Genomic DNA, 144179 nt, shown 5'->3' on the forward strand with positions numbered 1-144179 from the left:
ATTAAGTCACGCAAAAAGATGTATAGACCTCAAAGTAGTATACAATTAATAATGAGTAACATTGAGTATTAGATATTGCAAAAGCATGAGGACTGCTACAATTAAAACACTTAGTGGCTGTTCGGTTCATGAAACAAAATTGTCTTGAGATGCAATGTAAGATATATTAAAATAGACCTTGGCTAGGATTAAATTAGTCTTATGTATGGTTGTAGAGTAGGGTGGAGAGGAGAATAATGAGGAGAGGGAGATGGACAAGTTAGTAGGAGGGGGTGAGGTGAGATGGTTAGTCATGAGATTAGGTGAAAAGGAGTCCATTCAAATGGGCCGAAACAGACCCAAATCTACAATTGTTAGCTAAAATTTGGTTGAAAATGTGAATGGAGAAGATAAAAGTTATCTTGGGAACCGAACGGGCACTTATAATCACAATCCAACAATTTAAATCGCTGTCCATTCAAATGGGCCGAAACAGACCCAAATCTACAATTGTTAGCTAAAATTTGGTTGAAAATGTGAATGGAGAAGATAAAAGTTATCTTGGGAACCGAACGGGCACTTATAATCACAATCCAACAATTTAAATCGCTGTCTAATTTAGTACACAAGCAATCATAAAATTATGATTTTAGATGGAGAGTTATATGTTAAAAAAAAGGGGGGGGGGGGGGGGGGTGATGACTGATGAGTATGTAAGTTGAGTATTGGTTCATATGAAAGTTGGACACATAAATAAAACTCATATAAGTTGTACACAACCGAATAAAAACTTATTTCAATTCAATGGATCAATATATAAGACACATATTAACATTTTAATTCATATTCCATGACTTCGATTTAAGTATGAGTACACCCACATGAAATATCACCGTTTCTCATGATTGATTTGAATTGTCGAAAATTAGTCACATCACATTAATTAACGGTTTGTGACTAAAATTTCAAACTATAGGCTTTTCCAAAGGAGAAATTTCATCCTTGAGAGCACATATTGTTCGATCCTATAGCATTATAGAGAAGATAAATCATCACATATGTTTTAGACTTCATTACATCAACGCTATATAATTATAGACTTCTTTCTTCAGAATGTAAACGAAACCATTTATATGGTTTGCACTTTGCATGAAATTGGTACGAGCAAGGATTTATTTAATGCACACCAAAATAACCCATATGGATTTCCATGAAATTAATTATTTATTTTTATATTCTACAAAAAAAAATCCTGGTCACCATTACTATGAGGAATACTAGAGTCCTAAATGGCCCAAGCCCAAAGAAGATTTAATTATCAAAATTTGGGCTTCCAACAATAAGACCCAATCCTTCCAAATTTCGAAGCTATGATCAGTAACTTATATTCATATAATGGGCCTAAATGAACTCGTTGAGTTTGGCTAATACTAATATACTTCCACCTAAATTGTGCAAAATTCTCCTTGGAATTTTGATAAAAAGATAGGTTACCTTTTTGTAGTAAAGAAAAAGCCATATCAAAGATAAATAGTTATCACAATAGTGTTTTATGGTGGGTCATTTTATTACAATTTTGATGACACCTTTTACAGTAATTGGTGGAGTATATCGCTATAATTTTATCATATATTTTCTCTATCCACAAAATTTGTATTTTATCACATAATTTAATATTTTTTGAAATGATGTGTGGAGGAGAAATAAGGGCAACGTAGAAAAATTATACTCTCAACGTCCCAACTAAATTGAGTCGTATATTACTTTTTGAATTATTCCCATTAAGTCGAGTTATTTCCCTTTTGACAAAAAATAAAACATCCAAATTATCTCTTTTCCAATTTGCTCATTTCTAATACTCTATAACAATAAAAAAAATTATTTATATCATTTTATCACATACAAATTATGATACACATTTGATTAATTCCCTCAATTCCTCTTGTTTGCTAGCAGGTTTTCTTCGTTCCATGATATAGTGTCAGTTCACGGAATCAAATTTGCTGAATTTTCTTGATACTGTGTCTTGATAGCTCTTGATAAAGCTTCGGTATTTATTATTGTTAGAAGCTGCCCTCCTGTTTTTCCCTTAAACCTTTTTGCTTGAAAACTTAATTAGAACTTAATTAATAAAGGGTTTAAGATTTGGAAAAAAAGGGAAAAAGGGTGCTGTTTGGGATATTTATTTGTTCGTGAATTGTAGAAGATTATAAATTTCTTTTCATCACATCCCCTTTATTAAAATGTGTTGATTTGTTTAGTGGAATGGCTGTGTACGTGTAGGAAGAGTAGGGAATAGGAGTAATAGATATTTGTTTATTTCTTTAATTTTTAGTGTTTGATTAAAAGTGAAGTTGGGGAGAGTATGTGTACATGTTTTGTCAAAGGAGTATATGCGTGGTGGCTGGGAGCCTGGGAGTATTTATGTACAATTATTTTAGTTGTTGTTCAGTTTTCGTTCTGTGTTGGACTGGGAGTACATGTATCCTATTATTTGTCTTTAATTAGTTGTTACTTTTAGGTTTGTTGATGGACTGATTTGTTGGAACAGTGTTGGGTTAGAATAAGTGTTATGGTGATTAATTTTTTTTCTCTACTTGGGAATATACGTATATACTTTTATTAATTAAAGGATAAATTAGTAGTTGTTGTTGTTGGCAGATTACTTAAGTGATGTTTGAGCCATAAAATACGAGGGCTTTATTTATGTGTATATAGTTTCTATGAAATGACTGGAGAATAAATTTAGCATATGTTTGGGATTAGGATGAATGCATTGTTAAATTTATTTATTTTGCAAAGTCTAATTTTGCATGTCATGTTATTTTGAAAAATGGTAAACTTTTGCACGTTGTTTGCGGTGGGAGCAGAAAGTGATTTGAGGAGTTAAGCATTTGAGGTGGGCTTTCTTAAATAAGGACAACTCCCTCCGTCCGCGAATAGGAGTCCCGGTTCACTTTTACCATAAATGGTAATAAGGTCTCACCTTCCACTAACCCATTCCACTCACATTTTATTTAAAACTAATATATATGAGTGAGACCCTTATTCCACTAACTTTTTTCCACTCACTTTTCTTAACATTTCTTAAAACCCGTGCCGTCCATAAATGAGACTCCTAATGGTGGACGGAGGGAGTATGTCCTAAATACTTTTTACGTGAAAGGAGGTGGAAAAGGTTTGTCTTGCCATGTTTTATATTTGAATGAACCTATCTGAAGTGGCTTTGCCATGTATGTTTAATCGAATTTGGGTCCCAGTAGGGCCGCAAACCCTGCTCGGACTAGTGTACACCCCGTAGATTGTGTTATCTCTTTGGAGTTGGCCGGTCTAATGACTTGGTTCGTGGCCACGTTCCTTGTCATGTATGTTCAGATATGGTGATGGTGGATGTGGATGGAAAATGGTTGCGCAACTGACTTTTATGGCTTGACAAACTGAATTCCTTTTATGGCTTGGTTCCTTTTATGGCTTGGTTCCTTTTAGTTAAAACCCCAAGATCACTCGTTATGGCTTGACAAACTGAATTTGGCATGTGTCCACTGAGTGCATCAAGTACTCAGTCCTTCATATTGTTTTTCTTAATGTGCAGATTGAGCAGCGATGAACGTGGAGGATGTTGAGGTCTTTTCTTTAAAATTGTTTTATCTTTGATTCCGACTTGAGCTATGAAGAGAGACCCCAAATGATCTTGGACCGAAAGGTTCAGAATTTGAGAAATAAATCCATTGCTAGTGTAAAAGTACTATGGAGGAACCACGAATATGAAGAAGCCACGTGGGAGCTTGAAGACAAGATGATGGAACTGTACCCGGAACTTTTCCTATGAGGTACCAAATTTCGGGACGAAATTTCTTTTAAGGGTGGTGGAATGTAACGCCCCACTTTTTCAAACCCTAATTTTCGGGTTATAAAATTTTTGCATTAAATGCCTTAAATGCTATGATATGTGGATTAATTGATGAGTGATTAATTACATGGTGTCTTTGTGACCTAATTGCGTATGAGAATTGAGATTTAGTTGAATAGTCAACTTGTTGAAATGTTGACGTGGCTATTGAATAGTCTAAGATGGGAAAAATGTGACGTGGCCGTGGAATGGTCAAAATTCGTTGGAAAATGGGAATGGAGGTGAAATTCGAATATATGAATATTTGATGTGGGAAGAAATAATATTGGTGGCGAATTATTTTCCTAAGGGATGAGTGAGAATTAAATAGGAGCATTATTGTTATGTGGAATTTTCGACCATCACTATTATTGGAGAAGGAAATCCTATTTTTTTTCTTGGATTTAATTATTGCTTGGGATAATTATCCGAATTAAATCCAAAGTCCGAATATTCCTAATTTATTACATAAATTTTCGGCCCCTATGATTTTATTTAAGGAGATTTTCGAAAATCTCTTATATTATGGGAGAAGGGATTTTATTATTATATTATTTGATCCCTTGTTTATTCTCTTCCATAATTAAATTCAAATACCCTAGCATATCTTGCCAAATCTAAGGAGATCTTACTATATCCTAATTTAATTAGGATTAATACTAAATTCCTTTTGAAGATTGGAAATACACGCCACTTTTCCTTTTAAATCGGGGAGATTTAATTATTTATTCTTGCTCCGTGATATATTTAAATTTAATTATAGGCTAATTAAATAGCCTACAGATTTCGAAAATCCTCCTATTGCTCAACGGTTTCAACGCCATTACTCCTCTCAAATCTTCTCCAAATCTTGATTTATTTAATTATTGGAGTATATCTTAACCTCTATAAATAAGAGGAGAGAAAATCAAAACCCTAGCTACAAAAAAATCGCCCCACTCTTGAAAACCGTTCCCCACTTCTCCCCCACTCTCTCCAAAATTTATTCTACTTTCTCCATTAATTCTTCATCATTTGGAGAAGAATTGAAGCGGTTATTCAAGATTTTATTGAAGAATCAAGGCTATAACTTGTTGCTACCGATTATTCTTTTGGAAAAGGTACTTTAATTTTTGATCTCCTCTTCTTCTACCGATTAATCGGTGTTCTTGAGTCCACATGCATTTAGATTGAGTGAAGGGGAAATAAATTGATGAACTTTGGGATGCATGGATGTGTGTGTGTGTGTGTGGCCGTGTGTGTGTGGCCGTGTATGCGTGTGCGTGCATGCCTCGGGAGGCGTGCACATGTGTTGTGATCGTGTGCGTGTGTTGTGTGTGTAGAGCACTCATGCGTGACACGATTTAATGGTGAAATTGGAGTTGTTATTTGAATAAAAATGATATGCTAATCATATCTTGATTTTGGATGATGATATTAAAGATTTATCGATGGGAAAAAGGGAAACATGGGAACATGCATGATTTTGAAATCAATGATTGAAACTGATTTGTGATACGCCTAATTTAAAGGTGATACTTCGCGCTCTCAGCGTGATAAACGAGGAGAAGAGAATACTTTCGAGCTAAGCCGACGAGGTGGGCTTTCTTTTAAAATGAGGACATTGTCCTAAACGGATATTGATGAGAATGAGATATGTGTTATCATGCCTTGATTTGTTTTGTCGTGCCTATCCCTCGTGGCTATGCCACTATTGATTTAATCGAATTCGGATCCTTGTAGAGCCGCAAACTCTACTTGGGTTAGTGTACACCAATGTTAGACCGAGTGTCAGCGTACGGGTTGGCCGGTCTAGTGACCTGGATTGCGGCCGCATTCCTTGTCATGTAGAATGAGGATATGGTAAACGTCGATGTGAAAAATGGTTGCGCGACCGTGATATTTGATAAAGAAAATATTTTGGTGCCTCGGGTCTTTCTAAAGTTAAAACTCCGATGGACACTTGAGAATGGCATGATGATAACTATATTTGTGATAAAACTGTTTTCGGCAATGAGCCCGCTGAGTATGATTATAAGTACTCAGCCCTGCATGTGTTTTCCCTATGTGCAGGTTGAGCGGTGACGAGCGGGCGGCGGTGTTGAGTAGGAAATAATATCATGATCTATTGGAACTCTAAGTGTCGTTGTGTCTCCATACATAGCTTCACTTCTTTCTTGGTCGCTTCCGCTATATTATGAAACTTGTGATCTTTTGGTTGGGTTAAACTCTTTTATTCGTGGGAATATGTTAGATACAAAACAGATGAGATTACTTTGGAACTTTCGCTATTTTTGAGCATATTTGGTGATAGCCTTTTGTTGGATTTCATTGCTAAGGCATTATTTCTCTCCTACTTAATTGTTCATTAAATGCTTTGGTTAAATCCCTTTTTAAATGGAACCCTAGCCTATGATCTTTGATGCATTCAAGGCCGCCTAGTTAACGATCGCCGCATTTATTATACCCTAGATGGGCGGGTCGTTACAGTTGGTATCAGAGCCTCAGTTCTTTCCGCTCTGGACCCAAGAATCTTATTGAATTAAAAATCTGAAATTTGTGTAAATTGACTAATTGATAATAGTCGAAGGTTCAACACCGCAACTCGTCTCCGCTCAACCACGATGAATGAGGTAACAAGTATCTCTTGAATATTGATTTGAATTATGAAATATTGGAAGTTGAAGCGAATGGGAGTTGTTGTGATATTTGGAAATCGTGTTGGAATATAAAATGATGATTATGCATGCAATTGAAATTGCGGATTATGATTATGCAAAATAAAAGATGAATGCTGTTATGCAAGTGATTTGCGACTAAGATCGCTACGAATCGAATAAATGAAATTCTATATGATTTGTGATTTGTGTGATATGTGATGAACGACATCTATGAGAATGAACTTGAGCATGCCGCTATACATAGTTGTAAGTCGTGCCGTGAATGAAAATTTTGTGATAATATCGAACTTGGAGGCATCAAACGCCGAATACGAGGCGAGCGTCTTATGAGAATGAATTGCGAAGCGTCGAAACGCGAATATATATATATACACACCTTTTGGCACGGAAAGGAAATTCCGTTATTTCTTGATATGATATTACCTTCACACCTCCGTCGTTCGACGCATACACATATATATATATATATATCCATCGTACTCTCAGCATCAGTTGAAATTTTATACACTATTGATATTTTCTTCGATCCTTGTTCTGATGCTGAGAATTCTTTTGTAGATGCCTAATCATTATTACGCATCGATGCGTGATCGTTACGCGAAAAACAAGGTTTTCCCTGTCGAAACCTACCAAGAGTTTGAGTGGGATGGAAAGTCCTTTCTCCTAACCTACGTCACTGAATTCTACGATCGCTGGATGGATGCATACGCGTATGGAGGAGTTACCCATCACGCGGGGATCTCGAGATTGATCCACACTCTGCCGAGTCCTTGGAGCGAATGGACTGCCCAAGCTGCATTGCCATATACATGGTTCAGTCCGCCAGAATACAAGCCTCGAGGCGATATAATCGGCTTGATAGGAGTGCTACTCCCAGCCATGGCAGCTGCGAGGGATGGACCGCCGCTTAGTCCCCCACCGCACAAGTATCCGCCGGGACAGGCTCGCCGATGGAGGTATCGTCGCGACAAGGAGCCGCATATTGATCGTGTCCCTAATAGGCCAAGACTTAAGGCTAATGCGGCTAACCCTTTGATTATCCATGGAAACGTGGAGGACATGCGTGCGATAACTCCGCCGCCCCCGGATGTTGGTGAATATGGCGAGAATGAGGGACCGGACGAGGAAGGACCTGCTTTGGAAATGGATGAGGACGATGACCCCGAGGAGGATATGAACGATATCGACTAGGAGTGATAGTCGTGGAATATTTGATTTGCTTTCCCCATATTTTTGGATTGATTGGCTTGATTTTCTACCCCCTTCATTAGTTTTGCTACTCTTTTGGTTTTTCTGCAATTGATACGTTATCATGCCATCACATCATGCCTCTTGTCGCACCACCATTTTTGAATACCTTATGGCGCCCTGTAATCGCCACTTAAATTGTACGACTACTTCTTAAGAGCAATTGCCTTGATGATATGGAAACATTGATCTTTTTATAACCTTGACGCAGCCGATTGTTGGTAGCAATATTGATTGACACTACTCTTTGCAATCCGTCTAAGTGACGAACTTTTGATATCTTGTGCTTGGCCATATACTCTAAAACAATTGACCCATGAACCTTGTTACTCAACTATACCACGTGACTATTGTTAAAATCATGAGAATATTTTGTGTTGATAAATCAGAATGCCACCAAGACGCCATCGAGAACAAACTCCTCAACCCGAGGAAGAGGACAGCGTGTCACAACCCATTCCGCATCCTCCACCTCCTCCGCCTCCGCCGCCTCCGGTCGATCGAGAAATCGTGAAACTATTCTTGGAGCAAAAGCCATCCGTGTTTGATGGATTGGGAGAACCGGCCAAGGCTGCATCTTGGATCCGGGCAATAGAGCGCATCTTCGCGATATTGAGATGCAACGATAGAGAACGCATGAGTTGTGTGACCCATCAGCTGACTGAGGCAGCCGATTTTTGGTGGGATACTAGAACGAAGACTATGCCACGAGACCAAGTAGAGGCGATGATGTGGGAAGGTTTCAAGACGGAAATATACAACAAGTATGTGCCGAAAAGCTATCGAAAAGCAAAGGCATCGGAGTTCCACAATCTGACACAAGGACGCATGACGGTGACCGAGTACGATCGAGCGCTCAACAGCATGACCCGGTATGCCCCCGATCAAGTCGACACCGATGAGAAGCTGTCCGACAAGTTCCATGAGGGACTGAAACCCGAGATAAGAATGTCGTTGGCCAGCCGAGGGAGACTCCCCTACACCGAAGCATTAGCACTTGCGCTAGATATTGAGGCAGCAATGCCTAAGGAGAAAGCTAAGGAGAACACTACCTCGTCTTTACCTCCACCGCACTACTCCAGAGAGAAACGGAAGTGGGATGAGCCTAGAGCTTCGCACGATGGAAAATGGCACCAGTCGAGCCAGCATCCATCCCAGTACGAAGGAGGGCAGCGTACGTCTAGCCAGAGAGGAGACTACCGACCGAGGGCACCACAGTGCAATGTGTGCTCTAAGTACCATTTCGGAGAATGTCGATATCAGAACGTGATCAAGTGCTACACTTGTGGAGGAAACGGTCACTTCTCTAGGGAGTGTCCAAGTAACAAGATAGGATCGGGATCGAGACGGAACGATCAGGGATCCCGTCAACCGGCAAGGACACCGCCAAATGAATCAGGAGGAAATCGCGACTCATCATCGCGGCAACAACAACCTCACCGCCCCAGACTTCCTCCCCAAGCTAGAGCGTTCGCGCTGGAACAGAAGAAGCCGAAGAAGGAACAAGAGGATCGTGGGAAAGGAAATTTGACAGGTATGGGCGAAATTCTCAACACCCCTGTTGTTGTGTTGTTTGATACGGGCGCATCGCACTCGTTTATATCTGAATTATGTGTGCGCACTTTGAGCTTGCCTACTAGTGAATCTGAACGTAGAATGATGGTGTCCTCACCAGTAGGAGGAATGATAGAAATATCTAGAACGTGCTCGAACGTAGAAATTGTTATGGGAGAAATTAAGACAGTTGCTCATGACTTGCGAGTCATAAAAATGGAGGATATCGATATAATCTTGGGAATGGACTGGCTGACAACGAACTTTGCGACGATACGTTGTAAGGAGAGGCAGATATCTCTACAAACTCCGGGAAGCGAACCCACCATATACCATGGAATCTCGATGAATCGGCGAACCGCCATCATATCCGCGCTTCAAGCGACTGCAATGATGAAAAAGGGGCGAACAGCCTATCTGGTCTACCTCCATGGAGAGGAGAAGAACGAGAAGAAGATGGAAGATGTTGCTGTCGTGCAAGAATTTCCCGACGTTTTTCCAGAAGTGTTACCTGGACCACCGCCAGATCGACAATTGGAGTTCACAATTGACCTTGAACCGGGAGCCGCACCCGTATCAAAGGCACCATACCGAATGACGCCAAAAGAGTTGGAGGAACTAAAGATACAACTCCAAGAACTCATGGACTTAGGTTTCATTAGACCTAGTGTTTCGCCGTGGGGCGCACCAGTACTTTTCGTAAAAAAGAAGGACGGATCAATGAGGATGTGCATCGATTATAGGGAGCTAAACAAGTTGACTCTTAAGAACAAGTATCCACTGCCAAGGATAGATGACTTGTTTGATCAACTTCGAGGAGCAGGAGTCTTTTCAAAAATGGACTTGAGGTCCGGATATCACCAGCTACGAGTTCGAAGGGAGGATATACCCAAGACTGCGTTTCGCACAAGATATGGCCACTACGAGTTTGTGGTGATGCCGTTTGGATTGACGAATGCCCCAGCGGTATTCATGGATTTGATGAATCGAATATTCCATCCGTACTTGGATGAATTCGTTTTAGTCTTTATAGATGACGTGCTAGTCTAATCAAAGAACGAGAAAGAGCATGAGGAGCACCTACGAATCACGTTGGAGACGTTGAGGACCGAGAAGTTATACGCCAAATTCAGCAAGTGTGAATTCTGGCTGAAGGAAGTGAATTTTCTAGGACACATTGTGTCGGCAGAAGGAATCCGAGTGGACCCCGCCAAGGTTGAGGCGGTACAACGATGGAAGTCGCCTCCAACACCAAACGAAATTCGGAGTTTCCTAGGATTGGCAGGATACTACCGAAGATTCATTGAAGGATTCTCCAAGATAGCGAGACCAATGACGCAACAACTTAAGAAGGGAGTCAAGGTGAATTGGACCCCAGAGTGTGAAGCGAGTTTTCAACTCTTGAAGGAGAAATTGACCACCGCGCCAGTGTTAGCTGTGCCCGAGTCTGGAGCGAACTACGTAGTCTACACCGATGCTTCGAAGGTTGGATTAGGATGCGTATTGATGCAAAATAATAAAGTGATCGCCTACGCGTCACGACAATTAAGACCACACGAGTTGAATTACCCAACGCACGATTTGGAGTTAGCAGCAGTGGTACATGCCCTAAAGATTTGGAGGCATCATCTCTACGGAGTTAGATGTGAAATCTTTACGGACCACAAGAACTTAAAGTATTTCTTCGAGAAGAGAGACTTGAATATGCGACAACGAAGATGGCTCGAACTAGTGAAGGACTACGATTGTGGCATTAACTACCACCCCGACAAAGCAAATGTAGTGGCAGATGCTTTGAGCCGCAGAGATCATTCGCAAATAGCTACTCTTCTGACGGAAGAGGAGAGCTTGATAAGAGAATTTAGCAAAATGCGATTAGAAGTGATAAGAGCACCCGAAACAGTGGAAGAGCGAATTGCCACTTTAGTGGTTAAACCAGATCTGAAAATGAGAATCGTTGCAGCGCAACGGATGGATGCGGAACTAGAGGAAATCCGAATTGAAGTGAGAACCGGTGAATCCGGAAAATTTAGTGAGGAGTCCGACAACGCCCTCATCTTTGAAGGAAGGTTGTGCGTGCCAAACAACGAGGAACTTAAGAACGAGATCATGAGCGAAGCTCATGAAACTCCATACACTGCCCACCCTGGAAGCACGAAGATGTACCAAGACTTGAAAATGTCCTTTTGGTGGAATGGCATGAAGAGAGATATCGCGGCATTTGTAGAACGTTGCTTAGTCTGCCAACAGGTGAAGGCATTACATCAACGACCACATGGAAAATTACAACCATTGGAGATACCCGAGTGGAAATGGGAGCACATCGCCATGGATTTTGTGACGGCTTTGCCGAAGACCCTAAATGGGAACACCGCAATCTGGGTGATTATAGATCGCCGATTCCGGTAACTCATGGATCGAGCAAGCTGGCTCGGATCTACATAAAGGAGATCGTGGGATTGCACGGAGTCCCAGTGACAATTACGTCCGATCGTGACCCGAATTTCACATCGAAATTTTGGATTAGTCTACAGCGCGAGCTTGGAACGCGATTGAATTTTAGCACGGCGTTTCACCCGCAATCCGAAGGGCAATCCGAAAGGACGATCCAAACCCTCAAGGATATGTTGAAAGCTGTGATACTCGACCGCGGTGGAAGTTGGGAGACCGTACTACCACTAATTGAATTTGCTTACAATAACAGCTTCCAAGCAACAATCAACATGGCGCCATATGAAGCCTTATACGGAAGAAAATGTAGATCGCCGCTCTATTGGGATGAAGTTGGTGAGCGACGGGTGCTAGGACCCGATGCAGTCGAAGAGATGGTTGAAGTCGTTCGACAAATTCGTGTGAGAATAAAGGAAGCCCAGGACAGACAAAAGTCATACGCTGACGTCCGACGAACTGACTTACAGTTTCAAGCCGGTGATAAGGTTTTTCTGAAAGTGTCCCCGTCGAAAGGGATAACACGTTTTGGTGTTAAAGGAAAATTGAAACCACGTTTTATCGGGCCTTACGAAATTCTAGAAGGAATAGGACCCGTTGCTTATCGATTGGCGCTACCGCCAAGTCTTGGAAACGTGCACAACGTCTTTCACGTATCGCAGTTGCGAAAATATGTGTTCGATCCGAAGCACGTGATTCACTACGAAGAAGTCGCGTTGAATTCCGACTTGAGCTATGAAGAGAGACCCCAAATGATCTTGGACCGAAAGGTTCAGAATTTGAGAAATAAATCCATTGCTAGTGTAAAAGTACTATGGAGGAACCACGAATATGAAGAAGCCACGTGGGAGCTTGAAGACAAGATGATGGAACTGTACCCGGAACTTTTCCTATGAGGTACCAAATTTCGGGACGAAATTTCTTTTAAGGGTGGTGGAATGTAACGCCCCACTTTTTCAAACCCTAATTTTCGGGTTATAAAATTTTTGCATTAAATGCCTTAAATGCTATGATATGTGGATTAATTGATGAGTGATTAATTACATGGTGTCTTTGTGACCTAATTGCGCATGAGAATTGAAATTTAGTTGAATAGTCAACTTGTTGAAATGTTGACGTGGCTATTGAATAGTCTAAGATGGGAAAAATGTGACGTGGCCGTGGAATGGTCAAAATTCGTTGGAAAATGTGGAATGGAGGTGAAATTCGAATATATGAATATTTGATGTGGGAAGAAATAATATTGGTGGCGAATTATTTTCCTAAGGGATGAGTGAGAATTAAATAGGAGCATTATTGTTATGTGGAATTTTCGACCATCACTATTATTGGAGAAGGAAATCCTATTTTTTTTTCTTGGATTTAATTATTGCTTGGGATAATTATCCGAATTAAATCCAAAGTCCGAATATTCCTAATTTATTACATAAATTTTCGGCCCTATGATTTTATTTAAGGAGATTTTCGAAAATCTCTTATATTATGGGAGAAGGGATTTTATTATTATATTATTTGATCCCTTGTTTATTCTCTTCCATAACTAAATTCAAATACCCTAGCATATCTTGCCAAATCTAAGGAGATCTTACTATATCCTAATTTAATTAGGATTAATACTAAATTCCTTTTGAAGATTGGAAATACACGCCACTTTTCCTTTTAATTGGGGAGATTTAATTATTTATTCTTGCTCCGTGATATATTTGAATTTAATTATAGGCTAATTAAATAGCCTACAGATTTCGAAAATCCTCCTATTGCTCAACGGTTTCAACGCCATTACTCCTCCCAAATCTTCTCCAAATCTTGATTTATTTAATTATTGGAGTATATCTTAACCTCTATAAATAAGAGGAGAGAAAATCAAAACCCTAGCTACAAAAAAATCACCCCACTCTTGAAAACCGTTCCCCACTTCTCCCCCACTCTCTCCAAAATTTATTCTACTTTCTCCATTAATTCTTCATCATTTGGAGAAGAATTGAAGCGGTTATTCAAGATTTTATTGAAGAATCAAGGCTATAACTTGTTGCTACCGATTATTCTTTTGGAAAAGGTACTTTAATTTTTGATCTCCTCTTCTTCTACCGATTAATCGGTGTTCTTGAGTCCACATGCATTTAGATTGAGTGAATGGGAAATAAATTGATGAATTTTGGGATGCATGGATGTGTGTGTGTGTGTGTGGCCGTGTGTGTGTGGCCGTGTATGCGTGTGCGTGCATGCCTCGGGAGGCGTGCACATGTGTTGTGATCGTGTGCGTGTGTTGTGTGTGTAGAGCACTCATGCGTGACACGATTTAATGGTGAAATTGGAGTTGTTATTTGAATAAAAATGATATGCTAATCATATCTTGATTTTGGATGATGATATTAAAGATTTATCGATGGGAAAAAGGGAAACATGGGAACATGCATGATTTTGAAATCAATGATTGAAACTGATTTGTGATACGCCTAATTTAAAGGTGATACTTCGCGCTCTCAGCGTGATAAACGAGGAGAAGAGAATACTTTCGAGCTAAGCCGACGAGGTGGGCTTTCTTTTAAAATAAGGACATTGTCCTAAACGGATATTGATGAGAATGAGATATGTGTTATCATGCCTTGATTTGTTTTGTCGTGCCTATCCCTCATGGCTATGCCACTATTGATTTAATCGAATTCGGATCCTTGTAGAGCCGCAAACTCTACTTGGGTTAGTGTACACCAATGTTAGACCGAGTGTCAGCGTACAGGTTGGCCGGTCTAGTGACCTGGATTGCGGTCGCATTCCTTGTCATGTAGAATGAGGATATGGTAAACGTCGATGTGAAAAATGGTTGCGCGACCGTGATATTTGATAAAGAAAATATTTTGGTGCCTCGGGTCTTTCTAAAGTTAAAACCCCGATGGACACTTGAGAATGGCATGATGATAACTATATTTGTGATAAAACTGTTTTCGGCAATGAGCCCGCTGAGTATGATTATAAGTACTCAGCCCTGCATGTGTTTTCCCTATGTGCAGGTTGAGCGGTGACGAGTGGGCGGCGGTGTTGAGTAGGAAATAATATCATGATCTGTTGGAACTCTAAGTGTCGTTGTGTCTCCATACATAGCTTCACTTCTTTCTTGGTCGCTTCCGCTATATTATGAAACTTGTGATCTTTTGGTTGGGTTAAACTCTTTTATTCGTGGGAATATGTTAGATACAAAACAGATGAGATTACTTTGGAACTTTCGCTAATTTTGAGCATATTTGGTGATAGCCTTTTGTTGGATTTCATTGCTAAGGCATTATTTCTCTCCTACTTAATTGTTCATTAAATGCTTTGGTTAAATCCCTTTTTAAATGGAACCCTAGCCTATGATCTTTGATGCATTCAAGTCCGCCTAGTTAACGATCGTCGCATTTATTATACCCTAGATGGGCGGGTCGTTACAGTAGCCCCCAAGTGTGTGTGTAGAAGTGTGAAAAGTGAGCTAAGAGCAAAATATGAGAGATGATGATTTCAAGTGTGTTGCGTGTTCTTTATTTATAGGCGTGGAGTTGATCTTCTAGAATCTTCTCTTGAATTTTCCTTTTTGCCATTCATCTAGAAATCTCCTCCGTCTGGTGACTTTTTCCTTCTTCTGCTCACTTTCCTGCCAGTTTCCTTCACCAGGTGATTTTCTTCCTTCCTTCCTGGATCTGACTGTTTCTTCTACGCACCTGACTTAAAAGTTATGTTAGACCTAGGAAATTGCTGATTTTAACCCCATAACCAATGAATAAAATTAGCCTTATCAAAGATGATACTATGTCGTGTTCCAAGTTATTTCAGTTATTTAAATATTTTGGTCAAGTATGTACATTTCTCCTTTCTTCTCCGTTTCTTTAATCCCATCCTAGTCACGATCAACTGTGTTTTCTATTCTTAGAAAATGCGGGCGTGACATTTTATTTTCATTAGAACAAAAATTATTTATTTATGAGAATAATAACTTTATTTCCAAAATAGTAGACTTTTATTTGCAATAATATTAACTTTTATTTGCAATAACAATAACTTTTATTCCCAAAATATTAGTAACTTTTATTTACAAGGATAATAAATCTTATTCATAAGAATAATAACTTTTGTTTATTGGAACAATAATTTTATTTAACTAGAACTATAACTATTATTTGTTACAAGTGTTTTTATTGATTATATTAATAATAATTTTATTTAACTAGAATTATAACTTTTAATTGTGGTGTCTATTTTTTATTTATTTTACTTGATATATTTGCAAACATAAAATTAAATAGAAGTATAAAAATTATAGGGCGGACTTTAGAGCGCCCCACTGTAGGTGAAATGGTAGAAGGATAAAATGCTAACGTAGCGGAGCATAGGACGTCTTATAGGCGGACCAATGGAGTGTCCTTAAATGTGATAGTTTGTTGAAATTACCAAAACACCTTTTTGGGTGGGAAAAGTGTACTGCTGAGTGTAATTAGTTATTTAGTTTACTATTATTTTATTGTATCTATTGTAGTTATTAAAAAGTGTGAAGAAATAGCTGCAATCCTTTTGAAATTTGCTTGATAATGCACGTGATTGTTAAAAAAATTAAATAGAATAGACATTCTCTTTGAATGCAGAATGTTGTGTTCGCGTGTGGCAGTTTGTTTACGCAACAAACTAGATTCTTCAATGTTTCCAATGCTACAAACCTATTTTTTTATTCCATTAATTCTATCTGAAAATGAAATCTACAATTTAGTCAGTTCAATTTAGTCAGTTCTATCGTTCTAAATAAGTACTCCCTCTGTCCCATAAAAGATATCGTAGAATAGCACGAGATTTTAGAAAGTTTTGTTTTATGTGTTAAATGGAGAGAGAAAATATAATTTTTATATTCATGTGAGAGAAAACTTTTTTCAAAAAGAAAAGTGTGACATCTTTTGTGGGACAAACTAAAAATGAAAGTGTGACATCTTTTATGGGACGGAAGGAGTATTCAATTATGAGTTGTGATTTAGAGACATAATGTCTCCGTGCCATAATGCCCTTATACTATTTTTTTGCCATAAGAATAATTCATATATGGACTAATATACCCTTATTTCAAAATAAAGGAAATTATATCCGTTTGATTATAAAAGGAAAGTCCAATCAAAGCACATTAACTATTAACTTCCAATAACTTTGGAGAATTATAATTAAGTAGTTAATAACCCTCTTTAATTTTGCATAATATAAAAGGATGTGAATTGGTTTACCTTCAAATGAAAATTCTTATTTTATTTTATTCAAACACTAATGTAAAAACTAATTATTTTATTATTAGATAATTCTTAAAATTTTAAATTATAAAAATAGTTATATACATATATATTAATTTCTCAGTATTATTATCAAATAAAATAATCAAGTCTTTTGATCTAATTATTTTATTAGTATTAAATCACTTTTAAAATTTGACTTATTAGTAGCCACATCTATTTATTTTATTGGTATTAAAAACTTACTCATTTAATAGTCTTTCATAATAAATTATTTTATTATTAAAGAATTAACTTTATACCATGAAATTACTACGATTAAATAGACGGAAAAACTTGTGATTATATTTTTTCATCGAGATTCAATGTAATGTTCCAAAACTTAATGAATAAATTATGAGAGAGAAAGAGAAAAAATTAAGAACAAATTTCCATAAATAAAAATAATACTGCTAGTTACAGTGAATGGACCAAAATGAACATAACCAAAAGAATTAGTATTTTTATAAAATTATTAATGCATTAGAATTTTTAATTTTTGAAAAATATATATTTTATTATATTTTCATTTTCAAACAAAAGAATAGGTGAAATTGATAAAAAAAAAAAATTATACTTTTCTCTTTTGTATTATAAACGGATTACAAAAATTTGAAGTGAATTACATTTAAAATATTATAAAAGTGCGTAACAAAATGTGGGTCCCATTTACTCTAATATTCTAACTTCTTTAGGTATATATTTCAATTTTAATTCATATCTTCCACATTTATATATATTTCATAATTAAGCTAGCACATCCTTATTTAAGTTCATAATTAAAATTCCATTACGCACATAGTTGCTTTTTTTAAGATGTAGGAGCAAAAAGATAGATGTAAAAAAGTATAGATTTAATTAAAAATATAATATAGGAGTATAAGATTATAATTTTAACCTCGTTATGGCATTATGGCTTAGAGATGTCTCTAAAACATTTTTCTTCAAGTTATTTCAATGATGATTTAATCAATCTTACACAGAAGATAGTCCTTTTTCTCAATCTGTATTGAATTTGATACCTTATGATAAGATCTGCAAACTATAAGATTATTGCAGCAATTTTAGGAATAACGCAATAGTATTGAACAATGCACAGCCTATTTTATTTGATGCTTCTTCTTCTTCTTCCACTGTTCTAGGGCGTCGACTAAATAAGGATCTATGTCTATTATTGGCCCACTAATTTATAGTTAAGCTTCTTCACAACAGCTACTTTCTTTTTCTTCCTCCACCTTTCTTTCTCTCTCATTCTGTTTTAGCATAAAGAAAAAAAAAACGAAGATCGTACCAAAATGGAGGGCCGATGGACGCCCCATTTGGATGGGCCAAGGCCGTTTCCTGCTATGGTGGGGGCCCTCCATTGCTAATGCTCTTATTACATCCCCAAAATGAACATGTTCTTTCCAATCTACTTCCACTTCCGACTTCCATCGCCCCCCGGGATTTAGCATTCACCGACCAATGGCCAAGTTGTTCATGCTTGACTGTCAATTAGATTGTCTTGACTACCTGGCAGATAATTGGTATGATGCTGATCTTGACTTAGAGACTAGAATTGGTTCAGGTATAATTCCATCTCAGTTAAATTGTATTGCATACATTTTCTATCAAGATCAGATTTTAAAAGATATTGTTTCAGCACTCCTGGAAAATACTTGTGTGTTGTCTTTCCGATTCAGCATAAAAGTATTCATGAAGTGATTTGTATCCTCAGCGCATCTTCACATCTTCCATAGAGAGGATAGAAGCTATGGTGCAAGGGGTGTCCAGGCTCGATTTGAAATTATTCCTAGCAAAGACGCTGACATCTAAGTAAGTTTTCCTAATTGAACACTAATTATAATTAACAAGATTATGCATATAAGTCCCTTTGTTTATAGGTTTGCACAGGTAACAGCTGAAGACACATCTGTGACCATCGGCGAGAGGAACAGAGCTGCTACGGAGAGCCACTGATGGAGGCAACATGCCGGACTTGGGAGGTGCAGTGGATAACGGCGTTTTCCATAAAGAATAGGAATCTCACAAGCAGCTCTCTCCCATTAATATTATAGATACCAAACTCTAGCATTGCTCATATTATCTTCACTTGTTGCATTGGATCTCTGGTTTTGGTTGGGTGTCGAATGTGGCTTCGGATTTGATTCATTACGTTGATAACAACCAATTCATGTGATTGTAGTGATATTGTGTGCATTCATGAAATACAAATATGTAGATTCAGTACTCTCGTATAGTGAATCATTCAAATTCAAAAGAATGAGATGTGTTTTTAACTCACAATATACAAATCAATAAATATAATTTAAAAATGCAAAGTCAATAATCCAATAGCAATTGTGGTGTGAACAATTCACCAACAGAAAGTCGAAATTAATATACGGAGTAATAAATATTGATACTGGATCAGTTTTTTATATATATATATATATATATTTTATTAATACTCGACAGTTTGGTAAATGGAAAATGTCGGTAAAATGGAAAATAAATGGACAAAATCGCCCTTTACCCTTTTGGGAGTGATTTCGTCCGAAAAAGTGTCAAAAGTGGGAAAAAAAACAACCTTAAACACATACATAAGTACATGTATAAGGACCGCAAATGATATTTTTAAAATATAGAGATTGTAAATGTGCTCGTTACAAGTATAAAGCCTAACATACAAAACAACTTCTCCTAAATACTCCACCCGTCTCCATAAATGTCACACTTTTCCTTTTAGTTTGTCTCATAAAAGATGTCACATTTATTTATTTGGAAAAAGTTTCTCTCATATTATATATTACTCTACTATTTTCTTTCTCTACCTAACATACACAACAACTTCTCCTAAAATCTTGTGTCATTATCCAATTGTGTCATCTATTGTGGGATGAAGTATAGTTGTCAACTGGGTCGGGTATGGGCCAGCCCACTAGTGAAACGAAGTGGGTTTGGGCTCATTAGTTGAGATGAGCTCCAATTGGGCCATTTTATAAACCTAGGCCCGAGCCCATCAGATGCCCACTTTCTATAATTAGTTTTTTTTTTTATATAATTAGGTGATTAATCACTAATAATAGTATATTTCTCTATTTATGCATGTCATCTTGTGCACGAGACATGTTAATTTGTCTATTATTGCAATTTTTTTGGTGTCTCCAAATGGATTCAAACAGTAATAATTTAATATCTACATAAGTTTCCAACTAAATTATGATTGCAACATTCAATTTTGACTATATCTAATTTTTTTTCTTATATTTTTTCTATCTAAGAGGTAAAAAAGATGGTTCTGAAGTTTAACTTCAAGAATATTATGTATTCAACATTTAATTTTTTTTCTTATATTTTTTTTTATCTAAGAGATAAAAAAGATAGTTCTGAAGTTTAACTTCGAGAATATTATGTATTCAAATCTTGATATTTGATGAATAATTATAGAATTTCACCTTTGAAATTCTTTTGTTTGATTATCGAATTTTTTTCCTTTGACTTCGATATGTAAGTATACACAATACATTATTTTGTCTGATTTTCGAAATTTTGTCCTTTAATTTTGATATGTAATATATTGGGTGCAAATTCATTTATTATAGTCAAAATATAATTTTCTCATGTATCATAAAATTGATAATAAAATACACACTTCGATAATTTTAGAAACTTTTTTATCTAGAAGATTTGCTTCCCGAGTTGTGGGTACGTACTCGCAAAATATCAAATACTACACTATGATCGAAACATAAAAAGAGTGTTTAAATCGTAAAAGTAAATACCATTCTGATTAAAATTCTATCTACAAGTAAGCTTCAAATATGGATTTCCTCACTCCAACGCATGAAGAATTGAATAAATATACCCAAACCACCAAAATTATCTCCATAAAAATCTAAAAAAATAAAAGAATAAAAAACAATTAAACTCAGTGGATTAAATAAGTAATCGCCAGCGCAAGCAGCAGCAGGGTGTAAGCAATTCCTTGATCAATCGCAGTGCCTGCATTACCAAATCACCAAAATTTGAGCAATTTTTCAAATTAAAAACCTCAACAGGAAAGAGCATAGTGAAATTAAATCACCGTCGTTGGAAGGCGCCGGTGCTGGTGAAGGAGCGCCGCCCTCTCCGGCTGCGAATTGGCGAAGCGTCACCAGTATAAAAGCGATTATCGGAAGGCCGACGAAGCTCCTCATGGCGATCGAAGAATCGAGACTGGAAATCGAGAGAAAAAGATGAAGAGAATAGGAATTTGGGGATCGAAAGGGCAAAAGGGTAAAAAAAGAAGAAATTTCAATATTCGAGAAAGAATGAATGTTGATTAATTAATATACCAAAAAAAAAAAAAGAAAAATGAATGGCGAAGGGGTTAGGATTTACAAGGGGTATATATAGGGTACGGTGATTGGTGGACGAGTCGAAGTCGTGTTTGGAGAAGGTTCCAAGAAAACGCGTTTGAGTTGAATACAAGGAAAATGAAATCGCACGTGTTCAATTCAAGCTGGCTGGCATTTCAGTATCACGACGGCTGTAATAATATGGTCAATTTGGCAATGTATTGTAAAAGCTAAATTATGACTATGTACATACTGAAAATGAAAATGGAATTCTAATCAAGACTGGTAATCAACAAAATTTATATACCCATTTTATCAATATTTTGGTATATATACTGAGGCTCCTATTCTAGGGCTGGGGAAAAATACCGAAATACCGAAATACCGGCCTTATCGTATCGAAAAAATACCGAAAATACCGAATTTTTGGTATACCGTGACTTTCGGTACGGTATGATATCTTACCGAAAGATTCCGGTAAGGTAACGGTATGAATTTTCAAATACCGCGGTATACCGCTGCATACCGAAATTCGGTATATACCGTAAATTAAGGTATATACCGTAAACTAAGGTATATACCACAAAAATATAAACACAATTATATATAAAAATATATTTTATATATTTTTAAATTATAAAATCTATCATAAAATATAAATATAATTATGAATACATTATATTTAATTTATTTTTAAAATTATAAAATATAAATAATATTCTAGAAACTTTAATTTTTTATTTTAATTGATGTTGAAAGTCAGGTATACTGTAAAAGTAAGGTATACCGAACTTCGGTACGGTATACCGAAAATGAGATACGGTATTGGTATGGAAATTCGTCATACCGAAAATAAGGTATATCGAAGTTCGGTATACCGAAAACTTTGGTAAGGTAAAGGTATGACTTTTTCGCTTACCGTATTTACGGTAAGGTATACGGTATGGTGGTTTCGGTAAGGTATACCGTACCTACCCACCCCTATCCTATTCTAATGCTTTTAGCACCCTAATCCAAAATCAAAATTAAATCTTCACCCTTGGATTTTAAAATGAGTGGATGAGATTAAAGCTAACAAAATCTCAATAAATAGTAGACAAAATATCAACAAAAGGGTAATATCGTCATTATGTTATCATATGATAATTTTCGTGAGTGTTTTTTTATATCAACATTGTGTATTACAAATATCAACAATATGACATTAGAATATCAACACAAGGACAAGAAAATATCAACACATTTTTATTGAGATTGGACATGCATAATATTGAGATTTTGCCTACAATATATTGAGATTTTTTGTTGCATTTGTTGAAAATAGCTGCTTATCAACATATACGAAAATTGAAATATAATTTATCAAATTTCATCATCCGAACATCGTCGGAACATATGCAATTGAGATCTCGTTGGAATTCTTATTAAATTATCTTTAATTTGATATATTTTTTGCGAAAAAATAATTTAAATTGAAAGAGTTACGTAAATTTAAAGATTTGAGATGATTTTGAGGAGAGAGAAAGTAGTTAGTTTTAATTATTACATGTAGGATTTGACATTAATACCCTTTAAATTTAATTAATAATTATTTAAATTTAAAATATATTACACTTCGCTCTTCATATTAATCACAAGATCTTCTAATCTAATGATTGAAAATTGGTCTCAATTTGGAATTGGTAATTAGTTAGCAATTGATTACATCCCTATATACTGATAGCTAATAGTATTAGTGAATGTTCATATTATATGTTATTTTAAATACTACTCCTTTATTCAAGATAATATACAGGTACGAGTCATTGTTATATTTATTATTTTTAATTATGATAATTATAATTATAAAATAAGTAATTATATTTTATTTCTATTCCTGATTCACAATGAGATAAAAACACCCACAACTTGCAAGAAACTTTGAAAGATATATTAATTGGGCAAATAAATATAATCAAACAATATTAAATACTAGTCTAAGATATTCATCCTCCGATCCCCCCTCACACTAATGTTAAATAGATCTTCTCTATATTATACAAACACATACTTTTCAATTTATACAACTAGAATTTTTGCATAGGAGAAGTATGAGTAGTTATTTAATACACTTAGGGGGTTTTCGGTTGCCAAAATTAAATCTCATAATTAAATATATATCATGTTTGGTTCATAAAATTGAACCCTACAACTTAATTCTAGATGAATAGTCTCATGATAATTAGTCATAGCCTCCTCCCTCCAACTAAAATAATCTTACAACTTAATTCTAGATGGATAGTTTCATGATTATTAGTCATGGTAACCGAACGTCACCTTAGAAACTAAAGTTTGACAATGAATTGAAGTGACAATAGGCAAACATAGCGGCGCGCACCTTAAATTATTTTGATAGTGATCTGATTCATGCTGTGTTGTGGCATGAGAATTCGCATAATTGGCTTCAAATTAGTGTTTCTTGTGGTTTGTTTGATTAAAAATTGGAATCCTATTACATTGACGTATTTCGAACAATATTCATAATACTCCGTTCAAAAACATATGATAATATTTGGAAAAAGTGGTTTTTATTCTCAATAAACATTAATTGTGTGAGGACGAGCCAACTGCGACGTTCATCTTACAAGGAAGACTAAACACTATGGAGAATCTATTAAGTCGAAGAGGTGTGTATGAACGGGCCAAAATTATTGAGCACGTTCTTTTCTAGAGGTGAGCAAAATATCCAGAAAATCTAATCCGAATCATATTGAAATTTAAAATTTAGTTCGTATTTTCGGTTTGGATCGGACGATTTTTTTAGGAATTTTGAATGTTCGAATCGGATAAAATAATTTAAAATCCAAAGTAATCCTAAATTCGAAATATATTTATACATATATTACTATAATAATAATAGTATATTAGCAATTATAAACTTAACATACATAAAACCTTTGTGTTGAACAGTCTAATGGTATTTGCATACTACCTCCGTATTTTTAAAAAACAAAAACTATTTCCATTTTGAACCGTTTCTTAAAAATAGAAATTTTAGAATCATCCTATTTTTGGACGTGGATCCCACAATACACTAACACTATTTCCACTATTTTTTTCTCTTCCTCTCTCTTACTTTATTCATTTTTTACATTCTCTTTCTTACTTTACCAATTTTTCTCTCTTACTTTACCAATTGTGCATTAAAATTCGTGTCATTTCAAATATTTTTATTTTTCAAATACGGAGGTAGTATTTGGTATTGGATTTTCATAATTTTATTATTTTTGGTATTGGATTTTCGGTCTATGCAATTTCAAAATTATCGTATTGAATCGAATTTCGTAGTTCAGATTTGAAATTTTTGTATATGAATTTTTTGGGCAGTTTAATCGAATTTGATTCATTAGATTTTCATATAAAATATAAATGAGCTAAAATTTGATCAAAATTTTGAATGCTTGCCCCTAGTATTTTAGTTGCATTGATCTAGCAGTCTTCGGTGCCATTATGCCTGTGACTGTGAGTAATGTGAGTAGTCCCATTCAAAGGTCTTAACCAAAGAGCTCCCTCTCCCCTTGTATTAAGGATGAGCACAAATATCCAAAATCCAAAAACTTGATCAGAATCTAACCAACAAAATTTAAAATTTGGATTTGTTGGATTTTTGGTTGGGTCGTATTTTTAAAAAATTATGGATGTTCAGATCATCGGATTAGATGCTTATATATTTTTAAGCAATTGCATATTTTTCCAAATAGGATAGGACGTTTGAATTTGAATTTTTTGGACAATTCGATCAAACCAAATTTCATAAAATTTTGGATTTTCAGATCAGATTGAACAAAAATCTGATCCAAGATCCAAATATAGGGCTGGGGAAAAATACCGAAATACCGAAATACCGGCCTTATCGTATCGAAAAAATACCGAAAATACCGAATTTTTGGTATACCGTGACTTTCGGTACGGTATGATATCTTACCGAAAGATTCCGGTAAGGTAACGGTATGAATTTTCAAATACCGCGGTATACCGCTGCATACCGAAATTCGGTATATACCGTAAATTAAGGTATATACCGTAAACTAAGGTATATACCACAAAAATATAAACACAATTATATATAAAAATATATTTTATATATTTTTAAATTATAAAATCTATCATAAAATATAAATATAATTATGAATACATTATATTTAATTTATTTTTAAAATTATAAAATATAAATAATATTCTAGAAACTTTAATTTTTTATTTTAATTGATGTTGAAAGTCAGGTATACTGTAAAAGTAAGGTATACCGAACTTCGGTACGGTATACCGAAAATGAGATACGGTATTGGTATGGAAATTCGTCATACCGAAAATAAGGTATATCGAAGTTCGGTATACCGAAAACTTTGGTAAGGTAAAGGTATGACTTTTTCGCTTACCGTATTTACGGTAAGGTATACGGTATGGTGGTTTCGGTAAGGTATACCGTACCTACCCACCCCTATCCAAATATGCACCATTGTTTTGTATGCCTAGAGATCAGAAATTTAACAAGAAAATTTGATTTGATTTGTTCTACGTTAACTCATGGTCCATATGAAAAATTCAATACAAATTCAATATGGAGATGAGAAGACTACTTTGGTATCTCAACATATGTAGTACTCCTTCCGTCCCCCATTACTTGACACGGTTTGACCCGGCACGGGTTTTAAGAAATGTAATGGAAAGTGTGTTGAAAAAGTTGGTGGGATGTGGGTCATACTTTTAAAGTATTAGTTTTATAATAAATGTGAGTAGGAATGAATTAGTGGAATGTGGGGTTCACTACCAAAAATGAAAAAAGTGAAGTGTGTCAAGTAATGGGGGACGGACCAAAATGGCAAACTGTGTCAAGTAATGGGGGACGGAGGGAGTAACAAATATTGGTGGCTATTATTTTTCACACCCGAGCAAATGAATGATACTTCGAACAATGTTAGAAATTGTACTGGAGTGTTAATGTTAGACAGTGATTGTGCAACACCTGGGGAAGGCGCCGGCATAAGCCAAGAATCAAATTAAATTCTGAACTTTCAATAGTGTTTCATTTGGATTTTGGGTACGTGGCTGGATGTTATTATGGATGGGACTTGGGAGAGTAGACTATATCAATGGTTAACATAGTTCATGAAAAAATTGGCACAATTTCATTTTTAGTTCGTAAAACATTTCACACTCGTCTCCACCTTATTTTATTCACCATAGCCACCATATAAAAAATGATTGAATTTTTATTGCATTTACAAATTATAAATATTTTTTTAATAAATAAGTATTCATGGGTGCACTCTGCGATACGAAACCAGAGCACTATTATACACCAGAGTTAAAATGACAATTTAGACAAACAATCTAATGTACATAGGCAAGCAATTCGGTATATGGTTCCAAGCAATTTGCGATACTAAATCAGAGATAATCAAATAATTTGTGATACATAGACAAACAAGCATGCAACCTGGCTGGATAAAATTGAATCTTCTCCTAAATCTAAGTCTCATTAGTGGTACATTGTCATTTTAATTGTGATTGTCATTTTAATATAATAAATTATAAATATAACCCCATGGGCCATAACAAAATGCGATATGTTCTTGGCCAACTTCGACAATTGAAATTGATCGGAGAATTCACTCATCTAAACAATACATGGGCTCTTATATATTATTAATTCAATTTCATTAACAAAGAAATGGATTAAAAGTTAAAAGCATTTGTTGTCTTCAAACTCCAAGACTTGTTGGACTTGTAAATAGTTCTTCCTTATATTCTTCAATATAAGTTTGGAATTTGGTTAGTTCATGGTCGTACTAAGGAGCTTTATCGACCTTGGATAATTTATGCTCATACCAGAGAGCTTTATTAATCATAAATCTTTTGCTAGTGCTCTTAAGAAATATGTAGATTTTTTATACTCACGTTAATGAGTCTTCATTTTAGATTTCGATTTGTAGGTTTTTTTTACGTACTCTTCCGTCCCATTAAAGATGATCAATTTTCCTTTTTTATTTGTTTAAATCAAGATGACCCATTATTTAAAATAGAAACACATTTATTTCTATTTTGTTGTCTCTCTTACTTTACTCTCTCCACTTAACACACAAAATAAAACTGCATAAAATTTCATACCGTCCAAGGAAGGGTTCATCTTCCTTGGGACGGAAGGAGTACTCATGTAACAATCCTAACCCGAAACATGCATCATTTTATACATTTGTTTTTATATATAAGTACATTTTTATATTATTATTTGTACAATAAGTATTATAATATATATATATATATATATATATATATATATATATATATATATAGGGTCCTGTTAGGTTGAGATTTTTGGGCCTAATTGAGAATTGAGATGCAATCTCAGCCACATTTCTGTTCAAAAATGTTCCAGTTGTATTCAAAACACGCCGCTAAACTCTCGAACATTTCTCTGAGTTCTCTCCCAAATTTCTTCTACAATTCTGCATCTTCTCTCCCCTTCGTCGCAATTCATCTCCTAATCTTAGACTTCGTTCAGTTTTCTACATCAATTAATTTCCAAAAATGAGGATCGAAGAAGTAGTTGAAGCTGAAGCACCGATTGTAGCCAGAAAAAGGCATTCCAAATCGGCGGTCGTTGAAGCGAATTCTTCAGGTTAGAAATTGATTCAAATTTTAAGTATATTGCTTCGATTTTAGTGTATTAAAACAGATCTGGATTTGTTTTCTTCTGAATTCGATTTCTGCTGATTTTTTTGTTGTTGATTAGCAATGGTAGAATCGGAAGAGAGGGAAATCAACAAGGCTGCTGGAAAAAACGAAAGAGAACATGCATCTGCTTCCAGTTAAGGATTTGTTTAAATTTTTAATATTATTGACATTTCATATAATAGCTACTGACATAGTTATGATAATAGACTTGTGTTTTCTATAAACAGCATATACTTGTCATTGAGATGATATTGTATACTGTTGACATAGTGTATGCTTGTTTGGATTGTTGTTGACATTATAAACTTTAACAATTGATATAAAAGTAATAAGATAGTTATGTTTGCTTTAAACATGATATACTTGTTATTGACATAGTGTATACTTATTAGAATCGCTGTTGACATAGTCAAATTGACATAATAGTAACCAGATAATTGTGTTTGCTATATATGAGATATACTTGTTATTGACATTGATTTATTATGTACTTTATCTATTGACATAATTTTAAAAATATACACGCACTTGTTGTCGATAGGGTATACTTGTTATTGACATAGATTTATTGTGTACTTTATCTATTGACATAATCGTAATAACATACATGCATTTGTTGTCAACAGGGTATACTTTTTATTGACATGATATCGTGTATAATTGATATTGATTTATTCTGTTTGATTTTAAAACAGAGAAAAGAAAAATATCAAAGCAAACTAGGAGTGTTATTGAGATTAGAAGTGTAGATCAAATAAAAAATTTGAAAAAATAAAAGAAAAGTATAGAGGAAATACGAATAAACAGCGAAGATGAAGAGATGCACAATTAGAATAAAGAACAGACTCACATAAAGAGGAATGACCTCCTTGTTAACAGAGTTCACCTTAAGGATAAGGCCACTGTTCGAGGCCTTCGCCCCGATGTCGTTTATGGAAAATTTCTCAGTATTATTCCTCACTTTTGATATTTTCTATGATATTATGTTCTTTTTTCTTGATTTTGTATTTTCATGTCACAGTTTTTAAGAGGCCATTTTGCACTGATTTTCTCAAGTTCTGCTTTAAACGCTTTGAGGTTACTCTGTGGTCTTCTGCAAGAGAGTAATTCTGATCTTCATTTATTTCTTTCTTTTCCATTCATGTTTAGTTATTTATGAAAAATGTTTTATGATTTTGAATGCATGATTGCTCAGGCATAACATAGAAGGTGTTTTAACCAATATTACTGATGGGAGTGCAAACAGAAACAAGTTGCTATTCATTTGGGTAAGTAATGCAGTCACATACCAATTTGCATCACAAAAAAATGATTATAACAATTTATTAAGTTTCCTCAATTACATGAACATGACCAAATGTATCTCTTCCGTGGGCTACTAGGCTAAAAGTGGCGCAGGATGCTGCAAAAGGACTAGCATATCTTCATGAGGGCATGAAAATTCAAGTATAACTACTTTCTCTCTGTCGAAATTCGCCTCAACGTACCTCAGCAGCGTAACTTTATATAAAGAGATGGCTTTTCGTGTAGATTATATTCAGAGATTTCAAGTCTTCAAACATTATTTTGGATGAGCAGTGAAATGCTAAGCTCTCGGATTTTGGGTTGGCCAAATAAGGCCCTACTGATGGATTAAGTCATGTCTCTACTGCTAAGGGAGAGATCACCCAGACATTGGAGGAAGCGGATGAAATCAGGTGTTACTGTACAAGACAGAGGAGCGTCTTTCCTTCACCCCCTCGCAGTTGAGGCCTTACCGCGAGTGGGTCAACAAGAGGTGGGTTCTCCCTTTGGACCCCTCCTGCTCGTCGTATAAAGCTGATGTAAGCATCCTTTAAATGATACTTCTGTGAATTCGAATGGGTGATATGTGGCCTTGATGATTAATTGTTTGAACTTGTATAAGTTGTGAATATAAGTACTATTGTAATCTATTTGTTGTATGCTCGGATGTCCCATTTTGCTTTGTTGACAACTATTGCTCAAGTTAGAGATATATATATATATATATATGATTTCATATTAGAAGTAAATAAGTATCTTAAACCAATGTTTTCTTAGTAACTGAATCAACCAGTTATTTGATATTTCTCAAATGTGAAATTTGAAATTGACTTATCTCTAGATGTTCTTGCCTTGTAACACAGTAGTTGTCACCTGAAGTGGAAGCAGTGATTGGACATGTCTTTAACTTAGGAGACCATGTTGAAGCCATGATTGATGGAGATGGTTTTTATGGTGCTTTGAAGTGGAAGCAGTGATTGAACATGTCTTTAACTCAGGAGACCATGTTGAAGCAATGATTGATGCAGATGGTTTTTATGGTGCTTGGTTCCCTGCAATTGTTCTTATAAAAACAGAGGCTTATAACTACTATATGATTGAGTACAAAAATTTGATGATGGATTATAATTGTTGTTGACATGGCTTGTACGTGTAGTTGAAGAACAAACATCAATGATTTGAAAGTGTAGTTGACATGACTTATAATTGTTGTTGACCTGGCTTGTACGTGTAGTTGACATGACTTATAATTGTTGTTGGTATGGCTTGTACGTGTAGTTGACATGGTTTGAAAGTTTAGTTGACATGACTTATAATTATTGTTGACATGGCTTGTACGTGTAGTTGACATGGTTTGAAAGTGTAGTTGACATGACTTATAATTGTTGTTGACATGGCTTGTACGTGTAATTGACATGGTTTGACAGTTTAGTTGACATGAATTATAATTGTTGTTGACATGGCTTGTACGTGTAGTTGACATATTATGTACCGTAGTTGACACGATATGTACCGTAGTTGACATGACTTGTATGTGCAATTGACAATGATACAAGACTCTGAAAACTGGATAAATGCAAATAGGCACAGATTGAATGAATTACAAAACAAGTACAAGGAATGGTTTACCCGTAGAAGCAAGAAGTAAACAACTGCCTTATTCTGATTTGAACAAAAAATGGTTTGAATATTTGATCTTAACATGTTTTTTAGATGGATATGTAAAACAATTATCACATCTGATTTTTAAACCATGAAGTCTATAATAATATATCAACTGTCAATCAGTTCAAAAACTTGAATTGATATGTCAACAACTTGAATTGAGATGTCAACAGCTTGAATTGAATGTCAACAGCTCAAAAACAATCCTTGTAACTAAAAAAATATACAACTATTTTTTCTTATTTTTTTAATTTGACACAAGTTCTGACATCATTATCATACAATACATTTTAATAGTTGGCATAATTACATCTGTTTAATTGACATTATATGTGTGTAGTTGATATGAATTGTATATGTAGTTGACATTATATGTGTGCAGTTGACATGAATTGTATATGTAGTTGACATAGATTATATATGTAGTTAACCATTTTTTGTCATTTGAAAAGCCCTCAACCAATAATTCAAGATGAAAAGCATAGCCAGAAGTAAAATTTCCATAAGCAAAATGATTAATTACGTGCCTAAAGTGCAAAATTAAATAAGATCCATCAAATGTCAACAAGTCGTATTAAAATGTCAACAACTGAAAAATAACACTTGTTATTCACATATCAATAGCCAGAATATCAAATGTCAACAACTCGTATTAAAACGTGAACAACTAAAAAATAACACTTATAATTCACATATCAATAGCCAGAATATCAAATGTCAACAACGCAGTATTAAAATGTCAACAATTAAAAAATAACACTAATAATTCACATATCAATAGCCAGAATATCAAATGTCAACAACTTGTATTAAAATGTCAACAACTAAAAAGTAACACTTATAATTCATATATCAATAGCCAGAATATCAAATGTCAACAACTTATAGCAAAACAACAGTGTGTCAACAAGGATTTCCAAAATCCATAATCAAAATCTCAAAAACTATGTCTCAAAATATGCAGCACCAACACACCAGTACCAACATCTCAAACATAATTCTCAACCTCATCTCCTTACTCTCCGGAGCTCTAATTCCACAGATCTCCCTCTCACCTTCAGATCTCTCACCGAGAAGCTGGAGCGTCATCAATTTTCCTCAAACTGGAGCGTCAACTATATGTTCTTGCAGAGCTCTTCTAATTTACTTGATCTCAGCTTCTCGCTTTCACTCACCAACTGCAAAAATCGAACAACGTCAACAACAAATCTGCAAAAATTGAAACCAGTAAAGCAAGAGCTTCATCTACCTCTACTAATTTCGCGAGGAGCTGCGCCTTTTCCTTCTTATCATCGAAAGCCTCAGCCGATTATTTATACTCTTTGTCCTATAAAATCTGAAGAAAGAGATAAATCAATCTGGAAATCAGAGATAGAATAAGAAAAATCATCAAATCATCAAATCAAAACTTCTTCTGACAGTCGATCCCCAATATCTTCACATCTCACGTCACGATTTCAACCTTTTTGCAGATCGCGACAACTTCCTTCCTCATCAGAGTCACGGAATCGAGCTCCTAATCAGCCACAGATCGCCGACATAGCTCCGATTCCTTCTCTCATGATTTTCTTCGTGAATTCACGAACCTCATCAATTTTATCCCTATCCAAACACAAAAGACAACAAACTGTGCCAAAATTTCATTATTGCATTTTTACTCCAGCTGCGATCGATTATATCAGAGGAATTCGACAGTTCGTCTTTGCCCTTCCAAGCATAAGAATAACAAAACTGAGCAAAATTTTGTTCAGGATCACGTTTGTAACAACCAAAAACGTACTCTGTATAGAAGAAACAACACGCACAAATCTCACCGGAAAAAAATCATGTGTGAACGGCTTCAGCGAAAAGCTGATAAATGACAATTGATTCCAACCAAATATTCAATTAACTCCAACAAGTTATTATCTAAAAAATAAAACAACAAAGATTTTAAAACAAAAGCAACAGTGAAACATAATTCACCCGAGAAGAGCGACACTATATGAATGTGAGAGAGACGAAACAAGCTGAAACATATAATGTCAACTATCATATCTTAAGTGACAACATAGAGGGTTTCTAAAATCCAGAATCAAAATTTCAACACTACATCTCAAAATATGCAGCACCAACACACTAACACCAACATCTCAGATATCCTACCATGGACACTCAACCATATCCATAACCCCTTCCTCCACCAACAAACACCACAGCTGGGGGGGGGGGTGCATTTTGGATACAATTATTTTGTATGTAAACAGAATGTCAACAAAGAGTATAGCTACATAAAATATTTAACATGTAACATACATCATGTCAACAGAATTGCATTTATATCTTCAGCCAGAGGATGCATTTTGGATACAACTATTTTGTATGTAATCAGAATGTCAACAAAGAGTATAGTTACATAGAATATTTAACAACTAACATACATCAAGTCAACAAATTTGCATTCATGTCAACAGAGTATAATTCACCAACATAACACAAAAAAATCATGTTAATGAAAATCAAACAAAATTACCTCCACCATTCGTCGACGTCGACTCTGAATATGATGAAGAATCCATCAGATAACACTTACGTATTGATTATGAACTGAAATCGAAGCTAAAGATGAAAAAGCAAAAAAAAAAAACTGATTAGGAACAGATTTGACTGGGCATCGACAAATAAAACATAAAAACAGAATCAAAGTGGTAAAATCGACCGAAAAACTTCAAAATCAACACCGAAATCCGTCGAACTGGTCGTCTATTTTTGGAAAATTGATATGCTAAGGAATCGTCGAATCAGAGATAGTTGAAATCGTTGAAATCGTCTGAATTCTAATTTTTCAATCAATTGAATCATAAATCCTTGGAATAGATTCATCAGAGAACTCAAACAAATCGCAAATCTCACAGAAATCGCCGATGAAAGCTGAAGAGTCCTAAATTAAAACATGAAATGACTATTATACCCTTTCATATTAAATTAAGCTAAAAATATTTATTGTGCGGCAAAATCTGGACCACTCATTTAATAAAAGATCAATTGAGATTATTTAGGCTAATTGAGAAATGAGATGCAATATCAGCCACTCATTTTTATTAAATGAGTGGTCCAGATTTTGCCACACAATAAATATTTTTAGCTTAATTTATTATGAAAGGACGTAATAGTAATTTTATGCTTATTTGCTAATCTCTCACGCAAGGCGGCGGAGTTCTAAATCCAGATCCAATTTCGTCGGAGCTGGTCACGATTCGCCTTCGCCGCGGTGGTGAAATCGTCTCCATCGGTAAGTTTGCGCGGTCGCTGCTCGGCACGTGCGGCAACGGCAGCGATAATCGCAGCATCGAGGTCGGGTGAGAGGTCTGCGAGGGATCGGCTGATTTTGTGCAGAAAATTCGACTGAATCCGGCGGGATCGTCGATTGCGGTGGTGAGGGAACTGCCTTTCTCTCTCTGTAAATTAATTTTCGTGGTGAGCATCTGGTGAGTGGAATGTAGCGGATTGGATAATACGAAACGATCTAACCTCTCATTTCGTAGTTATAAAATTCTCACTTTTCCGAGTTCAAGTTTGAATCGTGATTGTTGAATTGCTGGTGCATTTTTGTAGCTGTTGAAGGAGAAGGCGTGGGAGCTCGATTTTGTTCAGAGAATCATGGAATTGTTTTTGTACTCTGATTGGATTTCTGATACGAATATTTTGACTCCAGAGGTTTCGATTAATTGTGCTCTTCTGTGTTGTTTTTTCTTCCGTTTCCGGAAATTAATCTGGATTTTTTGTTCGACAGGTAGTGCTGGAGATATATGATTATTATCCTGGTTCAGAAGATCTGAATTGGAAGTTGTGATTTATTGTTCTTTCATTGTCAATCGGGACGTGCGTGGCGGAATTACTGTGTTTAGACATATAATTTCAGCAAATATGATTCTCTGTTCACCGCTTCTGAGATAATGATATGAATGCTTCGCTTCGAAATCCAGATTTCGTTAGGTAATTTGATTCTTCGTTATAAGATGACGAGCGTTGAATTTTCTCCCTAACTGATGAAATTGTTTGCCCTCGCAATTGCAGATTTGGATGGTTCTGTTAGCTGATTTATCTAATTTCCGGAAGCAGAAGGAAAATCTGGATTGTATGAGGAAGAACAAAGTACAGTGAACAGAATTGAAGTTCGCCGGTAACGCAAATATTGTTTTTCAAAAAATTGTTTTCTCATGATTTCTGTTTCGATCTTTACCAAAGAGTTCCCTAAAATATTATTGTTGACATAAATTATATAAGTTGTTGACATGAAAATGTTTATTGTTGACATGAATTATATAGCTCGTTGACATAATAACTTTTGTTATTGACATGAATTATATAAGTCGTTGGCATAAATTTTATGAAAATTGTTGTTGACATAAATTATATGTAAAACATTGTTGTTGACATGAATTATATGTAAAACGTTATTGTTGACATAAATAATATACGTTGTTGACATGAAAATATTTGTCGTTGACATAATAGTTGATATAAATAAAGTTTGTTGTTGACATCGTAGTTCACATAAATAAAGTTTGTTGTTGACATCGCAGTTGACATAAATAATGTTTGTTATTGACATTTGTCGTTGACATTAATTATAAGTGTTATTTTTTAGTTGTTGACATTTTAATACGAGTTGTTGACATTCGATAATCTCGGTATTGAAATGCTCTCGGTAAGGTGAGTGACGGATCGCGTAGAAGAGCACTTGGAGCTTTGACCATTGAAATGCTTTGTTCCAGTTCCCTTGCTGCCTCCCTTTGCAACTGGGCCTTCTTCGGCTTCAGTCTGTCCAGATTCACAAGGCACGTAAGTAGCTAGTAACACCGTGTTTATCTTTGATATCTTTGTTGCTATTCTGTGCTGTTGTTTGGTGTGTTACTGGAATTGCTTTGAAGTGATATGAAGTAAAATGAGTTAAAATAACTACAATTGATCACTAGTTAATTGATGAGGAAATTATTGAATCTCGCTTTGGCAAAGGAGTTAGATAATAGAGTATATTATTGATGAATGTAACTGATTTACGTAGGTGAGGTAAGAGAAGCGTATGATAGGGTAGGATTTGAAGTGGTTACTGTTCGAATTACTGATTGCCTTTTTAATTCGAAATTTGTGAATTCATTTGTTAATTCTGTGGATTCGATTTTTCTAAAATCGAAAGCAAATTACAATTAATTTGTGAAATATATGGATGCAGCTTTTAATTTGATTGTGTTGCTGGAATTTTTGAGTTGTGTAGATAAGATGTTTGTGATATTGCCTAAAATATTATTGTTGACATAAATTATATAAGTTGTTGACATGAAGATGTTTATTTTTGACATGAATTATATAGCTTGTTGACATAATAACGTTTGTTGTTGACATAAATTATATAGGTCATTGGCATAAATTTTATGAAAAATGTTGTTGACATAAATTATATGTAAAACATTGTTGTTGACATGAATTATATGTAAAACGTTGTTGTTGACATAAATAATATAGGTCGTTGACATGAAAATATTTGTTATTGACATTAATTATTCGTAAAATGTTGCTGTTGACATAATAGTTGACATAAATAACGTTTGTTGTTGACATCGTAGTTTACATGAATAATGTTTGCTGTTGACATCATAGTTGACATGAATAATATTTGTTGTTGACATCGTAGTTGATATGTGAATTATAAGTGTTATTTTTTAGCTGTTGACATTTTAATACGAGTTGTTAACATTCGATACTCTGTATTGATATGTGAATTATAAGTGTTATTTGTTAGTTGTTGACATTTTAATACGAGTTGTTGACATTCGATATTCACGGTATTGATATGTAAATTATAAGTGTTATTTTTTAGTTGTTGACATTTTAATACGAGTTGTTGACATTCCCTAATCTCGCTATTGATATGTGAATTATAAGTGTTATTTTTTAGCTGTTGACATTTTAATACGAGTTGTTGACATTCGATATTCTCGGTATTGATATGTGAATTGTAAGTGTTATTTTTTAGTTGTTGATATTTTAATACGAGTTGTTGACATTCGATATTCTCGGTATTGATATGTGAATTGTAAGTGTTATTTGTTAGTTGTTGACATTCGATTTTTTCGGTATTGATATGTGAATAGTAAGTGTTATTTGTTAGTTGTTGACATTTTATTACGAGTTGTTGACATTCGATATTCTCGGTATTGATATGTGAATTGTAAGTGTTATTTTTTAGTTGTTGACATTTTCATACGAGTTGTTGACATTCGATATTCTCGGTATTGATATGTGAATTGTAAGTGTTATTTGTTAGTTGTTGACATTCAATATTCTCGGTATTGATGTGTGAATTGTAAGTGTTATTTTTTAGTTGTTGACATTTTAATACGAGTTGTTGACATTCGATATTCTCGGTATTGATATGTGAATTGTAAGTGTTATTTGTTAGTTGTTGACATTTTATTACGAGTTGTTGACATTCGATATTCTCGGTATTGATATGTGAATAGTAAGTGTTATTTGTTAGTTGTTGACATTTTCATACAAGTTGTTGACATTCGATATTTTCGGTATTGATATGTGAATAGTAAGTGTTATTTGTTAGTTGTTGACATTTGCATACGAGTTGTTGACATTCGATAATCTCGGTATTGATATATGAATTGTAAGCGTTATTTGTTAGTTGTTGACATTTTAATAAGTGTTATTTTATTGAATGTTGAAGATTTGAAGATTTGAAGAATGTTGAAGATTTGAAGATTTGAAGATTCGAAGATTTGAAGAATGTTGAAGATTTGAAGATTTGAAGATATGAATGTTGAAGATTTGAAGATTTGAATGTTGAAGAGATTTGAAGAATGTTGAAGATTTGAAGATTTGAATGTTGAAGAGATTTGAAGAATGTTGAAGATTTGAAGATAAGAATGTTGAAGATTTGAAGATTTGAAGATATAAATGTTGAAGATTTGAAGATTTGAAGATATGAATGTTGAAGATTTGAAGATATGAATGTTGAATGTTGAAGATTTGAAGATTTGAATGTTGGAGATTTGAAGATTTGAATGTTGAAGATTTGAAGATTTGAAGACTTTGCAGCTAGAGTTTTAGAGAGAATTTTAGAAAATGTTTTCAAACACAATTTAATGAAAAGACAATTATACCCCCTTGTTGACATAATGTGGTATTTGTTGACATTTTGTTAATCTTGTGGATTAGTGGCCCATATTGCATCTCATTTCTCAATTTAACTAAATAATCTCAACCTAACATATATATATATATATATATATGGGGTGCATTATAATGATAACCCCAATTTGTGTGATAACCCTATAACTAAATCTCCACCACACATTTTTAAAATATATAGTCTAGATTTAATCTAACAAAAACTATCATTTTATCAAATAAAACTATCATTTTCGGATATATTAAGGGAAAAATTGTCATTTCATTTTAAAATTTGGTGGGAAAGAAGAAACTTGACTCAGACGTTAACATTCGATTTCTCACAACTCAAACCCTCTATCAATATCTCCCACAATCAAACCCTCCGAATCCCGTTTCAAACCCTACGAATCGAAGGAAAAATCATCACAATTCTAGAATATGTCGAAGGAAAACGCTGAAGCTTCACCGAAGAAAGGTTGGATGAAGTTTATTACTTATTTCACTTTTGATTTTGCTCGATTTATCATTTTGCTGAAGATTTTGTCGATTTTTTTTAGATTCTGTAGTTTTTTAGTGTAGATATTTCTTACATTTATACAATATCGTTCATGCATAACAATATTGAGAACAATCTACATATTTAGATTTACATTTTACCGTGCATGCTGTTGGTGTGTGTTTTTCTGTGTTTGTGTGTGTGTTTTGCTTTGTTTACGTGTGTTTTTGCTGTGTGTGTGTTGCTATGTGTTTGGTTGATCTGTTTAAATGTAGAAATTGTGATTTTGGTTGATAAAATGATACTTTGTGAATAGTGTTTTGTTTTACTTAAGTGACAAGTTATGCCCTCTCTGCTTTTTTGAACTCATTGAAATTCAGAAAATGATAGTTTCAGATTATAAAATGATAGTTTCATGGGATATGGGATAAAATGATAGTTTCATGGGATAAAATGATAGTTTACATTATAAAATGATAGTTTCATGGGATAAAATGATACTTTATGTTTGTTTGTGTGTGTGTCCTGATGCTAATGCTGCTGTGTTTGTGTGTGTGTTGTTGTGTGTGTCTCTGTGTTTTTGTATGTGTGTGTGTGTTGCTATGTGTTTGGTTGATCTGTTTAAATGTAGAAATTGTGCCTTTACTTGATAAAATGATACTTTGGGTGCATAAAATGATAATTTCTGAAAATGATAAAATGATACTTTGTGGATAGTGTTTTGTTCTACTTAAGTGACAAGTTATGCCCTCTCTACTTTTTTGAACTTATTGAAATTTAGAAAATGATAGTTTCAGAAGATAAAATGATAATTGCACTTGATAAAATGATAGTTTCATGGGATATGGGATAAAATGATAGTTTCATGGGATAAAATGATAGTTTACATTATAAAATGATAGTTTCATGGGATAAAATGATACTTTATGTTTGTTTGTGTGTGTGTCCTGATGCTAATGCTGCTGTATTTGTGTGTGTTGTTGTGTGTGTCTCTGTATTTTTGTATGTGTGTGTGTTGCTATGTGTTTGGTTGATCTGTTTAAATGTAGAAATTGTGCCTTTGCTTGATAAAATGATACTTTGGGTGCATAAAATGATAGTTTCTGAAAATGATAAAATGATACTTTGTGGATAGTGTTTTGTTCTACTTAAGTGACAAGTTATGCCCTCTCTACTTTTTTGAACTTATTGAAATTTAGAAAATGATAGTTTCAGAAGATAAAATGATAATTGCACTTGATAAAATGATAGTTTCATGGGATATGGGATAAAATGATAGTTTCATGGGATAAAATGATAGTTTACATTATAAAATGATAGTTTCATGGGATAAAATGATACTTTATGTTTGTTTGTGTGTGTGTCCTGATGCTAATGCTGCTGTATTTGTGTGTGTTGTTGTGTGTGTCTCTGTATTTTTGTATGTGTGTGTGTGTTGCTATGTGTTTGGTTGATCTGTTTAAATGTAGAAATTGTGCCTTTGCTTGATAAAATAATACTTTGGGTGCATAAAATGATAGTTTCTGAAAATGATAAAATGATACTTTGTGAATAGTGTTTTGTTCTACTTAAGTGACAAGTTATGCCCTCTCTGCTTTTTTGAACTCATTGAAATTTAGAAAATGATAGTTTCAGAAGATAAAATGATAATTGCCCTTGATAAAATGATAGTTTCATGGGATATGGGATAAAATGATAGTTTCATGGGATAAAATGATAGTTTACATTATAAAATGATAGTTTCATGGGATAAAATGATACTTTATGTTTGTTTGTGTGTGTGTCCTGATGCTAATGCTGTTGTATTTGTGTGTGTTGTTGTGTGTGTCTCTGTATTTTTGTATGTGTGTGTGTGTTGCTATGTGTTTGGTTGATCTGTTTAAATGTAGAAATTGTGCCTTTGCTTGATAAAATAATACTTTGGGTGCATAAAATGATAGTTTCTGAAAATGATAAAATGATACTTTGTGAATAGTGTTTTGTTCTAATTAAGTGACAAGTTATGCCCTCTCTGCTTTTTTGAACTCATTGAAATTTAGAAAATGATAGTTTCAGAAGATAAAATGATAATTGCCCTTGATAAAATGATAGTTTCATGGGATAAAATGATACTTTGACTTTATATAATGACATAAACTGTTTAACACACTAAAATCTTTTGTTTATTAGGAAAGAACATTCGTGATGATGATGATTATGAACATAGAACATTAGCAGAAGAAGTAGAACATATAAGAAATAAGAAGAAAAGAAAGAATGATGATGCAACTGATGGTAAGACAACATCAAAGAAGGGTAAGAAAAAAGTTGTTGAAGATATTACCGTCATTAAGATAGCAACTTTGGCAGGAAGAAGGAATACTGACTTCTTCGTTGACATGCTTGAATCTCTAAACGAGAATCAAAGAAGAGCTGTTAGAGAGATTGGGTTTGGCGCACTCCTAAACTTCAATATAAGAAGTTTCCCAAGAGCATTAGCGTATTATCTGATCTACAACTTTAACCGTAAAAGTTCATCAATTGAGTTGAACAGTGGGGAATCACTGTTTTTAGACGATGAAGATGTTCACATAACTCTTGGGTTCCCGATTGGATCTTTACCTATCAATAAGAGCAAATTTCAGAAAAATACCCACATCAAAACTGAAATTGCTAAATTCTGTAAAGGTGGAGAGAAAAAAATGGTGCCAAAGTATGTTGTAGAGCAGATGGAGAGAGACAAAGAAGGTGGTGAGTTGTTTAAATGGACTTTTATGGTTCTCATGGAGTATGCCTTGATTAACACTCCTGCTGATGGAAATTTGAGGCCAAAATTTTTAGATTACATAGCTGATGTTGAGAAGATCAAAGAATACAATTGGTGTGGCTATGTCATATCTAGATTGCATGAAACACAAAAGAGGTGGAAAAAAAACACAGCAAAGATATTTACCGGGCCAGTTATCTTTGTAGTGGTAAGAATATATTTGTTTTCCATTGTCTATGAATCTATTTACAGAAAAACTAATATTTGGTTTTTGTTTAATGTAGGCTTGTTACGTGGACAAGATTCTTTTTGAAAAAAAAATGGTGCCAAGATGTTATCCAACAGTGAAAGGATGGACTGCCGAACTATTGAAAGAAAGACAAAGAGCAGAAATGGAGAATTCAACATTTGGTATGGGTCATATGTATGACAGATATAAAAAGCAGCCACATGAAGAAAATGATGAAGATGACGAAGAAGAAGAATCTCAAGATGTAGAAGTGGGGACAACCAATGAATGGGAGAATTTCTTACATGAATGGAAGGAAGTTGCCAAAAATGTTAAAGCGTCAATGGAGAAGATTGTTGATGTCCTTGAAGCAGCGCCGGAAAAACTCAGGAATCTAAATAGCTTTAAGATAATCTGTGATACAACAAGAAATGCAGTGGGATTAAGAGAGGAAGGTGTGCAGCATGTTATAGAAAGTCAGAATACAATGACACAGGCTATAAACAATGATGAAACTGATGATCCTGAATGGATTGATATCATGATTGAGTTAACTAAAGCTGCTGAGAGGACATATATATTGAAAAATAGGAATGAGTTCCCTACCTTCACTCTGATACCTGAATGTGACGACAGTCCTAATGAGAATCAAGAATTTAATCGGGAAAAGGATGTAGAGAAGGAAAAAGATGATGAGGTGGAAAACGAGCAAGAGAAACAGAATGAAAGCGAAAAGGAAATGGCTAATAAAGCAGCTGGAAAAGAAGAGGAAAAAGTTTCAGGGAAAGAAGTTCAGAATGAAGAATATGAGGTAACTTTTAAAAATGATAGTTTAAGTACATAAAATGATTGTTTATATGGTTAAAATGATATAGGTTTGATGATGTTTTTTGGTGGTTCTGTTTTATTTGAAAACTGATACTTTTGCATCATAAAATGATAGTTTAAGCGGATAAAATGATACTTTTGCATGATAAAATGATAAAATGATAGTTTCGGGGAATAAAATGATAGGTTCTGTGAATAAAATGATAGTTTTGTTTCATAATGATTGTTTTAGATTTTTGGCTATGAGTATCATTTTATCAGCCAAAAGTATCATTTTATCTACTGCAAGTATCATTTTGTCATTATATAATTCAGAAGTACCATTTTATAACATAAAAATGAATTATATTTTCATGCATATAGAAAAGTATCATTTTATCAGCTATAACTATCATTTTATCAGCCAAAAGTATCATTTTATTAGTAAGAAGTATCATTTTGTCATTCAGAAGTATCATTTTATAACATAAAAAGTATCATTTTATCAGCTATGACTATCATTTTATCAGCAAAAAGTATCATTTTATCAACTGAAATATAATTTAATCAGCAAAAAGTATCATTTTATGTATATTAGCAACAAAAGTAATATACCTGTTAGTGTTGTATGTTGAATCAAATGAAATTACATCTCCAAACATATGATAATTTCATCTTGAAATAGCATCATCCCAGAACTGATACTTTTATTTGAAAACTGATACTTTTGCATCATAAAATGATAGTTTAAGCGGATAAAATGATACTTTTGCATGATAAAATGATAAAATGATAGTTTCGGGGAATAAAATGATAGATTCTGTGAATAAAATGATACTTTTGTTTCATAATGATAGTTTTAGATTTTTGGCTGATAATGTGATAGTTCCTGTGGATAAAATAGTATACCTTCTGTCAATAACAATTTATATTTTTTTTTAATGAAAGCATGACAGAGTTGATACCATAATAACCACTGTCATGGAGGATATCCACAGAGATGATGATGTTTTAAAACAGAGAGAAGAAAATTTGAATAAGGAGAAAGTGGTTTCTCAAGAAGATGATGAAGTTTTAAAACAAAGAGAAGAAAATTTGAATAAGGACAAAGGGAAGAAGATGGTTACTCAAGATCCTCCAATGGAAAAGGAGAAAGTGGTCAGAACAACAAAGAAAATTGTTGAAGCAATGTGCTCTCCCTACAATGTCAGAGCAGTGAATCTGAAAGGAAAGCTGAATAAAGAAGAGAGAGAAATAATGTACTGGTTGATGGCAGATGAAGAAAGTGAACAGTAAGTTTTGAATTACATAATTATATTCTTATTCAGTTCTTTTAACTAACATTAAATATGAATTTGAAATCAGTTATGAGGTAGTTTATGAGAACGACAAGATCACATTGTTCAAGATTGACTTCCACAGCCTTGCTCCACATACATACGTCAGGATCAACATCATAGATGCATGGGTTGTGTTCCTCAACCACAATGAAAAATTCAAATCAAAGGCATCACCGAGTCGTCTTTTCATCAACACCACACCTACGGTACAGTAAACGATTAAATAAATAATAGTATTACATTAAAAGTTAAAATATATTTACAAAAATGTAAACATGACAGATTTACAACATTACTGCAAGGAGATCTGGTTGGACTGAAGCAGAGAGTCGAGAAAGATTTTGCTCAAACTTGAATGAATTTGTGTCAAAGATTGAAAATTTCAAATGGGAAAATTATGACCTGGTAAGTAATAATTAGATATACATTACAGAACAGGGGTGCGTTATAATGATAACCCATATTTATGTGATAAGCTAATAACCCTATCATTTTATGGGTCAAAAGTATCATTTTTACTAAAAATGATATTTATACATGATAAAATGATATTTTTCGTCCATAAAATGATATTATGTTCTATAAAATGATACTTTTCTTCCATAAAATGAGGGTTATTAGGTTATCATCATAAATATACGTTATGATATGATGACATCCCTTACAGAACAACATACCTATATTTTTGAAAATGACATTTATATATAATGTTTTGAAAATTAGATATTCTTTCCGATCTGGGCGTATGAACATTATTATATCATCTGCTTCAATCTCAAAATGCAAATGATGGATGTGATTGACAATTCTCTGGTTAGTGAAGATTTACTTGAGAAGAAATATGAAGATGCACCAAGTACTCTGGTATGTTTAGTTAAATGCATTCAATATTTATTAGTTAAAATGCATTGAATATAATTCAGTATGGAGCATAATATAATTTTTAATCAACCTCATGTATGTTTTGTGTTATTTGAATAGAGAAATTTCTTCTGAACTTATCTTGGAAATGGAGTCAATCCATCAATGGGAAGAACTGTCAAACTGTCAAAAACCAGATACATGAATATGCCATGGCAGAACGATACAAATAAAGTTGACTGTGGAATTTATGTGATGCGCCATTTGGAGACTTACATGGGTGGTCCTGTTCGTAACTGGAATTCAGGTTTAACGAAGAAGGGAACAAAGTCTTTCATAAAACTCCGTGCCAGATATACTGAAGCATTGCTTATTGGAGATACTAACAAGAAAGCTTTTGAGACACTTACAATGAGAAAGAAGAAGTTTGAGAATGACAGCAAAAAAGGAGAAATTGATGTTGAAAAAGATGATCAGAGAATTTGAACCCCTTGTATACTAACTTATATGACTTGATAATAGCGTTTTGTAATAGTGGTTTCGAATATAATCACCCAAAATTATCATTTTATCTGCTGCAAGTATGTCATTTTATCAGTCAGAAGTATCATTTTATCATTTTATCTGCTCCAAGTATCATTTTTTCAGGTTAAAGTATCATTTTATCAGTTTATAAACAAAAGAATGATGTTATAAGCCAAAATGTCATTTTATAAGCCCAAAGTATAATTTTATTAAACAAAAATGTCATTTTATCAGAAGTATCATTTTATCAGTCAGAAGTATCATTTTATCATTTTATAAGCCCAAAGTATCATTTTATTAAACAAAAATGTCATTTTATCAGAAGTATCATTTTATCAGTCAGAAGTATCATTTTATCATTTTATCTGCTGAAAGTATCATTTTATCAACTGCGAGTATCATTTTATAATTTTATAAGTCAGAAGTATCATTTTATCAGCTTATATATCATTTTGTCAGATTAAAATATCATTTTATCCGTTGAGAGTATCATTTTATCAGCTTATATGTCATTTTTTCCAGCTTATACATGATTTTATAAGGTTATTGTCATTTTATTTGCTGCGAGTATCATTTTTTCAGGTTAAAGTATCATTTTATCAGTTTATAAACAAAAGAATGATGTTATCAGCCAAAATGTCATTTTATACACCAAAAATACCTAAATTATATCAAATGGCTTCAATCTGTCTTCTCATTGACTCTACCACAATTTCTTGAATCATGACGACCCATCTCATGACATTTACCACACCGTCGTAGAGGCTTATTTGCTTTCCTTATTGCACTCTGCCTCTTTGCTACTTTGCCACTAGCTGATCCTTTGGTACTAACAGCGTCTGGAGGATGTACATCAATTACATCAGGTACTGCCATTCCATAAAAATCCTCAACCATCTTCTTCTTTTCAATGACTGAAGGTGCTGCACAATTTCCAAATATATGCTGTTCCAAATCATCAAGACCAACACTTAACAAAGACAAATGATCAATACTTCCTTCAGACTTTTGGACTAATCGATAAAAGTTGGAGAACAACTTTTTCTTAACTTCCTGCTTTTCATCCAAATCTGCAAGATAAAAGATAACATTATTACAATAAGTACTATCATTTCTCTGACTGAAAAATAGAATTTTTACAAATAAGGTTAAAAATGGAACACACGTTCAAATGGTTGTTGTTCCTCAGATGGTAGACCATGTGCTGCCTTTAGTAAAGAGCTCTTCAACCACCTTCGACCAAAATATTTCTCAGGAATGAGATTAGCAGACTTATTCTTCAACAAACAAAATATATGACAGCATAACAAACCAATTCTGGAAAACTTCTTGCAACTACAGTCGAATGTGTCTTTCTTACAATCATACTTAACATCCAATGTTCTACCATATTGGTCCTTGACCTGATGCATCTTGATGTTATCCTCAACAGTAGTTATAGAAACAATCTCACATACCATACTTATTTTCTGTTGTACATGTTTGAAAATAGAATCAGTGTAGATTGTAGATGCATGCTTCTCAATAGGCAATTGGGTTGACAAATCAGGAATAGTTGAGTAATCCAAGTAGTTCAATCGTGAATTGGCATTCCTTTGATCTCCCACAGCATAATTAAAGAAATTGATGAACTGTACAAGATTTGCACGTGGCTTTGTGTAGTTTTTAAAAAAGCTATTCTCCGATTCAGACATCGATGTAGTCCTAAGAAGCGACCCCATGGGAAAATCTCGAAAATAAGCAGGAACCCAGAATTCTCTATCTTCAAACATTGATCCAAACCAGTGCACGTCTTCTAATCCATACCGTTCCATTATATCATTCCATATTATATCAAACTCATCAGGCTCTAACAAATCAGACCAAACACATGCATTCAACTCTTTTTTGAAATCTTCATTACCAAGTAAAGATTTGGGCAACTTATCTGACACCTTAACCATGATATGCCACATACACCATCGGTGCCTTGTTTGTAAAAGTACTTGTTGAACAGCAAGTTTGATCCCCCAATCTTGATCAGTGATAATCAATTTGGGTGCTACCCCCATGCATCGAACAAAACAGCCAAACAACCAAGAATAGGATTCTCTACCTTCACTTGATAACAAGCCAGCTCCAAATGTAACTGGTCTAGAATGGTTATCTTTTCCAGTGAATTGAGCAAAAATCATGCAATACCTTCAGAATATAGCATAAAAATGAATTATATTTATCATAAAATGGTTAAAATGATATAGGTTTGATGATGTTTTTTGGTGGTTCTGTTTTATTTGAAAACTGATACTTTTGCATCATAAAATGATAGTTTGAGCGGATAAAATGATACTTTTGCATGATAAAATGATAAAATGATAGTTTCGGGGAATAAAATGATAGGTTCTGTGAATAAAATGAGTATATTCTGAGTATCATTTTATCAGCCAAAAGTATCATTTTATTAGTAAGAAGTATCATTTTATCTACTGCAAGTATCATTTTGTCATTATATAATTCAGAAGTACCATTTTATAACATAAAAATGAATTATATTTTGCATATAGAAAAGTATCATTTTATCAGCTATTACTATCATTTTATCAGCAAAAGTATCATTTTATTAGTAAGAAATATCATTTTATCTACTGCAAGTATCATTTTGTCATTATATAATTCAGAAGTATCATTTTATCAGCTATGACTATCATTTTATCAGCAAAAAGTATCATTTTATCAACTGAAATATAATTTAATCAGCAAAAAGTATCATTTTATGTCTATTAGCAACAAAAGTAATATACCTGTTAGTGTTGTATGTTGAATCAAATAAATTACATCTCCAAACATATGATAATTTCGTCTTGAAATAGCATCAGCCCAGAAGAGTCTAGTTAACTTTCCATGAGATCCTATCTCAATTTCATAATAGAAGGCATCAGATGATTCCTTTTGAGAACGCATATAATCAAAAATCATTTGAGCATCTGAACCATCAATATTGGACATAATATCACGATAACCATTTCTAATATCAATAATATCACATCCAACATTTTCAGGTCCACCCATTATCTCCTTCAAAAGTTTGAATGTGAGAGTGGGACCAATATTACACCTACCACAATCCTCCATAAACCTCCGATGGATAGGATCCAGATTGCGATTGGCCATCATAAAATGCCTATGCTCATCCGCAACCATTAAGTGATTATGATACTCAACAAACTGATAAACCTCATATCCTCTGCTCTTGCCATCTGAATAATATCTCAAATTGAGCTTAGCAAGACATTCACACCTAAATGACCGACACCTACGCTTTTTAAAAGACACTTCAGTTGATTGGGATGCATGACCAGGTATAAAATTCTTAGAGCCTTGTCTGCTGCAAGCCAAATACTGCCACTTAGTAATACCTTGAACTAATTTGTTACCCATTTTACGAATGCCAAAACCAACTGAACGAGCATAATGTTCATAGAAACCAACTGCTTCTACTAATGTATTGAATTTCATACCAATCATTGGCTTCAAAGCATCATCACAAACAGGAATGTACATACCTACAAATCAGTAAAAGTATCATTTTATCATAGTATCATTTTATCATAATATCATTTTATGCAGTAAAAGAATCATTTTATGCAGTAAAAATATCATGTTATGCAATAAACCTATCATCACAAACAGGAATGTAAATACCTACAAATCAGTAATAGCATCATTTTATCATAGTATCATTTTATCCGACAAAACTATCATGTTATGCAGTAAACCTATCATCACAAACAGGAATGTACATACCTACAAATCAGTAATAGTATCATTTTATCATAGTATCATTTTATCATAATATCATTTTATCCGACAAAACTATCATATTATGCAGTAAACCTAACATTATAAGCCAAAAGTATCATTTTAACACATAATCGACAATACATAATATAATCAAATAAGAATTTCAGTACATCAGAAACATAAACCAATCAACAACTAATATTAATCTAAAATCAAATTCAATACATGAATATGAACACAATCAATAAGCTAAGTAATAGATAATGATTGTTACCTTCGTTATTTGCTACAGATTCCATCGAAGCAAATTTTCACAACAATTGAAGAGGTAATCAATGAAAATAAGAACGCAAAATTGAAAACATCTTCCCGATCACAATTATGGAAACAAAATCTGGAGAATACGGAATAATGAAACAAATCGAAGAAAATCTGGAGATGTTGAAATAAAATAGGCGAGAAATATGGAAGATGAAGATGAGAGAATCGATCTTAATTGTGAAGATGAAGATGAAGGAGAGAATTGAGTTCAAAAAGAATGAAAGCGTGATTCGCGCGTTTGGAGTAGAATTCAGAAATTAAATGAGGAAATTACATTTTTACCCCTCTGCGCCTTTTTTATAAGTAAATCTAAGTTTGAATCTCAACCACAAGATTATCAAATTTGTGTGGTCCAGATTCGGTTATAGAGTTATTATGTGATTTGGGGGTTATGATATGATCACATCCCTATATATATATATATATATATATATATATATATATATATATATATATAGGGGTGTGTTAGGGTCCTTACAGCATCTTAGCTTAAAACACAGCACAAATCACAGCCCTTGGATCATTAGATTGGATGGCTGTGATTTATTACATTATGATACTAAAAATCTACATTATTAGGCGAGGTACATTATTAGACTAGAAATGTACATTGTAAGACTAAAACTGTACATTTCTAAACTAAAATGCTACATTATTAAACTAAAATGCTACATTATTATCCGAGCTACATTATTAGTCTAAAATTCTACATTATTAGATGACACGTGGCATTAATCTAACCATTAGATCATATGATCCAATGGACTGCAAGTGTTTTGAGTTTTACTTATACTTAGCGTTCTGACCTGAATACATCCCTATATATATATATATGTATATATATATATATACGGGTGCACTAGGGTGCCACCATAGATAGGATAACACCATACCACCAATATAGTCCGTTAGATCTCGTTTATGGACGCCTAGGATTAAGTTTCGTGAAAAAACATGGGTTTGCAGTGTACAGTATTAGATATTGTAGTCTACTGTATTAGATATTGCAGTCGTGGTAAACTGCAATATTGTTGTGGTAAGACTGCAATATTTAATGAACAACACTGCAATCTGGTAACGTAAAATTAAAAAAAAAATCCTATTTTACCCCTCCGTGTTTTTACACGTGGCAGCATGACAAGCACACTATTTTCAGATCCAATGGCCTAAAATGGTGGTATGATGTTACAATAAAGAGGGTTGTCATCTTAATACATCCATATATATATATATATAGGGAGATGATCAAAACAAGTATGTATTTAAATCCAGAAATGCAGCCCAAATCTTGGCCCTAGGATTAGATGATCTAATGGTCAATAATTAATCCAAAACACAGAAGGTCATAATTAAGTAGTTTTAGGTCATATTATAAGATTTGGATTTATGTCATGTTAAGATCATTTTAGGTCATGCTTTGTTAGCATGACCTAAAAATAAACTAACTATGACCTAAAAATGTCTTATGTATGACCGTGTTCTGCATTTCTGTATTTAAATCTGGTCTTCATAGATCAAAACCCTATATATATATATATAGGGTGGTGATCAAATGAGATTTTTTAGGATAAATGAGAAATGAGATGCAATATCAGCCACTCATTTCTATTAAATGAGTGGTCCAGATTTTGCCACATGAAATTTATTTGAGGATTAATTAATTATGAAAGGGCATAATGGGAATTTGTCATCCAAACGCGATTTTGATTTTCTCCTTCGGTTTCTCAACGCTATTCTTCACGAAATCAGAATCTCCTTCCTCAACGCTATTCTTCACAAAATCAGAATTTGCAAACTCCTCAGATCGTCGATTCGCCGAGATATCCTCGAAGTAAAACTTATCAGATTGTCGATTTCTGATTTTTCCCCTTCACGGTGCTCAATTAGATCCGTGGCTGCCACAGCGGTTCTGGCAGAAATCGTCGACAGCGACATCAGCCGCCGTTAGCACGACGTTAATCGCGTTGATTTTCTAGCCTTTAGATGCCAGATCTATGAGATGTTTTTTGGTGAGAGATTTTCCAATTGAATCTTCGAGGATCTGCTTGTTAAGGTGGAGAGGGAGGGATAGATTTTTCGAGAAGGTGAGGTGGTAGTACTTCTCCGCCTCCGGCCAGCCCCGGCCAGTACCTGCGTCTCCGCCTCCTTGACCACCGCATGGTCCTTGCCATCTCCTCTCCTCCGTCGATCGCCGCCTCCAGCGGCGCGTTCGATTTTCAGGTGAAGCCTATCGCCGGCTCCACGGCGAAGCTCCTTTGTGAGCTGCAGAGAGACGATGTGGTTGAATTAAGTCGGTTGGTGGCGGTTTCGATGTGGATTGAATCTCGCCGCCGGAGAAATATCAAACGGTGCTCATCTTCGCCAGAAATTGAATGGAACCACCGTTGCTCTTCCGCGTGGCTATTCTGGTAATCGTGATTGCCTTTTTGCTAACCTCAGATTTCTGCCTTTTTATTTGGTTGATTTTGCGAAGAAATGTATGAAATATTGTCTGAATTGAGTATTGAAAGATAACCTAATTTCTTCGCCCAATTTGTTCGTGTGATGATTTCATAATTTTGGAATTTGTGCTTTGATTCACATTATCTGCTTTTGAACCAATTTCCAGTGATATGAAATCTGATCAAATTGCTTTTATACTGATTTTATACATTCATGGGTGTTGTTTCCATGGTGAAATGGAAACAAAATTGCCAACAATTACTTTACCAATAAATGTGGTGTTATGTAATTGATATTTTTCAATATTAGTATTAGTGAATAAATATAAATGAATTTATTAGATTAATGTTTATTAATCAAGAAATGTGGTGAATGTGAAATTGGGTGAAAATTACAGAGTATATTTTTCATGTATTAGATTAAACTAGTACATTTTCACCTATAAATGTACACCTTAATAATACACCATAGGTGTATTTATGGCCATGTCAAGTCAATTATACTCTGTAATTTAGCCATTGAATTTGGGTGAAGCTTGTGCTTCCTTGTGATATGTAGTTTAAAAGCATGGCTTTTGCATTTTCATTATTAGTTATTAAGGTTATTTCAATTGTAATAGGTTACAGATTATCACATAGTAAACCAGTTTGAACGTTGCAAATGAACCAATGACCCATTTGCTTTTGGCATTGGTTTTACAAGAGAGAGAGCTGAAGGGCACTAGAAATGAAACTTTTTTTAAGCATATAAATGGTAAGCCTTTTTTGCAATGTATACTGAAGGTGTTTGCTTCATCTTTTTTTTGGATAGTATACTAGCTATTGAGTGATTACTGATTTTGTTAAGTGTGTTTGAAAAAAGCTCAATTGGATTATGCTGTAATAAAATTTGATGAGAGTTTTTGAAACTTTTCTTTTTTAATCACATTTATCTTCAAATGAATGTGCTATAAATGTATCACATTTAGTTGTTGACATTTTGCAATGAAGCTGAAGGTGTTTCGCCTCCGATATAGAAGGCGAAATGGAAGGCTTCTCGATCGACGCTGCTGAGTTGCCCGATTTCTTAGGCGTCATTCTGCTCGATAGCATTGATTTCGACGATCTCTTCCTCGGAATCGAAGACGGCGACGTTTTGCCCGATCTCGAGATGGATGCCGAGAGCTCCTCGCCGACAACATTGATTTCTACTCTTTGTTGGATTTTGTAGTGAGATCTGCAATTTTACTCATTTTTCATGAATTGGAATTTGTAGATCTAAAAATTGGAACAATAAGATTTGTGAGATATTGAATCCTCATGTCGAAATTGTTAGATTTTTTAATTGACTAATAGATTTTGTGTATGTTGGTGGAAGCTCTGCGATGTTTCTGAATTTGACCGGGATTTATTCATGTTTATTGATGAAAGTAAGTGGTGAAAAGAAATGACAGAACAAAAAAATCTAGGTTAATCATAATGCACTCTAGGTGTTTAGTGATATTCCCCAATTGGTAATTAGTTGCTAAGAGTTAGATTCAAGATTTAGCTATCTCTTTTTTTTATGTCAACTAAGCACATATAATGTCAACTACATGTATAAGTCATGTCAACTACAGTACATATCGTCTCAACTCCACATACAAGTCATGTCAACTACGGTATATAATATGTCAGCTACACTTTCAAGTCATGTCAACTACACGTACAAGCCATGTCAACAATTATAAGTCATGTCAACTACACGTACAAGCCATGTCAACAATTATAAGTCATGTCAACTACATTTTCAAGCCATGTCAACTACACGTACAAGCCATGTCAACTACACTTACAAGCCATGTCAACTACACGTACAAGTCATGTCAACTACACGTACAAGCCATATCATATCAACTGCACACACGTATAATGTCAACTATGTGTACAATCCATGTCAACTACACATCAAATGTCAACAACTACACATCAAATGTCAACAACTATGTAGTTGACATAAAAAAAAATTGAAAAATTGAAAAAAAAATTAATTTTTTTTTTAAAAATTAAAAAAATTAAAAAAATATATAAAAAAAAAAAAACCATGTCAACTACACGTACAAGTTATGTCAACTACACGTACAAGCCATGTTAACAATTATAAGTCATGTCAACTACACTTTCAAGCCATGTCACGAAATTATAAGTCATGTCAACTAAACTTTCAAGCCATGTCAACTACATGTGAATTGATATGTGAATTATAAGTGTTATTTTTTAGTTGTTGACATTTTAATACGAGTTGTTGACATTCGATATTCTCGGTATTGATATGTGAATTATAAGTGTTATTTTTTAGTTGTTGACATTTTTATACGAGTTGTTGACATTCGATAATCTAGCTATTGATATGTGAATTATAAGTGTTATTTTATTGAATGTTGAAGATTTGAAGATTTGAATGTTGAAGATTTGAAGATTTGAAGATTTGAATGTTGAAGAAGATTTGAAGATTTGAATGTTGAAGAATTGAAGATTTGAAGATTTGAATGTTGAAGATTTGAAGATTTGAATGTTGAAGATTTGAATGTTGAAGATTTGAAGATTTGAAGATTTGAATGTTGAAGATTTGAAGATTTGAATGTTGAAGAGATTTGAAGAATGTTGAAGATTTGAATGTTGAAGATTTGAAGATATGAATGTTGAAGAGATTTGAAGAATGTTGAAGATTTGAATGTTGAAGATTTAAAAATTTAAAGATTTGAATGTTGAAGATTTGAAGATTTGATGATATGAATGTTGAAGATTTGAAGATTTGAAGACTTTGCAGCTAAAGTTTTAGAGAGAATTTTAGAAAATGATTTCAAACACAATTTAATAAAAAGACAATTATACCCCCTTGTTGACATAATGTGGTATTTGTTGACATTTTATTAATCTTGTGGATTAGTGGCCTATATTGCATCTCATTTTTCAATTTAGCTAAATAATCTCAACTTAACCAGACCCTATATATATATATATATATATTATATATATATTTATGTTGCTTTAATAATTAAAAACTTAATTTAAGTGTGTGCATGTGATACAATTACACGTAACTACATATATATAATATCTATATATATTTGTGCATGACTATGAAATTAGGGATAAGGATTTATATTAGAGCCACACGTGTAGGTATATAAACATAATCCAAATAGATTAGTTAAACGGTGGAATAAACATATGAAGCCCACGTCAAAAACTATACTATTATTTAAAGGGGATAAGGGTTCATGCTAGATTACATATCGAAAATAAGGGGTGTATAAATCACACTTTTAATTTTACATATTTTTATATGATTAATTGCTATGTGTTAAAGTAGAGTGAATATTTGAACTATATGATATAAGTCTGAAATGGTTATATATTATTTGATATTGATGGTGTAATATGATGTGGGTATGTAATTGGTGCAATTGATATATTTTATATGGCATTAGAAGTACTACAATCATTGGATTAAAGAGGATATGTGACAGTCTTGCCTTGGGTTTGGGTTCTACGGGTCATATTCAATGATAATGGACCTACAAGTCAAAGAAAATATACAAAGAGGGGCCTTCGTAGAAAGGTCAAAATACAAAGAGGGGCCTTCGTGGAAAGGCCAAATAATAAAAGGGACCTTCGGGTCGTATACAATGGAAATCCCGGGCAGATACCAGACTTGATTTGTCACAGAATAATAAAGAAGAACAGAAAGGCATACGCATATGGATATGAAATTATTTATGATATTTATTGCTTATGGTTATATATGTTGGTGAAGGAATGTGTTTTGATATTTGTATGCGTGGAATTAAAGGTAAGGTTTATATACACTGAGTTGCGGCTCATATAAACCACTATTATTTTTCAGGAATAAGATATCAGTAAAGCTTTTGATTGACGTGAGTCGTAGGAACTGCACGTATCATCAGGTTCGGCGGCTGACGCGTTTTGGCAACCTTCTCTTCCTCATCATTTTTGCATGTAGATAAATGTATAATATATAGAGTTGCGAGAGGGTCTCACTACGGTTTAGAATATTTTGCAATATGTACTTGATAAATGTTGTTTTTTTAAATCATATTATATAATATGTGTGTTTATTTACTTGACGTGTTGATTATTTATTTTAAATTTTGAATTTATTTACTGTAAGTAGTTATGTCATAAGGGTCGAGGCGTGACAACTCATTAGTGATTCAAATGAGTTCAATTTAGAGCACCCTTAACCGACCTTCGTTATTCATACACTTATTTTTTAATATTTTTTACTCCATCTGCCCCCAAAAAATAGACAAAGTTATTGACACGAGTTTTAATCTATAATTAGTAAAGTAAGAGAGTGGGAAAAGGTAGTGAAAGTGTTAATGAACTGTGAGGTCCATATTATAAATATTATGTAGGATTATTATTTGTTGAAAATATTTCATACTTAGACTTAGTCTAATTTTGTGCCTCATATTGTTAAACTAGTCTACTTTTTATGAACGGATGGAGTATTACATACTTTATCCAAGGACCATTGATGCAACGGGACACCTACAACGACAACAATTCACCATTTCGTCCTAGAGGGACGGGATGGGATGGGATGGTTAAAGGCCAACCGTCGTTAATACATGTTAGAATGTATTCAAGTTGGATTACAATCTATAGATATTTTATGTATTTGTGTCAAAGAGTGTTTATTTGAATTTGAGAGTGTAGACATTTTATACTACCATATTCACATTGGATTTGTACTTGCAGATATTTTATACTCGTATCAAAGAGTCTTAACTGATAATTTAAGCTCTTATTCGAGCTAATAGTAAAAAAAATCTTTAATCTTTTTACATTAATATTTTTATCTTCCCATCAGCGGCGTATCTACATGAGAACAAGGGGGTCAATTGTACCCCCAAATGTTTGTTCTTTAATACTATATGTACTCCTCCTAATTTAACAAACTCCACCGTTGGCCTAGTGGTAACTGGTAAGCATGGTCTTTGTCCATGCGCCTGTGTTCGCTCCTTCTTGGGAGCACAACCAACTTTTCCTTTTTACTCTAACTTTCTCTTCTCCAAATTTACTTTGTTTTAATCTATATCACCTCTCATTGGATTTAATTTTGTTTTCAGTTCAAATACTCCAAGTTTAATTTTATTTTAGCTTTGTATTCTTTCATATTTAATTTCCATTACTCATTTTCAGTAAATACTTATATGACTAATATAAAGTAATACTATATTTTTGTAATAGTTTAAAAAAAACTCAATATATACTAAATTGAAATAAGTATAATAATGTAATACTATTTATAAAACTAACCACCTCATTAATGGGGTGCATTAAGGTCCTTACACCCCTTTAGTGTTATACACAACACAAATCACAGCCATAGGATTGATGGATTGGATGGATGGGATTTAAATCACCCGAGCTACATTATTCGACCATTTTCGTACATTATTGGGGCAAAATTGGTATCACACAAAAATCTGTAGCAGTTTCAAAACTGCAGTTTCGAGATTTCAGCGGAATTAATTTGAGCGACGATTTCACAACCCAATCTCTCTCCTCTCTCTACGTCAATTCGACTGTAATTCCAGTCTCTCTTCCCCCCAATTCAACCCTCCCCAAACCCTAGACGCCGCCAAATCTCAACACAAAACCAAAATCACGCCATTTTTTCGCCGTCATCAAGACTAAAACTGTACATTATTTCAATAGTAGACCAACTTCAGAGTTCTTCGAGTGTAATATGATGATTTTAGTTTCGGTGAACCTTTATTCGAGGGTTGTATAAAAGGGTCGGATTTCTGGTAAATTTCAACTCTAAAATATTTGGGTTTTACAATTAGATGTTTGTTCTTCAGTGATTGTCTGTATTTTGCGCTCTAATTGCTTCGGATGTTGTTGATTTTCGTACATTGGGTATTTCTTCGATTTTTTCATCAAATTTTAATGTTTTGATGATAAATCTACATCAGGAACTACTCAATTGTGCTTCATATTGAATCGTGTGTTCTTGATGTCTCTTGATGATAAATCTACATTGGGTAATCATCTTATTGTTCATTTTGTTGACAATAACATACCTATTTATAGTGGTCTGAGTTAGCACATTACAAAGTTTATTCTTGAAACGATAAATTGGTGGAATAACACTGAATATTCATTTGTAATTGTGCATCAATACAAAATAAAATTTTGTACATTATACGTTTGTTAAGTGTACATTATCTCATTATATTTTACTCCGTATGTGATACATTATCTAGGCTATTATGTACATTATTTTAATAAAATTTCATTGTTTATGTGTGTGTTGGATTTCATACCGTAAATAATGTATGAAAATTGACCTTTAATGTACATGTTTAATGCTAATGATGTACCTGTGTAAGGATTTAATGTTTGGCGGGAGTTGAATCCATACCCTTTGGGTTTAGCAATCCATGGGGCTAGGTTGTAGTACCCACTCACAAAACGAATCTATCACCAAGGGTAGGGAGTTTGAATCATTCCTCTATGGTTTAACAATCCATGGGGCTAGGGTACAGTACCACCACATGCATTGAGTTTCATATTTTTATGTGTGTTTTGGATTGCTTACTGTAAAAACTATACAAAAAGAGGCATTTAATGTATATGTGTAATAATAAGTAATATACATGTGTAAGGATTTAATTTGTACATTGATTACTTATCCATTGATACATTATTCAATTTTATGCGTACAAGTCTTCCAATTTGAAGCATCATATTTCACCGATTATTTCGATCTGTACAATCTTTATTCTGCATTGATGCTTTGCGTTATTAGATATTCAATTTACATCTCTAGACTAATAAATGTACGCTTGTCTTATTAGAATCAAAGTGGACAGCGGCCGACTTCGATGATGACTTTGATGAGACATTCCACTTTATTCATACACCAATTTAGAGAGGAAATGGCTGTGGATAGGGAAGTTGAGCGTGCTGCCGCGCCAAAGCGTTTACATTGTTTATAATATTCATGTTTACATTGTTTATGATATTTATGTTTTAATAAACAATTTGACTTTTGTACATTAATGATAACTTTGTGTGCATTGTATAATTATACATTACTTACTGTATGAATAGTACATTAATTATATTAAAATGCATATATTATTTATTAAGTATGGTGGCAATGTACATATAGGGAACAATAATGTAACGCAACTTGAATAGTAATGTACCATTGTAATAGAATAATTGGAAGATGTACATACAAGTCATAACTAATGTAGTCATTCACTTATAAATAATGTACGAAAACTCATAAATAATGTAGTCATTCAATAGTAAATAATGTGTACATTCACAGCGTAAACTAATGATGTACATAAAATACATACATAATGTAGTCATTCACTAGTGAATAATGTACGAAAATTCATTAATAATGTAATCATCTAGTACTAAATAATGTAGATGTCAAAACAGCCACCAGAAACAAACTTCATGTGGTGGTTCTATACCCTAGCTCATGGATTGATAAACCCTAGGGGAATGATTCAACTCCCTCCCACTGGTGATGGTTTCGTTTGTGAGTCGATACTACAACCTAGCCCCATGGATTACTAAACTCAAAGGGTATGGTTTCAACTCTAGTCAAACAGTAAATCCTTACACAGGTACATTATTTAGTATGACACATGTACATTAAAGGCCAACTTTCGTACATTATATACTGTATGAAATCTAAAACACTCAAAAAATGGAATTCAATGCATGTGGTGGTACTATACTCTAACCCCATGGATTGCTAAACCCCTAGGGGAACGATTTAAGCTCCCTGCTCTTGTTGATGGTTTCGTTTGTGAGTGGGTACTACAACTCAGACATCAAAGTTCATGTTTGACTTAATGTAGTTGAATTTATTTCTTTAATGTACGAATATAGTGTGTATAAATTTATTTTTATATGATAAGAACGGCTAAATGAAAGAAATTCTTTATTGAAATCTACATTTGAAATGTATAAAAGCCGTAAATAATCTAATTAAAGCAACTAATCTTGAAGTTAATTTTAAAAAATTATGTAATGGATTGAAGAAGAAGAGATTGATTTGAGAGTTCCGACAATGATGTAGATTGAATTGAGAATGCAGTTTGATAAAATGAATAGAAGAAGACAGACTGAATGTATATAACTAATCTGAATGGTTACCTTTATAATCTAAATTGATAAAGTATATCTTTTTAGATGATAAATAATTAAGGAAATAACATCATGGTATGCGTTAAACTAGGATTGAGATAATCAAGGGAGTGAATAACTGCAATTTTAATCTCCCTAAACTAACCTTTTCGAATTATTTTAATATTTTTATTAATCACACATGGCATAAAAACCGTCCATTAGATAGAAAAGATCAAGGGCTTGGAATTTGTTTTGTGTTTAAGCAATATTTAGTGTAAGGATGTGAATACATCCCCCTCGTTATATTCATATCTATAAAATACTTACAAAATATGAATACATATATTTCAAATATATAATTTACGTGATACTATAAAATAATTTATTATTATTGAAAATGATGTTTTCCCATAAAAAAATTGAAGACAAAGATTTTTTTGAAAAAAATAGAACACTTAAAAAAAACATAATAATAAACCAAACAAAAAAATTAGTCTAACTTTTTAAATTTTAACTGGTTACTATTTTTTTCACCCCATATCAAAAATCCTAGATACGCCACTGCTTCCCATTCATACAACATAGATATATGGATTGGGGCAAGGGCATCGCTGAACTAATCTATGATTTGATAATTTTTAAATGAGGGATTGAGAATTAAATCTGTGATTGATTAAGCTGTAAGAGCATCCACAATGGCGGCTAGCGTACCGGCTAGCCGAACCATTGTAATCGGCCAACGGCTTTTCGGCGAAAAAACCGGCGAGCGCTAGCCGATTTCTAGGCGCTGGTCGATGAGTTGGCCGCCATTGTGGTGTGCCGATCGGTGAGCGATCGGCCAGCGCAATTTTTTATTTTTATTTTTTTCAAATTTTTTGAAACACTATATATACGCGATTTTAGTTTCATTTTCATTTGCACCACTTGTTTTAACGAGTTTTCTTTCTCTCTAACTTTCTGTACAAGAGCAACATCGAGCGATGGACATCAACAACGAGTCCAGTTCGGCGACGAGCGGGTCTCAGACTCCCACGGTACCCGTTGGGTTTGGATGGGGGCAGATGGGCGGTGGGCCGGTGGGCGGCGGCCAGATGGGCGGGGGGTACAACATGTGCCCTTGGTAACAGTTGATGGGATTGATGGCGGGCGGGCAGGCGATGCCGGGCGGGGGTCAGGCCAGCGGTGGGCAGGCAATGCCGGGGTGGGGAGGTAGGACGAAGATGACGCCGCAGATGATACAACAGATGATAGGGATGATGCCGGTATGGCAGGGCGGGATGCAGCCCGGGGTGCAGGGGTCGGGGGGGGGGGGGGGGGACGGTCTATCGTCCCACTCTTGACTTTTTGACGGCTTCGTCTCACACATCGACCCCAGTGGAGACGCAGTTCACTGGGGATGACCGTTTCTCATTACATGAGCTGAGGATCGATATCGGGGAGGCGGACACTGCCGTTCCAGCAGGGGGAGTAGGGGGTCGGGCCGCGCCGAAGAAGAAAAAGAGCAAGGTGGTCGGCGAGTCGTCGCAGCCGGCTGTTGACGACACCACCACACGGAGGAAGTGGACGGAAGAGGAGTACGTCACCCTGGCCAAGGCGTGGTTGTCGGTTTGCGACGATCCGCTGGTTGCGAACAACCAGCGGATCGTCAACATGTGGGCTAAGATTAGAGCAGCCTACTAGAGGAACTGCCCGCACGGAAAGGACTACACCGGTGAGGAGTGCCGGAAGGGGTGGGAACGCATCAGGGCCGCGGTCGGCCGATTTTCGGGGTTGTACGCCAATGCCCTCCGCATGATGACTGGTGGACAGATTGAGGAGGACTGCCGGAGGATAGCGGAGAGTCAGTTCCCCAAGCCGGGGGTTTATAAGGAGTTCACCTTCTGGAACTGCTATCTGGTGCTGAAGGACTCCGAGAAGTTCCGGACGGGGGTCGACGCTAGGTGGTCGAAGAAGCAGAAGCTGAACTCTTCCGGCGATTACAGCGGCAGCAGCGGCGGTTTCCACGACCTCCCCCCGGATGCTGGGGAGTTTTCGTCCCCTTCATCGTTTGCTCGCCGCACTCGCCCGGTTGGTCAAAAGCGGGCGCAACAGGCATCGAGGGGATCCTCCCCCTTATCGCCCCAGGAGGTCCAGTCCGCACCCCCCCACCCGCGTACACCTTATTCTCGCTTCAAAAAACGCGGGAACAGATGTACAAGCTCTTCCAAGATTGGAGGGCCACAACTGACCCCACGGAGAAGAGGTTTCTTCACTCGATGCTCGAGAGCATGCGGGTCGATTTGGATGCCACGAGGGCACAGATGGGGGACTCAGACGCGGGCTCAGATGCCACCGATGTGGAGGTCCCGGGTGGCAGCGGCAACGGCGACGAGGACGGCGATGAGGAGTAGAGAGAGGCGGGGCTCGTGTGTGGAAGCCCGATTTTTTCTATTACGTACTTTTTTTTATCTATGTACCTTTTTGTTATTTAAATGAAATGAATGAATTTTCCTGTATATGTCTCGTAAATTGAATTCCGTAATTTATCGTAAATTTAATTCCGTAAATGTAGTTGTTTTTGAATTGTTTTTATTGCGGCTAGTCTGTGGCTGGCCTTAGTCTTGCTTAAAATGATGATGTGGCAGGTGGAATTTTAGTGCTGATGACGTGGCAGGGAGAGAGAGTGGCTGGCTTGTAGCTGGCCTAAAGCCATTGTGGATGCTCAGCCACAGCCCAGCCATTCTCTCTCCCTGCCACGTCATCAGCACTAAAATTCCACCTGCCACATCATCATTTTAAGCAAATAGGCTAGCCTAAGGCCAGCCACAGGCTAGCCGAGTAAAAATAATTAAAAAACAACTACATTTACGGAATTAAATTTACGATAAATTACGGAATTAAATTTACGAGACATATATGGAAAAATTCATTCATTTCATTTATAAAAAAAGGTACATAGATAAAAAAAGGTACATAATAAAAAAAACTCGTTAAAACAAGTGGTGCAAATGAAAATGAAACTAAAATCGCGTATATATAGTGTTTCAAAAATTTTCAAAAAATAAAAAAATAAAAAATAGCGCTGGCCGATCGGCACGCCACAATGGCGGCTAGTGCTCGCCTATTTTCTCTCTGAAAGCGGGCCGATTCTTATGGTTCGGCTAGCGACGCGAATCGGCTAGCCAGTGCACTAGCCGCCATTGTAGATGCCGTAAAAGTAAGTTTGTAAGCATAATAAACATAACAAGATTTTTTGTTATTTGGGATAGGAGGTGTAAACTTGAGCTCCAGAAATTCATCATCTCTTCCCACACGACACAACCGAGAGAGAAAGAAAGTGAGAGAGAGAGAGAGATGCTCCATAGCTCTGTGGCGATAACATCCCCTAAATTAACATGCTCTTTCCAATCTACTTCCACTTCCGACTTCCATCGTCCCTCCAGACGCCTCAGGCTCTCCGCCAAGATAGACGATGCCTCCGCCGACCAATTTCTGCAGAATAACTCCATCGCCGATTTCATGAGGTTTAAGAGGGATGACCACGCCCAATTGCAAACCGCTCTTCTCACCTACCGCAAGAAGTTCCCCTTCTCCCTTCTTCAACCGTTTCTCCGAGTATAATTTCTTCTTATCTTTTCTTCCCCTACCCCCAATCTTCTTCTCATAGCTGTTTTTGGTTATTTTTTTTGCTCTGTAGGTGGATTTGGTCTCCACGATTCATATTGCTGATAAGGAGTAAGTTTTTTTAATTTCTGTTAAATTTTCAATGCTCAATTGTTCAAGTTTCAGAAATGATAAATTTCAAGCCTGCCCTTCAACTCAATTGTCAAATATGAGCAACTCTAAAAGCATTCATTATATAATTAAGTCAGAATCAGATACAGGCTTCATCATTATCTTCCACTTCGTTTCACTATTCTAACATTGTTTAGTGGTTGCAGTTCAATTTATACCCCATTTTCATGTAATCTTTGAATCTATTCTGAAATTGGAATTTAAAAATAATGTATTAAATGGGTCAGTGAGTAAACAGATATGCACAGTTATAATTTGTTTCTCGTGCCAACGTCCTCATTGTTGTGTGCATAAGAAACTCTAAACTAAATGTTTTTGTAGGTACTTTGCAACCCTACAGAAAGAACTGGAGGGATATGATTGTGTTCTTTATGAGATGGTTGCTAGCAGAGAAAGTCTAGAAAACAGAAGGAGCCCCGGGCCTAGGAAGAAACTTACGAGCTCAAACTCACGGGGATTTAATATTATTGGATGCATTCAACGACAAATGGCCAAGTTGCTTATGCTTGACTTTCAATTAGATTGTCTTGACTACCAGGCAGATAATTGGTATCATGCAGATCTTGACTTAGAAACTTTTAAATTGCTTCAGGTATAATTCTATCCTAATATCATCCTCAACTAAATTGTGTTGCTCATAACCTTCATTGTTCAATGTAAAAATAACTAAATGATGGAAAAAGCTATAGTAATAGCAATAGCTACTTGTTGCCAATACTTTTTTGAGCTGTAAATTGTAGATGCCAGAGTCCTAATGTGCTAGATTTCCTTCTACACTTAAAAGAGTTGAATAAATTATATGTATACCTTGGTTGATGGTATATATACATTGAAATTGTTTCAGTTCAGCACTGGAATATACTTCCATAAAACACTGAAACAGACATTTTCTTTGATGTCTTTCCTATTTATCTTAAAAGTATTCATGTAGTGATTGGTAGTCTTTTACCTGACTGAATCAGCTTGAAAAAGGTGAAAGCTTCTTCACATTTGCCAGAGATATGACACTCAAGTCCACAAAAGCTATGGTGCAGCCTGCTCCGCCCCGTGAGGATCTTGGTCCTTGGAGGTCCAAACTTTTATGGGCCGCCCGCGTTGTTCCAATGCCTCTTGTTGGTCTGCTCATCATAGGAGGTGTTTGTGCGGATATCGGAAACCAATCAGAATATCCAGAAGTAGAAGCCTTGTCCAGGCTCGATTTTGGTGCAGCAATGAAAGTATTCCTTGCAAAGAGGCTAACATCTGAGTAAGTTTTCCTAATTGAATATACTACTTATAAGGGAAATTGGTTTCTAAAATCATGAACTTTGCCTAAAGTTTGGTATTTCCCATGAACTTTGAAATTGGTATATAATATCACGAACTTTGCATTTTGTTTGGTATTTCCCAAACTCACTCAAATAATATATTTTCATCAAAATCTTATTTAACATAGGCAACCTTGATATGTTTTATAATATTTGAAACCACTTTTTAAGTTCATAACATGTAGCAAAAAAAGTCACGTTGAAAACCACGTTGATTTAATTGTGCCAAGTATGATAAAAAAGTCTCGCAAGTTAGTCAAATATAGCAATAAACATGCCGTGGGAAATGCCAAACAAAATGCAAAGTTCGTGATATTATATACCAATTTCAAAGTTCATGGGAAATACCAAATTTTAGGCAAAGTTCATGATTTTAGAGACCAATTTCCCTACTGTTACATATAAGTCCAATTTCCCTACTGTTACATCAAATTTTAGGTATACTACTTATAATTAATACTTTTACATATAAGTCCCTCTGTTTATAGGTTTGCACAGGTAACAGCTGATGTGGAAGAGACATCTGTGATCATCGGCGAGAGGAACAGAGCTGCTACAGAGGCGCTACGAAGAGCCATTGATGGAGGCAACAAGAAGATTGCGGTCCTGTACGGAGGAGGGCACATGCCGGACTTGGGACGAAGGCTGCGGGAGGAGTTCGATCTCGTCCCCTCCCAGGTACAGTGGATAACGGCGTGGTCCATAAAGAATAGGAATCTCACAAGCAGCTCTCTCCCACTCCTTAAGAAAATAGCTGAAATCTTTCAGTGGCCATTAAATAGATACCAAACTCTAGCGTTGCTCATATTATCTTCTCTTCTTGCATTAGATCTCTGGTTTTGGGAACTCTTTTTTGGCACCACTGTGAATTGGGTGTCGAATGTGGCTTCGGATTTGATTCATTATGTTGATAACAACCAATTCATGTGATTTGGAGTCTTGTAAATTCAGTGCTGATTGTAGGGATATTGTGTGCATTCATGAAATACAGGAACCATTCAAATTGAATGAAATGAGATGTGTTTTTAAACTCACAACACATTCAGACGATCGACATTAGCGCCGAACTAAAATTCTTCAATTAACTGAATATATATAAAAGTTTTCAACAAATTCTACCGTCAACAAAATTGCCGACTAACTTTTCCGCCAGTAATCCAATAGCGAATATGGTGTGTAGACTTCACCAAAATCCATCAGAGCCCGTTGGAAAATTTAATGACATTATAAAATCCTAGTATTTTGCTTGATAATTAAGCTGATCATACATGTATAGAGTCTAAATATGGAGTTCACTAACTAAATAGTGAACTTTAGATTTGGTCCCTAAAAAATTGCACTTTACACATTTTAGATCTTGGAATTATGAAAATATCACTTGAAGTATATGAATTAAAAAAAAATCCCTTAATTTCTGTTTTTACCCTGAACCCTAAAACATAAAGACAAATTTTTTTCTCTCTCTTTCCCCTTACCATCTCATCTCTTCTCTTTTGTATTGTGATAACTTTTATATGACACTTAAATTTCCATAATTTAAAGATAAAAATTGTATAATCTAATCATTTGATAAATATCTTCCTATTGAGTTTGAAAGTTCAATACTTCAAAACTGTGCAAATGTAATTTAATACATGTATTATAATATCATATGATAAACTGAAAAAACATTAATTTTTAATAAAGAAAATACTTCCTCCTTTCCATAAAAGATGTCACACTTTCTTTTTTAGTTTGTCACACTAACGATGTCACATTGTCATTTTTAAAAAAAGTTCTCACATTAGTATAAATATTAAATTTTCTCTCTCCACTTGACTCACAAAATAAAACCTTCTAAAATCTCGTGTCGTCCCACAAGTGTGACATCTTTTGTAGGACGGAAAGAGTAACAAAATTTTGAAGGCATTAACAGTAGCCCAATTCTAGCTAGGGCTGGGGAAAAATACCGAAATACCGAAAAACCGGTCTTATCGTACCGAAAAAATATCGAAAATACCGTTGTTTTGGTATACCGTGACTTTCGGTATGGTATGATACCTTACCGAAAGATTGCGGTAAGGTAACGATATGAATTTTCAAATACCGCGGTATACCGCTGCATACCGAAATTCGGTATATACCGTAAACTAAGGTATATACCGTAAATTAAGGTATATGCCACAATAATATAAACACAATTGTATATAAAATATATTTTATATATTTTTAAATTATAAATCTATTGTGAAATATAAATATAATTATGAATAAATTATATTTAATTTATTTTTAAAATTATAAATTATAAATAATATTTTAAAAACTCTAATTTTCTATTTTAATTGATGTTGAAAGTCAGGTATACCGCAAAAATAAGGTATACCGAACTTCGGTACGGTATACCGAAAATGAGGTACGGTATCGGTATGGAAATTTGTCATACCGAATATAAGGTATACCGAAGTTCGGTATACCAAAAACTTTGGTAAGGTAAAGGTATGACTTTTTCGCATACCGTATTTACGGTAAGGTATACGGTATGGTGGTTTCGGTAAGGTATACCTTACCTACCCACCCCTAATTCTAGCTTTTTATCTTCATTTTTCATTCACTTGCAATAGTCTGGATTATAGCTCAGACTATACACCCGCCCTATCCCCAGTTTTCCACTTCACTATTTTTATGTTTTAAAAATATTTATGTTGTTAAATAAAATAAAATATCAAAATAACACAAATTAAAAATGATATGTATAATGAAAATGATAAAAAAAAAATCTATCGTCCAAGCTTCCGTAATAGCGTACGATAGTCTAGACAACTATCGTTCGGCCTGAAGGCGCGGACCATGTGAAGGACGAGGGGGTGGGGCGACCACCTGCAATAGTGGACGGTCTGAGTGGAACAATATAATTTCAAGTTTAAGATTGTATTAATTTATATCGTTCAGCCTAGAACAATATTGTAAAAGTTAATTGTCATTTAAATAGGATCACACGATTAAAAAAAATGATAGATGAGAAAGAGAAAGAGAAGTTGTGTGATAAAGAAAATAGCGAGGACTTGAAAAGAAAGATTAAAGAAAGTTTTTTTATACCTTTTCAGGTTTCAAGAGCAAAAACAGAAATTAAATATAAGATTGTCGACTGCACATTAGTTTGATTTTGTTCGCTTGGGTCAAGTTCGTACGGGTTTATTTTTAGGTCACTCCTAAAATGTCAAATTAATTGAGATTGGACAAAGATTATATACATCTTCCGACTTTCCTGACTCATCAGATGTGGGATGGATTTATGTACATGACATTAAAGACTTTAAATGATGCTATGTTTCTAACTTAGAGAGTGGTGGTGATATTTTTCCTAATTTGAGAATCTAAAATATGGAAAGCGTTAATTTTATTATTCACTCTTAGCTAAATTAATTAATAAAAAATAGTACTAACGATTAAGTGAGTATATACAATGTAAATATTCTTCATTGGAATTATAAAATTCTCTATGATAAAATGCCACTCTTTCTGTCCCTAATAATTTGTCACTATTTGATCTGACACGGTTCTAAGAAATACTCCATAATAGATCTAATAAAATATGAGTGAAAATGAGTTAGTGAAATGTGGGGTCCTATTATAAAAAAATAGTACTCCGAAAGGTAACAAATTTTTAGAGACAAACAAAAATAGAAATAACTGACAAATTATCAGAGATAGTAATAATTAGTCCTATAAACCTTCCCGTGGTGCAAATCCTGGTTGAATTATACAGTACTCCAGATTTTAGATAGAGTGAACTACAAAAATGGACCTTGGACTATGTGTTTATCTCGCCCAAGTCTCTGGACTTTAAAAATATTATTAGACATCCCTGAACTAATGGTTTATTTTGAAATTGGTCATTTCAACTATTTTTTATCCGAAAATGCCATTTTGAGCATTTGGACAATTTCGTCTTTTTACATTTTAACTGTTTTAATATGATATTATTTCAATGATATACTAAATCTGATATTATTTCAAAATAATCTTCTTCCTCTCTTTTCCATCCTTCACTTTTTTTTTTATTTCAATATTAAATTTGATTTTATAAAATTAAATTTAAAATTTGGATTTTTAAATACCAAAAATTATTTTTAATTAAAATTATTAATTTATGTCTTATCTATTTACAACCCCCGAAATCTATGATATTGTCATTTTGAATCTATTTTGAGTATATGTGATACCTCAAATTAAAGCTTTTGTTAGGATATGTAAAACAAGATGTACATAAAAAGGAGATGAGAGAGAAGTGAGAGTCAAAACGGTTTGCAACAACATCGTTCCGATCCGCTTGACTCTCCCTCAATTTCTCTTGGTGCAATTTGCAAATCCCATTCTTTTCCCTTCGATCCCAATTCAACCACATTTATGCTCCCATTTCCAAATCATTTCCATGTCATCATTTATTTTGCTTTAAATTTGTAGCAGTTCTATTTAATAGGGTAAAGCTTCTTCATCCACCTTTCTACCTCACTCTCATTCTGTTTTAGCAAAAAGAAAAAAGAAAAAAAATGAAGATCATACCACAATGGAGGGCCGATCGACGCCCCATTCGGACGGCCCGTTTCCTGCTATGGTGGGGGCCCTCCATTGCTAATGCTCTCATCTCTTCCCACACACAACACAACCTCTCTCTATCCCGACCGAGAGAGATGCTCCATAGCTCTGTGGCGATTACATTTCCAAAATTAACACGTTCTTCCCAATCTACTTCCACTTCCGACTTCCATCGCCCCTGCATCGCCGATTTCAAGAGGTTTAAGACGGATGGCCACGCCCAATTGCAAACCGCTCTTCACACCTACCACAACAAGTTCCCCTTCTCCATTTTTCAACCCTTTCTCCGAGTATAATTTCTCTCTTTTTTTTTTACCCCCAATCAATCGCGCCTTTTATTCGTAGCTGTTTTATTTTTTTTTGTTTTTGCTCTGTAGGTTGATTTGGTCTCCACGATTCATATTGCTGATAAGGAGTAAGTTTTTTTGAATTTCAATTAAATTTTCAGTGCTCAAGTTTCAGAATTGAAGATTTTCAACTCAATTGTCAAATATGAGCAACTGTAAACGCATTCGTTGATTTGGGGATTTAAATATGATGTAATGAAAGGGATACAAATTGTTTGTCATTATGTGTTTGTAGGTACTTTGCAAGCCTACAGAAAGAACTGGAGGGATATGATTGTGTTCTTTATGAGATGATTGCTAGCAGACGGAGGCTAAAAAACAGCCGTGGACCTGGGAAGAAACTTAAGAGCTCAAGCTCACGGGGATTTAGCATTATTGGATGCATTCAACAACTAATGGCCAAGTTGCTTGTGCTCGACTTTCAATTAGATTGTCTTGACTACAAGGCAGATAACTGGTATCATGCTGATCTTGACACTGAAACTTTTAAATTGCTCCAGGTATAATTCTATCCTAATATCATCCTCAACTAAATTGTGCTTCATCATTCAATATAATAATAGCAATAATTTTTCGAAGTAGGTTTCGTTCTACGCTGAAAGAGTTTAGTAAATTATATTGCTTCTGCTATGCATTTTTCCGTTTGGCTTTTCTAATCATAAAGGCTAACTCTTTCACCACTGCGCCACGTTCACTGTTTTGGTAAGAGTATAACTTCAATTATTTATTATTCTTATATATACCCTATTCAACAATTTTTACTTTATTCTATATTTAATCATATGTTTCTATAGACTAATTAATCAACCATATTTATTTATATTTCCATAAATTAATTCGTTAACTATTATATTTTACGTATAATATATATTTCATCATTTTTGTTAATTAATTAATTTTAATAGGAGTAATATTTTATTAATCACTAAATTTTGATATTGTCATATATGATATAGATATATTACTTACATACAAATTTGAATATTATAAGTATATACTATTTATTTAATTATACTTATCATCCATTAAATTTAATATTATCATTCATTAAATTTTTATAGTTTTATGTTATAAGAGTATATAGAAATATATTATTACATACGGAGTATAAATTTTGATTTATTTATATAATATAAATTTAATTATATATTTGTACAGTGTTCCGGTCCGACCAGTTGAACCGTGAACCAGTAGCTTCGCCGGTTCACTTGCCGGTCCGGTTTTAAAACATTGGTTTCAGCACTTGGGAAAATGCTTCCTTAAAACACTTAAATAGACATTTTCTTTGTTGTCTTTCCTATTTATCATAAAAGTATTCATGTAGTAATTTGTAGTCTTTTACCTGACTGAATCAGCTTGAAAAAGGTGAAAGCTTCTTCACATTGGCCAGAGATATGACACTTAAGTCCAGAAAAGCTATGGTGCAGCCTGTTTGTGTGGATATCGGAAACCAATCAGAATATCCAGAATTAGAAGCCGTGTCCAAGATCGATTTCTGTGCAGCAATGAAAGTTTTCCTAGCAAAGAAGCTGACATCTGGGTAATCCTAATTGAACACTAATCATAATTAATACAAGTTTTTGCATCTAAGTCTTCTGTTTATAGGCTTTCACAGGTAACAGCTGATGTGGAAGGGACATCTGTGATCATCGGCGAGAGGAACAGAGCTGCTACAGAGGCGCTACGAAGAGCCATTGATGGAGGCAACAAGAAGATTGCGATCCTGTACGGTGTAGGGCACATGCCGGACTTGGGACGAAGGCTGCGGGAGGAGTTCGATCTCGTCCCTTCCCAGGTACAGTGGATAACGGCGTGGTCCATAAAGAATAGGAATCTCACAAGCAGCTCTCTCCCATTCCTTAAGAAAATAGCTGAAATCTTTCAGTGGCCATTAAATAGATAACAAACTCTAGCGTTGCGCATATTATCTTCACTTCTTGCATTGGATCTCTGGTTTTGGGAACTCTTTTTTCGCACCACTGTAAATTGGGTGTCGAATTGGCTTTGGATTTGATTCATTGTGTTGATAACAGCCAATTCATGTGATTTGGAATCTTGTAAATTCAGTGCTGATTGTACTGATATTGTGTGCATTCATGGAATACAGTACTCTCTTAGGGTGAAACTTTCAAATTGAATGGAATGAGATGTGTTTTGTACTCACAACACATTCATATAAAAATCGTTAAAAAAAATTATGATGCAAAGTCAACTCACGCATATATACAAGCATATGGAGTAGATAAACTACTTTATAAAAACCTCCCAAAATACACTTCAAAATTTGCTCTAGTTTTGTTTAACAAGAGATGGGAGGAACAACTTATAAAACTTCCCTATTGTGTAGTCATTTACAGACAATCGACATTAGCGCCGAACTAAAATTCTTCGGTTAACTGAATATATATGAAAGTTTTCAACAAATTCTACCGTCAACAAAGTTGCCGATGAACTTTTCTGTCCGTAATCGAATAACGATTCACTTCATCAAAATCCATCAGAGCGTCTGTTGGAAAATATAACTGACATTATAAAATCCCACTAGTATTTTGTTTGATAATTAAGCTGATCATACATGTATATTGCCTAAATATGTAGTTCACTCTATTAGCTAAATAGGGAACTTTAGATATGGTCGCAAAAAAAATTGCACTTTACACCTTTTAGATCCTAGAATTATGAAAAATATCGCTTGAAGTCTATGAATTAAAAAATTCCTTAATTTCTATTTTTATCCCTACCTAAACCCCAGAAAACATAAAAGACTTATTTTTTGCTATCTCTTCCCTCCTCTCTCTCTGTCCTCTCTCTACCTCATCTCTTCTCTTTTGTCATGATACCTTTTTATATGACACTTAAATTTTCATATTTTAAAGATAAAAGCTGTATAATCTGCTCATTTGATAAATATCTTCCTATTGAGTTTGAAATTTCAATACTTCAATGTTGTGCATGTGTAATTTAATGCATGTATTATAATATCATGTGATAAACTAAAAAGACATTAATTTTTTCTAAAGAAAATAACAAAGTTTTGAAGGCATTCACAGTAGCCCAGTTCTCGCTTTTTATCTTCATTTTTCTTCCACAATGTCAGTATTTTATCCCCATTTTCTCACTTCACTACTATTTTTATCTTTTTAAAATTTTGTGTTGCTAAATAAAATAAAATATCAAAATAACACAAATTAAAAGGAAATGAAGGTGTAAAATGAGATGTATATGTGTATAGTGAAAATGGTAAAACAGATATGAAAATCTATCGTCCGAGCTCCCAGAATAGCTGACGATAGCCCGGACGACTATCGTCCCGCCTAAAGGAGAGGGGGGGTTGAAAGGAAATGGACTAGAATTAGATTAATATGGATAAAGTAATTATAGTTGGGCTATAATTATAATAGTCCATAAGCCCAACAATCATGAAACCCTAGTGACTCTTCATCTATATAATGGTTATTTATTCTCCATTATGAGACATGAGAAATAGCGTAACATTAGAGAGAAAATACGTAAAGCTTTGTAGAGAGAATTCCTAGCATTCTTCTACGGAGCAATTGTACCGGGATAGTTCCTGCATCGGATTGGATTGCACGTGGACTTCGATAGTAGTGGATTCAACTTGTAGGATTCAATCGCAGAAGAAAACAACACAACAAGTAAGATTTAGTTCCGATGTGTTTTACATGCTCAACTTACAATATGATTATGAATCTAGATCTGTTATTCTTGTATGCAATTTTCTTATATGCAATTTCTGCTACGTTCATTAGATGAATACAAGAATTACTAACAGTGGTATCAGAGCCCGGAGCTCGATTCTTAATTATTTTGTGTGATAATTATTTTGTGGATTGTTTTGATATTAAATCTATGTAATTGGGATTCGCATAGAAATTGGATTTCAACATGTCTTTGGAACTGAAATTAGATTTCACTTTTTGGAGTCAGTTTGACGGTGAAGGTTCTGGGAACCAACAATGATTTTGAAATTGGTATTCTAAATATCTTTGGAAGACTTATTTCTGAAAACAATTTTTTGCTAAAATCTCAGTTGGAAAAGAAATCAAAATTTCAAATTACCTTTTCAAAATTTATTCTTCCGCAAGAAAAGAAATTTTTCAAATTCTTCTTCAAACTTGGATTTCAGAAATCCATTGTTTATCGCCGGCTACAATGCGAGGCTGTCGCCGGCATGGCCTAGGGTCGAGACTGACTAGGTCTGAACCGTCGGTATGGCTTGATAATTTTGTTGAACGGCTGCTGTAGAGATACGTTACTGGGCAACGGAAAATCGGCAGTTAGAAAATAAAAGGAAGAAGAAGCGGCGTGGCCGTAAGTTCATTCCTACAGCATGGTTACAAAATTTTCAGAAACCAAAAGTTAGACTTTGAAAATTAAACAGGATTTTGAGATAAAAATCTTTTGAAACTGTTTCAAAGGAATGATATTTTGAAATTTCCAAAACCACCTGCGGTGTGGTGCCGGAGAAGGTGTAGAATGAAGGGAGCACTAGGCTAGGCCATCGTCCTGCCCAATTGTCAGATTTCTCATTCCCGACGGGAATCCAATTGCAATTCTCCTCTACTTTGCCGAGAAGGCGGCTGGTTGTCAAAAGAACCACCGTCAATCGGCGTAAGACGTCAGAAATTGGCGAAAGGAGAATGTGAAGGATCTGTTAATGGTGAACAACGGATGAGTTGTGCAACTGAGGAAGATGAAAAGCTGCCATCATGTTTTAATTTGGGCCGACATTTTAAATAGCAATTGGGTTGCCCATTTAATTGTTTTTTAAAATAAAAGGGGTCTAATTATTATGTAGGCAGATTAGTTTCAATTAGCAACCCACTAAGGGTTGTTACGTGTAAAGTATCCCAATTACATTAATAATTTATTAATTAGATTAATAAATTAAAATTTAGACTGATTCATTTATTAATTGAATAAATGAATTTGTTATATAAATTTAGAATTAATATAATTTTAAATCCACATTTAATTACAAAATAAAATTTAATTTTATTTGTTGAGCATTATTTGATATCCTATGTGATAAGCATACTATTTGATTTTATATGCTTATTATTGAACTATAGTAGTTAGAGACCGTTTTATTGTCTGGGTAGGCGGCGCCCAGTATGTGCAGTCCGTGTTATACTATGTCTGGGTAGGCGGTGCCCAGTATTTGTTTGAGATTTAATATTGGATATTATGTTCACATAACTAGTATCACGCTTTTTTCCCACAAAATATAAGTCTTGTTTTGAAACAAACGCGTCGTCCATCACAATTGTTTGATGTTCCTAGCCTTTTCGACCATGAGTTTTACGCCCTCGCATTTACTCTAAATCCACAAGGTTTAGGCTCATTCATAGATGCATGGTTGACATCGTGTGATGGGATTGACTTGCTTAAATTATTTTGTGTAGCCCTCGCAAGCAAAATAATTTATGGACGTATATTAATTAGATTAATAAACCAAGAATTGTAAAATTGTTGTTACAATTGGTTTGGAGGCCTACCTAGTGATCTTATTGTAGTCATCAGCCCTCGCAGAGGCTACAACTATATAGACTTGGATCTTGGACCACTAAAATTTATATTTGGTATAAATTCGTATTTTATGTTTGGGGGGCATAATATATGTTAAAATTAGTGGGAGCTAATCAATACAATAAACCCTTGTTTGATTAGTGATGCGAATGTGATCTTTGTATGCTTTTCTAATTTGTTTTTCATTTTATTTTCCGTTCAGATAATATGTCAAACTTATCTTATAAGTGTATGATGTAAACAAACAAATTGACTAGGTCAAATTTCACGGAGTGGCAGAGAGACTGCCCAAAACTCAAGGCACAAGGTGCAATGAGTGGGAGCTCAGCTATGTTTGTCATTGAGATAAATATGTCTATGAATAACTCACAATCCTGGGTATTGGATACCGCTTGTGGTTCACACATTTATAATAATGTGGAAGGTCTAATAGACAACAGGAAAGTGAGGCCTGGGGAAGTAGACCTACGTGTTGGAAATGGAGCAAGAGTTGCTGCCGAACGCGTGGGAACTTATAGATTAGATCTTCCCTCAGGACATAGACTAGATTTGCATAATTGTTATTTTGTTCCAGTTATTTCAAAGAATATTATTTCCATTCCGATGTTGGACATTGAGGGTTTTTCCTTCCATTTTGCAAACAGCAGATGCTCGTTTTCTAATAATGGATTGTTTTATGGAAATGCCTCTTTAGAGAATGGATTATATATGCTTGAATGCAAACGGAATATTCTCAATGTGCAAAATAAAAGACTTAAGCTAAGTAATACGAATAATGCAACTTATCTATGGCATTGCAGACTTGGTCATATTAATGAGAAAAGAATAGCAAGATTGAGAAAGTTAGACTATCTCACTTCATTTGATTTAGAATCATATGGAGCTTGTGAATTCTGACTCAAAGGAAAAATGACAAGTAAACCATTTTCTGGGAAAGGGGTACGTACTAAGGATTTGCTAGAGTTAATTCACACAGATGTGTGTGGACCGTTTCCAACTCAAGCAAGAGGTGGTTATTCGTACTTCATAACTTTTACTGATAATTTGTCAAGGTATGGATATGTGTATCTTATGAAACATAAATCCGAGGCCTTTGAGAAATTTAAAGAGTTTAAGTGTGAAGTTGAGAACAACTTGGGAAAAGTATTAAGACTCTTCGATCTGATCGAGGAGGGGAATACTTGAGCCGAGAATTTCTTGATTACTTGAAATCACATGGAATTCAGTCAGACTGGACACCTCCTGGTACACCACAAATGAACGGAGTATCTGAAAGGAGAAATCGAACATTATTAGATATGGTTCGATCCATGATGAGTTTAGCTAGTCTCCCTTTATTTCTCTGGGGTCATGCTTTATTGACTGCTATTTACATTCTGAATAGAGTTCCATCTAAATCAGTTGAGAAAACACCATATGAGTTATGGTATGGCAAAAAGCCTTGTCTTAACTATATGCGGACCTGGGGTTGTCCAGCTTTTGTTAAGAAATAAATGACTGATAAGTTGGAATCTAAAAGTGAGAAGTGTTACTTTGTGGGATATCCTAAACAAACTAGAGGATATGAATTCTACTGCCCTGGAGATCACAAGGTGATAATCTCTAGGAATGTGACGTTTCTTGAAGACAATTATGTCTTAAAGGAACAAGGTCGCAACATTGTAGATCTTGAAGAAATTCAAGAACCACAAGATAACATTGAGGATGAGGTATTGTCAAATGGTTTGAACAATAACTCAGTGGGAGTTTTTGATGATCTATTGGGAAGGGAAATTAATATTGGAGGAGACCTTAGAGGGACTCTCGAAGAACCTCCTCAAGACAATGAGATGCATCAAAGACAAGATGATACAATAGTTGCATCACCTTTACCTCAAGAAGATCATAATGATATTCCTGAACCTACTCACATTCAGAATGAACAGCCTGAGCTAGAAGAAAACCAACTCAATAGGCCTAGAAGGACTCGTCGTCCACCTGAGAGACTGAATCTAATGGTTGAGAACCAAGATGATGAAGTTGATTTAGATGACGATCAGCCTAAAACCTATACCGAGGCGGTGTCAGACACCGATCGAGAGAAGTGGCTTGAAGCCTTGATATCTGAAATGGACTCGATGTACTTCAACTTAGTCTGGGAACTAGTTGACATGCCAGATGAGGTTTACCCTATAGGCTACAAATGGATCTTCAAAAAGAAGAGAGATGCAGATGGCAAAGTACAAACCTACAAGGCTAGGTTAGTGGCAAAGGGTTATAGTCAGCGCGAAGGCATTGACTATGATGAAACCTTTTCATCAGTTGCTAAGATCAAGTCCATTAGGATATTACTTGCAATTGCTGCATACTACAATTTTGATATTTGGCAAATGGATGTCAAAACTGCATTTCTCAATGGAGAATTAGAAGGCAATGTCTATATGACACAACCTGAAGGTTTTGTATCGAAAGAAAGGCCGAATGCAGTGTGCAAGCTAAAGAAGTCCATTTATGGACTTAAGCAAGCTTCGAGGAGTTGGAATATTTTTTTTGACAGAACAATCAAATCGTTTGGTTTTGTTAGAAGCAAAGAGGATCCATGTGTTTATAGTAAACGCGAAAATGGAAACGTCGTATACCTTATCATATATGTTGATGACATCTTGATTATGGGAAGCGATCGTTCCATGATGCAATCCGTGAAAGAGTGGTTGTCTAGATCCTTTATGATGAAGGATCTGGGTGATGCTTCCTATATCCTTGGAATTAAGATCTATCGAGATAGACCAAATAGGATGTTGGGATTATCACAATCCACTTACATAGACAAGTTGTTAAGGCGCTTCTCAATGGAGAATTCTAAGAAAGGTTTTCTTCCTATGGGACATGGCATTGTATTGTCAAAGAAGGATTGTCCTTCTAATGACAAAGAAAGAGACAACATGAAAAGGATCCCATATGCTTCGGCTATAGGATCTATTATGTAGGCCATGATATCTACTAGGCCAGATGTGGCCTATGCGCTTAGCATGACAGGCAGATTTCAGCAAAATCCCGGTGAGGAACATTGGAAAACTGTTAAGACTATTCTTAAGTACCTTAGAAGGACTAAAGAATATTTCTTAGTCTATGGTGGACAACCAGAGTTATCAGTTACTGGGTATACTGATGCTAGTTTCCAAACAGACCATGACGACTATAAGTCTCAGTCTGGATATGTTTTTATCCTCAATGGTGGAGCAATGAGTTGGAATAGTTCCAAACAAGGTACAACTGTCGATTCCACCACCGAAGCCGAGTATATTGCTGCATCTGAAGCTGCCAAAGAAGCTGTTGCTTTGTTAGAGTTCGTTAAGGAACTGGGTGTCGTTCCGAGTGCCAGTAGTGCAATACCTTTGTACTGTGACAACACTGGTGCTGTTGCGCAAGCAAAAGAACCCAGAGCTACGAACAGGAACAAGCATGTTCCTAGAAGATATCATCTGATCAGAGAAATAATTGAAAGAGGCTACATAAAATTAGAAAGAGTACCGACTGATGATAATTTAGCTGATCCTTTCACTAAACCGTTATGTATAGCAAAACACAACAAGCACTTTGAGAGCTTAGGTGTTAAACATGTTGGTAGATGGCTTTGAATCAGTGGGAGTTAAAGTTTTATATGTCTTAGAAACATTTTGTGTTGAGACAATATTACTTGATCACATTCTATGAAAATTTAATTTTCTATGGGTTTTGTGCACTTATTGGAATAATTGTTTTAAATGTTTGTCTTTATTCTAAATATTTGTTCCCTTGAATTATGACTGTCGTTAATGAAGTGAGACATTAATGATGTAGTATAATTCTAAAATAGCCCTAACCAATGATCATCAAGAATGGGATATTGATGATATGTTACATGTTAGCATGGGGTTTGCATCACATTCTTCGAGAATGTAGTTGTTCTCACAACTATGAGATATCAGATACTCGTGATGGACACATGGTATACTTCGGAGAGTATTGGTATACCCTACTATTAAACTGTTTTGTTAAGTGTCTACAGCTTATTAGTGCATGAAGTATGTAATAGTCCTTGGATCTGAGGTCATTACACATTTTGTTTGTTGAGTGGTGTGCTTTGATCTTGTCCAACGCTTTGCCTCCCAAAGGAATATTGAGGCACAGACCTGTGTTGGGTATATCATAAGATAAATGAAAATGGTAGTTGAGCCAAGAATGAGATTCATTCCTCGATTAGAATTTCGAGAGAACACTCAAATTCTCTATATTACTTGACCATTAAAGTCATTGGCCAATGCAAAGGTATATTCGATTAAAGTAATTGAATATGATCGAATGGGTCATTTAATAAAGATGAGATAAAGTGATTGAGCTATTTGGATGACACATAGCAAATCTTAGGCTCAATCGGGTGGTTCGTGAATGAAAGGATATTACTATAAACTTTATGTAAAGGCTTGTTTACCGAATTCACGTAAACGTCCTTCATATATCGAGCTACGCTGCCAACACAGTCTAGGAGTTTTGTGCAGACTTCGATTAGATCGCCGTCGATAATGAGGGCCTAAAGGGTCACACTATAAGTGTATTTTAATCCGCTCAAGGGTACAAAGTTGGAACTGCGTATTATATCTAATGCTAGTCCAAGTGGGAGATTGAAAGGAAATGGGCTAGAATTAGATTAATATGGATTAAGTAATTATAGTTGGGCTATAATTATAATAGTCCATAAGCCCAACAATCATGAAACCCTAGTGACTCTTCATCTATATAATGGTTATTTATTCTCCATTATGGGACATGAGAAATGGCGTAACATTAGAGAGAAAATACGTAAAGCTTTGTAGAGAGAATTCCTAGCATTCTTCTACGGAGCAATTGTACCGGGATAGTTCCTGCATCGGATTGGATTGCACGTGGACTTCGATAGTAGTGGATTCAACTTGTAGGATTCAATCGCAGAAGAAAACAACACAACAAATAAGATTTAGTTCCGTTGTGTTTTACATGCTCAACTTACAATATGATTATGAATCTAGATCTGTTATTCTTGTATGCAATTTCCGCTGCGCTCATTAGATGAATACAAGAATTACTAACAGGGGGGACGACCACCTCCAATAGTGGACGATAGCCTGGACGATGCTATTGTCTTTGCTATCGTCCACTATATTGAATGGTCTGAGTTGAACAATATGATTTAAAGTTTGAGATTATATTAATTTATATTGTTCAACCTATAACAGGATTGTAAAAAAATAAATTATTATTTAAATAGAATCGCACGAAAAAAAAAGGATAGGTGGGGAAGAGAAAGAGAAGTTGTGTGATAAAAGAAAATAGCGAGGAATTGAGAAGAAAGATGATTTAAAGAAAATTTTCATACCTTTTCAGATTTCAAGAGCAAAAACAAAAATTAAAGACTCCAAATGATTCTATTGCTATGTTTCTAAGTTGGAGGGTGGTGGTGATATTTTTCCTACTTTAAGAATATAAAATATGGAAAGTGCATTTTCCATATACTAATTTTGTAATTCACTCTTAACAAATTAATCAATAAAAAATACTAACAATTAAGTGAGTATATACAATCTAAATATTTTTCATTGGAATTTCAAAATTCTCTATATGATAATAATACTATATTACTAATAATTAGACCTATAAACCTTCCCATGGCGCAAATCCTGATTGAAGTACTCCTATAATTAGATAACTTTGCAAGAAATTGAAAGATTGATTGGGTGATGCTGTGTTTTATTTGAAGTGGGAAAATTAAAGTTTCCGTATACGTACAATATTTAATCAACAAAAAAAAAGAATAATGTTATGCAGCCACATTATGGTCATCCACACAAGGGTATAATAGTAATAAATACCATTAAAATATTAAAAAGAAACTAATCCTTGTTGTTAGTGCATTAGTATTTTACAGGATAGTCCTTTCCTTTAAAAAAACTATATTTTTCATTAATGTACAGCTCTTTATTCTTTCAGCTTTTTCTTAAAAATAAAACTAATATTCGGACCATATATTATAAACAAAGTAGATTAGTATGACTAAGAACGATAATTTATATAGTTTGAATTTATAAAGATTTATAAAACAAATGATTAGAATATAATTTAAAAGAATGATAAAAGTAATAATTTAAAAATAGACTAATTTTATTTAAGGAATTTTTTTTCCTCTCTAATTAGGTAATTCTCATTCTCCACTAACAATACTGCAATCACTTTTTTTTCTATCTTTCTCTTATTTTACTAATTGTTCATTAAAACTTGTGTTATTTTAAATATTGTAGATTTTTTAATGACAGGGGAGTATTATTTAGTATGATATAAGGGTATAACATGTTTAAATTGTACTATTATATATGCTAATGTTATTAATTGACTAGAATTTTTTGTTTCAATTAATATATTGGATATCAATTAATATTTAGAGGTTTTAATTGTTCATCTATTGAATTTAACAGTTTATGATTTAGTATTGATTCTAAACACGAGGTATAACTTAAAGCTAGAGTATACGCCAACAAAATAACTTATTATAATTATTAAACACATTTGGTTTACAAATTAAATTTTAATATTAAGAGTATTGATAATGCAGTAAATTCAAAACTAACAAATAAATAAATAAAAGTACATAAAATTAAAACAATTAAAACATAAATACATATATAAAGGATGCGTAAAAATAAAATTAAACAATAAATAATATCAAAACGGTGCAATTTTATGATAAGAATAAGTAATTCAATTACTAAATGTGTTTAACTTGATCATAGATAAATGTAAATATACATATTAACATACAGGAACTTGGATTATGATAGTTCAGTTCGATATCATAAGATATTATGTATAGTATATTAGTATTATATATTTATATATTATATTATGATGCATTGAGTCATTGTAAATTATTAATAAAATTTTAAAAAAGTGCATGTTAAGACTAAATGAAATCTCAAATTTGCAATTGAATTTAAGGTCAATAGAACCATTAGTCGAATTTGAGATAGATTATATATCTCACTCTTCTCAGTGAATACAATCCCAAATTGCTCAATTAAATATAATATCAAATTATATTTTCAAATGTTAAACTGAATTTAAGCTTAAACAATTGAATTTAATATTAAATTTGAATTTACAATCGTTCAATCGAAATTAAGATAAACTGGTACTTCCAATTATTTAATTAAATTGAATAACAATTGAATGAAATTTACTAGTATGAACTAAAATACAGACTTAATTACAAACTTATAAGATTAAAGCGGAATATCAATTTTCCCATCAAAATAATAAATAACAAACTAAAAAGTTAATAAATACTCCCTCCGTCCCGCTTTAGCAGTCCCATTGACTTTTCTGCACTCGTTTTGTAAAAATGATAATAAATAGTTAAAGTGGAGAAATAATAAAGTAAAAAATAGAATAATTTAGAGAAGAGTCTTATCTACATTATTCTCTTTTTTACTTTATTATTTCTCCACTTTAACTATTTATTATCATTTTTACAAAATGAGTGCAGAAAAGTCAATGGGACTGCTAAAGCGAGACGGAGGTAGTAGTAAGCAAATTTCATTTTCAATTAAATATCAATGATCGTACTTTTAATTGGAAATTCCTTACTATTTTATTATTTCGTTTCCACTACCTTATGTATATATTAAGCTTCAAGAACTAAAAAGAAATAAAATCTGAGAAGACAAGAGAAGAAATAATTATGTAGAGCGTGTATACAAAGGCTAAGCAAATATTACTGAAAGATTTAAGACAAAGGGTAAAATAGCCATGAAAAATTTGATACTTTCTATGTGCATTAAATTTGATTGTAAAATCTGATTATGCCAATATTATGGCCATTTAGCATCACTCCAAAAAAAAATTTTACGCAATCACGAGACTGATATGCCAGATTTAAATTTACAGAAGTATCGAGGAGCAATCACCCAATAAGGCCAAAGACCAATAGATTTGGAAATAAAGTTATGACATGTGAGGGCCACGATTCTTGTGTGAAAAAGTTTTTGCTTCTTTTAACATGTGATGCATATGATCCGGACAGGTGAGGTAAATTAGCTTTCACCATGAAAATAATTACTACTACTGTCCAAACTTTACATCATTTCAAGTTTCCACGATGTCCAAAATTTAAAATTTGGGGCATTGGTTTGCACATAAACGGTGCTAATATTAACTTTTGCATCATTTAATAAATGGTGGGAAACTAATAGCATCCTTAACCCCGTCCCGGATTTTGGCCGCAAGTCCCCTCCACGTCATCATTTCCTCAAATTAGGAGTTCCAAGCCACAACTCCATTAACCCCGCAGGCCACAACTCGGACCACAACTATTCATTTGCACTATTCACAACTACAACATATTTTAATCGTAAAATAGAATACGTTGAACAATTAAAACTGAGAAAATTCATTGTTCAGTCGAAAAATAAAAAATTACAAATCCTAGAAAAAAAATTAACAAATCCTAAAAAAAATTTATTAAGACTTAGAAAATAAAATTTTCAATTCCTAGAAAAAATATTGAAATAATTTAGAGGATAGAAATGGAGAAATTGGTGGAAGAATTTTGAAGAAATGGGTATAAATAGACAAAAAAAAATCAAAAAAAGGAAAAAAAAAAATTGGGGGTTTGCGACCCGTCTCGTAGCAGATAACCCTAGGCCGGGCCGGACCCCGGGAGCGGCCCAGGGACGCAACTGCGGCCTCGGGACCGGCCCAGGCCGTGACTCAATGTGCACATCTTCCTTTTAAGTATAAGGTTAAGAGTTGAATTCTTATTCATGTGAAGGGAGCAAATTATATAGCCAATATCCAATTGATTAAGTACTATATATTGACCGTTGGGACGAAACAAAACAAATTAAGGGATGCGAAGCCGTAAACTACGATTTATTTCAAGTAGTTCACATTGGTTTAACAATAGTACTATGTAACTATTTATGTATCATCCTCATCAATTGTGAATATCGTACTATATCTACATGTCATATTTATGAGTAATAACATAAAGCCTTTTAATCTAAATTAACTTTTTAAGATACCAAAAGGAGGCAATTTCTAAACCACATAAATCATTTACAAATCTTTGTGCTTTTTTTAAGTACTACTACAATTCTAAAAATTCTACTGTCTTTGTGCGAGCTTTGTTGTAGGTCATTGTTTTACTTGCAAGTTCCGAATTCGTGAAGTTTCGTTTCACTAATAGAAAAAAAAAAATTGCATATTGACGTTTCAAAATTATCATACAGTAGCATTCTGGAATTTAAACTACCCTAACAAAGAAAAATGATACTCACTCCGTCCTAAATAGAAAGATGATCCCTTACTTAAGAATTTATTCAACTTTATTTTATGTGTGAAATTGAACAAATAAAATAAGAGATAGAATTAAATAAAGATAAATGTATTTTCATTTTTAGTAATGGATCATCTTGAGTATGACAAATTAAAAAGAAAAGTGAATTATCTTTAGTGGCGGAGCCGGGGAGAGAGTACTACTCTCTCTGTTCCATAGTATTAGAGTCATTTTGTCATTTTGATACGTTCCGTAGCAATAGAGTCATTTCACTTTTTAGTTAAAGTAACACATTTATCCACATCTACGTTATTGTCTCTTACTTTTTTAACTCCCTTCATCTCTCAACTTTTTTCATTTTCCACTTTATTCTCCATTTACTCAACTCACCTAGTACAATTTTTCTTAATCTCCGTACCGAAAAGAAACTGACTCCATTACTATGGAACGAATGGAGTACTATTTATTAAAATAATTATAAAAAGCATATTTTCCAATAAAGTCCAACTTGTGCGTGGCCAAAAAATATCATACTACTACTGTTTTAGATAGTAACAACAAAGTAGCGTTGCAACAACTTTTTTCTCGAATAATATTTCACCCAATTGAAGATTTGAAGTAAAAAATAATGTCCACATAAGCCAAAATATGTGGAATAATTCACCCGAACACATAATGTTCGTAATCTCCAGATTTGGAAGAATAAGAGACACCAAATTCTGCTTCTGAACATAAAATAAAAAATAATCTCAATTTGCAATTTATTAATATATCTTTGTATAGGTGTAATCGCAACAACGACGTTTTAGTGTCGTGTCAGCTATTATAAGACGTCAAAATTAATCTTTAATTAATTAGTATACATAGGAAAAGATGCTGTCCACGTGTACAATTACTTATTATTGCAATTTGCAAGCAATTATATTTTATTAATTCTCTCTGCCTCTCAAATCTCAATAGTGGTCGTGTTAATAGTGGCGAGACTCACTTGTCAATTTGTAAATCTACATACGTGTTGCTAAATTTTTTTTTCTCATGTTAGATTGATCAAGATTGCTTAGACTAGGCTACAAATTATATCACGATCAATATATATAGCCATACACGTTTTGTTTATCGGCTTTATTGGATGTGCCACACATTTTTTAGCTCTAATATACACAAACAAAAAATCAAATCAGATAGTAGAATGCTTTTCCCTCAAGCCAGTAGATTAAGGATTTAATTAATATGCGTACATATATGCTTTAGTAAAATGCACTAGTCAAATTTTTTAATTAAATGGAAACAAATGTAGAATTGAGAGAAATTCGAATAACTTTTTTGGTAAGTCGTCATTCAATTATTCCACGAATCATGATCTATAAATTTGAATTAATAGCTAATCATCTGATAGCCCTCCTTTAATCTTGATAATGAAATTTCGTAAAATTGTGAACAAATAAAAAATATGTACATCGTGTTCGTGGTTTTTCCAGTAATAGACATTTAGGCACGTGACAGGTCGCTGGTGATGAGTGGGGTCCATTCCTTTATTGGATAATGAAAATAAAGACAAAGCGAAAGGGACATTGTTGTTGAACCGGGGCCCATCCATTGCTCGAAACTGATCCAATATAACCAGCACCACTTAATTTCATTTGTGGGAGGATAATTGAATTATTATTATGTATTGAGATAGATTTGACAAGCCACGCCAACCAACTCAATGATACAGAGTTAAATACTCCTATTTTTATTTTGACAAATCTCCTTGAAAGAAAAAACACAATAGATATCTCATTTGAAAGAAAAAGTTAGTACTATCATATTTTTGTCATAAAATATTTTTTTATTATATGTAAATATAACTTTGGGAAAGAAAAACGCACAATGTTTCAACAATTACAATTAAAAAACGTTATGAGATCCGATTTTAGGCATTGGAAAGTCCACGAACATTAATGTGAATTTAAGCATAATGGATCGTAGCGATGGTGCCCCATTTGACAAGGTAATGCCAAAATGTAGGGGTCGTGATATTGTTAAAAAATAGGTACATTAGTGAAGAGGGGACAACGATTGATTCAAGATAATATTATCTTTAATAGGTAGGATTACTATACTTCAAAATTTGCACCATTTTTTAGTATATTACAAAAGTTTTACACTAGCACCATATTTGATGTTATTATATACAAAAATCCAAAAATAGATGTATGGCTTGGAGAAGTTTTTGTACATCAAAAAGTTTTGGTGTATAAGTGGAGATGATCTAAAAAGTGCCCATTTATTAAATGTCACAAGATTTTATTTAATAATAACTGTATTGTAGTATATTAAATGAAGGGATAGTAAAATAAGGATTTATTTTTTATTTTTAGAAATGATTTTTTTCTATTGGAATAAATATAAAAAAAAGTGAGTAGTCTTCGCTAGATAAAGGGAATATTAGTTAAATGAGCAGATCCCAGTTTAATCACATATAACCATAAAACTGTAGGGGACGAATACTGTATTACTTTACTGAAAAATACAAACATAGAAAAACACACATATTAAAGTGAGTATAATTTTAGTTGTACCGAAAAATATTTTTTAATTTAGAACACTGAATGTGAGTATTTTTAATGATAGATGCGAGTCTCGAATTCAAGCCGTAAAAAAGGAATGGGATTGTACGGTATTAAATAAAATTAAATGATGTTTGAATATATCGATGCTTTATTTATCTCCTAATGTCAGAAATGGCGAGTGATCATCGTCTCAAACAAAAACATTAAAAAATAGAGTCACATTTTTCGCCCATTCTCGAAATTTTCTTTCGTAAACCAAAAGTGATATTGTCCCAAATTCGAAAAATATTTTCACGTGTGGTGTTTAATGGAGTAGTATAGTGTACTTAATTGGACTAGTTAATATCCACCACTAATCGTATTCGTATATTTAAATATCGTAAATTTTGCACTCAATAAACGGTTATTTTAATTGTAAGAAAAAATATTTATGAACGATTGTGTCAAATTTAAGTTGCAAACCGCAGGAAAAAGAGATAAATAATGATAGGTTAACTTATAATCAAATAATCAATCATAGTTGAATGAATCGATACTCTAATGATATCTTAAATACAAAAAAAAAAATTAGAAAAAAAAAGTGATTATTCCCCTCGTGTGAAAGTGAAACTAACAAATTGTAGGACTATGAATTTTATCACATTTTTCACTGAAAATCTCTCCGCAAAGACGGTTGCGTGTCCCCACGTGGGAATATAGCTTTTGCATTTCAATTTTCGGTGTAAAAAATATCTACACACTAATGATTTCTAAGGTTATAATGCATAGTTTTACACTTTTACTTATCATCTGCACATATATACGCATTATATTTTTATAGAAATTGAAATTTAAAACAAAAATAGTACTCCAGCAGTATATGTTAGAGACTAACTTTGCATAACTGGCATGACCGTTAGTTTTTTGACGGAACCGTCAAACAAGAACCACTTCGACAAGGATTTCATTTGTTATGGATCTATTTTTCAAAAAATAAATGTTTTGGACTAAATTCATATTTTGGTCATATGTTTCGGACCAAAATCATTCCATAGTAATGGAGGCAAAACTTTTCGGCACGGAGATTAAGAAAAAATGTGTTAGGTGAGTTAAGTAAAGGAAGAATAAAGTGGAAAATGAAAAAGGTAGAGAGGTGAAGAGAGAAAAAAGTAAGAGAGAGTAAAATAGGTGCGGAAAAATGTGTTGACTTTTACTAAAAAGGAAAATGACTCTATTAATATGGAGCGTACTAAAATAGCAAAATGACTCTATTACTATGGAATGGAAGGAGTATTAGATTAGATTTGAATTTTTTCAACATCATTAAATTTAATTTAAGTATGCTTTCAAGAATAAAATAAAAAAAGATAAGAAATGTGATTAATAATATTCAAAGATGTATTTATTGTTTCAAAGAAATGGAAAAAAGAAATGTGATTAGTAGTCCCTCCCATTTTTTTGTTTGTCAGTACTATTACCCAATCAAAAATACATATAGGAGTATACATAAACGAGATCAGTTTGTTGAACTTAATACCTCTTTCCTCTTTCCTCTTTCCCCTTTCACACACAATCTCTCTCTCTCTAAATAATTGAATTAATTGTGTACTGGGTTCCTCGTTTCCTGCGTCCTTATCTTCAATATAAACCACATGCGAAATCTCCAAGCTTGAGAAGAAACACAAATTAACTAAGAAGAAGAGAAGAGAAGAGAAGAGAGATGGCGCAGATGCTACTCCATGGAGATCTTCACGCCACTGTTTATGAGGTCGACAAATTGCACATTGGTGCCGTCGGCTTGTTTTTCCGTAAGGTAATTCGCTCTTGTTTTTCCACTTTTTTTTTCTTCTTCTTCTTCTATTTTATTAATCGTGATTATCGAAGCCAGTCATCTTATTTTTACAAAATTACTTTCATAAATCCATGTTTATTCTAAATTATTTTATGTTCCTCAACTTTTTACTTTTTCTGTGCAAGTATTATTTAACTTTGACTTTAAAAGTACATTAATCCAATTTACCCTTTTTATCGCAAAGCGCAACATTTGAAGATTTTTTAAATATGTGGCCGAGACCAAGATTCCTGATCGGGATTGGATATTTGTCATTTTTTTAATATATTAAGCTGAAATCAAGATTTGACGCTTGTATGTGGTTCTCTCTTTCGAATCGTGTCATACTATTATTTTCTGTGGTCGTGTTACAACTAATTTTGCATTCAACTATTTTAATATCAATCCGTTGCCACATCTAATTTTTGGTGAAAGCGATGGTTTACTTCTAGATCTGTATAAATACGTGTAATAGTAATAATTAAAACGACACAAATATCAATTGTGATTTATTTTGAGGTGTATGGAACTTAATTACAAACGGTACTAATAGTACTGTTTTAAAGAAAAAAAATTGACTTCACACCAAAACCTTACCATGAATACTTAATTACTGTCGTAGAACGTTGATAAACAATAAAGAATGATGACCAGTTGATAGAAGCCATCATGAAGTTATTAAAATAAGGAGCCGTTGATGTTGACTGATTGGCTTTCAAGCTTAAAATATCATTCTCGTGCATTATTTCTATTGGCCTTCTTATTTTTTAATATCCTTAAGCTAACATATAAGACTAAATAAATCAATCTACTGCAAAAATAGGCTCGATTTGATAAAAATATGTTCAGCTAAGCTTGATAGGGTAATGAATCGAGTTTATTAGTAGTAATTGGTAGGTTTATAAATTACGTTGGAAATGAATGTTATACTAGTGTGTGCACGTATTTTTGTTTCATCTTAATGAACGATTTGAATAGCATTGGTTTATTAGATAAGAATGACACCTTCTTTACTTGAAAGTTTAATAAAAATGATAGTACTATGATTTAACGCTTATTAATACTATAACTATTATAGAAATATTACAAATTATATATAGAAAAAACATAATAATACTTCATCCATCTTTCAACACTCAAACTCTTGAAAAATATTACACCACCATTTGAATGCATTGCGGGAAATTTGAATGATTTCGGTTCACTAATGAGACCCAATTTATTGGAAGACGATGAACATAGTGATAATACATGTGTGCAAAATGCAGGCAGTAGAAGGCGTGGAGAACGTGCTGGGGTTCGGCGATACCTCCTCGAAGATGTACGCGACCATCGACCTCGAACGAGCCCGCGTCGGCCGAACCCGTAAGCTCGACCAAACTGCAAACCCCAGATGGTACGAGTCCTTCCACATCTACTGCGCCCACATGGCCTCCGAGGTCGTCGTCAGCGTCAAGCTCAGCAAGCCCGTTGGCGCCGAGCTCATCGGCCGCGCCTACTTACCCGTCTCCGACCTCCTCAAAGGCGACGAGATCGACACCTGGCTCGAGATCCTCGACACCAACCGCAAGCCCATCGATGGCAATTCCAAGATCCACGTCAAGCTCCACTACTTTGACGTCAGCCGCGAGCGCTTCTACGCTCGCGGCCTCAAGACCCCCAACTTCCCGGGGGTGCCTTACACTTTCTTCCCGCAGAGGAAGGAGTGTAAGGTCACGCTGTACCAGGACGCCCACGTCCCCGATGAATTCATCCCCCGGATACCCCTCTCCGGGGGCAAATTCTACGAGCCTCACCGCTGCTGGGAGGACATCTTCGACGCCATAAACGACGCCAAGCACTTCATATACATCACGGGGTGGTCTGTTTACACGGAGATCACTCTTGTGAGGGACACGCGGCGCCCCAAGGCTGGCGGGGACGCCACCCTTGGGGAGCTCCTTCTCAGGAAGGCCAACGAGGGCGTCCGCGTCCTCATGCTGGTGTGGGACGACCGGACCTCCGTTGGCTTCCTGAAGACGGACGGATTGATGGTCACGCACGACGAGGAGACGTTCAACTACTTCAACGGGACTGAGGTGCACTGCGTGCTCTGCGGGCGCAACCCGGACGATGGGGCGACCTTGGTGCAGAACATCGCCATCGGGACGATGTTCACGCACCATCAGAAGTCGGTGGTGGTGGACGCCGCCATGCCTGGCAGCGGTGACCAGATGAGGAGGATCGTGAGCTTCGTGGGCGGGATCGATCTCTGCGATGGGCGTTACGACACGCAGTTTCACCCGCTTTTCCGGACGCTGGCCACCTCCCACCACGACGATTTCCATCAGGGGAACATCGAGGGCGCCACCATCACGAAAGGCGGGCCGAGGGAGCCGTGGCACGACATACATTGCAAGCTGGAAGGCCCCGCCGCGTGGGATGTCCTGTTTAATTTCGAGCAGAGGTGGAGGAAACAGGGAGAGAAGGACTTGCTCCTCGAGATGAATGAGCTCCGGAGCATCATAATCCCACCGTCTCCGGTGACATTCCCTGATGATCCGGAGACGTGGAACGTGCAGGTCTTCCGTTCCATTGACGGAGGAGCAGCCTTTGGCTTCCCGGACAAACCCGAGGAGGCGGCCAAGGTCGGCCTCGTGAGCGGGAAAGACAACATCATCGACCGGAGCATACAGGACGCCTACATCCACGCTATTCGCAGGGCGAACAGGTTCCTCTACATCGAGAATCAGTACTTCCTAGGCAGCTCCTTCGCGTGGAACTCCAAGGACATAAACGACGCGGATATTGAAGCACTGCACGTGATCCCGAGGGAGATCTCGCTCAAAATCGCATCGAAGATCGAGAGAGGGGAGCCCTTCCGAGTCTACGTGGTTCTCCCTATGTGGCCGGAGGGATTCCCTGAAAGCCAGTCCGTTCAGGCGATACTCGACTGGCAGAGGAGGACGATGCAGATGATGTACACTGACATCATCGAAACCCTCCGGGCCAAAGGAATCGTGGCCAACCCCAGGGACTACTTGACCTTCTTCTGCCTCGGCAACAGGGAGGTCAAGAAGCCCGGGGAGTACGAGCCTGCTGAAAAACCTGACCCCAACTCAGACTACGGCAGAGCTCAGGCGAACAGGAGGACCATGATCTACGTCCACTCCAAGATGATGATCGGTACGTTAATAAATTAAATTAAAATATTCATAGCAAATAAACGCAGAACAAACTCATACGTAGTCAACATGATGTGCAGTGGACGACGAGTACATCATCGTTGGATCGGCCAACATCAACGAGAGGTCGATGGCGGGGTCGAGGGACTCGGAGATCGCGATGGGGGCGTACCAGCCTTACCATCTGTCAGGGGAGCAGCCGGCGAGAGGGCAGGTGCATGGCTTCCGGATGGCGCTGTGGTACGAGCACATGGGGATGCTCGACAACTCGTTTAGCTATCCGGAGAGTCTCGAGTGTATTCAGAAAGTGAACGGGATTGCGAGGCAGAATTGGGATGAATACACGCGGGAGGGGTTGGAGAGGGACCTTCCGGCCCACCTGCTCAACTATCCGGTCGAGGTGGCGGAGGACGGGACGGTAACGCAGCTGCCGGGGATGGAGAATTTTCCCGATACCAATGCTCGAGTTCTTGGCACCAAGGCTGCTTATATCCCTCCTATTCTTACTACTTGATTTAGCTTTATTTGCGTGTCTTTAATAAGAAATCATCCATCTATCTTCAACTATAATAAATCAGTTGCGGTTGATCTGTTGTATGAACCTTGATTGATTAATGCCAGTGTTTTGGGTGCATGTCAAGTCTTCGATGTATGGTTTCTTGCATTCAAATTGATGTGCACTTGGGATTACTTCAATTAAGACTGTCCACACTAGAAATAGGTCAGTCATTGACCAGCTACTCTCTCTCCCTGCCACGTCAGCAGCACTAAAAATCCATCTGCCACATCAGATTTAGGCCCGCCATAGGCCAGCCGCAATAAAAATAATTCAAAAACAACTACATTTACGGAATTAGACACAAAATACGGAATTAAATTTACGACACATATACGGGAAAAATTCGTTAATTTTATTTAAATAAAAAAAAGTACATTAACTAAAAATCAAAAAAATTACATAATAAAAAAAAATCCGGGCTTCCACACACGAGCCACCGCCCCACTCTACTCCTCACTAATTTATTAAAAAAATACATTAAAAAATGTTAGTATGTCTTGAATCTGTTATAGTTTGCCGCCCCACCCGACGCTATGACATGTTTCTGTTTTAGGTCTTAATTTTGTATTAGGCCTAGTTGTTGTTGTCCATCGCTAGATGTTGCTCTTGTACAGAAATTTAGTGAGAGAGAAAATTGCGTTTATATAGTTTTTCAAAAATTAAAAAAAAATAAAAAATAGCGCTAGCCGATCGCTGGCCGATCGGCACGCCACAATGGCGGCCAGCGCCATCAAATCGGCTAGCCCACGCCGATTTTCGGCTGGCCGATCGCAATGGTTCGGCTAGCCGACCGGCTAGCGACGCGAATCGGCTAGCTGGTGGGCTAGTCGCCATTGTGGATGCTCTGATAATGCGGTTGATACAAATTTCTCTCTTGAAAAATGTGTAATATGTATGGAACAAATAACATTCATTTTCTAGTAATAATGATGGGCAATTGAAACTAAAAATAAAAATATAATTATCTCATATTAATTGGTATATAGAGAGAATTGAATTATTTAATACAAGTATAGGTCTCATAAGATCTTCTGTCAATAATCGGTTTTAGGAGGGTGGCTGAAAGGTTGGTTTTGTCTGTGGTCTCTACGCGTTCAAATAGGAAATAGCAGTTTCCCTAGATCCAGCAAGTCCACCAGATCACTCGGTCTAGGAACTCGTGGGTCGCGAGGAATCCCGGTCGTCGGACACACAGAGCACTTTTTCTTTAAAAAACCCTCAACCACTTTACTAAACCTAGTATAGGGAAGTAGGGATCGATCCCACATGGAAGGATGCGTATTACTCATGTTCAAGGATTTGGGAGTGTTTTTGGTGTTGGCTGCTGCCACGCATTTTCTTGGGTTGAGGAAAATCAAAATTAACTTGACTTGGGAACTTTTAAAATATTCTTAAACTAACAGCTAGACCTAAGAAATAAACCTACTGTGGGGACCATATCTGAAAAAGTAAGGTACGACTAAAAAGTTGGCAGAATAACTAACTCTTGTACCGACTGACAATGACATCGTCTTCTACAACCAAAATTGTGTAAAACTTCTTAAGAAAAGCAGCATGAGCAAAATAAAAAAAACAGAGCTAGTGACTTGAAATCAAATTTATGCATAATAACGAAGAACTTAACAGATCTGCATACCCTAGACGAAGTAAAATAGAAACCAAGAAGAAAAAAACAAGATCTATCGAACTACTATCTTTCCACACGTCGAATACAACCTCAGACGCTAAATTCACTCCGGATCCAAGCGTCCGACATGAACTCCAAACAGCAGAAACTCTCCATCACGTCAGATTTAAAAAAAAAAAAGAACTCCGAATACTCAAACAACCACAGATCTGTCACCAAATTCCACATCAAACACCTCAACATCAACATAAACAGAGATCGACATAACAATTGAAGAAATAAGCTAACAGCAGAGAGATCTATGCAAAATGACTTGAAATTTAACCACTAAACGCAGATCCACGAATGGTAAAACAATTAAGCATCATCATCATCAAGTTCGACTCCCAAAAGTGAAGTTCGACGGTGAAAACAAGCAAAACAACTGAAATTAAAGGTAATTGTCTCTTCGCCCTCACTCGGACGGTGTTGCCAAACACGAGATTTTCTAAAAAGTACCCAGCCGATCACGACTACCCCAGATCCATTCCCAAGTGTATGTAAAGTGTGTGAGCTAAGAAGAGTAAAAAAAAACTATCCCCTTTGCGTTGCATGCTCTTCTATATATATAGGCGTTTGAGTGGGCCCAGCGAGGTATAGATAAGACTTTGTTGCCCTCAGCTGTACACTCCTCTGTCACGCCAATTTTCCTTGTAAATCCTGCTCACTTCGTTCCTTTCCCTCGCTAGACCATCTCCTTCATTACTTCCTTGATCTAGCGATTTTCTTCACACACCTGGCTTAGGAAACGTGTTAGACCCAGCAAATTATAACATTTTTCGCACATTACCGATGCATGAAATTAGCCTTATCAAACTGCTCACACTTAAACCATACTTGTCCTCAAGTATAAAGACAAAAAAAGAAAAATAATAAGGCAAATTTCAAGCAAGGTTATCTCTTGACCGACTCCTAGACCTAGACACAAAAAAAACTAAGAAATATATGAAAATCATACAAACACGTAAAACACATATACATGAGCTAGTTTCAATTTTAGGCATCTGTCCCCACAAGATTAAGGTCAATCCAATAGTTTGCACTACTCCAAATAGGCCCTTTCCCTTCCTTTACCTAGCCAATCTGTCAGCTTGTCAAGATAGCTTTCTACTTACCCAATTGTTGGGTTCACTCAATCACTCAATCCTCACCAGGGATGTTAGGATCGATTCTCTCTTAAGTTAATGCTACACCACTGAAGCGTTAGGTTATGAGAGTTTCTCCTTCCTGGGTCAGGCTATTATCATTCCTGTTTTTAGACCATTTTCCCACCCTGGACTTCGTCCAGCTTATTCCTCCTCTTTTCTATTTTTTTTTTCTCTTCTCTTTTTTTTTTTTTTTTTTTTTTTAATTTTGCTTTGTCCAGCTTATTCCTCCATTTCTCCTTTCTTCTGGACTTCGTCCAGCTTATAACGCCTTTCCCTGGACTTCGTCCAGCTTATACCTTCATAACCCATTTCCCAATTTTTTTCTCCTTCATAGCTCTTCTCCCTAAGCATTCAGTGGTGGCCCTTAAACATGTGTTAGCTCAAAGTTATCTGAGGTCTATAACTCACTATATAGTAGGGCTTCACAACTAAGTAAGTAGAGGCATTCTCCGTCGTTCTTGCTTCACTCAAATTAACTAGGCTTATTTAAGGAAAAAGCTTCTAAGTTGAAATGCCTCCTATCTTCAATTACTTTCACTAAGGGGAGCATGCCGTATTATATCCACTGGCTCATATGACAACACTTAAGACTAACAGACTCTTAATATGCAATACGGGTAATGCATTGACTCCTCTCCCCCTCCCACTTCACTCAAGCTTGTCCCTAAGCCATCGTCGTGAAGGGGGAACAGAGAGATCAATGCAAAATAATCAAACAAAATAATAAAACTTCTCACACTTAGACCAAGCAATGGGCTAAGTGGGAGAAGAAACACAGGAAACATAGGAAAACAAACACAACAACAGAAAACACAAACTTCTCACACTTAGACCACGCAGTGGGCTAAGTGGGAGAAGATATAACAAATATTAAACACATATATAACAGATAAATGAAAAAAAAAAACGAAAATTACGGCATATTAAAAGTTACTTGGTCAAGAGATGATTGGTCATTTCTGGGGCTGGCTCCCTCGAGAGCCAGACTGGGGTGGGATTCCGGGTGGGGTCACTTTCACTTTTTTCTTGGCTGGCTGCTCCAGCTCTTCTTCCTCCTGTGTTGTTTGTTTAGATTTTGATTTTGGTGGGGCTGGAACTTGCACGGGAATGGTCGGGGAGATCAACTGGAGCGACTGCTGTGGTCGCTTGACGAAGGGACTGCTCTGAGTGGGCTGCCTGACTTCACTGCTAGACCCAGGAGTTGTCCTCGACTGGATCAAGGGGAGCGTCTGCTGCATCCACTTCAACATTTTCATTGAAAGCTCCACCGCTTCCGTCATCCTATCATTCTGTTTGGCACACTTCTCCGCCAAATCAGCAATATTTCCCCTCAGGGTCTGTACTTCCTCACGATTTCCCATCAATTCCTTCCTTATCCCACCGAGCTCCTTTATCATTTCTCTCCTCATCATCTGCATCTCCTTTTTCACGTCCTGGACTTCCTTGCGCAGCTCTTCAACCTCTTCACTCGGCATGGCTTCCTCGGCTTCCTCCTGCTCTGCCTTCACCTTGTCTCCCAACGAATAGAAGAGAGTCCTGGTGCCTTGAGTCTGCAGCAACCCCTTGTTGAAGAAATAATCAACACTAAACACCTCTGGGGGTTCGCACATGACTACTAGCGGAGCGGCCTTGGCAATTCTCATGTCTATATTTCTCTGGAGGTAAGAGCCGATGAGGTGGCAGGTGTACATATGACGCCCCGGGTTGCTCGTCATTTGGTGGCACGCCTGCGCCAACCAGTATCCGAGGTGTACCTTAATACCCTTCGCCATGCACCATGTGAAGTAGAGATCGGTAGTAGTGAGAGCTGAATTCGCACTGCGCCAACCAGTATCCGAGGACCCGGTCTTCGATGTGGGAGGCTATGGAGTAGCTGGATTTAAACGCCCCTGATTTAGGGTGCGTGACCAGTTCCCATGCTGTCTGTACTTTGAAATCAGACGTGTTCTTTGGCATCCCGACCATCCTGTCATTCCACGCCCCCTCTTCATCTTCTGCCTGGGTGAACAACCCCATCCGCAAAGAACACTCCCTAATGCTCAACTCGTACTCCTGATTAAAAAGTCTGAATGTGATAGAATCCGCGTCCAGGTCAGTGGTATTCTTCAACCGAAAAGTGGAGAAGAACTCCCTTGCTAAATCCACTGGTACCCTCTCCTGGCTGTGCTGCAACAGCCACTCGAACCCTATCGCTCGGATACAGGCGCGGAATTCTTTGTCACATGCGATCATTTTGAGCTCCCTTGAGCTGTACTGCTTTCCTGACTTATCCATCTTCCCGGCGCTACACCTCTCTTTGTATACCACGATCCTCTTTTGATCGTCGAACCGCCTCATCTCCTCTAGCAAACTTTTAGTCAGCCAAATTACCGGGCGTCCTAGAATCGGCTCTTCTTCAGCCTCCTCAGAGTTATAGCTGGGCTCAGGGATGGGCTCGTCGTGCTCCTCGATAGAGGTTTCCTCGGTCACAGGGGAAAGGGTCTCCTCGACCTCCTGGACAGAGGGAGCTTTCCTGGACCGGGTGGATGTAGTCGCCGGTGCCTTCCCTTTTCTTGCCTTTTCCTTGGCCAAGCGCGCCTCTGCCTCTGTTGCGTCAGGCACTAAGTCATCGACTTCATCAAGGAGGCTTCTCCTGGTGCGCCTCCTTTCTTCCCTCTCATCAACCTTGGGCTCACTTTCTTCCTGGTCATCAACCAGGTCCACGATCAGTTTCAGCCCTTCTTCGGGCTCCGGTACTTCAGTTGAATGTAGATCTGACTCCGCCAAAAGCTTTTCTGGGGTTTCCCCCTCTCCAACCAACATTGGGGTTGCCCCCTCGATATAAATGGGGTTCTCCCCCCTGACATCTCCTGGGGTTGCCCCCTCCTCCACGAACTCAGGGGTTGCACCCCTGAAATCAACCGGGGTTCCATCCCCCGTCTCCAGAATAGGGGTTTCCCCCTCAGCGATTCTCTCCAAAGTAGGGGTTTCCCCCTCAGTAGTCTTTTCAAACATAGGGGTTTCCCCCTCAGCAGTCTTCTCAAACAAAGGGGTTTCCCCCTCACGAACTTCAACAGAAATAGGGGTTTCCCCCTCACACATTTCCCTACCCTCAAGATTAGGGCTCTCAGTTCCTTTCCCTTCTGTCTCCACCAAGGTCTCGTCATGAGTCGGTTCACCATCCTCCGACTGTTTGTGTAATGCCTCCTCTTCTTCCGCCTCTTGCGAAGCGGTTTCTGCATGCGGTGGTGTAGCGACTCGCGATCCTTCTTCAGAGAGATTCGCCGATTTCGCAGCCGAATCTGCAGGAATCGTCAGTGACGGTGCAGTCGGCGCAGACGGCATTAGACTGGCGGCGAATAGGGCATACACCTCCTTTGCTTTCTCTATACTTCCCACCTTCTGCGTCAGTTCGGCCAACAAGGTTGGGTCATACTCAGTGCCCTTGGTAGAGTCCATCGGTGTAGATCTGAAAAAAAAAATGAAAAAAACTGGGCAATTTTTGGTTAGGGTTTCGTCTGTTTTTAGAGAGAGAAAATGAATTAAGAGAGAAGGAAGACCAATCAAAAATTTTGTCTAATTAGGAATGACTGGAGAGAGAAGGACGACGGTTGTTTTTCTGGTGAAAAGATGGTGCGGTTGCAGGCGTGATGTAAGCAACCGTACGTCTCCCATAATTATCGGCCAGAATTTGAAATTCGAAATATCTTTTCCCTCCTTGACTCCTTCCTTCAGATTCTCCTCCTGGCTAATTCCCTCGACCATGCCCTACAAAATAAAGAAAATGAAGGTTCCAGACCCCTAGGTCGAGGTTAGGGCATAAAATATCGATTTCCCTTGGAGTCTGGTGCTTCGAAAATATATATATATATATATATATATATATATATATTTTAAAGGAAAACAATTAAACTATTTACATCTGTGTTGTATTTCCGAGATTCCCTGGTTCAGTTTTGAATTTTCAAAATCATTAACTTACTCCTTGACCCAGGAATTCATCGGAAATTACCCCCGTCCCTTTAGGCAATAATAGGGAGTGTGTGTAGTGGAATCTCGTCCACAACACACAACTCAGAATTATCCCTATAGACTTTCACTCTATGACCGTTTACAAGGAAAGGAACAGAGTTTGGAGTACTTCCCTGGATCTCCACTACTCCATTTGCTCGGATGCCAACGATGGTGTATGGGCCGATCCACTTATTCTTCAGTTTCCCTGGCATTAGCTTAAGCCGAGACTGAAAAAGGAGCACCTTCTGTCCCACATGAAGTTCCTTGACCCGAAGGTTTTTATCATGCCATAACTTCGTTCTTTCTTTGTACCACATGGCAGACTCAAACGACTCCAGCCGAAGTTCCTCCAACTCTTGCAATTGTAACTTCCTCTCTTCTTCGCAAGCTATCGGCTTCATGTTCATTTCTTTCACTGCCCAGTACGCCTTGTGTTCAATACCCACAGGTAAGTGACACATCTTACCAAACACAAGTCTGTAAGGTGACATTCCAATAGGCGTTTTAAAAGCAGTTCTGTAGGCCCACAATGCGTCCCCGAGTCTTTTGCTCCAGTCCTTCCTTGACGGATTAACTGTTTTCTCCAATATCGCCTTGATCTCGCGATTAGAAATCTCTGCCTGGCCATTAGACTGAGGATGGTAAAGAGTTGACACTCGATGGTGTACATCATATTTTTTCATCAAAGCCTCGATGGTGCGATTACAGAAATGTGTTCCTTGGTCTGAGATGATGGCTCTAGGAACTCCGTATCTATTGAAAATATTATCCTTGAGAAATTTCGCCACCTCCTTCGATTCGCAAGTTGTGGTGGCCTTAGCTTCTATCCACTTAGATACATAATCCACTGCAACCAAATATGTAAGTATTCCCACAGGATGACGGAAACGGTCCCATAAAGTCCATTCCCCACACATCAAAAATTTCACGCACGATCACTGGGATCAGGGGCATCTCATCTCTCCTTGAAATCCCCCCGTCTGCTGGCATCTCTCACAACACTGGCAGCACTCAAAAGCATCCTTATTCAATGTTGGCCAATAAAATCCGCTGTCGAGAACCTTCCTCGCTGTTTTCCTTGGCCCAAAGTGGCCTCCACATGCTAACGTGTGGCAATGATTTAACACGTCTCTTTGTTCCCATTCGGGAATGCAGCGCCTAATCACTTGATCTGAGCACATTTTCCACAGGTAAGGATCATCCCAAAAATAAAATTTGGATTCGCTTCTAATCTTCATCCTCTGGGCCCGGGAAACTTCTTCTGAAATTGGCATCTCTCCCGTGACCAAGTAGTTGGCTAGATCAGCAAACCACGGTTCTGCATTCAGCGTGCGCTTCCCCTTATCCGATTCCCCTAGACCGGTCAAGGCCAAAACTGCTTCCCAGTCAGGTGGTCTAGGAAATTTCTCCAAAAGGTACAAATGTTACTCGGGAAAGGCATCAAGTATGGCCTCTTCTGTTTCTCCTTGGAAGATTCTGCTCAAATGATCTGCTACCCTATTCTCCGTTCCTCTTTTATCTCGTACTTCCCAATCAAACTCCTGTAAAAGTAACACCCAACGGATTAACCTTGGCTTCGACTCCTTCTTAGCCAGTAAGTATTTTATCGCTGCGTGATCTGTGAAGACTATAACCCTTGACCCAAGAAGGTAGGGTCGGAATTTTTCAAAGGAATACACGATGGCTAACATTTCCTTCTCCGTGGTGTCATAATTCTTCTGAGCTTGATTTAGTGTTTTGGAAGCATAGAAAATCACATAGCTTTTTCCATCAATTTTTTGTCCTAAGACGGCTCCCACAGCGAAATCGCTTGCATCACACATTATCTCGAAAGGATGGTTCCAGTCTGGTGCCCTGATTATTGGTGCTGATACTAACCTGTCCTTAAGCAGCTGGAACGCCCTCTCGCATTCTTCGTCAAAGACGAATTCCACATCATTTTGTAACAACCGAGTGAGTGGTTGAGCGATTTTTGCAAAATCCTTTATGAACCTCCTATAGAACCCTGCATGGCCTAGGAATCCTCTTACCTCTTTTTGGTTCGTGGGGTATGGTAATTTTGATATCACATCCACCTTCGCCTTGTCTACCTGGATACCCCTCTTAGAAACCACGTGACCCAGGACAATGCCTTCAGTCACCATGAAGTGGCACTTCTCGAAGTTCAACACTAAATGCTTTTCCTGGCATCTCTGCAACACTAGATCAAGGCTGGCTAAACAAGTATCAAATGAGTTCCCATAAACGGTGAAATCGTCCATGAATATCTCAATGCATACTTCCAACAGATCCGAAAAAATGCTCATCATACATCGTTGAAAAGTCCCCGGTGCATTACACAATCCAAATGGCATTCTTCGGTATGCATATGTACCAAAAGGGCACGTGAATGTGGTCTTCTCTTGATCCTCTGGATTAACGTAGATTTGGAAATAGCCGCTGTATCCATCAAGGAAACAAAAATACTGTTTTCCTGCCAATCTCTCCAGCATCTGATCAATGAAAGGTAAAGGAAAATGATCCTTCTTTGTGGCTTCGTTCAACTTCCTGTAGTCGATGCACATCCTCCATCCTGTCACTAATCTGGTGGGTACCAATTCATTCTTCTCATTTTTGACAACTTGTATCCCAGACTTCTTTGGCACCATATGGACAGGGCTGACCCAGTCACTGTCAGGAATGGAGTAAATGATTCCTAAAGCAAGCAACTTCAATACCTCCTTTAGGACCTCCTCTCGCATGTTCGGGTTCAGCTTCCGTTGTGCATCTCGATGAGCCTTTGCACTTTCTTCTAAACGGATGTGGTGCATGCAAAGATCCGGACTTATTCCCACCAAATCTGAGAGAGTCCATCCTATTGCCTTTTTGTTCCTTTTGATTACCTCCAACAACTCCTTCTCTTGTTCCTTGGTCAAGTTGTTGTTGACTATTACTGGAAATGTCTCGTCCTCCTCCAAGTAAGCGTACTTAAGGCCTGGTGGAAGTGTTTTCAGCTCTTTTTTCGTTCCATTCGTCTCCTGGGGCAAGGGATTTTTGTCTGAAATTTCCGGTAAAGTCTCTTTCCCCGACCCAGGAGATTTTTCCAAGCTGGCCACATAAGCTGATCCCTTGGACCTAGCTGATTCCGGGCTTCTGCAGAATTCCATAATGGCCTCTGTGAGCTCTTCATCTGTCAATTCTTCTGTGTTCACTGCTGCACACCATCCCACAACTTCTTTGTCAATCGAATGGCTCAACTCTGAGTTGTCGATTTGTTCCTGTATCAATTCTGTCTCAAGATATTCTTGGACTAAAGGGTTAATAACATCAATAGCGTAGAGATTCTCAACATCTAAAGGTCTTTTCATCCCCTCATCTATGCTAAAGGTATATTTTTCCCCATTATAGTCCAAGCAAATTGTTCCATCAAACACATCGATAATGGTCTTAGCCGTACGCAAAAATGGCCTTCCTAAAAGTACCCCACTAGACTCAGCAGACTCATTATCATTCATCTTGATCACGTAAAAATCAGCAGGATATAGAAATTCATGCACTTTGACTATAATATTTTCCAACACTCCTTCAGGGCAAATACAAGTTCTATCTGCTAGCTGGATCACTACCTTGGTAGCAACCATTCTTACCCCAGTTAACTTCTTATAGGTTGGTTTTGTCTGTGGTCTCTACGCGTTCAAATAGGAAATAGCAGGTTCCCTAGATCCAGCAAGTCCACCAGATCACTCGGTCTAGGAACTCGTGGGTCGCGAGGAATCCCGGTCGTCGGACACACAGAGCACTTTTTCTTTCAAAAACCCTCAACCACTTTACTAAACCTAGTATAGGGAAGTAGGGATCGATCCCACAGGGAAGGATGCGTATTACTCATGTTCAAGGATTTGGGAGTGTTTTTGGTATTGGCTGCTGCCACGCATTTTCTTGGGTTGAGAAAAATCAAAATTAACTTGACTTGGGAACTTTTAAAATATTCTTAAACTAACAGCTAGACCTAGGAAATAAACCTACTGTGGGGACCATGTCTGAAAAAGCAAGGTACGACTAAAAAGTTGGCAGAATAACTACCTCTTGTACCGACTGACAGTGACATCGTCTTCTACAACCAAAATTGTGTAAAACTTCTTAAGAAAAGCAGCATGAGCAAAATAAAAAAAAACAGAGCTACTGACTTGAAATCAAATTTATGCATAATAACGAAGAACTTAACAGATCTGCATACCCTAGACGAAGTAAAATAGAAACCAAGAAGAAAAAAACAAGATCTATCGAACTACTATCTTTCCACACGTCGAATACAACCTCAGACGCTAAATCCACTCCGGATCCAAGCGTTCGACATGAACTCCAAACAGCAGAAACTCTCCATCACGTCAGATTTAAAAAAAAAAAAAAAGAACTCCGAATACTCAAACAACCACAGATCTGTCACCAAATTCCACATCAAACACCTCAACATCAACATAAACAGAGATCGACATAACAATTGAAGAAATAAGCTAACAGCAGAGAGATCTATGCAAAATGACTTGAAATTTAACCACTAAACGCAGATCCACGAATGGTAAAACAATTAAGCATCATCATCATCAAGGTCGACTCCCAAAAGTGAAGTTCGACGGTGAAAACAAGCAAAACAACTGAAATTAAAGGTAATTGTCTCTTCGCCCTCACTCGGACGGTGTTGCCAAACACGAGATTTTCTAGAAAGTACCCAGCCGATCACGACTACCCCAGATCCATTCCCAAGTGTGTGCAAAGTGTGTGAGCTAAGAAGAGTAAAAAAAACTATCCCCTTTGCGTTGCATGCTCTTCTATATATATAGGCATTTGAGTGGGCCCAGCGAGGTATAGATAAGACTTTGTTGCCCTCAACTGTAGACTCCTCTGTCACGCCAATTTTCCTTGTAAATCCTGCTCACTTCGTTCCTTTCCCTCGCTAGACCATCTCCTTCATTACTTCCTTGATCTAGCGATTTTCTTCACACACCTGGCTTAGGAAACGTGTTAGACCCAGCAAATTATAACATTTTTCGCACATTACCGATGCATGAAATTAGCCTTATCAGTGGCGAAACGGGTTATCCGCACCCGACAAGTCGAGTACCCGTACCCGATTTTAGCCAAATTTGTGGTCACAAAACCCGCCCCGCGACATACCGGGATTACCCGATACACGTGTCGGGTATCCCGTAACCGACATTGCGGGTACCTGTATCCGACCCGTAATCCTAATAAAAATTTTGAAAATCATAATAACCATCAATGTTCCCTAATTTACTTTATTAATATCGATGTTAAACTTTGAATAGATAGATGAAACTTATAAATTTCGGTCAGTGATCTTATTTATTTATTCATTCTAAAAAAATTGTCATTTCAAAGAAAATTATCTAGGAATATATCAAAGGTATAGAAAAGTTAATACAGATATTATAATGCGGAAAGTAGATTCTAATTTCAAAACATACCTTAAAAAGTAGTACTCCATATTAAAAAATGAGGGGAGTATAGTAGTATGAATATGCAGGATATATACGATTTATCTAATAGACTAATACCATATACTTTTGCATTTAGTACTATCTTATCTCGATCCAGAAAAATAAACTTTATTGAGTACGATAAGTCGAAAAGCGAAAGTTGGTTAGGATCGGTCTTACTTATTAACGGAGAAATAAACTGAAAGATGGGTTGAAATAATTTAATTTGATTAATAAATAAATAAATAAAAATATATCTACTTAATAATATGTCCAAATTTTTATCAAGTAAATATAAAATGGATAAGAGATGACTGGGTTTGATTCCCAAATCTTACCCATATGAACAACAAAAATGGCTCCATCAGGCGGCGTTTCTAGAACAACAATTAATATTTGATTGGTTTGGAAAATGTTTAATTACTACCACTATTTGCAAGTATGAACAAATAATACAGAATTTACCTTGCAGATTTCGTCGTATATATATACAACATCTACGCAGCATAATATTTCATCTCACCTGAGAAAAGATTTTAATTAGTCTGTTTCTTTTCCTTGTTATAGATTTTCTTTTATGACAACACTAAAATAGTGACTTCTTGGCCCAACTTTTTAAGATGAGCTACTCTTAGTAAGCCAGTCTAATTACATAAGATCAGCCTAATTAAAATTTTATAATCTTGATTAAATCTTACTCCTATTAGAAATATGATTAGCTATATATATAAAGTCAAATAGCACATTAGTATTGCACAAAAAACTCAAAGTGGTTCGGACGTCATCAGATCTTTAAGACAAAAACCTCATACAAATAAATTCTAGTTCTATTAGTAAAATCAGAATATCCTCGTCTAAGAAAAGAAACTCATCCAAAGGATCAACAATAAAGAAATAAAAATAAATATATCCTCGTCTCAAAGAAATAAATATAGCCTTCGAAATTATTAATACTCCATCTGTTCCATAAAAATATATGCATCTTCATTTATAGAAAGTTATCCAAAATTATCCCAATTTATTAAAGTTATCAAAAGTTATTCCAATTTATTATTTATATATATTAAATTATTTAAAACTCATATGACCAAAAATACTAATAATGTGGATCACACTATCCATTAGCACTACTTTAACTACTCTTTTTTGTCTCTCTTGTTTTATCAATTTTATCTTAATTCTCGTACTCTCGTATTTTTATGAAACAGATGGAGGAAAATATAATTAAGAAATGACAAAATAATTATAAAAAATGCACCAGTCAATTCCACATTAAATAAATAAACCATTTTCCCTCTTCTCCTTCACATCCCATCACCAACTCACTTCTCACTTTTCTCTCTCTAACACAGAGGGTCAGAATTGACTGATCATCAGCCTTCATGTCTTCGATTCTGTCATCACAGAGCGTGGTGTTCGCCACCGCCATGGCACTTTCCGGCACGGTGATTCTCCTCGCCGCTCTCCGCCTCCATAAGCCCACTTCCCATTTTCCTTCCTCAGGTTTGACATTTTCTTTAATTTCCAATTTTCGATTGCCTTCTGCATGCTTAAATGGGAAATGAAAACACAGTTTTTCTCGACTACCAAAATTATTCAATTTTTTTTTTGTCCAAGAATCATGGATGAGATCTTTGAATACTAACATGATAAGATAAATAAATGCTTTTTTTGTATATATGCAACTATTTATGTATTGTATTTTATTTAGACTCTAGTTGTAATGTTTCATTTTACATGGAAAATATATTTATTTATTCATTATATATATATAAATTGAATTAAAAAATTGCATGTGGGCAGATGGAGGGAAGAAAATAAAGAAAAAGAAGATGAAGAAGGTGCACTTTGCAGAAGATGTGGTGGACCCAATTGGGAATAGTGAAGAATATAGGAAATCACACAAGGCTAACTTCCATAAATATTCAAATCCAACCACTTCAAAGAAAGGCAGGAAAATTCAAGAAATGCCAGCCAATAGAATGGCCCTTTACAATGGCATTTTGAGAGATAGAGTCCTCCAAAAGATCACATATTCATGTTGATAAATCATCTTCTCTCTCTCTCTTTTTTTTTGTAAAAAATTCATCATTTGTTAATATGGTTCTATGAGTTTGGTAGGGTCAGATTTGGCCATTTGAGAGTTGAGGTATGTACAAAGACCAAATTTTCTTGCCCAATTTGAAGGGGTCGAGGATGATGTGTTAGTGTATGAAGATTGTTGGAGAGTTTGCATGTAAGAAAATGAGTTCGGTGATAGAATTGCAATTTGCACATGATCTTTTTAAATTTCTCATTCCAAATTTGATTAGTATTATCATTAGTAGTTCTCAATTCTCATGATACACAACAAATAGAACCCAAATTGGGGTTGCCTTTTGAATGCAAATTTTGAATAATTATGTAATCAACTCGTTATAATATTTTATTATTATCGTGGGTGTGATGTATGGTATACATGCTAGTATAAATTTGTATAAATTTTTATAAGTAATGCGTGAGGTGAGCTAATAAAAGTCTACATTCAAATATAAAATACATCAAGACTAGGTGCTATGTGCCAATATCTTTCCCACCCTTTAACAACTGCATAGAGGCCAATAATTGGGCATTATACATTAGTTCATCAACTTACTTTTATGATTGACCTATTCTTTTATAATTCCACCAATAAGATGCTGACAAGTGTCACAAGATTGTTGGACAAACCAATTGGCAGGAGTGCATATGGGGAAGTAAACTCTAGACAATGCAAGAAAGCAGTTAGGTTTCAGTCTCTAACAAAATTTGAAATTCTACATTGAGAGGATATTGTACTAAATTAAATGCATGTGCCAAAATCTTTGTCATGCGTTATTATTCGATTTCCCTTGTTTTAAATAGTATACTTGTAAGTTGTAAAAGTTGAAATAAGAACAAATGGATGGTTGAGCGTGATTCTCGGATAATTTAAAACTATAGTTTATACGGAGTATTAAGTATGGAATTTCATAAATAAATAGTGACAAAAGGTTTTTAAAATCATTATGTAATGCTAGGGAATGAATGATGTGATCACGAGTCTTCTATTGTAATTCCTCTTATTATATAAGAATATGCACTTTTGATTGACTACGAGTTTTAATGCATAGTTGACAAAGTAAAAGACGAATGAAAAGAAAAAATAATTAAAATTTTCTTATTATTAGTGAAAATCGAGTCTCACCTTAATAAACAGAAAAAAAAATTCAAAATTAAAAAGTGCATACTTTTTTTAATTAATAAATCTATTTTTATCTCTCTTATTTTATTAATTTTATATTAAAACTGATCATGATCATGTCATTTTAAAAGTTTTACTTTTAGAAAACGGAGGGAATATTTGATATTTTGGACTTTATCGCTGATAAGATTTCAGCTTGTACGAATTTTAATGCTATTTGCCATATTGGTATCATAAAATAGGTTACAGAAATCTATTGATGGTATAAAAAAAAATAAAACAATAGAAAGTTGGATGAACTTGGTCTTCGTGCAATGTTGGGCTCGTAAAAGTTGGGCTTAATCAGCCCGCCCAATAACCTTTTCGGGCTGATTGGGTGTCGGGAAAATGAACCTCCTTATTTTTGTGATATTTTATTAAATTTGCCTACAAATTGGAATGCCAATCATTATACGACTATTAGTCTACTTTTTTTGCTTTTCCGTTTATAATTAAATAGGGGGAATTTGAGAAGGGGTAAAAGAAAACTAGCGAGCTACACGATAAAAGCTTAGTTGATAAAATTATTAATTATCATTATCATCCCTTCAAATATTAGAGTTTATATCATGAGATAATTTAGGAACTTGTTTCTCTTTAATTAAATAAAATATCGAGCTAATATTTAAGTTGACTCCAATTTGGAACGAACCCATTTGATTTCGTTGATTCTCTTTAATTCCAAAAAAATGAAATCGAGCTATTTAAATTATTCATGACTCCAATTTTGGAACGGACCCACCTGTATTTCGGATCCGAATAAAATGTAAATAATTGGATTGATGATATTTTTGGGAGTTTTGTTGTGTGTTTTTAATAAAAGATTTTGGTAGTTTAATTAGTAAAGGAAAAGATTTAGATGATTACCTGTCACCTAACCCCAAAAATTCACCATCTACAAACTCCCATTCTCCCAAAACTTTATCTTTAACACTCACTGATTTGCAATTTCGACACCCATCTTTCGTAATCATTCGTATAAGCATATAAAAGGGTCGTAATTTAGAGTCTAAATGTTGTGGATAAGGCCGTAATCATATCATTCATATCAACATATAAAGTAAATCTTGATTTGCACTGTAAAGTCCTCTTTGCGGCGGTGCCTGCTTTTTCTCTCAGGTAAACCAAATCATTCTAATCTGACATTTTTTATTTAGGTTTTTGAGGGATTTTGTTACGAGATTGATGCTGATTATGTTGAAATATTAACAGGGTCTGTGTTAATCTATTGGAATCTGATGGTTTCTTGATTTGGGAGAAAGATCGCATTTTTATTTGGGCGTTTATGTTTAGATATATGATGTTGCACAGTTCGTTCAGTTCTTGGATCAGCCATTTCCTTGCTTGCATGGGGTATGTGCTCTCATTTTTATCTGTTTTTTATAGTTTTTTTTTTTTTTTCGATTATTTTTATTATTTGATCGACTGTATGATTGATTATTGAATTGATTGAATCAGTTTGTCATGACTAGAGTTTGTATGGAGTAGTATGATTTATCTATATTTTTGTCTTTCCTTTCCCCCTTTTCTTTGTGTGTCTTGTTTGAAAATGCGATGACAATGGGCTTTCTCTGTTTTAGATTATGAAATTGTGATCTAGGAAGCATCATGGTTCTGTTTTGTAGGAAATCGAGCTGATTTTTGTTTTTCTGATTCGGTTTGAACTCATCACTTGGTAAACAGTGTCATCATAAATTTGAATAGGAAACTTATAAATGGTAGTAATAATTTAGGAGGCTCCCTTCATTTGGTAACCTGGAGCCTGGAGGCTCGGTCTTCAGAAATTAGATGAATCGTGGATCCAGTGTGTCGGGATGAACTCAGTGGAGAAATCTTACATGAATAAATGACGACCCAAGTTGTTTACTTTGGAAGGAATATTTGGAAATTTTGCATTAATTACTAATAACATGATCAGACGTATCTGGTTTGGTTACCAGGTGGTACAAGTTCATCCAACAATTTTGTATGTATGCCTATGAAAAGGCAAAGAGGACTAACACAGTTAACGCTTGATTGATCTAGTAGTAGCAACCAGTAGTCTCTGAATATATAATGTCTTCCCTTTTATACTTCAACAATCATGTTAAGCTTGAAAGTAAGATTGGTTTTTGTTCGTCAAATATGTAAATTATTTGTATATGTGCGTGCTATACTTCCATTCACGTATTGCAGCCATCCGCAATACCTTTTTGGACCATCAAATGGACAATGCCATAGGCATCCAAATTGAGAATAAGCACTTGCATGATAAAAATTTATTTTAAATCTTAATCCTCCTATTTGATGCTCCAAGCTGTGGTTCAGGATGAGATCAGAGACTCTACATTTATTTAAATTGGGGGAGGTAGTGCTAGATATGATAAACTCAAGGAGAACCCAAGTGAATTGTAGAGAATTAGTTAACTCTGGCCGTATTTTCTGAGGTGTGAAGACTGGTTTTACATGAGCTCAAAACTAAAGAAAAAGCAAATAATATGCCAGGTAGGGGATGTAACTCAGTTTAAGTATTGTGGCAGTTGAGACTTTAAGTTTTATAGTTATATTTTACTAGCATGTAATGTTCTCTCTCAGTGTGTCTCTTTTTAAATAAATTTGGCGGTTGTCACAATATTTGTAAGACTCTGGAATTCTGTATTTTCCAATTTTTTCGACATGTTTATTGGTTCTGTCAACGAGCTCCTTCAAACAACTGAATACTTTTTAGCTAGATCTTGCCAATAAATTATGTTAGCCATTGAAACCCACAAAATGGGAATTTAGTACTCCTAGGAAAATTTAAGAAGCCATAGCACAATGGTTTCTGATACTCAAATAACATCACCCACAAAATGGGAATTTGATAGGAAAAGTTAAGAAGCTTTAGCACATTGGTTTCTGATAATCAAATAACAACCCCCTGTGTAACGCCCGGGTCTATGGGGCCTCCCCGCAACCATTCATTCTTCCTCATATTTGGTACAATGATACAGCGAACCTGCTAGGAACTCTGACTTTCATTCTTGCTTTGCCAAAATGGTTAATCCAAGCTGCTAACAAAGTCCATTGGACCTCTATATAATTCTTCCTCATATTTCTGTGTGGTGGGAAATGTCACGCTGTTCCAATTATGTACCTGTGATTGGTTTCTAGTTAAGGGTTGGATAAGTATATGTATTGTTTATTTTCAGTTTAAGTTTAGAGCCCAAACCATGTAGTTTCATTGTATCTACTTTTAAATTTAGAGCTGAAAAAAATAAGCACGGCAGTGGCAGAATTTGAAGGGGGGTCCAGTTTTCTTTTTAGTGCTATAAGACTAGGGCTATAAATGTACCCGAAATATTAAAAACAATAAGTTATTGATCTTCCAAATTCTTCGTAGCATTGATAATAAATTGACTTCGATCAACTTTTCCATAGTGTTGATTGGTTTATTAAGTTTATACGTACATTATATTTCCTTGATTCAAAGGATTGATTGTCAGTCACTTATCCACCAAAAATTCTGCTTTCTTCCTACAACTGTGTGTTGTTGGTTATTTTCGCAACCACAAAGTAAAGTAACATGAGCTAAGAGGCAAATAATGGATAGTCACATGAAATTTTCCACATCTCATTTGGTTGGCAAAATTAACTTACCAAACTGAACAAGTTAAGGTGCACAGAGAAAGGTATGATTGTTATAGTCATAGAATGCTGTTAGTTACTCTCGAAGAATCTTTGAGGCTTAAATTGACTGTCTCCGCATTTAACGCACATTTGATGATGTCAACATCCATCATGAATGGTTAAAGGTCAGCATTTGAAGTTGATGCTCCTTCAGCCAGTTATGAGAAAGAAAGATAAGAAATTTAGAATGTCAAAATGTGTAGGGACTACGGAGCTGTATCACCAAACAGGAATCTGTGACAGTTCCTTTTTTTTGCTTATTTTCCTGATCTAGCATAAACCTCTATTGTCTTCTCATCTATATTTATGGAAAACGTGTATAAACATCGCTTGTAACAGCACAGAAGTTGTATTGGTTGCTGTGATAAATCTCAACCGATCACTGCTGTGGACGAACCATCAAAAGGACTAAGAATACAAGGCCAGCTGGTGAAGAAACAAAGCATGTCAGACGACTTCTGGAGCACCAGCACGTGTGATTTGTTGGAGAACAGCACGCTTCAGTCTCAGAGAAGCTATTCATCAATCAGCGTCTCAAATCAAAGTGTCAGTTGCAGTGGCAGTGCTAGCAACCCTCCAGAGTTTATAAATCATGGCAAGTTCTATCTATTTGGCACTTATTCATAAAATGAAAGTAAAGTTGATCGGTTATTAACATGTTTTAAAAATTACTGTTGTGGGTTCAGGTCTGCTGCTATGGAACCAAAGCCGGGCTCAATGGGTCGGAACTAAGAAGTCCCAAACCCCTAAAAAAAATCGAGAACCTGTATTAAGGTACTTTAACTCGCCTTGTTCTTGACTTTAGCCAAATGCATGAATGTGCTCCTGGGTTTATTCCGAGCCATTAACATGGATAAGAAGTCTAGACAAAACCTCTTATCAGAGACATCTTGAAATGTGGTTCTTTTTTGCAGATGTACAGTTCTAGTTGAAAATGCAAAAACTCCGGTCCAATTAGAGTTAATTAATTGTGATTAGGATTTATGGATCCCTAATTAGAATTTATCATTCACAACTTAGGATTTAATTAGGACAGATGCGCCCATGTGTCCCTCGTAGAAAATTTAAAATCTGTATAGCATGTTACATTTTTGGCTAATGTTTCATACACAATAGATGCTTGTTAGTTTTTTTTTTATGCTTCCTTGACTACTTTTTTAGTGCACTTGAAATAGTTTTCTGTCACATTCACTGATTCTTTGGCGCTCGTATAGTTGGAATGCAAGTTATGAGAACCTGCTGGGGACAAGCAAGCGGTTCCCACAGCCCGTTCCTCTCTCTGTGAGTTACTCGAGCAGTTCTTGCTACTTACTCAAGACGCATTTCGTGATAGATTTTCCAACTAAATCGACGCCTGTATTATGTTTTGCAGGAAATGGTTGATTTTCTGGTGGATATATGGGACCAAGAGGGGTTGTATGATTGATAGATTCAGAAACTGTTTTATCTTCTGATCACTGATATACTGTTTAAGTTTGAGCTTTTAAAGAAATGGGATTATTTGATGTATAGTTTGCAAAGGGTTAGAGATTGATAATTGTGCAAATTCTGGTGAAATATTTTAATAACATGAATATATTTGTGTTATCTTTTGTTCAACATTTTTCATTCTTGAGCTTGAAACCATTCAATCCTGTTGATTTTTATTTTTTTTTGTAGTTTTATTATATACTTTGATATGGTAAACATTAATTCATACATATTGTTGTGATTTTATCCCTCATTTCATATACTCCGTATATAGCATTGATGTAATTCGAATATGAGACTTTTTTTTATCAAATGCCCGACCAGTCATCTTCAAATTTTAAATCATTAACAACGTACAACTATTTAATTTAGAAAGTAATTTAGCATTTGATGACTTAAAACTAAATTAATACTAGTAAATGATATTCTAGTAAACCCTATAGTGAGAGGCCCAGCAATCTAAACAGAGTAGTTTTTGCCGGGAAATCGACAAGCTGAATTGAATTATTGAAGAGAGGTCGCCATAGCAAAGCAAACGCGCCGCTTCATTGTTCCGTACATCTAAACCTGCGGTAATCTTCTACCCCAATTTCGTTTCTTTTTTTTTGGAGCACAAATTAAAATTTGGAAGAAAAAGATTTTCTTGATTAGTGTTGTTTCTGAGTCGACGAATTCCAGTAAATGATAGATGAGGTTGGACATTGAACGTTATGTTTGTGATAAAAGAATTCGTAGTACTAGTTTCAGTAGCAATTTTGATGGTTATACCTTGGCATTAACTGTACATACACAATGCTTGTATAACGATATGTAATTTTCCAAACCTGAAATTGATTGTGTTTATATTTATGTACATGATGGTATCATACAAGCAAGTTTGAATTTTTATGAAATGATCTTACCAATATGGTGCAAACTGCAAACTTTAAGCTCTAGTGAAGAAACTAGTTCTAGTCTAATCATCGAAAGGATGTTTTTCCACATGGTATTGGAGAGAAACATGCAACTACACCCTCGTCATTTTGGCCGTGATCTCCGGGATAAGCTCGTGACCAAGCTCATGAAAGACGTCGAAGGCACTTGCAGGTTACACAATCGCGATTCTACATTGGTGTTTCTTTTCAAGTTTTTGTGCATTGATGTTATAGAAAGAGAGGATAGCACAATTCACATATTGTACTTGTTATTTGTGTTATGGCAGTGGTCACCATGGGTTTGTTGTTGCAATAACTGGGATTGACAATGTTGGGAAAGGGTTGATTCGTGATGGGACTGGATTTGTTACTTTCCCGGTTAAGTACCAGTGTGTTGTATTTCGACCTTTTAAGGGAGAGATTCTGGAAGCTGTTGTTACAATGGTTAACAAGGTCATATTTATGATTGTTGTCCCGTCATGATTTTGTGCTATGCGTTTATACATTTCTTCTCATACTATGAATTTTTTTTCAGATGGGATTTTTTGCTGAGGCAGGTCCTGTCCAAGTTTTTGTATCAAATCATGTAAGTGGTTTTGTTTTGGTCTGTTATTTCACTTTTTTACTTTTGTTTTTTGGCATATCTTTCATTTCAGCATTTCTTAGGATGATCTGATCCAGTACTTGTTATCAGCATTGGTTTATAGTTATGTTTCAACTTAACAAAATGGTGTTGTGTTACTATTTTCAGCTATGCTCCTCTGTTTACCTTAGTTGATTATGCATACTCTCTTCTACCAATTTGAACACCTCACTATAAACTCGTGATGTTTCGCATAGTGAAAATCCTTCAACCCAAATGTAAACTTTTCACCATCTTATTTTCAATATGTAGTTGATACCTGATGATATGGAGTTCCAAGCTGGTGATATCCCAAATTACACTACTTCTGATGGATCTGTATGTAGCCCTCTTTGTCCTTTTTCGACTGCAAGAACTTGTTATTTGATCTTCTTACGCAATAATCATCATGCCCTTGGGTTGGTTTTTCAAATGATTGACAGGTCAAAATACAGAAAGAAAGTGAAGTTAGGCTGAAGATAATTGGAACTCGAGTTGATGCAACAGAAATTGTATGCCCTCTGTTTATCTATCGGCATGACTTTCTACCGGCTGTAATATTTTGTTTTTTTTGTATTTGCAGTTTTGCATCGGCACCATAAAAGACGATTTTCTTGGTGTGATCAGTGATCCAGGTGCAAACTCCTGATATGTGTCTGGTAGGCTTAGCTGTATTTATTCATACTTGATCTGCATTTTCTTGTTGGAATACACTTTTGTCTTGATCAGCATCATCTAACAGTTTGCATATTTTGATGGTTAAGGTTCAGCAACATTAGGGCGTGGAGAGTGTATGCCAACAAAAATGAAAACAAATTGGCAAGTAATTCTGTTTTGTGAATCTCAAAACAGTTTTTTTTGGTGAATTTTCCAAGGGTTGTTATAATGGTTAAAGTCAGTGTTATTTCTTCCTATTCATCTTGTTGGAGTTGGTATAAAAATTCTCTCTTAATCTGCAAAAACCTCTTAAACTATTCTTGTCTTTCTGTGATTAAAAGTGACTAAAACTATGCTGCTGTGATAAAAAGTAGACTAAGTAGTTGATACTATAATAACCTAATTTTGAAATGTCTAGCTCTAAATTTAATTGCGAAATAATTATCTTCATCAGAAAAAGCATTTCTAAACCAAAATTTAAGATTAAAAACTAGAAAAAAAAAAGTGAAACTGAAAACAAGAGAAATATGTGTAACAATTGTGGACAAATACAAACTAAATATGGCAATGGGGTGGGCCAGGCTTCTCCAAGCGATCCGGCACATCTTCCCACGCCCATTGCGGATGCTCTTAAAAGGAAATATTTTCGAAAAGGTTGGTGCTTGAGGTCCCGTATCCTAACTGAATTGACGGCATTTTGCAAGGGGCTTGGATTTTTCCTACAGTAGTAGTGAGTGAGTGCTTATGTTTCCCATAATTTTATCGTATTATGTTTAAATTTAGAAAAAAAATGATGTATACATTAATATATTGTACTAGTATGCTACAATGGAAAGAACTAGAATGGACACTGGTGATTGAAATATAGGCTTTTCTATCAATACAAGAAATCTTCATCATCCAATGATTTTTTCAGAGATATTGCAAATTTTGATATGTTAAAAATGATAGATAAAATGTGTAGAGTTGTGTGTGTTCAGTTATGGTAATTTTTTGTCCTTTCAATTCCATACAATACCTAAAAAGGAAATTTGAGTACCTGAATTTTAATTCCGGAATTGGAATATGGATATCAATGAATAATGTGTTTTCCTAATTTTTCAATATTGATAGTCCAAAGAAAAACGACGTATATTTAACAACCAAAAATCAGTCATTCCTTTTCCTTGATTATTCCTGCGCTGTGTTCACACTATTTTTTTCCATTATTTAGTCTGTCTTACTTATCTGCTGTCAACTATACTCAGCCACTTATCTATGAAATCCCTTCTACAATTCATATGATTCATCTTTTTTTAATATTTTTTCTTATTTTATACTAGTATATTATAGTATATTTTTTAATTAAATTGAATACATGATTAAATTAAAATATAAAACTAAGAAAAATTACAAAATTCTGAAAACAAGTAGTACTATAAAACTTTGGTCATTCTCCAATGTATTTCCACAACATTTATGGGTTCATAATAGTTGTATCTTTGCTATATAACTTTCAAGTTTCAACAACACATGATACATCACGTTCTTGTTCGTCACTTCGAGAAACTACCATTTATGAGTAAAGAAATTAGGATTGCAACATTCACGAATGAAACAATCGTGAAATTTGATGTAAAGATTTATTCTCCTGAATAAAGTAGCTCTATTATTGTCATGAAAGTTTTATTATGTGTTGTTGAACAATATTTTCAGGCGATGCTTCCTTTTCAGTAAACTATTGATACTTTTGATTTTTAAAAATGAATTCGATTGTCATTATCATATTTTGGGAAGAAAAAATAAGTAGAGAGGAGAAAAAAGAAAAATGGAAAAAAAAAAGAAAAAATTGGATAAACGAAAATCACAAATAAGACATCCTATAAAATATATATTTGTTACTATTTTATTATCAATATGTAGCAACATGGAGTATAATCAATAAATAATTTTACTCTTCAAATAAAATAAAAAAAGGAAAAACAGATAAAAACAGCCCCAAAATAATGCAAAATAACTTAACATGATTACTGTTATGTAGTGATTGAAATCTTGTTAATTTTTTGTTGGCGCGTCTTCTCGAAACTAATGGCCCAGATTTTTATTTGTGTATTAATGCATTAATTAATCAATTTGTGAAGTTCATTGCACGTCCCACAAATATGTATTAATCGGATTACATGTGGAACCCACCGATTCTCTAAAATATTTCTCACACGCATTTAACACAAGTCCATCCCATATTCCAATCAACTTCATGTGTGTATCGCACTATACAATATTTTCAACCTTTTCCTATCGTATAGACATATAAATTCTGTTAATTTGCTGCTAGATTACTAAATTTTTGCTAAATTTTGATTTTATATTAACTTTATTTCACATTAGTATAAATTAATTACATATGTCATAATTCTGGCAATTCATTAAACTCTCTAATTTTCCATACCAACTTATAATCTTCTTGTAAATTACTTAACTAGTAATTTGTTTTGAAAACACAGCAAATTGAAAGACACAGAAACGAAATGGAAGGCATACAATAAATTAAACTTTTTAATTAATTTAGTATAATGTGGCGCCATGTACAATGTGTCAAATTACATGTATACGTGCATAATTATAATATTGCAATATTTTCAACACTAATTAATTGCAGTATAAGAACAAAATATATATATGGCGTTGTAATTGGAGTGGTAAACATGTAGATACATCACATTCATATACATGCATAATGAATTTACATACATTCACCTTAATTTTATATATTTTCAAATAAGGACAACGATAGTCATTCATTTTGTCAAGCCATATTCAAGTAACTTAGAGAAAAAGATGTAGTAGTATATATAATATACATTGATAAAGCTATTTTTGTTGGCATATTGTAGGGATCCGTTGCATTGCATGCCTACTGGTGTAAGAGAAGTCAAATATGAACAAAATTCACTTAACTCAGACAATTTTATGTGCCTGCGTCTGCGTCTGCGTGTGCATCTATATCTATACCCCTACATATATATTATATATATATAATTAATTTACGTGCAACTCATTCAGACGACTTCTTATTTAAATAGAACTATATATGTGAATCAGTGTAGCCTATATATAAACATTACTATATTCAATGGATATATATGTAGTGACAATTTTAACAACCTCTTTGCCTCTTTTTCTATTTTTGCACTTACATTCTTTATTTTGTTTATACCTATGCTTTTTTCACTATGATAAGAGCAATTTGTAACCGATATTCGATGTGATTGCCTAATAACGGAATTGCGTCCGACGGGCTCCTCTCTCTCGTGCAATAGTCTATACTCCCTCCGTCCCACGTTATTTGAGTCACTTCTTTTTCGCACTCATTTTGAAAAAATAATAATAAATAATTAAAGCGGAGAAAAAATAAAGTAAAAAAGAGAATACTATAGTTAAGACTCTTCTCTACATTATTCTCTCTCTTACTTTTCTTTCTCTCCACTTTAACTATTTATTATTATTTTTTCAAAATGAGTGCAAAAAAGAAATGACTCAAGTAACGTGAGACAGGGGGAGTATAAACTATATGCACAGTGACAGAATCAGTAAACAAAATTCATGAGCCAAAGTTGTAGAATGTAGGGTCAACGATGACTCAAAAGATTGAACTTAATAAACTTTCCGATACTCGTACGCAACGGTAGGGTCAGCCGACTCTGCACGCCTCCACCTCCATCGGTCTCCGTGCATGAAACATGAATTGCACTAAAAAAACTTGGCTGTGGGCTTGGTGAAACATACGGACTTCGTGCAACTCCACCTCTATCGGTCCCTATGCACGAAATATAAATTGCACTACGAAACCTAGTCACATGCTTGGTTAAACACACCCTATAATTAATGTGCTGGCAGGATTTAAACCTGGGACATTTGATTATAAGAATACCCATTTTTTTTATTAGGCATGCAAATCTCAACTAATTAATAATTTCTAAATTAAACATTGCCAAATTAGTATTTATATTGGTTCGCTAGATTGAGCATGAGAAAGAGAAATACTCTCTTTGTTCCAGGATATATAATACTATATGCATTTTTTTTTGACACGTAGTTTAAGAAATAGTAAATGTTTAATGTATGTTAATATTTATATTGGTTCGTTAGATTGAGCCTGAGAAAGAGAAATACTCTCTTTGTTCCAGGATATATAATACTATATTTGATACGTAGTTTAAGAAATAGTAAATGTTTAATGTATGTTAAGTGAAGAAAGAATATAGTATAATAAAAAATAAAAGTGAAAATGATTTTTACTATGGAATATCCCACAGTGAAAAAACGACTCTTTTATAAAAAATATTCTCCCTCCATTTAAAGGTTAAATTGATAGAAAATAAAGTATGAAAAAAAGAAAAAGGAGTAAAGTATGAAGGAGATTAAAGTCTTATTTTAATTTTTAAAAAAGGAAAATAAAATAAATGGTTTGGGAATGATCCGAAATAAAGTATATACTACATTGAAAATAATTTGGGACGCAGAGAATATTTTTCTAAAACATTGAATACGTTTTGCAATTATGCGTTCGATGGCTTGCTAATATTTACCCAAAGAAAAACGAATAAAAAACAAGGAAAATAGATACAATGTTTAGTTTGGTACCACAACGAGAATCGAATTCTTTTTTAATTCTCTTCTCGATAATAATTAAAGTTGTTCAATAAATTAGCCAGGGTAGTAGAGTGTAGGAGGAAATCCGTCACATGAATCGGAGCTGTAAAACAAAGTATACATATTTATAAATATGATTTGATTTAATCATGTTGATCATAATAAAATTGTAAACACAAGCTGTTACCAGTTGTTGAAGCAAGTTGGGTTTGGTTTAAGGAACGAATACGATGTACTGTGGCACGCAACCACAACTTGGTGTTTTGCTCAAATCGAGGCATATATGATATATCAATCACAAATTCAATTTTATTACTATGTGTTATTACAATATCATTTGACACATACCGGCAATATAAAATGTATTAGTTGATCACTCTTGGATTTCATGTACACTATGACTATCAATTAAAGAATGAAAGTGAAATATTAGGGTACGTAGTACTTGTACCATATTCAATGATTCTATCTTTCTTAATCAACTTATTCACGTCACACTTATCGTGTCCAGACAAACTTTTATTGTTGAGCCAACTTAAAGATAATACTCTCTCCGTCCTACAGTGGATGTCATACTTGGGAGATGACACATGATTTTAGGAGATGTTATTTTGTGTGTTAAGAGCATCTGCAGCGGTTTCGTTTTGCCGTTCGTCCGTCCGTGCAGCTGAGCACGAGCTCGTCCGTCCGCCGATGCGAGCTGTCCGTCCGTGCCAGCGGCACGGCGCTGCTCTTAGCTAAGGGCACGTCCGTGCCGCTGAGCAGCCATACGTGGCGTCTTCTTATTGGCCAACGGCATAGCCGTTGGCAAATTCGATTTTTATTTTTATATTTTAAAAAAAATCATAAATAATTCAAAATAATACCGAAAAATAAAAAAAAATATTTTTGGATTCCCAAAAAAATAGAGCCATTTATAGACGTTTTTTTGGATTTTTGTGAATTTTTTTTTTATCCCAAAATCATCTACACACATTCATCATTGCGGAAGTGGAGTGCGAAGAACAAGAATATTATGAACAATATCGTGCCGCCTATGAAGCCTATGTCGCCGCTAATACCCCCGCCCCTCCTCCTCAACCAACTAGAGCAAAACTTCGCTACATCCCTCGTGATCGAGAGGGAGCCCATGAAAGGCTCATTGCCGACTATTTTTTCGACCAGCCGCGGTATCCAGAAGATTACTTTCGGCGCCGTTTTCGTATGTCAAAACGGTTGTTTATGCGTATTGTCAACACATTGTCCACCCGCGTTGAATATTTTCAAGAAGGTGCAGACGCAACCGGTCGGCAAAGTCTCACGGCGTTACAAAAGTGTACTTGTGCCATCCGACAACTTACTACTGGGCAAACGGCTGACCTCTTCGACGAGTATTTGCATGTCGGTGAGTCAACTGCAATCCTATGCCTCAAGAATTTTTGCGATGGCGTTCGTTCTGCTTTCAGCGAGGAATTCCTTTGGGCACCCACCACCGACGATTGTCAACAGTTGCTTCGTCTTCACGAAACAGTCCACGGTTTTCCCGGTATGCTAGGCAGCATTGACTGCATGCATTGGAAGTGGAAGAATTGTCCGACTGCTTGGAGGGGGCAACACTTAAGCGGCCACAAAGGTGGCGGCCCAACGCTTATCCTTGAAGCGGTCGTCGACTACCGCCTATGGATGTGGCATGCATATTTCGGTGTTGCCGGATCCAACAACGACTTGAACGTGTTATATTCTTCACCACTCTTCGATGATGTTTTGAATGGTGTAGCACCGGCGATCGACTTCACCGTCAACGGAAATGCATACCACATGGGTTACTATCTCGCCGATGGTATCTACCCAAGGTGGTCGACTTTCGTGAAGTCGTTCAGCAATCCACAAGAGCAAAGACGGATTCTTTTTGCGCAGCGTCAAGAGTCTGCTCGGAAAGACGTCGAAAGAGCTTTTAGTGTCCTTCAAGACCGATTCAACATTGTGAAGTCCCCTTCTCGGCTTTGGTACGTTAAGAATATCGCCGACATCATGTACACATGTATTATCTTGCACAACATGATTATAGCTGACGAAAGACCGATGACGGGTAACTTTTACGACGAGGATGAAGCCGGAAGCTCAACCGCGAGGTCTCCCCCACGCCGAGGTGTGCATACGACGGTGAACAAGAGAATGGAAAGAAGACACACAATGCGCGATACAAGAGCCCACACTGAGCTACAAAAAGATCTAATCAATCACATTTGGGCGAAATTCGGCAACGAGTAGTGTAATTTTTAATTTTTAGGATTTTAATTGTGTAATTTTTAATTTTTAGGATTTTAATTATGTAATTTTTAATTATTTTGTAATTTGTAATAGTATTTCGGATATTTTAATGCATTTTAATATTGTGGAAATGTTTTTATTTAAATTGAATAATAGAATGGTGGGACTCTTGAGCTTGTCCTTAGCTAAGAGCACGGATGTGGGTGTTGTGCTCTTAGCTAAGGACAACAGTAAAAGTGGGTCCGGGCCCACTTCCGTGCTCTTAGCTAAGAGCACGGATGTGGATGCTCGTGGTGAGTGGAAATATAATTTTTATAATTGATGTGTGAGGGACTTTTTCCAAAAGAAGAAATATGACATTTTTTTGTGGGACAAACTAAAAAAAAAAAGTGTGACATCTATTATGTGGCGGATGGAGTACTGCATGTATTCATAATAATTCTACTATATTACGAGTTTGATGCTTCGTTTATATTAGTAATTTAAAATTTGGATTATTAATCGAACAGATGAAACTATCGGTACATAGTTCAACTAAAAAAATATCAGACACATATTATCATTTATCAATACATACATTAAAATGTGTAGTTATATAGGATGAATTTAAGCGTATTCAAGTAGTGAACATCTTTTTATGCAAATAAAGAGGTTTGGAGATTAAGCATTTCCATTCCTTTCCCCAAGTCAAGAAAATGAAAAACATCCTGATTGTCCGTACAGATTCGGTGACATCTCCCGATATTTATATACTTCACGCTTAGTTCCACTCTGGCATGCATCATGATCGTGAAACGTAATGTCTAACTCACAATTATAACGATAACGTGCGACGTTTTCGAATAATTCATGAAGAACGTGGCATGGCGGGAATATCAATTTTACATAGAACATTGAAGGTTATACTTTTGTAGATGAGTTATTGAGTTAATACTAAGAGGTGAACTTGTAGTAAATATTGAGTGTGTAATTAATGCAAATTACAATAAAACCATATTGGTGTGGAATTAACGTAAATTGGAGTAAAACCACATTAATAATGCACGAATAGCCGAAGCACTAAAATTTTATTCGACGAGTTGGATGCAAATAGCAATAAAACACTTATTACGCCTTATTTAGAGCATTAATTTTGGTAATAATATCTAAACAATTTATAATTTCATAAAGATAAGATAGGTAAAAGTATATACTAGCTTCTCTTCTTTTTTTTTTTTTTTAATCTCAAATGTTTCATGATTGTAGTAAATTATCCTCCATGTATATACGTACATATACCTTGTTTTATTTGTTATTCAAGTAAAATCTCTCACCAAATTAATCCACAATTATTTGAATCCCTACATTTATGGATTTGGGAGCTTGGACTCATTAAAATAATTGAAAATTCATGCCTCTACGCCATTATCTCTACACAAATCATAATCAATTCCTAAAAAATAATGAATTTTTTGTTATCCTATTTCATTCACCGTCTTGACTGGGTTTAAATTTTCAATTTATTAATTTCCTCCTAAACGGCGTGGTTAGATTTTCCAAGATTTGGGTGTTATTAGCTTCATGGAATCGATTCGAATAAATAATTGATTGGAAACTGAAATTTCCTCGGAAATTTGTGGCATACAATATTATCTTACATTTAAATAATTAAGTATGTACATAAATTTTTAGGAATTTATTTGAAATTTCCTACGTCGGATGGAGTTCACAAGAAGAAATTTGAGTGTGTATACATATAAATTTTAGGAATGAAACGATTTACAATTATAGTACTGTACTATGATTATTAAATAATCTAAATACTGGAGTACTATAAATTTAAGAGAGTGGTAATATATTTGACTTAAAAAGAAAATTAAATATTTCACATAAAAATTGTAATATGACTATTTCACCAAAATCAAATCACTCAAGAAGTCAAGATGGGAGTAATGGCATATAAATATGCCGGTAAATTTGAAATTTTCGCATTTGCCTTTTTCTTTTTTAATTACAAGATGAGTTTTACACTTTTTTTTATTCTACCATTAAGTACATAATTCATTATATATATATATATCATTAACAATTATATGTAATATATTTTGATAATCTAACACATTAAGAAATAAGAATTGCGAGACATTCGTTTTATCTTAAGAAAGTTGAATATGAAACCTTCAAAAATTCAGTCAATACAAACTTATTAATGATGAACTTTGAAATAGTAGGAGTATTATTTAGATCATTAGATGTAAATTTCTGCTCAATTAAAGCGCATTGTATAAATGAACCTACGTAGTATTTAGCCCCAAGCAATTTAGCAAGGAAATGTCTATATGTCTATATTTCTATGCTATAATTAGCATAGTAATTTTAAACAAGCCTCTAACTAGCTTTATTTGTTGCAATAAATGATAGATTTATACTCTCGTTATTATGAATAAAATTATCTATTTAGGCCGAAAAAGTTTAAAATAGTCAGAAGATAATGTCTCAGCCAAAATTGGGACATTAAAAATCCATTTACACATTGGATAAAGACTAGTCTAATTTAGTAAAATTGAAATAACAAAATTTGTATATGTTGCATCAATTATAGTATAGTTGTGATTAAAAAACGGAGGTGAAAAATATGGCCCAAGTGGCAAAATGACCGAAAAAGCCGGTTTGGGGTATTGATTCATTGAACTATGCAAGAATTCATGAGGATTGAGGGTTTTCCAGCCATCATCATGAATCTAATGACTTTTGACACCTCACCCAATTCTTTTATTTTAATCTGATTTTATATTTATATTCATGCATGTTGCTATTCTTGCCTCATTTATATATATTCTCAGCACACATTTGCTGTGGAAAAACACCTCCTTTTCTTTTCTCTCTCTTCTCTCCTCTCTCTTTTTGCCCTACGGTTGTTGGGGTTGGGTTTCTTCATTAAGATTTTGGGTTATCTTGTCTTGGAATGCAAAAATTGGCTCTAATCTTCATCTGGGCTGTGTTGATTTTGCTTATAAAAGTGATCTTTTTTGCTCTCCTTTGGGGATTTTCTTGTGAGAAACAGCCATGCCTGCTCTTGTCAATTACAGAGGTCAGTTGATTTACCAGGATTTAATTGATTTATGAGATTCACAAATGGATTGTGTTTTGGGATTAGTCTTAATTATATTCATGAGTATGAGATTCTTTCCTAGGTTAGAAATGGACTGTATTTGGAATTGGGCAATTGGGAATGATTTTCTTAGCTGGCTAAGTTCTTTAGTGGTGAATATGCAATCATAATCTTTTTATGACATGTAACTTGCTATAGAAATTGTTAGAATTTTGGGATTAGTCTTGATTGTATTCATGAGAATCTTTCCTAGGTTAGAAATGGACTGAATTTGGAATTACCAATTATTTTTTTAGCTGACTAATATGCAATCACAGTCCTTGCTCTAGAAATTGGTATGACTTAATAGTGTTTAGAATCCATTATTTGAGGTAGGAAGATAATTGGGGTTAGTTTGATTGGAATGAAAGAGATCAAGAAATGGTTCTAAGGTAGTAATCCAGTTATGATTTGGAAAGAAACATTTATGTAAATGGAATTAATTAGGATCTTCCCATTTAAGAACAATCTTGATTCAATTTAGCTGACATCAATTCCTGGCCAATCCAATCAGGTGATGATGATCTGTATTCTGGGGCTTCATTGCGTTCCGGAGATTCCGGCCTCTTACTCTCCAACTCCCACGTGGAGATCTACTGCCCTCCAAGGAAGCGGTCGCGGATCAGCGGCCCTTGCGTCATTAGTGGGAACTTCTTCGAGGATAACAGACCATCTGTTGATGTCCTCCCAGATGAGTGCTTATTCGAGATCTTCAGGCGCTTACCTGGTGGCCGGGAGAGGAGTTCCGCAGCATGTGTTTCAAAGCGCTGGCTCACGATCTTGAGCAGCGTTCGCAGCTCTGAGTTCTACAACAAGGAACATGTCTCCGCGGATGAGGATATGGAAGTGGAATGCGATGGGTACCTCACTAGGTGTGTGGAAGGGAAGAAAGCGACGGATGTCAGGCTTGCCGCCATTGCAGTTGGCACATCTAGCCGCGGGGGACTTGGGAAGCTTTCTATCAGGGGAAGCAACTCGTTGAGGAAGGTTTCTAACTTTGGTATGTCAGCGATAGCTCGCGGTTGCCCTTCCCTCAAGGCTCTCTCATTGTGGAATGTGCCCTCCATCGGTGACGAAGGACTATTTGAGATTGCACGAGAGTGCCATTCGTTGGAGAAGCTAGACCTGTGCCAATGCCCTTCAATCTCTAACAAGGGTTTGGCTGCCGTCGCAAAGAGTTGTCCCAATTTGACTGCAGTGAATATCGAGTCGTGTTCAAACATTGGCAATGACGGCCTTCAAGCACTTGCCAAATTCTGTCCGAAGCTGCAGTCAATCACTATCAAAGACTGCGCGCGTGTTGGGGATCAGGGAATTGCCTGCCTTTTGTCATCGGCCTCTGCCTTGACAAAGGTGAAACTTCAGTCGCTCAACATCACAGATTACTCGGTTGCTGTGATAGGCCACTACGGAAAAGCCATTGCGAATCTTGTTCTATGTGGGCTTCAAAATGTGAGCCAAAAAGGCTTCTGGGTGATGGGCAATGCACGAGGTCTTGAATCGCTATCGAATCTGACCGTTAGTTCTTGCCGGGGAATAACCGACTTGAGCATCGAAGCAATCGGGAAGGGCTGCCCAAACTTAAAACACATGTGTGTCCGTAAGTGTTGCTTTGTGTCTGATAATGGGCTCGTGGCTTTTGCCAAGGCAACGAGTTCTCTTGAATACTTGCAGTTGGAGGAATGCAATAGGATTACACAAATAGGGATCTTGACTGCTCTTTCCTGCATCAGTTCAAAATTGAAATCTGTTTCTTTGGTTAAATGCATGGGAATCAAGGATCTATCGATGGACTTTCCAACGCTCTCCCCCTGCGAGTCTCTTCGTTCTTTGTCGATCCGGAGCTGTCCCGGATTCGGAAGTACTAGTTTGGCTATGGTTGGGAAGCTATGCCCCCACCTACATCACCTGGATCTGAGTGGACTTTGCGGGATCACGGACACAGGGCTTCTCCCGCTCCTAGAATGCTGTGAGGCGGGGCTCGCCAAGGTTGATCTTAGCGAGTGCTCGAATTTGACCGACGAAGTGATCTTGGCTTTGGCTAGGTTGCACGGTGCGACTCTTGAATTGGTGAATCTCGACGGGTGCCAAAAGATCACCGATGCAACTCTAGCAGCGCTGGCCGAGAGTTGCCCGTTACTCAATGACCTTGACGTCTCCAGGTGTTTGGTCACGGATGCTGGTGTTGCTGCTCTTTCGCGTGGAGTGCAATCTAATCTGCAGGTCCTCTCCTTGTCGGGGTGCTCGATGGTGTCGAACAAGAGCATTCCCGCTCTCGAGAGACTGGGGCAGACACTCGTCGGCTTGAATCTCCAGCACTGCAACTCCATCAGCAACAGCAAAGTGGAGATGCTCACTGAGAAATTGTGGAGATGTGATATCCTTTCTTGAGTCGATCGGGCGAGGATGGCATCACACGACGATCAGTGATTTTTCGCGAGCGCGTGCAACATAGGCATTGGTCGATCGGCCCGACTCGATTGTTTTCCGTGGAGACCAAGGCGAATCAGTTTTTTATCTGCTACCCCATTTTTGCAGGCTTCTTTGTATTTAACAAGCCTGTTAAAACCCCCCTTTTTAGCCCTCTCTTGTGGGAGAGGTTGCCTCTTTGACTGCCTTTGGTTTCTAGCCAATACGGCTATCGTGTCGCGCTGCCGACCAACCCGTCCCCGTCCCCGTCCCGCCTATGGTGCTACTCGTTGTCTGAGCCCCGTGCTATCCACCTTCACGTCCCGTCTGTGGTGCTCCTCCTCGTCGCCTGAGCCCCCCACCAGTACTTCCTCCGCCATCGTTCATATTGTGTCAATAAAGTTTTCATTTCCATGTCTCGTGGTGATGTTCGTCTCGTCTAGTCTTCGTTGTACTTGGTCCCGTGTCGATAAAGCTGTTGCTAGTTTCTGTGTTTTGTAGTGTGAGTGTTATGGTTTCTTCTGTTTGAGTGTCTGTGCTTGTTAAGCTTGTGTATTGGGTGGTAATACTCTGTTGTGGAGTTGAGAGTGAGGTATTCTGTTTCTTCTTTTTTATAGGATTGAAATATCCTATTTCTGCAGCTTACCTCATTTCTTGATTCTACAATGTAATTACTACCCTTTTTATGTTCAATAAGGAAATGAAATTGTGTTTTGTGTATGATTCTTTCATCATCTTGCTATTTCTCATTCTATTGGTAATCAAAGTTTCGCGCCTTTAAATTTACATTCATATGTCCATAAAAGAAATATACTAATTAGATATATAAGTACATGATTCATAGAAATGTGCGAGTGCAAAACATAATTTGATGGGGAATTTGGAATGACTGAAAAATAGAAAATGCAATGTCTATAATAATGTTGGGTTATAAGTAAGCATAGAAACCCCACCGGCCAAAGAAAGTAGACATAGTCGTTGAGGGCAGAGGATGCTTCCTCCCTATTAGTATATCTATATTCATACACATTTATGGTTCAATGTACTTGCTTTTTTTACTTGTAGGCCTACTTCTTCCACCCAATTTACACATTATTTGTTTCAATTTTGGGGGCGGCATATAATCAATCAAGTGATTCAGGTGGAAGTATAAGAATTTATTTTTTGTTAATTTAATGGTGGGTAAATTTGTAATTTTATTAATTAAGTTAAACGAATCTCAAAATGAGATCGTTTGTTGTTTATTTCTTAAAAAAGAATTTTGCAATCAAGGTGACGAGGTATGTTTTCTTGCCGACCCTAAGACAAAATTAGGTTTCCTAACGGTCGAGGATGACCATGTATTGGAAAATGGAGTAGTATTTTAAGAGTTCATTTTTGGTATGCATGAAATAAGATCTCATATGAATAAAAAAATAAACCAAAGAGTAGGGGCGCGGTCATGGTGTTTCCCAACTCGAAGCCTTCTGGACGGTCCAAGGGGTGGGCTACACCTAGGGCTGACAAAACATACCGAAATACCACACTTACCATACCGAAAAAATACCGAAAATACCAAATTTGCGGTATACCGCACTTTTCGGTACGGTATGATACCTTACCGGTAGATTAAGGTACGGTAAAGGTATGGATTTTGCATATACCGCGGTATACCGCATCATACCGCAATTACGGTATGTACTGCAAAATTACGGTATATAATATACCGTTAATAAATATTTTTTTTAATATATATATTATTTATAAAATTATAATATTTATATTTTTAATACTAAAGAAAGATTAGAGGCATAATTCGTAAAGCAGTAGCAGCCATCATTAATTCATTATTCTGTCCTAATTCTAAATCTCAATTCTTCAATATTTTATATATCAAACAGGTATGATTTGCGGTATACCGCGGTATACTGCAACACGGTACGGCATGCCGAAATATCGGTAAGGTAAAGGTTTTCAAATTTTGACATACCGAATTTTACACCCTCCCCAAATCCGCCGTGTGTTGATGGAACACGAGGACCAGAAAACTTCGCTAAAATCCAACCTTTTCTACTTAATTGGATGATATATATAATTGCGTGGGTGATTCGTCTGAATGGATTTTTTTATTAAACGTATGAATTTTTTTTATAATTTTGATATAATTCTTATTAAATTGTTATCACCATATAAAAATTATTTTATTATAAAGAGAAGTTAAGTAAAAAAATTTCAATGTGTAGGGACCTAGTTCGGAGTAAATTAATGAGTAATTGTGATATAACGTTCTTTTTAGTAATTGCAATTCTTAGGGCCTAATTTTGCCAATAGCCTATTTAAATTTTTTTCTATGGGCATACCTGTCTGATATGCATTGAAGATAGACTTAAAGTTGCGTCCACTTAATTACTAATTAATTTTCATTTGAATAAGGATTGAAATTTTGTTAATCAAGATCTTGGATTCAAGTTCATTGGTGTACGGTCTTTAAATTTGAATCCACTTGTTAAAAAAATCTACAATTGCCAGAGATTGGTTACGACAGGTTCAAAGTAACATTGAAACTGTACATGGACTATTATAATATTTTTGTTCCCTAAGTTTAAAATAAAACTTTAACTAATAGATATATTGAACATTAATGAAATTGTAACATGGACCAATATGATATTTGTTCCGTAGTTTAAAATAAAAGAAAAATATCATTCCATATCTTACCTATATGATTTTTTTTCCCAACTATACCTACGAAATCTTTTTGGGCGGCAAAAAGTTAGCCAGATGATGTTTAATAAGTTTATTAAGCTCTTTAGAACAATTTATAATTCGTTTAGGAGTAAAGTAGTAAACAACTTACAAGCTCCTAGACTATTGCTAGTCCGATGCTATTGTGGATGCTCTAACTTCTTGCAACTTGTTTGGCAAAATAAACTCCTATGAGCTTACAAGCGGTAAAAAGGGAATATTATAAAAAAAAAATATTGTCGTTTAAATTATCACTTTTACAGTAGTTGATTTCTGACTCATCCCATAGCTTATAAAATTAGTCAATCAAATCACTATTTATGCACATTTTTCAATTGTCATTTAAATCATGATTTTTGGCTAACTTTTAGATAAAATTAGCATTGTTTTAGTCAATTTTAGATGATTAAGTAAATTGGTGAAGATATAACGATGAAAAGTAAATTTAAATTTTGATTTTGGTTTAACTTTGAATAAATTTAGTAGTATTCCATATTATGATGACTAATTTTAGACGATTAGTATTATATAATTGGTGAAGATATAATGACGAAAACTATCCCCAAATTCAAAATTCCAAGCTGGTAGACTTGATTTCACAACATCTATGACATACTTGTTGTATATTATATATATATATATATATATCTCATCCACATCGCTTCACTCTTCTCCATTCTCAAATTATCTTGGAAAGAGAACCAACTTGGCTCTGACAATCTCATTTTGAAGAATGATTTCGATTTCAAACACATTCCATCCAACAAATAACATGTTTACACAATATCAAAACCATCACCTAGAAGGTTATGTCACCTCTTACAACATGCATGCGTTATCGAAGACTCTAAATATGAGTATAAATCTATATCTATATCTATACTAATATAAAAGACATTTGAGCATAGTTTTAAATATTTATAAGTTTTGGGTACCAATCCATTACAATTACTTAAAATCTATAACTATATAATAAGTCATGGAATGATATGACTATCTAAATATACTAAGCGTTTTTTATAAAACGTTGGCTAATTTAACTAGATATTGAGGCCATGCATGCTAATTTATTTACTAATTAATTATGAGAATGAATACTCCTACACCATAGCTAATTAATTATGAATTAATTGTGAGAAAGAATATGTACTAAAATTTGTGTATGACATGAATTAATTCAGCAAGCTGGGGCTGCAATTCTTCATCTCTAAGCTTGTGTATTCTGCTTGAAATGGAATCAATCGCTTTGACACTAACATCAAGCTTTGTAAGTAATCTTCTGATACAAGCCCGAGCAGCATCCATCTTTCGAGCTTCGGCTCCTTCCTTATCTAAGGTTTTTAACCTCATACATGGTCAGGAGTCTTTCTTCATCCTATAAAAGTAATAACCTATCAAAACTCAGCAAGATTGAATTGCAAGACAGGGCTTAAAACGAATTTAAAGGTGAAACTGAACGTATAATTAATAAGAAGCAATCGCAGTTGAGTTTTCCATTGTCTGGAATTTTGAAATTTAAATAAAGTCATTTTGATATAGTTACGATCCACGACGTGAATGTGTATGCAAGGTTTTGTGAGATTATTAGATTGCATTAATAATCTTTTGAACAATTTAGCACTTAGTAGTGATGCAAAATAAATGCAGAAATTATGAGAATGACTGATCTGGTAGATAAAAGAACTCAACTAATTGAGAACTCTAGAGTATAAAACTCAATGTAAAATTAATAATCAAGAGTCTGCCTTTTAAGATCAACAATGAGGGCCTAAGGGAAACCCTAAACTTATAGAAAGAAAATGACTAAAAAGATATTAAACAAAAATAGCTATAAGGAAAATAAGCAAAAAGGAAAACCTAAATTTGTAGAAGGAAAAATAATTAATATATTTCTATCTACTAATTTTATTAACTAGGAAATAAATAAAACTCAAAATATACTTTTTCTTAGTCCTCCAAGTCTTGTCTTCTACTCATCAAATAGCCCAACGTTTTGACTGCTTTCAGAATTTCAGAATTATACTCCTCATGAGAGTAACGGCAGCGTATAGCCTTTGAAGTATGAAGATGATAATCACTCGCATATTGCACATATCAACCACGTTTTTGTTTAAATAGCTTTAGCTTTGCACGTCTACATTTATATAACAATGATAGTTATTACGTTCAATACAAATATATAAAGAGGGATGTGATCAGGTTAATAAGTGAAATTCTGTCAAAAATCAAAGCAAATCTTAGTCATTGGATCTTGTGATGTAACCGTTAGATTAATGCTACTTGTCATCTAATTAGGTAGATTGTGTAGTCTAATAATGTAGTTCGGCTAATAATGTAACGTGCTTTGGTCTAATAATGTAAATTGTGCAGTCTAATAATGTAGCTAGTTAATAATGTAACGCTTTTAGTGTAATAATGTAGCTCGGATATTATAATCACAACCATCCAATATAAGGATCCAAGGGCTGAGATTTGCTTTGATTTTTGATAGAATTTTACTTATGAATCATAGTGCGCCCCTATATTAAAATGTGTGCATTAGCATTAGTTTTCTTAAACTTTTCCTCTTCCATACTCCCTTCAATTATCATAATAAGATACAATTATATTATCTAGAGGTTAAAAATTATAAACATGTAATACAATTTAAATATACAATCCCAAAAATTAAAATTAAATAACTTTAGAAATCAACTAAGCACTCTTAACATATTGCATATCATCTGATTGATTGTGCATTATTCATAAAGTAATTCAAAACTTTCAATGGCCACTTTCTTATCACTGCCACAAAACAACAATCATAATTTTATACTCTTATATTACTGAACATTATAAACACTCCCATATCATTCACATCAAAATATTAACACAAAATAATACTTCATCATCATAACTAAAGAGTCATTGAAATATAGATATTGAGTAGCTAAGTATGGAAGCCATAAAAAAGTTTATAAGATGATAATAATATAATAGATCATGAGTTTTGGAAAAGTTCTTTGTAAAAAATATTTACAGTGAAATCAATTAATCTAGTATTATACAACACAAGCCACAAAATATTATACACAAAATATTATACACAAAAGTATCACCAACCTAGTATTATACAACACAAAATTTTCAAAACAATTAATCTCTTTGAAAAAAATGGTACTATATTGCTTGCAATAACTGTACATGAAAATTATTTCCAAGACTAAACCGGACACTTAAAACTCTAAACCCAAGCCTAAACATAGATACGGATTAAATAATAAAAGAAATATTAATAAAAAATAAATACAATGTCACTTCTTCTTCTTCTTCACTTAGTTATTCATTTCTTCTGCAATGTACGTCCACCACAACCTACATCTTAAACTTGTTTCCTCTTTTATAATTGAAGTGAAGTAAATATATACTCCCTCCGTCCACGAATAAGAGTCCCGTTTTTCTATTTTGGTCCGTCCACGAATAAGAGTCCCGGTTCATAATTACCATAAATGGTAAAGTGACCCCACATTCCACTAACTCATTCCACTCACATATCATTTAAAACTAATATATAAAAGTAAGACTCATATTCCACTAACTTTCTTCCACCCATTTTTCTTAACATTTCTTAAAACCCACGCCATTTGGAAATGAGACTCTTAATCATGGACGGAGGGAGTATATGTTAATATCAATTCTTGAAATATACTATAAATCTTATATTACATGAAAAGATTTTAAGTTTATGCATAAACAATGGCCTCCAACGCCACAACTCACGTAGTGTATATAATTCCTGCAATTATATAAATAAATGATAGTTACTTAAATCTATCAAATAACACTTATAGAAGATCGTAGAACAAAGTTTCATTGGAAAATGAAACCAAGAAATAAAGTTCAAAAATTTAGTGACAAATCTAGAAAATAAAAAATAACATAATGACTGTGTGCATTTATAGATACCACATGTCATATATTTATAGTCCACTAAAAAATGAAGACCTTATTCTTAAACTTTTCACTTGTCCCATTTATATATAAAAAAATTAAAAATAAGGGTTAAGATTGTAAAATAAATTTTAACAAATACTAAACATTATTATGTACACCAAATACATTATCAGGTTGCTCACATGCTTGTTCGGGCATCGGGTTCTATAACTGATAGCAAATATTGGTTAAATTGCATTCCAATTTTATTTGCAATGTAGTCGTAATGGATTTGATTAAATAATTATATTACATTTGGGGTTAAAAAAAAAAAAAAAAAATTCCGATTAAGAACGTACATCGTTATTACATAGAGAATGGTTTAATTTTACTGTATGATAATGTTCCTCAAGTGACTTTAATTTCTTTTAAGTTTTGAACTTAAAAAATTTAACCTGACACATTCATCATTTACGTTCTTAATTGATTAATTACATAATACTTAATCATTCATTGTTTATTTTTCCATACAGGATACAAGGATTTAATGCAAGGTTCCAAGGAATTTACAGAATACTTTCATTTGCTAGCTTATAATTCATCATTCCTTATTGCATCACGAATTCTCAACAAAAAAAAAGTTTTTCATGGTATGGTTATTACTCTTTACCTATAGTAGTATATTTATGTGAGATTTATTTCAGTGATGTTAATTCATATTTAAGGTTTTTCTTGATGTTAGTTTGTTTTATTTTTTGTTAGTTTTGTTTTAATTTTTTCGTCCAGACTGTAATAGTTCTTTTTTTCACAAATATAGAAATAGCATAAGCTTCTGACTAACTATCTACATAATATTTTGAAGCTACAACTTTACACATTTGTCGCCAACTTCGTCACTCCATAGTTTTCATGCAAAGAACACACCTAAAGCAACTAAATGACGAAAGGAAGCAAAGAACATGAAGATCATAAACTATCACATTTATTTTCGCGCATATGCATAAATCATTAATTTGGAGATTAAGGAGAAAAATAAGGCGGCAGAAGAGTCAGCAAAATATTGGAGTTTGTATTTTATCATTTATTTTTTCTTTATTTTGCTATTCGTATTATTGTATAATTAAGGTTGTTCCCATATAAGTTTTTTCATGTCTTATGAACTACTACATGTGTCCCTTAAAAATAGAAACAATTTCTATTTTGGGTTATCCCTTAAAAAATAGAAACTTTCCAATGTTTATATGTGTGTGTTTTTTTATTTATTCTGTACATCATTTTATCTTCTATGACGATATTATTGTTCTCATTGTATTTTTGGTTTTATGTTTAATATTTTGTACTATCAAATTAATATTGATAGTGTTTTAGTTTTGAAGTATGTATGTTTTAATGATGATGTTTTTATCTGCCGTAGAGATCTGTAAGTGTTGTAATTAACAAATATTTTCATATTAGTTTAATTTAAAATTTAATTAATTTTATATCTATAATTATTTAACATATTGTTACTATATATTATTATATTTTTTTATTTTATGTAATGATGTTATTTTTTTTATTAAGTTTATTCACAATGTCTAATTAATAAAATAAAAATTTCATATGTCGAGCATAGCGCGTGAGCTGACACTAGTCCTGATAATGAACGACATGATTATTAGCTTGAAATGATAAAGTAGAAGAAATATATAGAAAAGAAAAAAAAAACTATTGTATTATACTTAGTGGCAAATAGAGTCCACCCTATTTTTTTTTTTACAACCCAAAAATGAAAAAATATACTCCCTCCGGAGTAGCAGGAATACTGTGCAGAGAGAGAGAGTTTTAAAATGGGCTATGAGCTGGGCCAAAAAAAAACAATTAAGTCATTACGTAAATGGGCCTTGTCCTAAGTTGAATGATATGTGGGCATGTGGCTATAGTTAAACTGTTTACAGAGCTATAAATATAATTACTAATGTTAAAATTCTAATATCTTGTCTCACGTCGGCTTGGTAATGATCCTAACTCATCTATATAAGTGTGGATAATCCTCCCCTTATGAGGCCTTTTAAGGAGTGAGTGACCCATTTCTAATATGGTATCAAAGCGGGCCCAAGCCGATGATGGATTTATCTCTCTATCTCTTCTGTTGTTTACCCACGTGATGGAAGTACGATGTGTCATTTCGGCCCACACATGAGAGGGCGTGTTAAAATTCTAATATCTTGTCCCACATCGGCTTGGTAATGATCCTAGCTCACCTATATAGGTGTGGATAATCCTTCCCCTTATGAGGCCTTTTAAAAGGTGAGTGACTAATTTCTAATAAATAATAACTTAAATAAATTGGAATAATACTTCAATCGTATAAGTTTTCAAATTGGGCTCTATTTTATATTATGACTGGAGGGTAATTTTTTAAAGAATTATTCAGAAAGAGGATACATGCGAACAAATTTTAGTTGGGGTAATTGCTACATAACTCTCTTTTCTTTAAAAGCGCTATAATAAAATTAAGCACATAATTAAGGATGTCGCTCGAGGTAAGATCAATCAGTTTTGAGTTACTACGTTTTATTCAGTTTAGCATGTCTTATCTAATTTTTAGACTAGAATAATTAAATAATAAATTTATAATCATAACTAACCCCGCACATCGGGCCATACAGTTTTACAAAAATATTTAACATGTACTATGATATTTTTTTTAAAAATTACATATAATCTCTCCATGATCTGCCCAACCACCAATAAAAATTTTATCAAATAATCAAAAATCTAATCCTATTTTAAACTGAAGATTAATTTCTTTAAGGTAGATTTTCAATTTTAAAAGTCAGTATTATTATCCTAGAACAAGGTTCCAATTTTACATTGGAAAAATATGTGCAACAATTAATATATATTCCATACATTTCATACGTCCAGAAGAGTGGTTCTCCACTAAGGAAGACTAAACATGGGTGTCACATTAATTAACAATAACCTAAATATCATGTAAATATATTATTTTCCATTTGTTTCTTACTATGCTTAAATTTCCATTTGTTTCTTACTATACTATTTTTAAGCACAAACCGTGTAACATGTCCACGAACACCCTTAATGCGAGCTGCTGTAGACTCCTCGTGTTGACGTCATTGCCTACTTGTCATATGATAGTTGGAGCTGAATCTTCCGGAGTGAATTTGAATTACAACCTTTTTATATTTGAATTTCCAAAAAGAAAATGAAAAATAAACGATCTGACTTCATTTGTATTTTGGATTATATATATTCTTTACATCATCGATACTTAAACCATTAATTTGGGCTACAGAATATATATTTCGTTCCTTGATCAGAATATATGTTTAATAAAAACTTTTAACGTAGATGATTTCTAACTATTTTTATGTAGTAAAATTATTTAGTGTTTTCTAAAGTTAAAACCATTACTAACTTTGCAACTAGATACAGAAGAAATAAGAGTAGTTTCCACATCAACTTAGAAAATAATTACTAACATTATAGGTTATTTACACGTAAATACACCCATACTTTCTTTATTTTCTTGGTTTTTCCCCTAACATTCATTTATTATCTAAATCACGAACTTTCACCATTTTCTTGGTTTTCTCAGTAACTTTTATTTTTATACATAAACTTTTGTAATCTAACATCAAGACTGAACACTCTAACTCTAATTCTTATGTCTTATGCCTCTCAAAGCTCTCTGTATTCTGCCATGAATGTCTCTGAGGCCCCTTTGACATCAAGATTGAACTCTTTCACTGCTACAATAGTGCCTTCATCATCATCAAGAATAACTTTATAAATTTTCCTGTCTTCCAAAACCAATCACGTTACTCTCGAAGATTCCACTTGTTACTTTTGGGAGATCTGCATAAGAAAGCCTCAATAGTGGACACCTATGGAATGCTAAAATTACATAAGTGTCGAGCTATTGAGACTTTCTTATGCAGATCTCCTAAAAGCAACAAGTGGAATCTCCGAGAGCAAAGTGATTGGTTTAGGGAGATTTCGGGCCATTTATAAAGTTGTTCTTGATGTTAATGAAAGGACAATTGTAGCAGTTAAAGTGCTCAATCTTGATGTTAGAGGGGCCTCAAAGACATTCATGGCGGAGTGTAGAGCTTTGAGAGGCATAAGACATAGGAATTAGCAGTTAAAGTGTCAATCTTGATGTTAGATCAAAACTACAAAGTTCATGTATAGGGAGTTATAAAAAGTTAGGGGTAAAACTAAGAAAAATAGTGAAATTATTGTAGTACATGTAATAATTTTATAAAACATTCTGATCAAGGAACGAAATATTCTAGCCCAGACCGATGGTTTAAGTATCGATTATGTAAATAATATAATCCAAAATACCTAATAAAGTCTGATCTTTTATTTTTCATTTTCTTTTTGGGAATCCAAAAATAAAAGGCATAAGAGCCTCCAACGACCCACAATGCGGGTAGAATATGTTGGTATGTGCTTAAGAGCTGAGAAAACACATACTTTCAGATCATCCAACGAGGCCTTGAGACGTCACGGTTAGGGCAATGACTCTACTGCCGCATCATTGTATACCTCTTTCGTTGTTCGAACATGTTAGTGAGGAAGGGGGAATATGAAGAGTGCTAGAGGAAGCATGTTGCCAAAAGGCTAACAACAATATTTTGAGATAATAGTGGGATTAGAAAACTTAGGTGTTTGGATTTTCGACAAAGTTATACAAGCTTATATAGCAAAAAGTTTTTGAAATATTTGATAGTGCTTTAAATTTTTGGTCATTGATAGTGATCTATAACCAAACTATGAACTATAAATATGAGAAAGTTGGGAATCAAAGCAATTGCTTTTGTTGGTCTTTTTCTTAACTATGTTTCTTCTGATTTCCACTTTCAAATAGACAATGGCACATGCAACTATTTCATTTGTTACCCTATCTCCAAATTTATGCAAAAAGGTAGTAGTAGTAGTAGTATAATTTACTTGTAAGTTGTACGCAAGGTTACATATTTGAATGTTTTATCTTTATGTTGGAGAATTATTCATGCACACACCATACATAGGAATTCAAGATATTTTGCTTTTCATATGTTTTTTAAAAGTGGAGGAATATATATGCTATACAATAATGTTATATATCTACTTCTCAAAAAGAAAAGAAACGGTAGAAAAATTATTTTTACATGATACTCCTATTTAGGTAATCATTAATTAATGTGACAGCCATATTTAATCTTTTTCACAATGGAAAATGGAGGATGATGAGGTGTCTGTGTGGTTGCTCATTAATTAATTTGTCTGGTTATTTTGAAGCCCACATTACTTTCTATCTTTTCTCCTAAGTATGGAGAAAGAATAAAAAAAAGGGACTCTTGCACTAAGTCTAAATTATGTGAATGTCTTTCCATTTTCACTAATTTACTCAATTTTCTATCCATTCTCATGTCTTTCCATTTTCACTAATTTACTCAATTTTCTATCCATTCTCATGTCTTTCCATTTTCACTAATTTAAACCTAAACCCCATGCCTTCCAATATATTGCTCAAATTCTTTATTGCTAAACCTTCAACCTTATGTATGAGAAAGTTCTGAAGTAGTCTCGATTTGGGAAGATGTTTGTAGCATGTTTGTAGCCTATAGGTTGGGAGCATCGAGGAAAAATTTTATGGTCCTTCCATACCATAGTGGCATAATGATGTGGTGTATCACCAATAAATTTTTATCAAATGAAAAATAAATATGTTCACATGCCACAAATTGTACACATGCGTTATATAAACTAACAGAACAAGAGACGTCCATTTACTAATTTTATGGAAAGTCTCCGAATATTATTAAATATGAAAATTGCTATATATAATTATTGGCGTCCATATACTACTACAATATTTTATAATTGCATTGATCTCATAATATAATAATTTTATACATATAAAAAAGAATATTCATATTGGCGCGCCATATATAACATTTCTCTCTCATTATACTTTTATTTGAAATAATATAAGAATATTTCATTTTTTATTTTCAATTTTCATTGTTTTAAGATCTTGAATTTTTATAAGCTAATAAAAAGATAATAAAAATAGAGATTATAATTTATTATGCTAACAAAATATAAGTTATAGTCATAATTTTTATTTGTTTAAAATTTTCAAATATGCATATAAGTTTTACCCAAAAATATTCAAATAGTACTATTCAAAAATAAATTTTAAAATAGTACTAATATTAGGAGAACTTCCCATAAAAATTAGTAAATGGACGTCTCTTGTTCCGTTAGTTTACATAATGAAATTGTACAATTGATGTGGTATGTGGGCATATTTATTTTTATTTGTCAAAAATTTATTGATGAGACACACCACATCACTATACCACCATAATATCTATTTATAGATGACCTAAAATAAAACAAAATGTGCCATCTATTTGTAGTCTAAAAATTGAAAACGTACCAAAATTGACATATTCTTAATGAATTCGTAGGCAATTAACATAATTGGTAATGTAATTTGATTTGCCAAAATAAAGCTACCTAATTGCCTACCGCTGGATAAAGAAAAGACTTTAAAGAGGAATTAACAAAAGTAAGCACTTCATCTACCATTCGTAAAATTATACTTCCTCCATTCCTTAAATTTTGTCTCACTTTAACCGGACACGAATTTTAAGAAATATAATAGAAAATGAGTTGAAAAAGTTAGTGGAATGTCACACCTCAACCCTTATGACGTATGCACTTACTATAAATAAATTCAATATTTAAAATAAATAATCCACACGTATTATATAATTTCAAAAAAATCAACATTTATCAAGTACATATTTCACAACATTCTAAACGGTAGTAAGACTCTCTCACCACTCTGTATACTGTACATTTATCTACATGCAAAAATGATGAAGATGAAAAGGTTGTCAAAACGCATCAACCGCCGACCCTTATGATAACTATAACTCACATCAACCCACGCATTATTGATATCTTATTCCTGAAAAATATTAGTGGTTTATATGAGCCACAACTCAATGTATATAAACCTTACCTTTAATTCCACAGCCCAACAATCAAACATATTGTCACGACCGCATTCTGCTAAGGATAGCGAAAGCAGGTAAACCGCGACTAATAAGAGGGATTAAAGAAGCGGGGAAAGAAAAATGGCTAGAACTTGAGAATTTGCACAAAGGCCAATTCAATTTATATCAAAGAAGCCAAGTATTTCATTACATGGTCTTGAAAATAGAATGAACATCTCCTCAATGAATCAGAGTTGATGGTGAGATTCTACAATTCTCACTTCACAAAAGAACAGCGGAATAAGTCCTTACTAAACGGCTTCGTGTATGAAGACACGAATCGTGGGAGATCAACTTGATAACATCGACTCCGATCATCACTCCATCCTTTTGACGTTCAACCTGCACATTTATAAATACATGCAGGGCTGAGTACAGGAGTACTCAGTGGACACGTGCTGAAAACAAAACATACATTATATAGTTGTCAAGCCATCACAGTAACACACGGGGGTTTTCTGAAAAGGCCCGAGCTTACTAATTTCTTTTGTGAGCTAAAAGTTCGTCTCTATACTAAGTTCTTTCATAAATCCTCATTCATCATTCATCATTCATCATTCATCATTCGACATTCATCATTCATCATTCATCATTCATCATTCATTCCAGTCAAGTGCCGCTCCAACGGTCACCCATCATTCCATGACAATCCATGACAATCCATTCCATGACATTCCATGACAATCCGTGAAAATCCATGACAATCCGTGACAATCATCAAAACAAAACATTTATGGCATGACAACAATTTGAAAAGAAACATAGCTCCATTTTGAGATAAGATGATTTTTCATAATTTCGCAAATATTTGATTTATATCCACAGTAGTGTGCTGGATAAAGAAAGCCCACCTGGTATGCTTATTCTTCAATTCAATTATTCGCGTTGACCTCACTTGCCCTCGAGCAATTTATCCTTTGAAAATAAATAGTGTGACACGCTAATTAGTACTTGAACTATTTCGTCTTAGAAGAATGCATGCATCCCATTGGATAGCGCCTAATCTTTAGTCTTGTCTCATAGGATCTCTAGTCCTTTCTCGGGCTTCACTAAGTCGTAGGATTTATTCATTCGCTTTACTAAGTTCGGAGAAATTCCATTATCTTTAAAATAATTACTTGAGCATTTAATATGGATTCTTGGAAAATCCTTTCTTAAATCTTTTCTTTGAATTTCTCTTAAGGCCGCCCATGGCGTCGCCGGTCGGCCCTTCGCATCTCCATCTTTGACATTTTTCATCTTTGGAAATTTTAGTAATTATTCGGGAATTAATTAATCAAGCTCCAACTCGATTCTTACAATAATCTCATCCAAACCAAATAAATTTCGAGCCCAATGATTTAATCTCGGCCCAACTGCTAATTAAAATTGGTCCATGCTCCACTCTCTTTTAATATTTCTAGCCCAGCAATTAAACAAAAGCAGTGGCCCACTTATTCTCCTTTTATTTACTAAGGCTCAACCGAAATAATTAAATGGCCCAAACTATTACTTAAAATCAGCAGTACTCCCCAAATCACATTCTTCACAAATTGAAATCTCTCTTCTCGGCTTTCTACGTCGCCGCTCGTCTCCGGTCCCTTTCTCCGTCGAGCTTTATCTCTATCGAACTCCCTCTTCTTCTGACAGAGACGGAACCTCTCTCCACCTCTCGCCGGTTCCTCTCTCTCTCTCGCTCAGCGAGCTCACAGCACCGCTGTCCGCCGCTGCTGCCCGCGCCCTGCATCAGCTCTCTTCATTGAGCCTTCCTCCGAGCTCTCCTCCGCCAAGTAGCGCTGCTGCATGCTCTCTCTCCAGCTCCCTCCGACGAGTTCTCCGTCGTCGCTCGACCATTGCCGGACAACTTCTCGATCAATCTAAAGCTAAGTTCTTGAACTTCCATTATCTAGTTTAGTATCTTGAGTTCCTCTTTGGGCAGTAGCTTTGTGATATTACGTCTCTTGAAACTGATTGTTGGTGAAACCTTGGTGCATCTTTTGGCATTGAATTAGCTAAGGCAGCTTATGGTCGATTCGTATTTTACCTTGTGATGAGAGATCTCTAAAGCTCTAAGTTCTTGAGCTTTACATGGAAATTCTATTCTTTGCTACTGTTGAGGTTTCTAAATTTTCTAAGTTCCTGCCTAATCATGGGATTCTATCATGATGCCGAGGATGGTGTTGGGGTGTTGAGGTATTTACCTCACTCGGTTCATCCTCGGTTTATGCGGTTGTTCCTCCGCTTCGCCGCTGCCTCTCCTCGCCCTCTTGCTCCTCTCGTTTCCTTGCTGCACTCTTTGATTTTGAGTGAATTTGTGGTGTCTAAAGGAGAGGGGAGGGGAAGGGAGATGGGCTGCTTTTATAGTTCTCTATTT

At 35.1% G+C, this 144179-nt stretch overlaps 7 protein-coding genes and 5 long non-coding RNA genes across 22 annotated transcripts; 10 read left to right on the top strand and 2 right to left on the bottom strand.

Moving 5' to 3' along the window:
- Positions 1-20793: 20793 nt before the first annotated feature.
- On the bottom strand, positions 20794-21389 carry LOC125213964 (uncharacterized). The gene is made up of 2 exons (XR_007175043.1): positions 21118-21389; positions 20794-21035 (listed from the first exon to the last, which is right to left on the bottom strand). It is a non-coding gene; the product is annotated as an uncharacterized LOC125213964 (long non-coding RNA).
- Positions 21390-29477: 8088 nt separating this feature from the next.
- Positions 29478-30337, top strand: LOC148926708 (uncharacterized). Its single transcript, XR_016130303.1, has 3 exons — positions 29478-29533; positions 29618-29910; positions 30238-30337. It is a non-coding gene; the product is annotated as an uncharacterized LOC148926708 (long non-coding RNA).
- A 3923-nt stretch (positions 30338-34260) lies between these two features.
- Positions 34261-38252, top strand: LOC148926709 (uncharacterized). 6 transcript variants are annotated; one of them, XR_016130401.1, is made up of 4 exons: positions 34261-34732; positions 34809-35011; positions 35093-35860; positions 37755-38252. It is a non-coding gene; the product is annotated as an uncharacterized LOC148926709 (long non-coding RNA). The 6 variants fall into 6 exon arrangements; XR_016130405.1 differs by having other exon boundaries at positions 35093-35198; positions 35667-38252; XR_016130404.1 differs by having other exon boundaries at positions 35093-35198; positions 35732-38252.
- A 12761-nt stretch (positions 38253-51013) lies between these two features.
- Positions 51014-53078, top strand: LOC148926710 (uncharacterized). 2 transcript variants are annotated; one of them, XR_016130271.1, is made up of 3 exons: positions 51014-51713; positions 52367-52500; positions 52737-53078. It is a non-coding gene; the product is annotated as an uncharacterized LOC148926710 (long non-coding RNA). The 2 variants fall into 2 exon arrangements; XR_016130270.1 differs by having other exon boundaries at positions 52367-53078.
- Positions 53079-63142: 10064 nt separating this feature from the next.
- LOC125191357 (uncharacterized) lies at positions 63143-65994 on the top strand. Of its 2 annotated transcripts, none has more exons than XM_048088901.2 (5): positions 63143-63494; positions 63577-63614; positions 63996-64266; positions 64637-64920; positions 65455-65994. In XM_048088901.2, exons 1-5 carry the CDS (start codon positions 63234-63236, stop codon positions 65909-65911), a joined length of 1311 nt encoding a protein of 436 aa, XP_047944858.1. In that variant the 5' UTR covers positions 63143-63233; the 3' UTR covers positions 65912-65994. The 2 variants fall into 2 exon arrangements, with proteins under 2 accessions (XP_047944858.1, XP_047944859.1); XM_048088902.2 differs by having other exon boundaries at positions 65470-65994.
- A 3245-nt stretch (positions 65995-69239) lies between these two features.
- LOC125187626 (uncharacterized) lies at positions 69240-72031 on the top strand. The gene is made up of 5 exons (XM_048084246.2): positions 69240-69849; positions 69937-69974; positions 70142-70406; positions 71262-71446; positions 71512-72031. Exons 1-5 carry the CDS (start codon positions 69514-69516, stop codon positions 71807-71809), a joined length of 1122 nt encoding a protein of 373 aa, XP_047940203.1. The 5' UTR covers positions 69240-69513; the 3' UTR covers positions 71810-72031.
- Positions 72032-73113: 1082 nt separating this feature from the next.
- On the bottom strand, positions 73114-74633 carry LOC148926711 (uncharacterized). 2 transcript variants are annotated; one of them, XR_016130152.1, is made up of 2 exons: positions 74375-74633; positions 73114-74182 (listed from the first exon to the last, which is right to left on the bottom strand). It is a non-coding gene; the product is annotated as an uncharacterized LOC148926711 (long non-coding RNA). The 2 variants fall into 2 exon arrangements; XR_016130151.1 differs by having other exon boundaries at positions 73114-74250.
- Positions 74634-88811: 14178 nt separating this feature from the next.
- LOC125188639 (phospholipase D alpha 1-like) lies at positions 88812-92941 on the top strand. The gene is made up of 3 exons (XM_048085610.2): positions 88812-89125; positions 90412-92308; positions 92388-92941. Exons 1-3 carry the CDS (start codon positions 89033-89035, stop codon positions 92819-92821), a joined length of 2424 nt encoding a protein of 807 aa, XP_047941567.1. The 5' UTR covers positions 88812-89032; the 3' UTR covers positions 92822-92941.
- A 13536-nt stretch (positions 92942-106477) lies between these two features.
- On the top strand, positions 106478-107439 carry LOC125186463 (uncharacterized). The gene is made up of 2 exons (XM_048082829.2): positions 106478-106653; positions 106954-107439. Exons 1-2 carry the CDS (start codon positions 106533-106535, stop codon positions 107193-107195), a joined length of 363 nt encoding a protein of 120 aa, XP_047938786.1. The 5' UTR covers positions 106478-106532; the 3' UTR covers positions 107196-107439.
- Positions 107440-109254: 1815 nt separating this feature from the next.
- LOC125191306 (uncharacterized) lies at positions 109255-113638 on the top strand. Of its 2 annotated transcripts, XM_048088823.2 has the most exons (6): positions 109255-109510; positions 109604-109744; positions 112384-112634; positions 112726-112813; positions 113254-113320; positions 113412-113638. In XM_048088823.2, exons 2-6 carry the CDS (start codon positions 109677-109679, stop codon positions 113463-113465), a joined length of 528 nt encoding a protein of 175 aa, XP_047944780.1. In that variant the 5' UTR covers positions 109255-109510; positions 109604-109676; the 3' UTR covers positions 113466-113638. The 2 variants fall into 2 exon arrangements, with proteins under 2 accessions (XP_047944780.1, XP_088913993.1); XM_089057867.1 differs by lacking the exons at positions 109255-109510; positions 109604-109744 and adding an exon at positions 109792-110875 and having other exon boundaries at positions 112379-112634.
- A 282-nt stretch (positions 113639-113920) lies between these two features.
- Positions 113921-115939, top strand: LOC125191305 (DNA-directed RNA polymerase II subunit RPB7). Of its 2 annotated transcripts, XM_048088821.2 has the most exons (8): positions 113921-114081; positions 114504-114595; positions 114711-114876; positions 114959-115009; positions 115319-115384; positions 115489-115557; positions 115629-115704; positions 115810-115939. In XM_048088821.2, the coding sequence occupies exons 2-7, from the start codon at positions 114510-114512 to the stop codon at positions 115692-115694; spliced, it is 504 nt and encodes a 167-aa protein (XP_047944778.1). In that variant the 5' UTR covers positions 113921-114081; positions 114504-114509; the 3' UTR covers positions 115695-115704; positions 115810-115939. The 2 variants fall into 2 exon arrangements, with proteins under 2 accessions (XP_047944778.1, XP_047944777.1); XM_048088820.2 differs by lacking the exon at positions 113921-114081 and having other exon boundaries at positions 114094-114595.
- A 9457-nt stretch (positions 115940-125396) lies between these two features.
- On the top strand, positions 125397-128843 carry LOC125187625 (EIN3-binding F-box protein 1-like). Its single transcript, XM_048084245.2, has 2 exons — positions 125397-125654; positions 126229-128843. Exons 1-2 carry the CDS (start codon positions 125630-125632, stop codon positions 128103-128105), a joined length of 1902 nt encoding a protein of 633 aa, XP_047940202.1. The 5' UTR covers positions 125397-125629; the 3' UTR covers positions 128106-128843.
- Positions 128844-144179: the final 15336 nt, after the last annotated feature.

Source organism: Salvia hispanica, chromosome 5, assembly GCF_029641045.1.
Source record: "Salvia hispanica isolate PSC_SH4W2 chromosome 5, Shi_PSC_v1, whole genome shotgun sequence".
Taxonomy (NCBI): Eukaryota; Viridiplantae; Streptophyta; class Magnoliopsida; order Lamiales; family Lamiaceae; genus Salvia; species Salvia hispanica.

Excerpts from the sequence above, each read along its gene's own strand:
- LOC125191357 (XM_048088901.2), top strand. The coding sequence starts at position 63,234 with ATGCTCCATAGCTCTGTGGCGATAACATCCCCTAAATTAACATGCTCT. Across the intron at positions 63,495-63,576 it reads TTCTTCAACCGTTTCTCCGA|GTGGATTTGGTCTCCACGAT; the intron begins GTATAATTTCTT and ends TTTGCTCTGTAG. Across the intron at positions 64,921-65,454 it reads GCAAAGAGGCTAACATCTGA|TCCCTCTGTTTATAGGTTTG; the intron begins GTAAGTTTTCCT and ends TTTACATATAAG.
- LOC125187626 (XM_048084246.2), top strand. The coding sequence starts at position 69,514 with ATGAAGATCATACCACAATGGAGGGCCGATCGACGCCCCATTCGGACG. Across the intron at positions 69,975-70,141 it reads ATTCATATTGCTGATAAGGA|GTACTTTGCAAGCCTACAGA; the intron begins GTAAGTTTTTTT and ends ATGTGTTTGTAG. Across the intron at positions 71,447-71,511 it reads GCAAAGAAGCTGACATCTGG|GCTTTCACAGGTAACAGCTG; the intron begins GTAATCCTAATT and ends TTCTGTTTATAG.
- LOC125188639 (XM_048085610.2), top strand. The coding sequence starts at position 89,033 with ATGGCGCAGATGCTACTCCATGGAGATCTTCACGCCACTGTTTATGAG. Across the intron at positions 89,126-90,411 it reads TCGGCTTGTTTTTCCGTAAG|GCAGTAGAAGGCGTGGAGAA; the intron begins GTAATTCGCTCT and ends TGCAAAATGCAG. Across the intron at positions 92,309-92,387 it reads CCACTCCAAGATGATGATCG|TGGACGACGAGTACATCATC; the intron begins GTACGTTAATAA and ends CATGATGTGCAG.
- LOC125186463 (XM_048082829.2), top strand. The coding sequence starts at position 106,533 with ATGTCTTCGATTCTGTCATCACAGAGCGTGGTGTTCGCCACCGCCATG. Across the intron at positions 106,654-106,953 it reads TTCCCATTTTCCTTCCTCAG|ATGGAGGGAAGAAAATAAAG; the intron begins GTTTGACATTTT and ends GCATGTGGGCAG.
- LOC125191306 (XM_048088823.2), top strand. The coding sequence starts at position 109,677 with ATGTTTAGATATATGATGTTGCACAGTTCGTTCAGTTCTTGGATCAGC. Across the intron at positions 109,745-112,383 it reads CATTTCCTTGCTTGCATGGG|AAGTTGTATTGGTTGCTGTG; the intron begins GTATGTGCTCTC and ends GTAACAGCACAG. Across the intron at positions 112,814-113,253 it reads AATCGAGAACCTGTATTAAG|TTGGAATGCAAGTTATGAGA; the intron begins GTACTTTAACTC and ends GCGCTCGTATAG.
- LOC125191305 (XM_048088820.2), top strand. The coding sequence starts at position 114,402 with ATGATCTTACCAATATGGTGCAAACTGCAAACTTTAAGCTCTAGTGAA. Across the intron at positions 114,596-114,710 it reads GACGTCGAAGGCACTTGCAG|TGGTCACCATGGGTTTGTTG; the intron begins GTTACACAATCG and ends GTGTTATGGCAG. Across the intron at positions 115,558-115,628 it reads GAGTTGATGCAACAGAAATT|TTTTGCATCGGCACCATAAA; the intron begins GTATGCCCTCTG and ends TTGTATTTGCAG.
- LOC125187625 (XM_048084245.2), top strand. The coding sequence starts at position 125,630 with ATGCCTGCTCTTGTCAATTACAGAG. Across the intron at positions 125,655-126,228 it reads TGCTCTTGTCAATTACAGAG|GTGATGATGATCTGTATTCT; the intron begins GTCAGTTGATTT and ends CAATCCAATCAG.